At 35.9% G+C, this 136,693-nt stretch overlaps 1 protein-coding gene and 1 non-coding gene across 3 annotated transcripts; one reads left to right on the forward strand and one right to left on the reverse strand.

Annotated features, from left to right (window-relative positions):
- Positions 1-221: 221 nt before the first annotated feature.
- LOC126822068 (uncharacterized) lies at positions 222-7,308 on the forward strand. Its single transcript, XR_008788323.1, has 4 exons — positions 222-407; positions 5,278-5,383; positions 6,146-6,225; positions 7,094-7,308. It is a non-coding gene; the product is annotated as an uncharacterized LOC126822068 (transcript).
- An 11,047-nt stretch (positions 7,309-18,355) lies between these two features.
- Positions 18,356-78,950, reverse strand: LOC126822030 (ephrin type-A receptor 3). 2 transcript variants are annotated; one of them, XM_056101228.1, is made up of 18 exons: positions 78,492-78,950; positions 69,519-70,428; positions 47,224-47,310; positions 46,018-46,092; positions 45,560-45,608; positions 45,053-45,240; positions 40,818-40,947; positions 40,408-40,688; positions 39,687-39,876; positions 39,214-39,446; positions 37,931-38,072; positions 36,601-36,771; positions 35,912-36,070; positions 31,088-31,256; positions 28,564-28,714; positions 22,556-22,811; positions 22,053-22,149; positions 18,356-21,515 (listed from the first exon to the last, which is right to left on the reverse strand). In XM_056101228.1, exons 2-18 carry the CDS (start codon positions 69,642-69,644, stop codon positions 21,170-21,172), a joined length of 2,850 nt encoding a protein of 949 aa, XP_055957203.1. In that variant the 5' UTR covers positions 69,645-70,428; positions 78,492-78,950; the 3' UTR covers positions 18,356-21,169. The 2 variants fall into 2 exon arrangements, with proteins under 2 accessions (XP_055957203.1, XP_050406708.1); XM_050550751.2 differs by having other exon boundaries at positions 35,912-36,073; positions 78,492-78,879.
- Positions 78,951-136,693: the final 57,743 nt, after the last annotated feature.

Below are 136,693 nucleotides of genomic sequence, written 5' to 3' on the forward strand. Positions count from 1 at the left end.
ATTCAAATCGTGATATCAACATAGTAGAGCTAATTTCACAGATGGTTACTTTCTTTGTTTTTACCAGATCTTATCTGATAATATTTTTTTTTTGGTATACAAATAGAAAATGACTTATATTTTTTTGGTATACAAATAGAAAATGACTTATATAAAGAATAATCTGCCAGTAAAAACTGTATCTTCAAATAGTTTAGATATAATGGCCATGTTGAAATTCGTCTTATTAACGACTATTGTCACCATATGCACAAGTAATCCGTTACTTCAAACAAAATGCCCTAAAAATATTTGTTTAGCTTTAATGTGTGTTCCTGATGACCCGGTATGTACAGGAGGTAAAATAGTACCTGGTGCTGGTTACTGTGGGTGCTGTGCAGCTTGTGTACGACCACAAGAAGATTCAAGTAAGATCTTATACATACATATACAGTTAAAGCCGCTGGTCGGTCATAGCTTTTTAAATTCAACATTTAGACAAAACAAAAGAAAGATATCATGGATTAAATCGGATAAAAAAGAGGCCCATCAAAAGATTTTACCCAATACGTATTACTGACGCTGACTTGGTTTTTTATCGTGAAACGATAGGGAACCTGTCTAAATGTCGTACAATGATATGATGTATATAGTTTTTCTGTAATATATACCAAAATATAATTTACACTTAGCTATACTCAAATTTTATGCTATGTCATATGATATATTATGACTATTAATCGTTTCTACATACATGGTTAATTCTATATATTATCACATCTAATGTTTTTAAAAAGATATGCGTAAGTACAAACAGTCGTGTTTAGCCATGTACACATTATGCAAGAGCTAAATCTGCATATTGCAGGTCTTTCTTTAGGCCTGAAATGTTATCTAAATTATTAATTAGACATTAATTAACTTATCCAGACCATAATCAACTCTCGATGTTATCGCTAGCCTGCGATATTTACTGGATTAAGATCCGATTTGCTGCTCAACTTTCATTCGTGATTTAATCATGAAATGGATAATCGAGACATTTATTTTTTTATCGTACCGACTTTAGTAATGATGATCGAGGCTAGGCCGAAAATACAATAGCTAAATTCTGAGTAGATCAATTTCACTGAAATTTTCAGCAAATTCCCTTTACGTTATCTAGTTGTTAACTGAGAACTGCCAGCTCTTTATCTAATCTCCCATAATGTATCTTTATCTAATCTCCCATAATGTATCTTTAGATGAAGCTTAATATTAATCTACTGATTGGGATTTAAGACTACGAAAACCATTCAAGTTATATATTTTATAAAATTTTAATACAACGGATCTAAAAGCGATGTCGATAAAAAAATAAAAACACATTTCGAGAAATCAAATTACTCTTGTGATTAACTGGCGGGGGGGGGGGGGTGGCCGAATGGTTAGCGCGTCCGCGTTGCATCGTAAGATCTGTCATTGAGTCAACTGGGATGGTTTTGAATCCCCGGTTGTACGTGACAATGGCCCTGCTTGATTTGTAAATACCGGCGCATACCGGCTGACCACAGTTCGGCAGTTTTTGCGCGAGGTCACTTGATTTCACCGGAAGTCGACAAAAGTTCGGCTGCGGCGTACGCCGAATGCCCGGCTTTGGCGGCAGCGGCGAACACCGGCGCAAGATGGTAAACATGTCAACGAGATAAAATCCACGTTATTTGCGAATGCCATAAAACACTAATTTTAAAGCGTTAAAATTAAACCAAATGTTTTGAAGTTGAATTTGAGCTTCGTAAATCCAGAAGTTCATATATCATTTATTTTTTCTCAGTAATACTAATAATAATTTTCTGCTTATTTTGCGGGCACTTTCAAGTCATACTTTCAAGAATACTGTTTTTGATTAAAACATGTCATGTAACCGGTTTAATATAATAACATTACCCGACGCCATATTGTTTATCAGCCGGGTCACTTGATTTGCTTCGATACGGTAACCTGACCGGCGTACGCCGTAGTAGAAACCGGTTCACCAATCGGCAGACAAATCAAGCAGGCCCAAAGTAGGATCGACTGTCCAACCTTGTGGGTTTCCTCCGGGCCCTCCGGTTTTCTCCCACTGCAAAAGACCCCTAACCCTACCATATTTTAGTCCCGAAATGACCTAGTTTGCGTCGAGTTAAACCCCATTTCTCCCTCTCTTTTAAAGGGTGCCGAATGTTAAGAAATTTTCCGTTCTTAAGGTTTGTAAATATTGAACGGAATTGAACAATTTTTGGACTGATAATCGTTTTGGAAATTCGATGCTAGGAATAGTAGAATAGTATATACTTTACAAGCGACCAAAACCTCTCTCAGAAATGACGAACAGCTGCTTCAAAAACATAAATCCCATGACCGAATCCGATTCATTTAAAATTGTGGCCTCTCGTAAAATAACGCGAAAACAAGCAGCGGGTGTTACCATTGAACTTTCCCCATCTTACTTGTACGATTTCTTATTACTTCTCGTTTAAATAACATCTGTAAAAGAAAATCTAGCAAACTCGGGTAAATGTCCAGAGTTCCATTTCTTGAATAATCACTGTATAAGTATTCAGACTTAATCAGCCCTTGCTTAATTGATCAGTCTAATGACATATACGTGTCCACAAAATGAACTCAAATTAATAATGTGCAAGGAGCACTTTTTGCAATACTTTTGGTGCTATTGAAAAATACAAAAACAAAACGCTCCTGTATATAGTATTAGGTGATTAGTAGTACCGTTTCAATTTATTTTTCGTGTTGATAGAAACTTTTGTAAATAAAGACAACTGCACAATTCACAGGCTTTTCTTTTAGATAAAAAAATAACTATTACTAACATCGTCAAAACTTATGACCTATATTTCCTGCATTCTACCGAACTGTATATTATATCCTTACTCAATCTTCGTGAATGTTACAGTCACTATACTCTGATCTTGTTAACAAAATAAATGTTTTTGGGTATGAGTGTACTAAAGATGCGAGTCTTTCCCACGCATTTGACCAAAAGCTGAAGGGGGGTTGGATGGTACGTGACTATAGGAGTAGGGTCGCCTGTCCAACCTCGTGGGTTTTCTCCGGGGCCTCCGCACTGTTAGAAATTTATGTAAAATTACAGTAGTACAAGTATTTTTGTACCGTAATTGTCGGTATATTTTCCACAATATAGTACATTTACCAAGTTTGGTGTATTTTGTAAATTTACATTTAGGTTAGAAATATAAGTAAAATTACAGCAGTTAAAGTATTTGTTTTTACCTTAAAATGTTCGGAATATTTACCAAAATGATGTATATTTACCAAGTTACAATAAAATTTGATGAAATCAAGGGCACATTAAAATCCTGTAAAAATACATGCTTACATATATATGTAATATTTCAATATTGATGTGAAAATAGCAAAGCCAGAAGGTAATTTTACAGATTTACGTTTATTCATATTATCTTGTAAATTTACTTATTGGTAGTTAGCGTAATCGGTAAATGTACTGTCTCTTATTTTATTTTAGTATTCAATAGCAACGAACCATTCCTAATAATAATTTTCTGATAGTATTCATTCCAGTTTATTAACCACTAGCAGAATGCCCGGCTTCGCTCGGGGGTCATAACCCCGAAATCGGAAGTGGTAGACTAACGCCACCTGGCCTATGTTACTCCCCGGTCCGAGCTACCCCTATACCCCAAATTTCAGACTCGGGGCAGACCTAGTGTAGCCGCCAACCCCGAACAGCCCGGGGGTCATAACCCGAAACCGGAAGTGGTATTCTAACGCCACCTGGCCTATGTTACTCCCCGGTCCGAGCTACCCCTATACCCCAAATTTCAGACTCCGGGCAGACCTAGTGTAGCCGCCAACCCCGAACAGACAGACAAACAGACAGACAGAAAAACGACAGTCACAAATATTAGTAAAGATAGATAGATAGATAGATAGATAGATAGATAAGATGGACAATCACATTTTGTGAAATTTGTTATATTGCATGTCATGTATATCTAATTTCCATTAGCTGGACTTTCTCTAAAGCAGAGTTTCAATGCCTGCAAGTAGACAGTACCGCAAGCTTACATCTAAAAGCCAGGAACCGCCGCAATCACTGACCAGCAACGGTTTCAACCTGTGTTACCTTTTGGCTGACAATTTGCTCTCGTCTACCAAACGGGATTAGTATAATGTTTTAGCGGAGTGTTAAATGCCTCTTATTCAGTTCAGATTTTATTTATCTTTCACTTTAAAATAATATGATAATTGTGAAATTGTTGTTTAACTAAACAAAAACGATAAACGGAAGTTACCGTCATTGTGTTTATTAACGTTTGTCTGTAATTTTTCATTTACTGCTTTTAGATAAATTTACATTTCGAAGTTAAAAGGCAAACTTGCTGTAATCATCCATTTACTGTTTTGTGGTGAATTTACAGTCCGGAGTTAAAAACCAAACTCATAGTTATTTTCCATTTACTGAAACTCTGTAACAATACAGCTAAATATTCATTTACAGAAAATTTACCAGATTTTTTCTAACAGTGCGCCCCTATCCATGGTCTCTGGATCCACCCGTGCTTGTGCCAATTTAAGTAAGATTGTGAATAAGTGATTATTTATAGAAAACTGATTTTCAGTTTTAAAATAGTGATTTGACAATACGCTGGGGTTTCTGGAACTGGAACTATATCCCAAGAAGTGCTACTCATCTTCTTGTTTTTCTTCTTGGGTGGTGACGTTTTTCGAAAAAAGCTCAAGGCTCCGCCAATCTAGTAAACTACCGACTAGAAACTTGGGATGCTTGTTCCGTTTACAAGTGCCCATCGGTGTATACATGTATTTGTGTTCACTTGACTAGATTCTATATAATATAGTCTACCAAATATAAAATATTTTAGAAAGAGTAATACAGGTCACAATTCTATGGAATACAATTACTAAATGCCATTGAAACAGTTTAGAAAGAGTAAGTATACCTTGTATACAGTACTTTATTTTATTATTCAATCATTACGTGTACCATGTCCTGCTGTGAATTGTCGAATTAGTAGAAAAGGGTGATTCTTGCGGATTAGTCTTTTTGATGGGTACATTAAGATGAATATGCGTAAAGTTGTGGAATTAACTCAGATAACACTAAATGATAAGCAGGTAATTTAGGAGTTCACCTTTTACTATAATTTTAAATTTGCTCTATTTAATAGTTACAGTTGTTATCAGATATATTAACATTACAGAAATAATCTGCTGTCTCCCTGCATACTAAAAATAAATGACCACTATATATATTTACAGATGTAGGTAAATGTGTAGAGAAGAATAATAATGGCTTACTTGGATCTCAAGAATTTAAATGTAATCCAGATGGATCATTTGCCCCTGTTCAGTGTAAAGGATCAGTGTACGTTTATTTCATTGTTTGCCTGTCCAATATTTATATAATATTATTCTTGCTTTAGAAGTTCTTGGTTTTTTTTGATGAGTTCACATAGCTAATACATTTTGTTCGCAACTATCAAACCATTCATAACTCTAGTAATATCCCTTTTCCTTAAAGATACATTATGTAAGATTTAGATAACGAGCTGACCATTCTTGCTGTAATAATTCAAAATAGACAATGTAAAATGAAAATTTCATTCAAATTTCATTCAAATTACTTCAATTTGAGCCACGTTATTACCGTTTGTAGTTTTGACAAGATGTGTGCATAGTGGTACCCGGGCACTTGTATATTCGAGACTTAGCCTCGCTTTTCCATTTTTAAATTAAATTTTTAAATGACAAACCGTTCTAATCTAGTTAAAATCTCATGTATCCGATGCCATCGAGAGTTGATTAGGGTCTTGTTTTTTTTTTTTAAACAATATTTTTATTCAGGTTGTCTGAATAGGATTGGGGAAACAGGCTAAGTCTATGTAGGGTCTCGTTGTGTTAACAAATGTCTAATTAATAATTTATATAACATTTCAAGCCTATAGAAAGATCTGCAATAGGCAGATTTAGCTCTTGCATAATGCATGTTTAACCCTAGTAATATCCCGTACTCTTCACTCTAGTAATATCCTGTACTCTTCACTCTAGTAATATCTTGCACTCTTCACCCCAGTAAAATAACCCGTACTCTTAACCCTAGTAATATCCTGTTCTGATATATTAACAGATGTTACTGTGTTGATGATGAAGGAACTCAGTTACCAGGTTACAGCCAAACTATTGGCCAAACTGCTTCCATGGACTGTCGTAAGTTGATTCAAACTTTTCATTCTAATAGTTTTAGATGTTAATCATCAGTTTTCTGGTCATAATCAATGTTTATTGCCATTAAAAGCATTACGTGTACATGTATAATGGTACATACACGGTAAATATAGCCTGTTAATACAGGACACAGTTCTTAATAGTATATTTAAAAAAACTAGGTCGTATTTGTCACTACGAAGAACCCTTACGAATTTCAAAACTGTCCTTTCGTGTATATTTTGACTTTCTTTTCATAAAACTTGTAAACAAACCCACTTTCTTGGTGCCATTTTTAAAACTTGGTATATTATTTATTGATTTATATCAAAATTCACAATATTTAATTTGTAAATTTCTGAATTATCTGTTCGTTTATTTGAAATTTAAATACAAGTTTTTGGTAGGATTTGTATTATAAATTTGGTGTGATATTAAATAAATTTTTGTATTGGCTTATAGATGCATTATGTAAGAGCTATACAGATCGTTTTTTTTTTGCCAAAAATGTTATATGAATGATTAATTTGACATTTATGAACATGACAAGACCCTAATAAACTCTCTAGAACATCGGATGTTCGCGATTTTCAATGTTTTGAAACAAAGATCGTCAATTAATAATTTAATTAAAAATGGATAATCGAGACTTTGTTTACTATCGTGACAACGGAAGCAATGACAATCGAAACTCCGCTATTCTCCAACCAGCCATAACTTCACTCAGAATGAAGTAATTTGACCCTTTATCTATGTAAGCTCTTTATCTAAATCTTACATAATGCATCTTTAATATAATAAAATTATTATAACAGTCTGTACCAGAAATGATATTAGGAAAGTAATCTATTAAATATTATTATATTTACAGGTTGTGCTAGAGATGAAAATAACTATAGTAAAACAGGATTATTAGGAAAAATGTTTAATTGTCAAGATAATGGTAATTATTCACCCTATAAATGTCTGGGTTCTGTCTGTTTCTGTTCTGATGAAAATGGTTTGATAAAAGGATCAAAGATAATAAACATTGGCGAGTTATCTTCCCTTCAGTGTACACAATAAAATCTATGTTATAAAATCTGATCAGTCATGTTGCGTCTTCTTTCTTCCTGTGAAATGAAATGGGGTTTAACGCTCTGTTCCGACTAGGTTAATGAAGACGGGCATAGGCCATACAGTGTGAATTTAGGGGAACTTTGCCCAGGGCCATACCCCCTAGTCGTATATCGAATTCCAACTGCCAAGGGTTCTTTTATTTGTACGCCAGTGTATACGCCGGACCTCGGTTTTTCTCCCATCCGAACGACTATACGTTGTCAGAGTTAAAATCCTTAATACAAAATATCAATTCTTTTTAGTAGTATTAGTACGTTGACGTTACCACCTCTGGGACGTGCCAAGGCAAAGGAAATAGCAAAGTGTTCCGGAAAGAGTAGTCAAACTCTGCCTTTCATAGATATAATATATCTATGACATATGTCTCCAAAACTAAGAACGACCACCATTAACTCAAATATTGTGTCGTATGTAGGTTTAGGTCTGTTGATTATTTCCCGCTAATTGGTTTCCCAAGAATGTTTTTCGATGAAAATTCATTATTTTGAAGCGGAAGGATCAGGATAAGAAGAAGTCGCATCCTAAAATGACGCCACACCCTAATAATTCCTCTGACTTAATAATCGAGATGCCCCCCCCCCCCTTCAATATTTTGACGAAATTACTGTAGGACCCTGGTATACGTCAAGAAATGCAATGGATTTAACATTAAAGTCAATAGAAGGAGAATTACACATCCAAAGTAATCCTGTTTATTATAGACTAATGTCGACACCTTTTCCCTCAATTTTTTCATCCACCTTTCCCGGCTGTACGTGACACGGAGTAGTGTCGCCTGTCCAACCTCGTGGGTTTTTTCCGGGTCCTCCAGTTTCCTCCCAGTGCTGAAGACCTCTACTCGCAATCGAATTATTGAAATAAAATTGAACCATGTGTTAGTCCCGAAATGACTTATTTTGCATCGAGTGGACGTTAAACCTCATTTCTCTCTGTCCCCACCTTTCATGCATATTTTGGTAGGCTTTTTCGTCTAAAATTGGAGAAAAGGGATCGAATTTACAATTTTGGGGTGATATTGGTGATAGGGTTAGTTAAAAGATGTAAAGTATCTCTATTCATTGTGTCCGAGTAAAGAATTTGAACTTCACACCCCTTAAAAATTTTGACGAGAAGACTGCCAAATGTTTTTCACTGTGTGCATATTATACAGACTGTGATGTTATAGACCTTTTACACCGGGGTCAAAATGCAAATAATTGCTTGTGTGAGCCCTGACAGTATCGTAAGAGTTGCTCCCCTTTATTCAACTATTAACGTTTTGGATTGACTGAATACACCGGACTTGGCAAACAATAGAGACCTGAATATCCAAAACTCTCGATTTGAGACCCCAATTTTGGTCCTCTCCCGATGAAACCGAGGTAAACAATAGATTTTGTCTACACATTCCAGCTGCTTGTCATGTTTGTTTTCTTGATGTTTTTTTTAGCATTAAAGCTTGAGATATTTGACTTGAACGTGAAGTGGACATCCATTCGAATAAAAATTAAGCGGTCAGACTTTGCACTGTAGGGGGCATATAGCCACGAAAGCACCTTAAAGTTTCATTTCGGCAACAGTTGGCAAGCTTAAAATAATCTGACAATCCAGGATGTTACGGTCCAACATGCGTCAGTATCAACAGGAATCAAGATCCTTGGTATGTAAACATACATTTTAAGTTTGATCAAAATCGCATAAATATTGTGACCTCTAGAGTGTCAACAAGCTAATGACACGATTTTTCGTACAATTCATGGGCATAATCCCAGGGGCGGATCCAGGAATTTTTGCAGGAGGGGGTTTGCCATGTTCCTGTTAAGGAAATCTGTCATCATCGTCTCTAAATTACATAGGCATACATACAAATTGAGCTTTTTAAAGAGAGAAATCATTTTTGTAATAATGTAGAAACACATTGTGATTTAATTTCATTGATGCAAGGCCTTCAATTTTTTTTATGTACCTGAGCAGGGTGGGGTTTGGACCCCCACCCCCTCTGGATCCGCCCCTGAATCCAGGAGGTTACGGTCCGATACAACATGTCTATATCTAAAGAAACCGAGATCTTTGGGTGATAAACCCATGTTTCAAGTTTCGTCAAAACCTGATAAGCTTTACAGTCATCAAATAACTGTATCACAAATAAAGTTATTTAAGCTTAAAAAAAACCTAAGAGTAAATAAGTGGGCTTTCAAAGAATAAATCTTAATTTCAAAACAGTCAGCGTACATGTAACAGAATTTGAATGACAAATTGATTAATAGTTTTTATTTTACTGGTTAATGACGTCTATAGCCGTGTACAATATGTTTACTGCCAATTAAAACAAAGCCAGCCGTTCAAAAATTCATCTGATTGTCAACTAGTTGAGAACGTTCTCACATTTGCCGAATACTTACCATTCTGACTTAATGGGTTTCTTCCTTGTTTTTCTCATTAAAATACTAACATCGGCCTTCAGTAATTTTTTATGTCGTTTTGACTATTTAACTTTTTATGATTTGTTAGCGTCTGTGTAACTGTGCACCACAATTTAAGAAATTCGCACACGCCCCTAAATTATTGTATTCTTTCTTTTTAGTCTTCGGTTCTCAAAGTATCGTGCAGGATATTCTCATGTTAGGTACATGTAAGCATAGACTGTTTTTAAGCAAGATAAAGTCATCGACTTCGGTTATGCTTGGGAAGAAAGACTTCAGAAAAAACGCTCGAAAGAAAAACCCCAGTCTCGTGCTTTATCCAACACATAGTGACTTTATAGTGTATTGAAACAAACATGTATCACAGTCTTTAAACTTGGGTCGACGCGCGTATCCAGCAGATATATTAATTATTAGCTCAGGGGGTGTGGCGCAGTGACTGGCTAACCAGGGGATCTCGGGTCGGGTTCATGTAGGGTGATTGCATAGAATTCCGGCGAGTTTTCCTTGTGTCAGTTGTCATTGGTGGAGGGCGGAGGACCTAGTAAGGAACGATGTCTAGTCGTTCTGGGGTCCCGTGTACACATTTGCGTGCACGTAAAACAACCTTTAACAGTTGGAATTCGAAATAATAGTAGGCCATAGTGCCGCTGTCCTGGCAAAATTTCTCTCATACACACTGCACGGCGGATACCCTTCTTCATCAACCCAGGCAATCCAGAAAAGCAGGGCTTCAAACCCCATTTCATTTCATATTAGCAACCTAGTCTATGGTAAATATTAGTATTTCTTGATAAGTTTGACCAGTTTCTGTCTTTGTGTATAAAATGGACCCCGTGTCATGTGGTTAAAAGAATCAGAACAACCATAATAATCAAGATTTTATTTTACAATTTAACAAGGATATTCCGTCAGCTCAAATGTTATTTGTCCCGTTCCCGGTCAATTTTTAATGTGAACATATAGTGTTGTTACTGTTTCAATTTGTTCTGTTTTATTGCCCGTGGTGTGGAAATACGATAGCTCGACATTTAAAAATATTTAATTAAATTAACTCTTGTTTTAGATTCAAATATTGGCTTTTACGAAAAAAAAAATAATAATACATCTGGCATGTCTGTTTTCGCCAGTATCAACTTCTAAAACCTCCACGGCAGTCGCCTTTTTTTATTTTTTTATTTATTTATTTTTTTTACTTTCTAGAAATTATGTTTGAAAATATCGCAACAAAATAACGATAAACAAACAAAAATAACTACATGTGCCTTCGCACGTAAATTTGGATATTTCTTGACTTTGATCAAATTAGACGTGTGTTATCAAGGTTGTTTCCTGCGTGAAAAGTTTTCTGTACCGTGACAGGTGGAGAGTGTATCAATACGTCCGATAACTCTCCAATCCCACTTCCGCCTGATCGGCTTTGACGTCAGTGCGTGGCCTTACAGTATGTCATGATGTGTTGTTTATTGATGTAAGATGAACGATGAGAAGTTCGGTAAACAACTAGATGTACTATAAAGCTGTTTATCAATGTTTAGTACTTGTCAAAAGGTAAAAGAAAAGAAATCGTGTTTTAGTGGTGGTTCCAGCTAATTTAGGGGAGTATTGTATGTCTATTCTAGAGATCTAAGATATACAATGTAAGACGTATATAGCATAGAAGGTAACAATAAGGAGATAAATCATAGATTAAATCTTAATTAGCTTGGTAAAATAGAAACATAAATGACACCTGATACCCTTTAGTGTCATCTCTAATAATACAGTTCTATAAACCAAAATCAAAATGCTTCTACTGTTAGACGTCTACAATCGTTGATTCTACACACAGAAACCTGAAAGTTTTCGAGGAACGTCCTTGTTAAAGCTGGACGATTACGGTTGTTCTAATTCTTTTTAGACCCCTCGGGGCCTTTAGTTTATATTTCAGTTGATCGCTAAAGTTGAGAAACTATGATTGGGCTGTGTATTTCCTCGACTTTTATGAAAGAAATATTGTTAAAATCAGGGATATGGGTATTGCACTGATGAATTTTCAGGGGGAAAAGACAACCTAAGGAAATATAAACTGTCCGCCTCCCTACCCCAATCAAACTAGCAATGATTAAAATACAGTTTCAAATGTATTGAAATTGTTTGTAGAGGGCACCCAGCTAGGCCGCATTGTTATTTACATTTTGTGAAATTTGAAAGGTTTAGACGAGTTTTAACAGTTTAAAACCTGTACCAAGTTCTACACAAGTAGGCCTATCCCATGCAGTTCTCTGTGGAATAATAACTTAAATAGTTTGGATTATGCATTTGTTGCCAGCTTTACTGAAAATAATACTGTTTGAGAGACATTCAGCTCACTATTGACCTAAATTTAATCAACCTTTAAGTGATTATATTTTTAGTAGCCAAATCATGTGTTTGTATAATCCTAGAGTACGAGGTGTTAGCGGTGGCAGATTTAAACAAAGAGTAATCACTTCCCAGTCTAAATATCAGCCTTCTAAAAAGAGGAGAGGTGTTAATAAAGATAATTTAGTGAACTTCTCCCTTCAGAACTTTGAAACTGACCCATGTGAGTTTACTCAGTGTAGTGAATCACTAAACATTTGTGAAGAATAAAACTAATGAACTGAATGAATACATCTTGGAAATGTCAATAGATATTTTATCTATAACTGAATCTTGGATCCAAGACACCGATACATCTATCTATTTTCGGTGACCTCGTCCCCACAAAGAATGATTTTATTTTAATAAAAAGGACCTCTGATCGATGAGGTGGAATAATTATTATTTTCAAGAAATCTCTCAACATACCAAAAGAAAATCTCGAATTCTGAGAGATTAAACTACAGTTAAAGAGTGGCATTATCAAACTTGTTACAATTTATCGCCCCAATTTATCTATTTTATTAGAACTAAGTCATTATTTGCTGGAATTGACTACTGGTCCAGGTAAACTGTTAATTATTGGAGATTTCAACATCCATGTTGATTGTCCCAACATTCCACCAGCCTCTAAGTTTTTGAACCTATTAAATTCTTTCAGCTTATCGCAACATGTTTGGAGTCCGACACATAAACATACTTTAGATTTTGGGATCACTCGACAAGATGAAATTAATCACAATCTAATGACTTAATATCTGACCGCTATAATGTTTTCTGCGAGCTTCGTATTCCCAAACCAGGTCTGGTTAAAAAGTGTATAACACACAGAAAAACAACAAACATCAACCCAAAGCTATTTAGTGCAAACATCAAGACTGTCCAACTTCTTGGCAAAATCCAAAACAAAGCAGAATTGGGTGACCATATAAATGTTTATAATGGTATTTTAACACAAATTTTTGAATGTCAGACAACAGTTATTATGACTCGTCCTTATACAGAATGGTACACAGGTAATATAAGAAATCTGAAAAGTCAAAAACGTAAAGCTGAGAAAATATGGCGTAAAAAAAACTTAGAAGTTGATCGTCAGATTTATAATCAAACTAGAACAGCAATGAATAACCTCATCACCTTAACTAAATGTTATTTTTACAAAAAAAGTTTGGTTGAAAACCAAAAGAATACACCCCAATCTGTTAAATTAAAATCCAACCGAACCAATGTAGAATTGGCTCAGGACTTTCGGATTACTCTTATGACAAGGTAATGCACATTCGGAAAAAACTTACAAAGGATCATGGAGACACAGTCTGAAGTTGAGTTTAATGGTCAACGTCTCGCCAGCTTCGAGCCAACAACCGAAGCTGAGATCAAACATCTTATCTTGTCTTCTCCCCCGAAGACATGTAATTCGATCCCATCCCGACATTGTTGCTAAAATAATGCTGTGCTTGGATGTACTTCCGCCGATAATAACGTCAATACGTCATTATATTCTTCATTATCTTAAGTCAGCTCTCGTAAAAAACTTCCTATCTAAAATTATTGAAAAAACTGATGCTACTCGTTTTCCCCAACATCTTGATGTGAATTGTCTGTCAGCAAAATTCCAGTCAGATTATCGCAAATGTCATAGTACAGAGTCTGCTCTGTTACGAGTGTACAATGATGGTTTGTCCAATCTTGACAATCGTAGAACCGCAGTTCTTGTTCTTTGACCAAAGTGCGGCGTTCGATACAATAGATGAAACAGTTCAGTCTGTTGAAACGTCTTAACACTCGACTAGGTATGGTGACGCGGCACTAAAATGTTTAACAGGGAGAACTCAAGAAACCATCATCGACTGCTCAAAATCCCAACCCAAAACACTTCAGTTCGGTGTTCCACAAGGATCGGTATTAGGCCCTCTACTTTCTGTGCCATATACAATGTCGATTGGACATATCATTAGTAATTATGGTCTTCAACATCAAATGTATGCTGATAACACCCAACAAAACAGAATGCATGTTCACAGAAAGAAATCACGAAAATGAAACAAATTAAATTTTAGTTGGTGGTGCTACAGTTCAGGCTACAATTAATGTGGTTAGAAATCCTGGCGTCAATTTGAACTGCAATCTAAATTTGAAGCGTCATGTGTCAGAAGTGTGCAGAAAAGCAAATTTCGATCTGCATAAAATTAGAAACTGTCTAGACAAATACCAAATTATTGATAAATGCGTTTGTAACATCTACTCTTGATTACTGCAATTCATTGTTATACAATTTACCTGACTGTCATATCAATCAACAACAGAAAATGCAGAACAAAGTGGCAAGATTGGTCTGTCGAGCGAAAGTTTCTCACAATATATCTCCAATCCTATCTGAGTTACTCTGGCTACCTCTTAAATATCTCATAGCCTTCACGATGTTCACTTTTAACAACCTCAACAATAACAATTCAGCCTATCTCACGGAACTTTTACATCCATACACCCCTTCCCGAAAGCTCAGATCATCATCTCAAAATAAATTAATCTGCCCCACGACCAGAACTCGTTTTGGTGAACGAGCGTTTAAGTACGCCCCTCCTTGTGAATGGAACAAACTGACTTGTGATTTTATGATGTAAAGGAAAGCCCTAATATCTCAGTTTTTAAATCTAGATCAAAAACACACTTCGTCAAACTTGCATATCGTTTATATGTATTCTGTGATAATTTTATCCCTATATTAGTTTTTAATATTTTGTATCCTTCGATTCAGTTTAGACTTTTATATGGATTCTGTGATAATTGTATCCCTATATTAATTTTTCAACTTATGAACAATTATGTGAAGCTCCACAGAGCAGTATTACATACTGGGGGTCACAGCGCTATATAAGAAGATTATTTTATTATTATTATTTATTGACCCAGTTGGACAGATCGTCGTGATCTTGACTTTGGACATTTCTGAAACAGTCAAAATAATGTATAGGCGTGCCTTCTGTGAATCGAATTAAGTACTAAAACAAAGAGAATCGTCGGTTACATTATACGTGTAACATGGGTAGAGAATATAAATCAATCGGGCTAGGAGAAAAAATTATTAGAAAAATGAAACCATTGGCGTGAAACGTTAGGGAACCTGTCTAAATGTCGTACAATGATATGATGTATATAGTTTTTCTGTAATTTATACCAAAATATAATTTACACCTAGCAATACTCAAATTTTAAATAAAGGTATGCGATGTCTCAAATATGATATATTATTATGACTACTAATCGTTTCTACATACATGGTTAATTCTATACTATCACATCTAATGTTTAAAGATATGCGTAACTATAAACAGTCGTGTTTAGCCATTTAAATCAAGCTTAATATTAATCTACTGATAGATAGTGATTAAAAGACAACGAAAACCATTCCAGTTATATATTTTAAAATATTTTAATATAAGTTGTGGGAATTCATTCCATAATAGCGACGGATCTAACCATTTACTAAGCGATGCCGGTAAAAACATAAAATCACATTTCGAGAAATCAAATTACTCTGGTGATTATCTGTTCGAACTCAAGAATGCACATTGATGTAAGAAGAAGTATGTACCCAAAACCCATCGCACAAGTTGAAGAGACCCTTTAAATTCATAAGATCCATTTAATGTTTAAAAAGAAAATACATAGCTACATCAAGAAATTAGAGATTTGTTTTTAATAGTGATCAATAGGCATACTCTTTATCAGTTGGCACCCGTTATCAAATAACGAACGTTGAAAAATTGTTATGAGAGGGTTATTCAGTGCACCATTTATAGGGAATTTCTGTTTTTAATAAATCAAGACTAATTTCGCTGAATTTATGTTAATAAAGACTTATACACTTCAAGTGGTGTTTTAGAACTAACTCGATGGGTTTATGCAAGTCGAAAATTGAAAAGAATGGCTGGAAGTATGAGATGAAGATGTGATTGTCCATTGTACTTCTTATAATGGGTCTGTTCGTCCGACTGTCTGTCTGCCTTTCTGTCCGTCACACTTTTTGGGACACAATAACTTTTCTTCTAATTGCGCTAGAATGTTCAAACATGGTGAATTACTTGATAAAGTTCGAAGATGAGCTTTATAAGCTTAGGGTAAACAGAGATAAGCATTTTGATTGGTTGCTGCTTAGGGTCAAAATAACTTTAATTCTAATTAAGTGAGAGTTTCATTTCATCAATACCTCGACTTAGTTCGATAATGAACATATTCTGCTCAGAATAAGCAGAGCGATAAGCAATTTGATTGGTCGAGAATTTGGAACACAATAACCCTCCTTCTAATTGAGGTAGAATGTTCAAACATGGTGTAGGCATTCATTATGAGAATGCCTTGATGGAGTTCCAAGATGAGCATTTTCTGCTTAGGGTGAGCAGAGATAAACAATTTGATTGGTTGATGCTTTGGGGCACGATAACTTTGGTTCTAATTGGGTGAGAGCGATGAAACTTGGTGTAAAATTCCATCACTTTAATTATACCTCGACTAAGTTTGATAATGAGTATTTTCGGCCCAGGGTATGCAGAGCGATACGCAATTTGATTGGTCGAGACTTTGAGCTCGACAATTTTGATTCTAATTGAGTGATAGTGGTGAAACTTTGTGTATAGATTCAATATATTACATGTACATCAATACCTTAACAAAGTTCGATGCTAAGCATTTTCTGCTTAGGTAAAGTAGAGACTCCAATCTGATTGGTCGAGACTTCGGAACACCATAACTCTCCTATTTGAGGTGGTGGGGGGGGGGGGTCTATGGCGGAATGGTTAGCGCGTGCGCGTTGTATCATAAGGTCTGTCATTGAGTCAACTGGCGTGGTCTCGATTCCCGAGTTGTACGTGACAAGGAGTAGGGTCGCCTGCCCAACCTCATGGGTTTTCTCCGGGGCCAGCCGGTTTCCTCCCACTGCTAAAGACCCCTACACGCAAACGAATTACTGAAATAAAATGGAACCATATGTGTCGAGTGTCCGTTAAACCCAATTTCTCTCTCTCTCTCTCTCTCTCTCTAGGTCATTTCGGGACTAACATATGGTTTAATTTTATTTCAATAATTCGCTTGTGCGTAGGGGTCTTTAGCAGTGGGAGGAAACCGGAGGACCCGTAGAAAACCCACGAGGTTGGACAGGCGACCCTATTCCTTGTCACGTACAACCGGGGATTCGAAACCACGCCAGTCGACTCAATGACAGACTTTATGATACAGCGCGCGCACGCTAACCATTCAGCCATCCAATCCCCCTGGTCAGTTGAAAAGGAACTACTTTTTTTATTTCTTATTAAAGGTAACTTTTCTTTTATTAAAAATGAACTATTGTTATTCAATTGCCCTTGATAGGAACACTGGGTCAATATAAAGGACTTTGCAATCGTTGAATTGCTGTCAAAAAATGATGTATCTCTACGCCGTAATGTTCAGTAAAAGTCAAAAATTTTGATAGGGCCGAGTTGTAGCGACACTGGACTCGCGACTAGATTGTCCCGGGGTCGAACCCAGACATTACCGTTTGGTTGTTTGAAGGTGCACCCCCGCCCCCCCCCCCCCACACAAAAAAAAGATCCACCAGGGTTCAAATTGGAGTGCACGTATGTGGCAGTAGCAATCCGGACAACACTGTGTCCCTACCACGTCAATTTAAAAATAAGTTGACAATTGCCGAATGAAAGCTAAACAAATGGAACCTTTTCAATGGCTTTATTATAGTCAAATTAGTAACAAAGAAATGAAACAGAGTTTAACGTCCTGTTCTCCACTGGCTGGGCTAATAAGACGGACAAACGTCACACAGTGATCTACGGTCTACTCTCATATCGAATTCCAACCAAGGGCTATTTTTTAAGGCCAAAGTACGGGGGCATTGATTGAAAGATTTTGCCCCACCCCCCCACCTGAAGTGCGGGGGCATATAGAGGGTCAAAATTTTTGCGGGGGAGGCCCCCCCCCCTTCTTACCCCCATAGTACCAAATCCTTAAAAAAATGCCTTAAACGGGACCTATCCAAACGACTGGACACTGTCCTTGCCAGCCTGCACCACTGACAAGGTGAAGCCACCTCTGAAAAATCACGTGGAACTCTCTCGGCCAACACTGTCATCGAACCCCACATCTCCTGGTAAGGGAGTCAGCGCCTTAGACCCCCCCCCCCCCCACAAAAAAAAACAAAACTCGTTTGTATGAAGGAAAAACAACACAGTTGAGAATTAAGGGTTTTCATTGTTACTTTATTTAACGAACCCTAAAGATTTACTATAATAATAATATCATATAATCAGCCCTATTCGTTAAACAATAATCGATCAGGCAGCCAGTATAATATACTTCATTTAAATTTATATTATACCGACATAACCTTTATAATTATACCGACATTATTTTTTATCTTCAATAACATACATTCTTCTTATCTTTATCTACCAAGAAATTAATAATATTTCATCAAAGGGAAAATACATTACAGCAATTAATACTTTACTAATTAATATTCTAGCTAATTTACATAAGATAGCATAAAATTTATTTCAAATTAAGAAGCTACGGTAATTCCAATTTCTCTTACATTAATGTTTTTTTTATTATAAATTTGCATAGAAAGTACTGAAGCTGATATGTTCGTTTTGAAAAAAATCTAGGAAGAAAATTATAAATTTGAAATTACATTACATCACCCTTGTTAGTTAAATAATAAAATATGTAAAATAATACAATTATTTTTAAAATTAGATATTATGTATTCTTAAATTGTACAATTAAATTGATTTCCGTGGGCTAGATATGTAGCTTCCAGTATAATATATATTATATTTCAGACAATCATGATTAATAAAACTAATGTATTTATTGGAATATAAGAAAATAATTCCATTCTAGATCTCGATATTCTAAACTAATCGAAATTATAAACATAGTTTTGTTCATTAAGATATCACAATAACTTTTACATCCGTGAAATTATTCCCAAAGCTTATAGAAACATAAATAATATATCGCTGAATCAAGTATGAATTATTAATTTATCTTGAATGTCAAGTATTCTAAAGTCTGAATATAAGAAGAGTTTTGTTGGTGCCAAAGTACATATATTTTATTTTTTTTATAAATATCAATTCTAAATATTTTATCTACGTGTTTATCTATAAAGTAATGGTAATGTCTAAATTATTAATTGAGCCGTCTGAGTCTGATTTTATCATTGTGTACATTTCATACCCGTTTTAACCAACCAACTAACAATATTCTATATAAGACTAGTATAATACCCATAAAGAAACTGAGATTCCGTTTTTAATACTTTGAGCCTAATATTCTAAAATTTAAATACATTTGAGCTAATACTTTAAAATATAATAGTATATGTTATGAAACAAAACCCGGCTATTAATTATATTACTTATCATCTTGTTGATATTTCAATAAAACTTTTTAAGAAGTTAAAGGGGCATTGCCGACTTTGAAAGTACAATTTACCCTGTAACTATGTTGTCAAAATATAACCCAATTATAAAAATGCCGACAACAGAATTACTTAGTGTAAAATATTGCTTGGATTATCAGGTCTATATTTACTCAAATTCCGTCATTAGTGTTTTAAAATATTGCTTAGATAATCAAGTCTATGCTCACTCAATTCCGTTAAGAAACCCTATTCATAAATAAAGAAAGATTTAATGTGGTTACCTCAATTATCCAGGAATTTCTGATATGATTTGACATCTACATTTATACTATTTAAGAAAATAAACCGCAGTTGAAGAACCGTAATCTTAATTACAACCTCTTTAATAATAACAATTTTACTCAATATTAAAAATATATTTTATGTCTAATACCACTAGTACCACCGGTGTAACTCATTTCGTTGAAGAAGGCAAGATAATGAGCAAGAGACATCGAATAGAGCTCAAGCTGAAAGGATTCGCCGTTAGCTTATTTTTCGCCACAACAAATCTGACTGCTTCACATTCATCCAATAAGGTCCAACAAAAGGGTTTGGACAGCACTACAGATGAAGTACGTTCGGTGGATTACAAATGTGGCAGAAACATCAGCTAAACTGCGAAGGCTTTAAACACAATTTAACATTTTTGTTTTATTTCTCATAAAATTGAACAAAGCATTAAAAATCTAACAAGAATTATAATACACACATTTACTTCAATAAATTAAAATATAAATTAAAAAAAGAAACGTTTTATATACACAAGCACTATAGTTAAGGGAACAAACGTCAATTCCATTCTCCATAAGCCTTTATAAATCTTTATATCAGATCTATGTTAAGTGTAGATCAGTCTGAAATTGTTTGTAGCAACTTGAAATATTGGCAAACTCAATAATCTATCAAATACTTTATGTCGATCTATAAACCATTGTCCATCGGATAAAAATATGATGCTGAGTATATTATGGATATACTTGATAGATTCGTTTTGATATTGCAGTATAAGAAAATATAGTCTTCGGTCTTTCTTTTTTTGGCTAAACTTACATAAAAGGAAGGAATCTAGATATAAAACTATTTATAGGTATACACGATTTTACCACACGAATTAATTTATCTCATTAAGTTGCTACTTCCAGTAAAGTTATTTGGGAGTCAGTCATTTCTGCTCAACTTATATACTGTCCTTGTCTTGGTTACTTGATCACATATATAAGACATAATAGGCACACACGTTTTCCTTTTCCAGAGGTCATTTTTGCACTTCGAGAATACGTAAAAAGTATAAGCAGAATTTTTCACTTTTTTTTTTAGAAAAACACCACGTTATAATACTGAACACAATATTTAACACCTCGGCTAACACAATAATAATAATAGTTATAATGATAAAATATCTGTGGAGGGATGGCACAGGTTCATTAAAACACAACCCTGACGACTTCAGTTCCAGATAAAACACATAGCTATAACAAGTCCCGAGTCCAGTCCAGTGAATATTTCAAATCACAGTGTAACAATTATATACACAACAAAGATAATAGATTAACAAACAAGGAGGGTGAGGAATCCGTCATCATGGACTGGACGTTGAATCGGACTCAGATGGTCGGTATATCAGTCTCTCCGTTGATTGATCGTGGACACAGACGTTCACTTTCAGATTTTTGTCCCTCCGCACTGTGTAAGCAGGGCGTGGTGGTGTCGACACTGGGGGTCGGGCAGCGGTCGCCCCTCCGCCGGGATGTGAAATGTCTATAGGGTTACTGCTGTTTTCAGACAAATTTAAGGGAACGTCGATATTATCCAAGAGAAGATAATCGCAGTCTTGTTCCAGTAATTCTTCCAGCATCAATCTTAGAGTTAGGAATGTTGGACGATCGCTTGGATGATCTTCCCAACACTGTCGCATTATTCTATAGCTGAAATCATAAGAAAATAGGCACGAATTAAAATCTGTCTATTTCTAAAATACCCTAACAATTAGGTCTACAATAAAATATCCCAAGTATTAGCAACGGAGCCGTTACTTGTGTACGCCAAATTGGGTAGGCCTTGTTTTGAACAGAGCTTTGTAGCCGACCATCAAAATTATGTGTCAAGTTCCCAGTAATTTTTTTCCCTTATTAACGGACATAGAACAGAATGAACTGGGGTTTAACGTCCCCTCAACAGAAACGATACCAATTTGGGACAAACGTGGTATATATCCTTTTTTACGGTTGAAGAAAACCAGGAGAAATCCCACGAGGTTAGGCAGGGACACCATTATCTTGTACAATCGATACGTCGACACCTGACACTATTACAGACTGTATGATCTAAAGTACAGGCTTAAAAATATAAATATGACGGTAAGAATTCTTAATTTGGTGAACAGTGCTTGGTATACTAATAATTTTAATCATTCTTTAGCTAAATACAAAATAAATGACTATATAGCAATTTCTTAAACTTACAGTTCGTCTGAGCAATTACTAGGTTTTTCCATTCTATAACCATTAGATAATATATAATATAAATCGGCTAGAGCAATATTTGGATATGGAGAAGCACCTGAAATGGAAATAAAGACTTGATTAACTAATGGCAGAAAATGTGTCATGTAATATGCCAGAAGAAAGAAAACAAATAGTTCTAAAAGAATGCAAGGTTCAATGCAACTGTGTTATCTAGAGAACAGTCGATTCCATTTGACTGGCGGAGCATTCAAAAAAGAGGAGTAGTACGACCTAAGATGCCATTTCGTACCTAACAACCAAACAAATGAAATATCCATTCTATCTGCGTACCATTCTTATTTCTATATACAACTGAGTAACTATTGCTGATCAACAGACGGATTTGCTACAACCTATTTATGAATCGATTTCTGTTGCTCAAAACAATTTCCAGACAATGATGTGAACATTATTTTTGAATTATCCCAATTCCTTTTGTTTTTTGGAACGAATAAACTTACCCATAGTAACTATCTCCCACAGTAGTATACCAAATGACCACACGTCTGTAGAAGTGGTGAAAATTCGATCACGTAACGACTCAATAGCCATCCATTTCAAAGGCAATTTTCCATTAGTCAACTTCTTGTATTCATTATCATTGTATATATCCCTCGACAGTCCAAAATCACAGACTTTTACCACTTTGTTATGATCTAATAGTACATTTCTTGCTGCCAAATCACGGTGAACATATTTCTTTTCTGCCAAATATTCCTGAAAAAGAAATAAAATAGACATTAACTATAGTTATTTTTATATCAAGAAACAAAAGAATTACAAAGTGTAATCTGTTATTTAAAGAAAAGAATATATGATAAGATAAGTATTTAAGCATCCTCATCGGTAACCAACGTCTGCATTGTATATTTATCAGACCTGATCACAGAATGTTTCGGTCCGAAATGTGTTCTATTAGAACGTATGCAACCATATCCTTGTCGGGTCGAAGACTTTCTCTTGACTTACGTAATTCTTGCAATAATAGTAATTGCAATTGGATTGGTCAGTGCAATTCATGGCATTAAACGAATATAGACGGAATAGAGATAGTTTATGACAGTACTACTGTAACCATCAAAATAAATGAAGTGAACTTGGGATACCTGAACTTTCAGGTGTATTTATCCTCTAGTAAAATAAATTAATTTTAAAGACACTGCTCTTTAAGCGAGATAGAAAAAAATAAACAGAAACAAAATAGTTGTAGGCAAAGATTGATTCTGGCTTAGAAACAACTAGATTGAAACATAATTTAACCATGTCAACTGCTAATTATGTCTTATGTACAACTTCTGTTGTAGAAATCTGCCATGTCAAGAAATTTGGGTAAAAAAAACCTATGTTCTTTATATAAAGACCTCCCATCACAGTTCAACTAGTGAGGGCTTTAGGTTTTACAAGTCGAGGAATTCGGCGACTATATTTAAGCATGCACATCTCGTAAATAGCTTGTCAGGATGTATCTGACGACCCACACGAGAATTTCTTCAGCTATTCTCAACAACATTGTCTGACTCATCTGCCATTATTTGCCAGGATTTGCATAGCCGCCTGAAACATCTATGACGTCAATAGCATAAAACCAACAAGCAAACAACCTTAAAGGTACACTATTATGCTCGTATTTTAGCCAAAAGATACATATTTTGAAAAACCATTCTGTTGGTTTAGTCGAACACGCTGTGAATAGGTTGCGTTAAGTAGGCACCCTGGTAAGAAACCATTTGTAACATCTAAAGTAATGCTACTTTAAAATCTAGCCACTAGGGTGTATACAGGTTTTTTTTTTTAGGAGTCTTTCTTTGGGTACATTTATTTATGGAACTATATCTTTAGGTCGTCTTATCTTGTCGCTATTGAAGACAGTTAGGGCCTTATTGCTTAGTTTAAAATCCCATTAAAGAAATTACCATCATAATTTTCGGTTGAATTATTTATTAAATTGAAAATGAAATATAGACAATTGGAAAAACGTTACGTCAACAAATTTACTTTTCAGACGAACAACTTATGGAATAACAGGAAAAAACATAGCACGGTAGCTGTCTGATCCAAAGTCAGACTAATAGAAGACAAACAAAACAACACAGTTTATAACCGACCTCGGAAAAAAACGAGTGAACCTTTCCTAATCTGCTAATTATAGTACATAAAACAAATTGTTGATCATTAGTATTGTGTTATGAGAAGGTAGAGTTGATTGATGATGTATGTTTAAAGTAACATGCTTATTTCTACCTGGCAGTATTTAAAAACCTGCCGGTGAGTATATCGGCTTAAGAATTGTTAAGTGTTTCTCTTGTTATTCCTTATATTCACCAGGATGACACAGGTCACAATTTTATGGAATACAATCACTGCTTCTATTATTAATGAGCCACGTTTCGTCTTGGCTTGTCTAGTGCAAGTGTAGTCGAAACGTCGCTCATTAATAAGCAGTAATAATTAATGTATTCCATAAAATTGTGACCTTTGTATTCCAGTTCAATTACTAAATGCCATTGAAATAATTTATATTAACTAGGGAACTGATGTTCCAAAATATCTTTAACACAGTTTATACCAAGTACACATAGCTCGTACAAAAGACTGCGGTACTTTCCGACTTCTCGTAAAATTCGGACATAAAGTGTACATAGTAATACACTGCAAACTTGACAAAATAACATTTCTATTAAAGGGGACTCACCAGGTTTAGTTTTAATGAATAAGAAAAGTATATCTGTGCGGACACGCTCAAACCTTTATCCTTGTCCTGTGCCACTATCTAAAAATGTGCCGTGCTGTTTCTGCGAAAAACAAGCGTTCAGTTTTCACGTGAAGATCACAAATATATATTTGATTTTATGCCGGTTAGTAAAATAATAAATTTTGGATTTAACGGGGTGTTAAAATTATTTTGTACGCAAAATTTAAGACGGATTCCACGAACCATCATTTTACCACTCCTTTAAGTATATTTAGTATTTTTGCTAACGCTCATAAAGAATATCGCGGCGTATTCTAAGTAGGTTATCGGTTGGATCTTTGATAGTTAGTGAGTCAAATGTTATTTCGAGTACTATATATTTTTTTTAAAAATTGCGTATATTATATTGGAGTTAAGTGGGTAAGACGCTGGCTCGTTAGCCTGGCGGTCGGGTGTTCGATCCCTGCATTGGCCGAGAAAAGTCATTCAGATATTCCGGCGTGGTTTCCCCTTGTCAGTGATGCAGGACGGAGGGCCTGACAAGGACAGCTGTCTAGTCGTTCGGATGGGACGAAAAACCGAGGTCCCGTGTATAAATTGGCATGCACGTAAAAGATCACTTGGCAGTTGGAATTCGATATAAGAGTAGGCCGTAGCGCCGCTGCCCGGGAAAAATTTCCCTCATAGCACACTGTATGGCGTATGCCCGTTTTCATTAGCCCAGTTTAGGAGCAAAACAGTAGGACGTTAAACCCCATTTCATTTCATTTCATCTTTGAGTGAATAATATTTTGCCTTGAACTTTAGCATTTACAGATACTATTTTCAAAACGTTCACAACATATTAATTGAATTACATACGACGATCTTTAAATTGCCACTTTAAATTCAGACTATGGTTATGTCGGAAAGGGGTTCATTTAGGATTGTCTTGAGAAATAAGTAACAATATATCATTCATTATTAACATGTTGTTAAATATATCTCGAGGTGTTTTCTATATTGTTGTGTTATTTATATACTTATGTTTGGCTAGATGTTTTGTTTCATGTAAGCAAGTACATTCCTGTGTAAACTATTATAGATGTATATGTTGTATAGCTTAATGTCGGCCATACACGTGCTTCACTTCACCATAACATGGACGAGATCGTTCCTAATCAAGTATATAAGAACGGAGAAAGTATCGTCATATTTGATACCTAAATAATATAAGCGGTCTGAAATGGTTTTTAAACTAAAGAATCGGGATAAAATGTCCTTTTACCACTGATAGTTTCATTGTTCAATAAATATACGAGATCGTCTCTTATCAAGTCAGAACTGAGAATATACCTTCAGCATATTTTGATATCTAAATATATATAATTGTAAGCTATCTTAAAATGGTTTCTATTCATACAGCTCATAGCATAAATTGAAACTATAGAATTGGGGCGAAATGTCCTCAACAGTCTGATAGTTTCATTGTTGAAGACCATGATGTAAATCATTTGACATAACAAAGCGATAATTTGAAGAATTATTGATTGGAACAATATGTCAAAACTTGTCAACTTTAATGTTTATTTATATTGATTTCTCAAACCTTTTATCAATCATTATTCTATTAATCTTTACTGTCAGTTTGTGTATCAAAACATATACTATCTCAACCCTCAACTTGCAATCACCATAGATTTATGTTAGGCAAGTAAACATTTATCTTGTTCCGAAGACTCACGCAAATTATGTAAGATTTAGATAAAGAGCTGGTCGGTCTTGCTATAATAGTTCAAAAATATATCATGAAAAATGAATATATTGAAAACTTCATTCAATCTACTGTACTGTATTCTGAGCGAGGTTATGATTGTTTGAATGTTTGATAAGATGTAGCGTTGTTCATTATCGTAGCGACGATACTTGACAATCGAGACAGTCTTGATTATCCATTTTATCGTTAAGTTGTTCTAATCCATTTAAATCTCGACCATATGATTGTCTAGAGAGTTGATTATAGGCTTGTCGGTTGAATAAATATCTAAATATTAGTTTATATAAAATCTGAAGCCAAAACAAAGACCTGTAGATTTAGCTCTAACATATTGCATCTTTCAGGTCTTATTCAAAGAAGGTTTATCTATCTACCTACCACCCACTCAAGGTCCATTTTTGTCGGACACGTAAGCAACCCATCGGCCAAAGTATGTCCGTATTTATTATAAATACGACCACTTCAATCAAAGAATATATCAGAACGTAACATTACAACGGTAGTACACGGACAACTATTTCTGTCGAATCTATTTATTTTGTCTTTGTGCCATGGACGAGTAGAATTACACATTGTTTTTAGCGTGGAAAATTCCAGGCTCGCATAATTTAAAAATAGGTGTGTAAATAGCCTAAGACTCAAAGAGAAACAAGACCAAATCGTTGTGCTTCTAGTAAAAGGAGTATGTCAGAGTTCCAACAGAATAAAGAGAGGGAAATTCCTTATGTGTTTTTTAATAGGTTTTTATTACCTGTTCATACTTAAAGCCGCTGAACGTCATTTTCATTTGATTTATTATAATATATAATTTTTCGCGCCTTGATGTACGCTAAAAACTTTACTCAAATTGATTATTTAACTAAAAAAAACATAACCAAAAGAGTCGAATTAAAAAGAGGCCAAATGGAAAAAATTACAAAATACTTATAGATGGCGCTGTCTTGTTCATACCGTCTGTAGAAGAAATAGAATGTTGGGAAATGATCAATTCGTCATATTTTGTAAATAATGTAGATTCAACATTCATAATATTGCAGTTTGCAAAAGATTCAAAATCCCTCAATTAACTCTATCATTCAAGAGTAGATGCATAAATTAAATGAACTAATTAAATACAGACATAATGCAGCGATTTTGAATATAAATCTACAAACTTATATTTTATTTTTAAACTAGTTTTTTTGGTACAAAATAAAGCTTTTTACTACACTTACGTGTCACAATAATGTAGTTTTCTAATATTTTTGACGACCATAAAGACCTAGGTATTAATACTTATTCAAAAGAAAATGTATAACATGGTTTGTTACAGGGATTTAACCGATAAATCACACTACGCGATTGGAAATATGTCATTACCTTTTATGATTACAAAAAAAACAGTGTGTAGGTCCCTACTTAGCTTCAATTTACTACTTTCGATTATACCTTCCTTAAGGCACACGAGAATAATAGCATTGTTTCTTTTTGTACTTGACTGTAAATTGAAGAGAAGTTTGCTGTTGGGTATACAAGTGAAACCAGTATTTTGTGTGGTAAATATACAGTGTATTGAGTGTGTTCGGATGTAGTTGAGAAATTATTACCACTTTTTCTCTTATCAAATCTCATAATTAGCCAATTGAAGTTTGTCGAATAAAGTGTGTTACTCTACAAATTAAAGCTACTAATCGTCACTGGCATCTAATATTTAACTGCTTAATCCACGCTTGAATTTACTCAACATTTAAAATGTCCGATCGAAATTTGAGGTGAGTTTTAATCTCTTTAAAATATGGTTCAATTCTATCGAAAATTTGTTAATAATCGACATCCACGTCAAAGAATATGAATAATACTGAGTTAGGGGCTTAGCTCCTTTAACCACAAATTCAGTTATAAAAGTTTGAAAATAGATAATACTTAAAAATCATAATATTCTCGCTACAGATGTAAGAACTTGAAATGTAATGAACGGATCTTGAAATTAGTTTTAAATTAAGGGTTTGAAGTTTGAGTTAAAAAAAATAGAATAAGCTTACCATTGCCATGGCGACCTGACGAGCGAAGCTCAACATATCAGCCGGTATGATGACCCCATTGTCTATACCTCCCGTGTCTTGAACTAAAGAATAAATAATTTCACTTTGTCCATCCGTTCCCTTTCTGAAATCTCCTTCCATTCGACATTTTCTGAAAGATTATAAAATCATAAAATCTTACAAGAAGGCCATTAAAAGGAGATAATATCATCTGGTGCAACCAAAAGCATTAAAACAAATTTTAAAAACGCAACTCTAGATGCGGTTACCCTCAAGTACGGGATGGAGATATTCTAATCAAGTTCAATTAGAATTTTGTTTCTGGTAGACAATAAATCAAATATAAAACTAAACCTTGAATCAGATTAACTATTTCGTCATATGAAACCCTGTTTTTCGAACACTTTTATTTTGACTAGAGGTCTGATTAAGCAATTCAGGTATTATATGCATAATTTAATACGAATTTTATTCAAAATATGAATCATGCGAACAAGACGTAGCTCAAGTCAAATTGCGAAATAAATAAAAGGGTCCAAATGATATGTTCCGACACGTGATTGATTGCGTTAAAATCCAGTTCAGAGCACGGCAAGACCCCTTCCCCACCAACATGGGGCCATCCAGGGTACAAACAAGCATGGTGCAATTCAATTTGCTGCCCAAATTTGGATCATTTTCTATGCCAAAAAATTATGTAGTGCTGACGAAGAGTGCAAATACGCGGACTCAAAAGTTCGGCATAACGCAGTTAGGGTGTATACCTCCAAACTGATTCTCCATGGGCAAATGGTTCTTCGGGGCGCAAAAAGACTACTATACTATGCCAATTGCAAAAAAAAATAAAAAAATTGTAGCTTGCGCAATTTTTTCTACAAATTTATGCCTTAGCATATCATATGCCTCGTATACATGTACTACACAAAGAATGACAGCTCTATGCTTAGGGTTGTAACGGTGCAATCTCTTATTTAAATGGAACAGTTGTTTGGTTTGAAATTTTACATGGTGAATTTAACTCCGTCTATAATTTCAGCAGTGAGTTGGTTTAAACGAGATTTACATATCATGTAATAGATTCTACAGGGGTAAGGTAATCGTACATCAAAGTTAACTTCAACAAAAAAAACACACATGAACAGACAACCCCCTTGATACTTACAAAGTAGCAAAACTAGACGAAAAGTCAACTGTTAATTTTGAAACAAATATCGTAACTTCATGTGTAAAATATATTGTCAATAAATACGCAAAACCTCCTTGAAATAAAATACACAACAACCACGTAGTGTTTTCAAAAGAAAGGAGCATTTAAGTGCATAGTTTGCAAACATATAAAACAGATGAGCTTCACAATATCTTAATCGGTTTTGTAATGAAATGAGACGGGTTTTAACGTTTAACGTCTTATTTTTCTGCACCGACTGAGCTAATGAAGACGGCTTGGGCCATAAAGTATACTACAAAGGACATTTTGGTCGGGCAGCGGTGTACGCTTACTGTTATATCGAATTCCAACTGTCAAGGGTTCCATTACGTGCACGCCAATGTGTACACAGGAGGTCGGGTTTTCGTTCCATCCGAACAGCTAGATACTATCTTTGCCAGACCTCCTTCTTTCACCACTGATAATGGGGAAACCACACTAGAAATTCATCGGAACGTTCTCTATTAACAGTGTGACCGACCCCAGGACCTCCAGATTAGTGAGCCAACGCTTTAATAACTAGCAAAGCCAACGATCCTAATATTCATGAAATAGATAGTAGTAGTGTATTTATATATACAGATTACATGAGCTGGATTTTGTCCAACCAACAGGGCATAACTTTGCATGAAGAAATATTAGTTAAGAAAATAATGTATTTAACATAAGACAGTATGTAACGCCCCACGTTATATCCCTGTAGATAAAAACGAAACGAATAAAGTATAAAATAGTATGAAATATAAATCCTGCCCATCTACAAACATTTAACTTTGGTACTTTCCTATCCGGATCTTCTACTGAAAGTAAACATGATCACTGGGGGAGACAAAGTTCCAAATTTCAGAATACTTTCGACAGTAGAACATTGGCATCAGAAATGGCCAATATCTTTATTTACCCTTTTCTCTGATTTTAAGTTTCGTGTCATCGTTATTTAATGGTATACTACGACATAGTATTGGTTAGTTTGTTAAAACCGCCCCTATTAAAAATCGCCATTAAACGCAGTTTGACGTTCAAGAAGCAATGACTCTAAAACTATTTTTCACCCGATTCAATGCATTGTAAATATGTTTTCTCTATATTAATGATTCAACACTGTTGCTTCTTATATTTCTTCTTTATGCCAATTTATAATCGCCAACTGTGTATGCGATAATACGTATTTTGTATTGTTAAACCTCCCGTTATATTTAAGCACATACCATGATGTTTTATTACGTAGACATACTATCATGTAGGTAATGTTGATGTTTGATGTAGACATGCTGAATATCCCAGATAAAACAGGTAATATACCATATATTCACTTACTTTAAAAACGTTTGTAGATTACCACGAGGTAAGAATTCCATCACTAAAGCTACAGGTTCTAATAAAGTACACGCCCCTATCATGGACACGATATTTGGATGCGGACCAATTTTCTTCATTAAGTTGATTTCGGCGACTAAATCTTCTTTATAAGACAATGGGGCGCCCTCTGAAAATAGATTATTATAGAGTAGAAATATATGGTTTATAAATAATATACTTCACTATTATGTAGTAAAACAAGATATGGGTGTTAAGAAAATGGAATCCACCTTCAGCATGGACATGTGTGTCTGGCCCATTAACCATGCTTTTTGAATTCTGACTTTGAGTCACTTGTTAATAATATTCTATTTATTTGGCCTGTCTTTATTAGCCCAGTGGTAGCAGAACAGTAGGACATTAGGACATTAACCCTATTTCATTTCATTTGAGATTTCATTCAACTCAAATATTTTCAGTTTCGTTTAGGTTTGTTTTATGTTTTGTTTAGGTTTGTTTTATGTAGATTTATGTTATTGTCTCCGCATTGTCTTTTATATTTATCACAAGCAATCAATCATTAATATACAATGAAATTATGTTTATCCGTGATAGCAAATATGGACGAACTAATGCCCTTAAATATATGTACCCATACTTCTAAAACTATTATCGCGATGACACTGTAAACCTATTTAATTAACCAATCCAGATTAACTTTAATAACCACATTAAGGACAAGAGTCCAGACATATTACGCGACCACGCCTTGTCTATCACATCAATAAAGTTTATAAAACAAGCGACCTATTTATATTCTTATATTTACTATCTAGTCTACAAAGAAAAGTGCATCTGATAAAAATGGTGAAATACCAACCACTAGGCATTCTTATAATGGTTCGACGCATTAACTGAAAGAATCGCTTCTCGCTTTCCACTTTCCAATGTAACTTACAGACTATACTGAGTCGATTAGAATCTACATCTTATTGTTATACCGTTCAAGGATAGGTCCAACTCGTATAACAAGTCTTTGTTTCCCGGTTTTCTGTTCTCAGAATCTTCAATGATTGGAACAATTTCTCTACTACTTTTCCATTAATCTCCTTATGCCCAAAGGGGGTGCGAAAGGGGAATGGGGATTATGGTTCTTGGGACATAAACAATGTTTTTTCGGAACCTTCATATAGTATATTATATTTAAATAAATAATTTGCCTGAAGGGTGTTTAAAGAAGTGCGGCGAAATCTTAGCCCCGCAGAAGATCAGCGAGTTTAGGTATGTACGCCTGGTTACGTACTAATTGGGCTTATGATTTATACAGCGCCCGCATAAAACCACTCTGTCCCACCCCCCTTCCTAGGTACACAGAGCGGGATATTCTTTTTTTTTAGGAAACGTTTTATATATCTTACGTTTTTCTTTCTGTATTTGTAATAATAAGCCTGTCTAAGAATGTTGTATCTTTAAAATTTAAGAATTAAAACAAATGTTAGTTTTACACAATAGTGGTCTTAGTCTAAATATATGTTTTTCGTGGACTGAAGCATATCTACTAATGAAATGAACCCAAAACCACGCCACCTTGACATTTTGTGAAACATGTATGGAAGTCCCATAAGGGCACGATTCAAACAGGGTAATGTGTGTACATTGTTGTCAGACTTTGCTTTCATAAAGTACATAATATGGAAATGATATAGATACATACTATACATGTATACTTCACGCCTGTTGTGCTTATTGGTGAAAGATGCGTGTGGCACCCAGCACGTGGCGAATATATCAAATTAATATCCCGGTATGTATTGTGTATGGCATGTGGCGATTATTTCTAACATATGTACAATTTCACAAAGAAATAGTTTGTACCGTACAAATAATTACAGAGATAGTTATTAATATGAACAGAGGAAGACACCTTGAGTTTATTTTGTTGGTATGACTGGTAAACTCGTTTTGGCAAGACTACAATATATAAGACTCGATAATTATAAAATACTCTTGTTTTCACCGAAGTGACAGACATCACAAAATAAACAATTAAGTGACATGATACATGTAAAAGATAATTTTTTTTAGAAATCCGTAAGTCCGCTACATGTCGCATGTGTTTACGTTTGATCAGTTCGCCATATTAATCACTGTTCCTTTTCGAGGTTGCCTGGTTGACAGACAAGTAATCTAGATTAACAGTTTCGTTTTATCTGTCAATTTAAAAAAAAATATACACTGTGATATACTCTTTGATGGAATATTTAATGGATGATTAAATTAAGATAAATTCGATCTTGCAATAAAGGAACACAGTCGTTCATAATAATGGGGTAATGACCTGAAATGAAATGGGGTTTAGGGTTCTAATGAAGACGGGGAGAGATTTAAAAACAGGTTGTCACTACTGCTCTAATCTTTTAAAAAACATTTAAGAAAACAAGTAGGAGCTTACTATGACCAGGAACCGAGTATCCCGTCATCGCAACCATTTTGGAATTGATGCGCAATTGTCGATCGTACTTAATTTGGTGGAGCCTAGCCTTTTTTTCGAAGCGCGTAGCCCCTAAGAACACGATGAGTAGTCCCTGGTCCAAAATATCCTTGAAATTGTATATGTAAGCAAAACTAAACAAAATATAAAGTATCGTTTGATCTAGAAAGAGTAGTTGTCCGTATGTTTTATACTTACATGGGATAAACTAATAATAATTGCATATAGGTGTAGAAAGAATATGTCGTGCTATATATTTAGGTAGATAATACAGGTAAGAAATGTGGTCGACACATGATGTCTATATCCAGGTAAGTGAGATGATATCTATATGTTACTCTCTGTATAACACGTTAGTTCAACCCTACTATTGTATGTTTCACCCAAAGAATCAGTTTATATACAGTGTGCTTCATTATTCCAGGTGCAATCCATCAAATATATACCTGCAGTGTTCCGAATGTTTTGTACTAATCTTAACCACTATCGCGATTTATATTTCATATATATTTCACTATGAGCATAATACGTGTTCCATATCTTCAATCATGAAATCCATTCGGAACACCACCAAATATAATGTTGAATTTTTATTCTTTTGAAAGCACGATGAGCATTTAAAAGACATAAGACAATCGGATGATAATTTAAAGTGGAATAACCTAGACTGCCGTTTCAGAAATCGTTGAGAATCTTCCTCTTATGAACATAAACACTGTATGAATTTCAAGTTAATCGGATAATACCTTGAGCGATCACACCTTTGAAACTAGTTATCGGAAATCTTTGAAAATCAATAGACTTCTTCATCTGATGAATGTAAACACTGTGCCCGAATTTCAAGACATGATGTCGGACGGACAATCTGACAATATACGACCACATTTCAATGTAGGCGTATAAAAATATAAGAGGTTACTGAAAGACTAATTTATCTGGCAACTGAGTTTCAAAGACAGAGAACGAATCTAAATTAATTTGCATTTTTAATGACATTAAACTAATGATTAAAAGTTTCGTATACCCGAGGCGAGATTTAAATAATCTTTTTAACAAAGATCTCATATTCTATCATGCCGTAGACACGAGTTAAAAATATATGTTTAACTCTATATTTATATTCTTAAGACATTTATATAATAAGTAATTCTTTTGTGTTTGTTGTCTTATTGTCTGCTTGTTTTAGTTTAATCCATGAAATCACATTAATGAAGGCTTTTCTAAGCAATGTCGACTATAAATAGACTATTTTGAAAGCAAACAAATGCTATTAGAATGAGTGAATGTCAATTTTAAAAATTCCTTGAAAATAGCCAGTCGTTACAGGGATAATGCGATTTTCCATTGCGACAGAAATGGTGTTTAAAGTCAACTCAACACAAACTAGGTCATTCGGTAATAACACACGGTGCAATTTTATTCCTATAGTTCTCTTGTGAGTAGGGGTCTTGTAGCAGTGACAGAAGTCCGAAGGACTAAACCCACGAGGTTAAGGAAGCGACCATACTCCTTGTCACGTACACGCGTGGCATCAAAACCACGCCACTTGACCCAATGATGAACCCTATGATCTAAAGCGCACGCCCTAGACCAATCATTATTCTGATCGTAATTTCTTTTTCTAAAACGACTGCTTCATCGAGGTAAATCTTTTATCAAGAACTTTTGTGTACGCAAAATATTCTTTTAAAAACTGGCTGGCCAAATTAATGTCTACTTTACACCACTTAATTATTTTGATGAAATGGGTAATATATGAAACCGGAAATATTTTCAAACGAAATTTACAAAGTAAGGAGATATACTGCACTGTACAGCCGAACACCAAGAGTGAAATATGCTAAATTTACCAAATTCTTCGATACGTTTGATGAGATTGATACGTGAAAGGAATTGGATACACCACGAGACCTGGAGTCGTATTCGTACCCACGAACACTTATGTATTTTAACTAATGAATTAGTAACTCAATTACATTACTCGTGACGTCAACTGGCAGACTATCGCCTTTCAGAAGACTACCACCGTCAAAACCAGTGGCATTACGTCTTTCTTTTTCTTTTTTTCATTTTGAGTATTAGTACAGGCCTAGACGCTTACGGCTGCATTCTCTTCATTTGATATTTGCTGTTTATTTTTTGCAATGTTTGTGTAGCTTGTTTTGTCCCAAGGTTTGTCTTATCTGTTTTGTTTTTCGCGTAGTGCGGTTCTCCTGCACTTACTATTAAAATTATATGTTACATTCTTTCCGCTAAATTCGATTGTCATTCCCGATCTAGCATGGTTTGAACAAAAAAAATCAAAACTGAAATTTTAATGTGACTGAAAGGTAACAATTAATATGGCTTACCTTTAATGAGCTTGATAGCAACTTTCATATCATTGAAATAACCAGTGACGACTTTACCAAAGGCACCTTGACCAACTGGTGCACAGAATTTGAGCTGTTTAGGATCTAGTTCCCACTCATCACTTATCACCATCAGTTGATTCGAGTAATCAGATTTACCTGCTACAGGTAGAATACAATAACTTAATTTAACATTTATAATTCATAAGCCTAATTTTGGTAAACTTATCTCCAAAAGACAGCACATGCATACAAGAATATCAGCGCTATTCCGATTCATTTGTGAATTTCTCGGGGCTTCCACAATCAATCAATATAAATAGTAAGATATGTGAAAGAGGTATCAGATGATTTAGAAAATTAACACACTCTGCCCTGTATACGACACCAGTCTAATTACGTGAATAGTTAATTTATTGTCAGGAATGGGCAAATCGTGATGCTGTATATATTTGAGTGGATGTATTTTGATTAATAATAAACTTACAACTTAGTTTTACAGTGTATACTGCCTAAAGAAACATTGGGAATGGGTTGCTGTCTAGGTATATCAAGATTTCTATATTATGTTTCAATTCTCGTCAAGACATCATTAAAAGCATTGTTTAGGTCTTTTTTATAATTCACGACTCTTTTATGTGTGACATTCAGCAATATAAAGACAACATAGAAGACTTTCCAATACTCACCACCCACATTGGATTTATAACTGTTACTCTTAGCAACTGTCGACTTGGTGATGATAATGTCTTTGAAACTTTTTCTTTTCTTGTAAATGAAGAAAATTATAAATCCCAGGGCTATAAAGCTGACACAAGTAACGGCTATAATAACACCTTCCAAAGATTCCTCATTTTGCGCTTTAAAATAAAAATGACAACTTCTTTATTCCAATTAAAATAAGTAACCTTTGCGAAAAAATGGAAACTGATGTATGGATTAATCAAGTCAGTTTGATGTATCTATTAAAAACACGGTTATAGCCACTGGTATCTCTGGCCAATTTCAAAACAGCTATATATATTTTTTAATGTTTTAAATGCGTAAGATCCCAACTAGCCTTATCAACTTAGGTTTCAAACACCAACATACCAGGGACGTTCGCAATAATTTTTTTTTGTGTACTAATAATCTAAATATTTGCGATGAATCTATTAAATGGGGTAAACACTTCAGCACCCCCTCCCCCCTCCCCACCCCCACACTCTACAAAACTCCCGAAGCTAATATAACTATTACAAAGCAATTCATTTCTTTCATAACTCGGCATACCTATGTATTTATTAGTCTATTATTAGTGGAAGCCTTTTCTTGACTTCATTTCACGGAGGAAAAGGTTGTTTAGACTTGTTAAGTAACTTCATTATACGAAAATAAGCAAAGGAATTAAAAGATTTTTGTTCGCAACACATGTAATTTGAAAGGAAATCGGAAACCTTTAGGCTTTAATTGAACTCTTGTGTATTTAGTAAGCTAACAGTCGGGATGAAAAGAAGCATCTGTTTTGAAGCTTGCCAACATCGAGGATTATAAAATGCTAGATCTCATGCCTTGCCCTGTATAATGTGTGGTGTAGCTACAGGGCTAAATTCACTATCTCATATAATAGACTGCTAGAGATAAGCTTTCCGATTTTCTATTTCTTTAAGTGCATTGTTAGTGGAATTAGACTGTGGGTTGTGCTCAACTTGCCCAAGTTACAAGAAAAAAATATATATATTTAATCAATAATATAAAGGGGGTAGGCTATATCAACTTTGTCTCGTGTGGAAAGTACTAAGAAAGACGTGAAAAGTTGACATCGGCACCACTCGCAACTATGGGCGCGTAACTATTGTAGTGACTGGGTTAACAAGAAAAGAAATGAAATGGGGTTTAACGTCTTGCGGTTCACAAAGACAGTGCCCTACTTCCGAAAATGCATTTTTTTCCGAAGGTTGGACCTTTGCGGCATTCTTCCCCTATGTTTTTCTGTCTAGTGCTTGCAACATTCGAATTGTCTGAAACACAGTAACTTACTTTCACGCATATTACTTTCTTGCATAGATTTGTACATAGCCTGATCATCATTATCCAACAGAATCCGTGAAGTATTAATGAATAGCCATTCACTGTCAAATATTCTTGGTTCTCCTGCTTCAGATAAATATCCAGCTTCAGCCTGTAATGAATATAGACAGCCTGTCATAATTTATTCATTTTATTAGTATATAAAAAAGGCAATTCTTCCGAATTTTACATTCAGGCTTGACAACACAACGCTTGCTTATATTCTGCTCAGACGCTTAAGTTAAACTAGTTTAAAAACGCCAGTGGCCGTTAAACCAATTCTCCCTGTCGTCTGATTGCAAAAATTATGCTAATAAAACACGTTTAAAAAGGAGGTAGGAATTTTCCATTTTCTTGATCATGACATTTAGCGCACATTAATTGTCTATGTATAATAACATATTTAATACTTCACTTCCGATTAATCTAGCAATAAAGCGACGCCTGCAAGACAAACCAATTAACTAAATCAATTTAACAGGAAGTTTTACATTTGTAATAATATGCATATGGCCAAGCGTCGAATTTAGCAAATTAAATGGATATAAAAAAAAAAATTATATTTTCGAAAAGACGCGGAAACGTTCATGTCAGAGCACACCTCACGGTTCATGACACAAACTAGGTCATTTCGGTACTAACACGCGCTTCAATTTTATTTCAATAATTCTTTAGCGCGTAGGGTCTTTAGCAGTGAGGGGGGGGGGGGGGCGGGGACTGGAGGACCCGGAGAAAACCCACATGGTTGGACAGGCGACCCTATTCCTTGTCACGTACAACCAGGTAATCGAAACCACGCGCTAACCATTCGCCCCCCCCCCCCCCCAGAACACTAGGGAATGAAATGAAATGGGGTTTAACGTCCTACTGTTCTGCTCCTAAACTGGGCTAATGAAGACAGGCATACGCCATACAGTGTGCTATGAGGGAAATTTTGCCCGGGCAGCGACGCTACGACCTACTCTTATATCGAATTCCAACTGTCAAGGGATCTTTTACGTGCACGCCAATATATACACGGGACCTCGGTTTTTCGTCCCATCCGAACGACTAGACAGCTGTCCTTGTCAGGCCCTCCGTCTTGCATCACTGACAAGGGGAAACTACGCCGGAAAATCTGGATGAACTTTCTCGGCCAATGCAGGGGTCGAACACCCGACCTCCAGGCTAGCGAGCCAGCGTCTTAGCCACCTGATCACCCAGAACACTAGGACCATAAACCTTATTTAATTTCATTTCTATTCGGCACTTACCCTAACTCTGTAAATGTTTTCGGGATCAACTATTAGAACGAAAAAATCATTATATGTTTTTTCTCTGCCCATCTGAAAATAATTTCGATTATCTTCCATCTCCCATATTAAACTATAATTCACTGCTGAATTGTTAAATGGCGTCATCCACGTGACATTTATTTTCACAGTGTCTGTTTCCGAATTCAAAGTCATGGAAGACACATTTAAATGCCAGAGTAGCATATCCATTTCTGAAAGTGAAATGAAGAAAATCTAATAGAATAATTATGACGAAAAAATTCATTATATTTATTATCGTTTGATGCAATTCACATCTTTTTCTGGTTATTCCTGTCGAGTTCGGAATAACGACTTTATCCCAATGCGCATCGATTTAACCAAGGAAGTAGGCATCTGATAGGCTGAGCAAATTCAAATTTCAACAAGTCATGTTCGCTAATAATAAATACAGGTCAAAAAAGTCGTCCTACCTCCTAGTAATTTCTCCTCTTTCTCTTCCTCCTCTGGAGTTAATCTGATACATTTCTTGAACGTCACATCCGGGGTCATACATTGTGGTGTAGTAAAAACAATATAGGAATTTACTTCGGGGTCGTCTGATAGCTCCATTCGTATCGTATATTGAGTATTATACAGCAGTTCTGTTATTGTCAATTGAGACTAAAATTAAAGAAATATATTTTAATTACTTGTATTTTTACTTCTTTATAGTCTCACTTTTATAGTTCACAAAACCAAACTATACCCAGTCTTAACATGCCAATATTCTGCATAATATACCGGCTATAAATGGTAACGTCCGGCGGGGGTGGGGGGTAGAATAACAAATACTAACTGTATAATCACAATTTTACCCGACAATTTCACTTATCCATAATTTTTATCAATTTTGAAATCATTTATAGTTTGTATATGATGTGGAGTATATGGATAATCTATTACATATCTTTTCTTATCAGTCACTTTTGGCAATAATTTGGGCGATATTGACAAAAAAACCCACCCATTTTGGCCTATGCCGTTGGTTAGTAGGACCCAATACGTACTAATAGTTTTGCCCTTTAACTAGGAGCTTATTTCTTTTTAATGATATCATTATGTAAATTCACGCGAGAGGAAATACCCATAAAATATTAATTTAATGTTATGGCTTCTAAATCTCAATAATCCAGAGGCATTAATCCAAGTTACCTGCTGATCTGTAACAAATTCAACTGTTCTTTCGTAATGTTCCACAGGATGATCGCACCGCGGTGGTCCATCAAATACATTACAATCGTCTAAAAACCAGTTGACGTTGTACAGGACAGGTTTAACCTTGTCAGCTACTTCTGGTGGATGTAGCCACGACACATTGAGCTGTAATCTGCCATTTTTCAGTTCAGTAATATTGTAGGTAATGTTGTAATGGGTGTCCACTGTCATAGAGCCAGGCGTAGCTTCTCGTAACCCTCCGAATGGCGGGAAAACCTCTGAAATGAGGAAAATATAAATATTTTATGGACCCCGTTTTATATACAGTGATACAAAATATCTCCGTATTTCGATTTGATGTGATCAAAATATAAATTGATAAATTCGTAAAGAGGTAATCAACTTACTTCCAAAAACGTAGCTATCGCCTTTGAATTTCATTTCCGTTGCGAGGCCTTGGTCATTTACCGCCATTAGCTTGAACTCCGGAGCATATGGAAGCTGGTCAGTTTTTATGGACACTTCTTCGGATATTTGCTATAATAAAAAACAATTAAAAGTTATTTTTTTAAAAAAAAAAGAAAAAAAAAGATTTATTAGCTTACTGTAAGTAATAATAATAATAATATGTACATTTATATAGCGCTAGTACTCCATACACAGAGGCATGTTCGCTGCGCATACAATTAAATTAATTTAATTAATCCTGATAAAAAGATGGGTTTTAAGTCTTGATTTAAAACAAGAAAGAGTTTGAGATAATTTATGGTAGATTGTTCCACTGTTTAGGCACATTCACTGAGAACTATCTGTATCCGTATGATTTTAGCTTCCACTTTGGGCAACACAACTGATGAAGTCTGTTTGACCGGAGGTTGCGCGAGGGAATATGTATTTGCATATCCGAACGACTAGACAGCTGTCCTTGTCAGGCCCTCCGTCCTGCATCACTGACAAGTGGGAACCACGCCGGAAAATCTGATTGAACTTTCTCGGTCAATTCTCGGATCGAACACCCGACCTCCTGGCTAGCGAGCCAGCGTCTTACCCACATAGCCACCGTGACCCCTCTCGACATTAACATAGATTTTGTTTTGAATTCTGTGTATGTTAGACTTCAATTTTAAAAGCTTGACGAAAACCTGTTTTATGAGGGCCCTTTTTTAAACGAGGGAATTTGGGTTTGCAAGTTTGATTATATACATAAACTATAGGGCAGTTTTTGTCGGATTACTATCAAAGAATTAAAAGGTGCCTTGACGTTAATAGGAACAACAGTTTGGAACATATTTGTAATGAGGTATGCTGAATTTCTGAACTATATTATTTTACGAAGCGGGATATCCTTTTAAGAATTCTTCACCAAAGTGTATGTTGAGTGCCGGAAGTAGAGACATATTGTCACTTGGATTAATGACAGCTTGTGAAATGTGATTACAACTGGAATTGGTATAGAATGGTCAGTCGTGGCAAATATGCTGTCAAATAACTGAGTATTTAGTTAGCCTTATGTTGATAATTTATTCCAGTCAATGATAATAAGGAAGTGAAGAGGACTGACTTTATTTAATGTATTGAAATCTAATACTCAAACTTTTACCATCTGTTTTCAAGTTTGTTATCGCAAAAGTTTTTAATTATATAGCAAAGAATTTGACGGTTTTCAAAATGCAAATATAAAATTTGAACCAAAAAAAAATGTAGACGTCACCGATTATATGTCTCGCGAAATAAAAGATGGATATAGCAGATTAAGATTTAAGTTTCCTTAATCCCATATCAAAAAATACCTGCTTGTGCTTAAGCGACAAATCCTGTTTATTTTAAATTCAAGTATCCAAATTCATCTTTGTTGTTTCCAGAACCGGTAAGTTACCTTAGGATTTCATCGAAAAAAAACACGTGTCTTAGAATAAACCACGTGTTTTAGAATCAAGGTCGTTTTAAAAATTAAGCAAAGTGCAGACTTTGTACACATGTTATGTCGTATAATTAAAGAAAAGCACAATTTCAGATTACGAAATTATGGGGTAAACTAAGGAATAACAAAAAAAGAAACGTTATGAATTAATTATCATGCAACGAAATTCACAGTTGGTTAATATTTTATTTGTAATTTTTGTTGATTTTAATGGCAATACGATCATTGATTAAAAAACACTATCAAGTTTTTTTTTTAAAAAAATTTCTTCTAGAAGACCGTGCCAGACATATTGGCACTCTACCAACACGCCAACAGGTGTGACTTGCTTAATGCACAAAAAGCTAGCAAACTCAGCCGGAGTTTCGTAGTTTCTAGTTTTTAATGCATTGAGAGAATATCTTCTGCCTACAGTAATGTTTACAAATAACCACTCAAGTAACAATCATTATGCATTAAGTGTTGTGGATATCAAGACCACCGGATATAAAATGGGGGTTGTGTCGTTGGAAGAAATGTACAATTCAAGTATTCTCCTTAAAAAAGACAAAGAAATACTCTTTTGAAATTGGAACATAGATATAATTGCTAAATCCGGTGGAATATATAAAACTTTAGAGAAGTACAATCAGATGACCACGATTCCAGAATTAGAATATTAATAAATTAGGACTTCTGGGGGGCTAAGTCTAAAGATCACAATACCGGCCATAAGTACTGACGATGGTAGAGATCTATAATCCAAGATACTCATTTTCATTGCTTGATGTTCGTCCCCGAAATTATTTTAAGAATTATTAACATTAGCAATGTATATGTGCATTTACTTTGAATATACAGAAAGTGAAGGCTCAATAATAACATAATTAAGAAGACCTTTTTAAAAAGTATATATTTCAATTTGTATTTTTATTCCTTGGCCAACAAACGCTAAGGAATGTATTCATGATATAAAAGTAATTATACGGTCTTTTGTTTTCTTGACACAGTTCTTCGTGAGCACAGAAATGCATACAATTCGAAGACCCTCCACTAATTTGTGTTGAAATCCAATTTTCAAGTAGTTCTGATTCCAGGATGTTTAAATATACGAACAACTATATTTTTCCAAATGTATTAAAAGATTGCTTTACATGTAAGTAAGTGAGTGACGCTCTTTGTATCCCCTAAATTCAAATATATAGGCTAAGCTTAGTAAAAGTCATTGTATTATGACATCATAAATTATTTCAATAAAATGTCATTCAAATATTTCACACAAAAACGGCATTTAGTGGGAACAAAAATGAAGTATGGGATCCTTTGAAGACTTACAATAGGAACAAATATTTTATCAATGATGTAATGTCGATCTGCGATTATTTAAGTATTACGCATTGTCACATAAGGTTTTTATTGTTTTGTGTACTATTATTTTGTTGAAATAGTTATCATTAAAGGCTCAATACCACTCTTGTTGTAACTGAATAATATGTCCCAATCTTTATTCAGGTCAACAAATTGTACTATTTTACAATATTCCAATTAATTGATGATACAAATTTCATCTTAACACACCTTATTTAAAAAATTGGAAAAATTCAACTAAATGATTTGAAAAGCCTGACGTAAAGCTTTTCAAATGTGACTTGGATTTAAAAATATTTTTGAACCCTCTGGACAAGTAAAATATGATTTAATGGATAATTTACACAACAGGTAAGACACTAACACATCTAGTACTTAGAATAAGGCTATTTTTTATTTTCTGGAGCTGTCAAGCCAGCAAGAGTGTTATTATCCCTTTAATAAGCATCAACAACAAAACTATTACCATGTCGAACTTTTTAAACCAAATCAAGAAAACCAATACAGTAAAGGGCGAACATAAAGAACAATGTGATTTTAATACAGTATTTATTCAGAATGGGCAGTGGGGATTCTTAAATGTTGGGCTAAGTTTTTGTGCTACATTTTTTTGAAGTTAGAATAAGAGATGTTGCCACATATTTGTCAGTGACGACCGAGTTGAGGGAATTCGGGGATGGGTTGTGTTTAAACAGATGTTATTGATGTATAAGGTGTGAAACAGCGGACATCACAGTAACCATGATGATACTAGATAACTTAAGATACTACTATAGCCAACGGTAGAATATTATCACGTAAATACGTCGTAGGCCTACAATGTAGCAACTAAAAACAAAATACAGACGGCACTAACGGTCAGAAACAATTCTAACCTTACAGAAAAGACAGAATAGGGTGCTTAACTCGGCGTTTACCTAAAGGGAGTATTTTATCACATATAGCAACTAAAAATCAATATCAAGTTTTGTAAATTATAATATAAATACCCGATACTGACCTTCGAATATTGCGGTTCTATAAAATTCAAAAACTTTCAGCCATTAATGTAGCTAAGATTTAAGAAAGTAACAGCTTTTGAGTGTAACTTTCAGGTAGTGAAGCATTATGAAAGATCTCTCAATTGATCGGTTCACCTGGACCGTGTTCCCAGTTCAATGACGAAACAGTCCAAAAATCGTTATAATAAAACCTCTGCTTATATTTTCTCTTGGTCCCCTGAATAGTGTAATTTCAAATAGTCTTAATCAGTGATTGTCGGACAGTCGGTTTAAAATCAGGTATTCCTCACATGTCAAGATATTGGATTGTCTCAGCCAAGATTATATTAAAACGATTTCATTTTATTTAAAAAAAGATTACAATATAACTGACCTGTGCATACTGATGCCATGATTTATCTATCCATGATGTGTTTCTAGCTAGTAATGTATACACAAAGGGTGATGGTGACGTTTCCGGACCATCGGGTGTCGGGCGAGGCCATGTGATCAAGGTGTTTAAAGAATCGGCTTTAACTATGACATCTTCAGGAAACTGCCAATGTAAATGACTGGGCGTGACTGAAAGAAAATGATTGTTTTTTCTTAAATAGTGACTTTAAAGTATCTAATAATCCACAGTTAGATTTTCACATAAAAACGGTAAGGTGTTTAAAAGATATAGTTCCCCCAAGGACATAGCATTATCTTTCATAAACAAAGCGCAAATAAAACAAATGTTTTGACAGGAAATATCCCTCTCTTAATTTCGCTCATTTTGGCCAGATTCTTGGTGGAAGTTGGCGTCCTCCCACCCTTCGCCCCTACTAATAAGTACTAATTTCATGGATTGTTATAAATTGTGCCCTTATATTAGAAATGAAAAAAAATGACTACTTACCCTTGGGTCTAGCTTGTCTAAATTTACACGCAGTTTTACACCCAGGTGTCTAAAAACAAGAAAAAACAACAAAGGGCTAATTTTTAATGAAATAATTACCGTCGATCATCAAGAGTAATGACATTCAAAGTCCATAAACATAGTAATGCAAATTGGCGTGACAGATACCAGGACCTTACTGGGGTACAATGCGTTAACATGTTAAAGTATCAGGTATTACGATGAAGATTATGAAGAATCTGCAATGACAGATGAAACAGACACCTTCCTAATGAAGACGATAGATTTTTCTTTTAAATACAGCATTTAGAGAAAATTGCACAAGACCTATAGATATTCTTTTATCATGCAGTTTATTTATGTATTTATATCATTTTATGTTTTATATAGTATGTTTCATATAGTATATTCTTAATAAATTATTACATTAAAAATTAAATAAATACACAAGCACTTACACAAACTCGATCATCCGTGCATGTTGGTCCCCAAACAATATAACTTTCAAATAATCTCATACATAATATCCAGCACTGAAATTTATTATAAACAAACCCTCTTTGTAAACAATCATGCGGACAGCAAATAATATACTGGATGACTGGGGTGTTTTTAAAATGGAAATGTACAAGGGAGATAATTTGAAGGTTTATTACATAAATGGTCTCAGACTAGTAATTTTTTGCCCATTGACTTCAATGTTAAATGGCTGTAACATCACAGGCTGTAGCTTTTTGCTTAACATTCCGTTGGTTCCAATCTTTATAGGCACAATGGGGACCACATTTGGCAATATCCTCATCATAATTTTGTAGAGGGTTGACCATTTAGATTTTTTGCTACAGGGATTTGATGTTGACTGGGGTGAAAATCTCACTTCCGACACAATGATTGTTCTGCAGAAAGACACTTTACACCCCCTATCCCTCCGCAGTAATATCATCAGTATTACCCAAAACTGCTATGAAATTGCAAATATGATCCCTTTTCTCCAATTCTAGACCAAAAAGTCAACCCAAAAATGCAGGAAGGGGGAGAAAAAGATAAAGGAAAAAATTGTCTATTTATAACTCGCACTACATTGCATTACCAAATGGTCTCGTATTACTAATAATTTATACTTTTTTTACTATTCTCCTAATTCTTATATTTGGGTCGAGAATATTTTAATTAGAATATGTCGAACTATTTCTGTTGTGATCATGACTGAAAGGAAAACTTTCTTGATCTAACAATAATGAAAACATATTTATACTATACATAATTTATTGGACACTGGTATATCCCTATGTTATAAATATACACAGATATATCCCCGTGTTATACACTACTCACAGGTATACCCCCGTGTTATACACTACTCACAGGTATACCCCCGTGTTATACAATACTCACAGGTATACCCCCGTGTTATACAATACTCACAGGTATACCCCCGTGTTATACAATACTCACAGGTATACCCCCGTGTTATACAATACTCACAGGTATACCCCCGTGTTATACAATACTCACAGGCATTTCCTCGGATTACACACTATACACTGGTATATCCCCGTCTTATACAACATTCACTGGCATATCACCGTGTTACACAATAAACACTTGAAATATCACATTAATAGTGTCATTATACAATATTAATCGACCTATAATATACTTACATAATGACAATCTGGTGTATATGTACAGGTTTTACCATCAGTTGTCAGTGGGGTTTTACCATCAGCTGTCAGTGGGGGTTTTGTGTGCTAAAAGATAAAAATAAAACCTGATTAAATAAGTATGAGTTGTATAAGTAGGCATACACAATTACAACGTTAACGTCCACACGACACAAACCGAATCGTTGCGGGACTAACATGTTTTGTTGGTTTTTTTTTTTAATAATTCGGTTGAGCTCTGGTATCCATATCAGGTATATTATGGTCAATTCTACTGCTCGGGAACGTTCACATGAACTTAATAATGCTCTATATTTTATTAACTAGGTTTTATAATGATATCAGCTGTTCATATTTTGATATAGCATGGCCTTATAATCATTTATACAGGTTTTATAATGGTATATAGACTGTACATGTAATAAGCTCAATGAATTTGCATGGGATTGAGGAATATGCCCCAGAAATGTATGGTTATGATTTATATAATGTAATGCAATAACTTTGCGGTGGCCCTAGCCCCTCACCAACTTATAAATAACAGTATACAAATTCATTTATTATTAGATTTCTATGAAACGGGTCACTTTTGAGTTTTTTGCTTCCACCTCTGGACGAGTCGCTGTAACTAGTAAAGAACATTTATAACGATGATATACAGAAAACAAACAGAGAATGATAAATACAACTGTAGGATAACTGCACAATAAACTAACATCAAAACTCGTATATACAAAAATCACAATAGCCAGATTAAAAACACATTATTCTATCATTAAACATTGTAGAATGTTTTTTGTTAAATTCTATTTATTTTTTCTTCAACATTCACGCACGTGCATGTGTACAAATAGACCAAATGTCTTGACACACGTTCTTGATTTATCTAGTAAAATGCAGACCAGATCTCGCCAAGATACTCATTTATCTGCCCAAGATCCAGGTCATCTCAAATGGGGTTAAAAAAAAAATAGACCCGTATTTGTCTAAGAAATCAAAGTTCCATTCATTAATCTTACACCATCTTTAAACAAATGGTTATTTTATTTATACAAAATTTCATGACGTCACAAAAGTCATAGAGTTCTTACATGAATGATATAATTCTTTTAAAATTATGCGTGATTTTACAAACATTGATATTTTTCACACTGACAAAATTCCAGACCCGAATTTTGTTTTATCTCTATCAAGTCAGGGTTACAATTTTGACAAAATCGGATCCACAGACTTGTCAATAGTTATCGCATTATCAGTCATTATCAGCCAGAAACACACTCAGTGTACTGATAGGCCCAGATTTTAATGACGTTATCGGCTATTTAAGTAAATAGAAGTGCTCATGTTTCGGTATTACATGACGGATGCAACATGTCCGATCAGAGAGCAAGTAAATCATTTAGATTAGTTAGTTAATTAACCGAATACTACGTACTAAACTAATACGTATAATTTGCACTATCCCGGTTTATTCCAGCAGATATACTGGTGAATGAATAAATGAAACAGGGTTTAACGTCCTAGTTCTCTGCGCCAGTAGGGTCAATGAAAACGGGCGTACGCTGTACATTTTCCAACTGTCAAGGTTTCTTTTACGTACGGGCCAACGTGTACACGGGAACTTGTTGTTTTTTGTCCAACCCGAACGACTAGACGCCCGACGCCGTTCTTTGGCAGGCCCTCCGCCCTGCACTATTGACGAGTGAAAACCACACTGAGAAATTTCAGGGAGCTATACTGGTGAAACACATAATGAATCGAGTACAGCTTCTTTGGAAATACAGTGTCTACCGAATTTTAAAGCAATCCAAATGACATACCATGAAAAATACTGCAGACACGCAATAGAGACTTGAAATGCAGGAACATTAAGTGTTTCTCATAACAACCAATTATCGAATCTTAACCGAATATTTTTTTGTATATTCTGTATGTTTAAAAATAAAATCCAAGCTAACAGGTTTTGATATTTGGTATGATTGAAGAAATCATGTGGTGTAAATGTGTACGAATGTGAATGTCCTAGCATTACTTTGTTTATCTTTCTCAACAGACGACCGCTGTACTTAAAAATATATTAACATATTTGTTGATAATATTGGTGAGTAGAGAAGTCAAAAAGTGTAGACTATGTAATCTATGCGCTAACATCATAAACTGTCAGCGCTGATAAATAGATAAGTAAACTTCCCCATACAGGTTTTTGACGTATATGAAATGCGCTGAATGATAAGGCTTGCGTTCTATGATAAGACTTGCGTCCTGTGGATTTGAAGACTGGTGATTTTGATTTTTTTCTCACGACTGGTGGGCCTACATAACACTACCGATAGCCGAAAATGATATGGTGCAAACGATCCTCCATTCCATCTCCGGGGAGTTGTGTGACATATAATAATGCTTGAAAAAAAAACGCGTTAAAGTGGATAACCTTATTTATATTTATAAATAAACGCTTTATATATAATTTTTACATTAAAGACGTTCATTAAGAGCAAATACCTAGCTTGTGACCGGACAGCGGAGTGTAATCTATCTTAATATAATTTAAGACCTCACAATGTTTGCTGCCATTTTATTATTACCGTATTAAATTGTACACCATGTGGTGGCAGTCATGCCCCTTAATAAACAGTGCAGCATATAGAACAAATGGTCGCACGCATTGGATACTATTGTGGTTTTCAAGTAGTTCAGTTGCCCTTCCTGCAAAATATCTGAAGCAAGGCTGACACTTGCACGATTCCGTGGCACGCATTGGCACGACCCGAGTGCGCAAACTAGTCGTAAACTGGCGTGAAGTGTGCGTAAACCCGTCGTAACTGCGTGCCATGTCGGGACGACAAAATTTAGCGACCGGGTCGTGAACTATGCGCAAACTGTTCGTGAACTCGTCGGGACGATGCGCGGGAGGATGCGTGGGAGGATGCGTGACAGTGCGCGCCATGCCACGACTGTCACGAACTGCCACGACTAGTTCACGAACAGTTCACGACTAGTTCACGAACAGTTCACGACTACTGCGGCACGACACCGTCCGAATTGCGCGATCTCGCCGTGCCAATGCGGGAAGTGCGTAAACAATGCGCAAACTATGCGTGAACTCGTCGTGTCAACGTGGACACTGATGGGCACCCAATCGTGAATTCGTAGTGAACCATGCGTAAACTAGACGCGAACAGTGCGGGAGCCTCCCAGTTCGTGTCCCAAAATGGCACGACTTGCCACGACAAAATCGTGGCCAAAAGTCGTGCAAGTGTCAGCCTGGCTTTACTCTTGGTAGATCTTTGCTTAGATTTCAATTATTAGTGGAGTATAGCGTGGGTTGGAGTATGACACTCTATAACTCTATAGCCCCGATCAGAAAAAAAACATGTTCTAAATTCCAACCTTGCGATATACCGATTTGTATTATTATTCAAGTCATTAAAACGTTTTGATAAGTGAATGCCCATTCAATGAATGGGTGTACATGAACGAGGAACGTACTCTTGTCGAATAATCCACATCATTGACATCATTATCTATACATAGGCCTACCCCATACTGACATTTATCTACAAACACGAACAAGAACAAACTTTATTTTTACAATATCTACGAACACGTTTCCCTCTCGAGAATAGGATTACAGCATAAAGGCCTCGAACCACAGCAAGTTAACACGCGAAATTCAGGAACTGCTGGCATTCTCGTTCAAGAAAGAATAACTATTGAAGTGCAATGTTGCAAAAGTTAACAATAAATTTTAAAAAAATGGATTACGAAATGTGCAAAATTCAACACCTGAATGAGAATCGTTAGACTAATAATCCTATTGTTATTCATCTTTTACAATATTGTATTTTGCTAGTGAATCCTATAATCCAGGCTTAAGATACGATTTTTTATTATCAACAGTTTGAACTTCATGAAAAACGTATACCCCCCCCCCCCCCCGTCCCCACACACAATGATAAATCCATGACATTTCTTGGCCAATAACATTTTTTAAACCACAAAGAGCCCAAATTGACATGCCGCAATCATCTGATAAAAATATTGAAATGGGGTTGGTCATTTCAATGTTTCTTTAGTCCTGGTGAAATTGATCTATTTTAGAATGGGCGGTTTCACTAATTCATGTCTGTTCACTTCTTAATTCTTCAACCTCAAAATCATGAATATTCAAATACTCGGCTTCGATCCTAGACCACAAAGCCACCAAATTGGTAATGCAAACGGGGGAGAGGGGATGCTATAAATAGAGGAACCATTCTAAGATCAGTTGAAGTAATTGCTATTACCCAACCGACAACAATTTCATACCCGACACACGTAATATATTGTTAAGTGTACACTATGACATATGGCTGACGGATTTGTTTGTATCAGCTGATGCGATTTCATGACAGTGAAATATTTCACACTATGTTATTATGTTAAATAAAACCGGCCGGTGCCACTCCCCATCAAAAGTTTTCAACAGCTTGAATATTTTATTGTTATGTCTGATAGTCTGATATGATTATTTAAACAATATGGCTAACACAAATGTAAACAATAGAGATAACATTCTGTATGTTTGTGATATATACAAGCCAGCTCTGATCAGAGATATAAAATTACTAATAAAAATTTTATGACAGAATTCTTTTTTTTTCAAAATCCATATTCATTTACGACAGTTATATAAAGCACAACTACGACTAACATCACTCTTAGGCAGGGCCTGCGATAGGACTCTCAATGCCCCGGGACAAGTAACTCCGCGGGTGGGGAGAGCATTCTAGACTCGAAAATTTTTGAAAGATAACGGTCTTCAGCGTCATTTTGACGTATATCTTGGAAAAATGGAATTCACTTTGCTTAAACACAGACACTGCAATTTAATACAACATCTGACATACCAAAAACATGTACTGATGTAATAATGGCCAGAGGTACAAAATTTTGGCAAAAATAAATTTAAGCAAGGAAATAAATGAAAAAGAAAAAATATGACCATCAGACACAAAATACTATTACTATTATTATTTTTTTCAATACCCAAAATCACGTTGAACTGGATTCCAACGGAACTTTTTGTGCACACTTGGAAACTCACCATTGCACACTCGGAAACTCACCATCACTGTAGCGTTCTATAGGCCCGGACAAGGCCCTGTTTTCTTGCCGGGGCCCGGATACCCTGACGGTGATGAAAGCCTCAAGGACAGATCGGAGCCCCACGGCGCGTAGGCCCGGCGGGTGACTTATAGTATTTAATTTACCATTTTGACTCTAAAAGTAAACAGACCGAATCCGATTCTAATCTAACCCACGATAGGTACCCACATTGAGTACAAGTTATCGGGTTTCTTCTATACTATTCAAAAAAAGTAGGGGATATTTGATTTTGGGGGCATAATACTAAAATATGCAAATGACTACGAAAAAAGTCACTATAGAACCTAACAGAAGAAACATTTCCAGTTACATGTGACGCCCAAACGCACCAATAGTTACCGCATGGAATGCAGGTGATGCTTGGGATCATCATGGGTTCCAACACAGGCGGTTGTGGCGCGGACGATGAATGTTTCTCAGTCTGTCATAAGCAGGCTATGGTCCAGATACCGTGATACACAATCTGTACAGGACAGACCACGCTCAGGTCGACCAAGGGCGACAACTCAAGCCCAGGATCGATTTATCCGTATCTTGGCCTTGAGAAATCGTGTCATCACAGCAAATCAGATCAGCGCTCGTCTTCAAACAGACACTGGTGTGAGAGTGAGTGGCCAGACGATTCGGAATCGACTGCATAGGGGTCACCTTCGCGCCCGACGTCCTCGCGTGATCCCTTGTTTGAGAGATCATCACATTCAGGCAAGACGTCGTTGGTGTAGGGATCATCAACACTGGGATAATCGACGCTGGAGCAATGTGATGTTTTCAGATGAGTCAAGGTTCACTGTTGATTTTTTGGACAGACGTAGGAGGGTGTGGCGTCGTCGAAACGAGCGCTTCCAAGACGTTAAAGTCATCAGACATGATCGATTTGGGGGTGGTTCTGTTATGGTGTGGGGAGGCATCACTGTTGCTGGAAGAACGGCTTTACGTGTTGTTGCAGGTCGTGTTACAGGCCAGTACTACCGGGACAACATCTTGGCAGTCCATGTTGTGCCGTTCGCACGACGTCATGGCCGCCGTTTCATCTTCCAGGATGACAACGCAAGATGTCACAGGGCCAGGATCGTTACAGGTTACCTCCAACAACAGAACATCACCACATTACCTTGGCCAGCACTGAGTCCCGACCTCTCCCCCATCGAGCATGTCTGGGACATGCTTGGACAGAGGTTACGTCAACGTCAACAACGTCCTGCCAATGTCCAAGAACTTGCTGCTGCGTTGCAACAGGAATGGGACAATCTGGACCAAAATGACCTTAGACGTCTCATTAGGAGTATGCCACGTCGGATCAATGCTTGTTTGGCAAACAGAGGAGGATTTACCCGTTACTGACTTGGTTGTGATGCTGTGGTAACTTTGCTGTTTGACCCCGGGTATCATTTTACCCTTATAATGGTCAGTCTGTGCCTTACTTAGTCTAACGATCATTTGGAATAAATCGATGAATGTGAACTTGATTTCATTTTGTCATTTGTTTCTTCGTCAGTTTCATTAGGTGACTTTAATAACACTTAAAAATCAAATATCCCCTACTTTTTTTGAATAGTATACTTTACGATCAAGCAAAAGTGTATTTTTTATATTAGATCATACCATGAATAATATTTTTTTAACATTACTGGGCATACCCCCGGGCCCCACTAGGCTCCGGGCCCCTGGACAAGTGTCCCAGCTGCCGCCTCCCCTCACGGGCCCTGATATTAGGTATAGAATGTGTATCTACATTTTATTTCATGGAAGAATAAGTATGTTTATTCTTTTGAAAGAAATCCACGTTGCGCAAACTATCAATCAATACACGTTGCCATAAACGAAATAAATAATTTATAAATCCCCTCAATTTTAGTAATTTAGAAATTAAATTACGTTAGAATAAGTAGATTACGTTTTTTCACGTGCTGTGAACGCATATACGCAATGTTTATATTTTAATTATGAAATATCGTGCGATCAATGCACACCCTTGAACATAAAGGCAAAACAAAGGTTTAAAGTATTAGTACATGTATATCAGTGTATAAATAAATTAAATGAAATGGGGTTTAACGTCCTACTGTTCTGCTCCTAACCTGGGCTAATGAAGACAGGCATACGCCATACAGTGTGCTATGAGGGAAATTTTGCCCGGGCAGCGGCGCTACCGCCTACTCTTATATCGAATTCCAACTGCCAAGGGATCTATTTACGTGCACGCCAATGTGTACACGGGACCTCGGTTTTTCGCCCCATCCGAACGACTAGGCTGCTGTCCTTGTCAAGCCTTCCATCCTATATCACTGACAAGGGGAAACCACGCCGGAAAATATAAATAAATGAACAGAAATTAGTTGGATAGACCGCGTGGATAGTCGTGCATCCCCCATCTTGAACATTGAATTATTTTTTTAAAGAACATAGCGAATGAATAAACCAACAGGGATAAAAAAAAATGGCGGGCATATGTCATAGATCCCAAGAACATCTCGGCCAACACAGGGTTCGAACCAAGGACCTCCTGATTACTGAGCCACCGTGGGTCCGGAACTGCTACTTTATGTTATAGTATATTATTGCATAAAGTGGATAAGAAAAGCATTCCTGTTCAAGTGATTACAATCATTATTATCATATTAGAAAAGGGTGAATATAGAAAGCGACTGTTTTATAGCTAACACACATTTCAACACCATAACCGTATTTTTGTTCTGAGTGCATAAACGAACGTGCAGAAAATGCTTTAACAGCTCGCTTGAACGAATCTGATAAAGAAATTGCCTAGACAAACTGACTATGTTAAAGAATCCCCTTGGTAGATTAGTTTTCATAACTACCAGCATCAGATTTTCTCTAGCTCTCTCGTTTCGCCATTATCATTTTTTGAAATCTTGCTCGTATGTCTTAAGAAAACGGAAGAAAAGGTGAGACGTGTTTTTGATATGTTTCACCCTGTGAATCGCGACTATTACATCATTCCAGTCATGTCCCAAGCTGCGAGTCTTCTATTTTTGTCTAATGGCAGTTTGGGGCAATGTGTCGGCTGCTTGTGTTACTACACGTGCAGTTTTCAATCATCACGTTTCGAATCACACCTATTACTTGAACATGCACACAAAATACATGTGCATAGTATTAACATGTGTCATAAACCTATTCTGTCAAATCCTGGAGATTCACGCAGTGTCGGATTTAGATGAAGAGAGGCCCTATGCTATTCCACCCACAAGAATAGAGGAAGATGAAAATATATATGTTTTAAACACAAATAAGCAAAGCTGTTGACAATGACGAATGTTTAAGGCTACCGTACGTGTAAGAAAGACTTATGAAAGTGTGGAAAATCTTATACCCCTTGGTATCTTGGGGCCCCAGGCAAATCCGACTGGCCACCATTAAACATTATAAAGCTACCAGGATCTCGGATCTCTATAGATACATCTGAATAGTTCTACCGGTGACACAGAAAGAAAATGAACCTTTAAACCACCTCAACAATATCAGTTTGATATAATACCATTAGACAGATACAATCAAAGGATAATCATTACCAGGCAAAAATCAAAAATGTATAAGCTGTTTTATACGAACTTATTGTCAAGATTTGTGATAAATTGTTCTACATAGAACATGTTCCTGGTTTTAAAAAAATGTGCCATTTTATGTTAGCTACTGTGAATCACGCAAGTCATCGCTAAAAAATTATATCTTATAGATCAGTACACATGTACCGGTATATGCACTTGTAGATCAATAAAATGCGTATTGGTTGTTCTCGGAAGAGTAAGCATACCCCGCCTCGTGCACCTGGCTTGATATTGTAGGAGAGAAGCAAAACACATTTTACTATTTATAATTTTAACTCATTCAAGTATCACGTCCTCAATAGGCCAGTTGGAGCAGAATAGTAAGACGATAAACCCCATTTCATTCATCCATTCATTTTAATATCTAACACTTACTAACAGTATATTTATTATAGGTTGTCCAATCCGAGAAGAAAGCCAAAATACCTTTCTGACTGGATTGATAATGACTTTTCGGTAGCAATATATTAATTCATTTCAAAGCAGAAAACAAATGGTTATGGTTGACGGAAGTAATTACAGACGCCTGTTCGAGAATAGATGGCGCATTACCAGACATCATACAATCAACATGGCACATGCGCAACATTAGAATTTTATCATTTCTATCGGGTAATTTAGTTTTACATTTCTACGCCAATCTGTCCACGACATATCTTGTTGCCAATTACCCCTTAGACAGACTTCATTATAGGCTTTATTATGTTCGAAATATAATACATAAAAGTTCTGAACACGAAATTGATGTGCCAAAGATGGCATTCAGATAATCAGTTGTAAGTCCAATCTTGAACGCACGTGGTATAGATATACATCGGTTCATATGTATGATAAGAAGATATATAGATAAAATGTGTTATTCAAATTTAACGATTTTTTGTAGATCAATATTTGTCGTTTCATTAAATACTTCATAACTAATACTTATCACCCGTATATAACGTCTTATAAACTAATCAACCAGAAAGAGGCCAACATATTGGATAAATAAATAATAATGTAACATTTCTCTTTTAATGATTCTGCTGCATGAAAGAGTAATTGGGTTTAACGTCCATTCAGAGTAAGATTAAAAGGTGAGGGGGTGACTGGGCTGCAGCCAGGGCCCCCAATATTAAACTTTAATTAAAGGGGTCCCACAATTAGTTCTAAAAAATGATTTATTTATAATTTTATTTATTATGTAGTATACCAAATAAATCCATCTACCATAATACTGGTAGACATACAAATTGCATTTGTGTGAGTTTGACGGACAATGACCAGAATGTGCCCCCTTTTACTGTTGATGCAAGGGTCCCAGTGACATTTTAGCAAGGGGTCCCATGCAAGCTAAATCAGACCGGCGTCCACTTTACACAAATAAGCATTTCGGGCCAAACATCTGGACAAAATCGCCCAATACAAATCAGCAAAATTTAATTCAACAATCTTATTCGAAAAGTAGGTCTAGTGGTTTAATGCGTGTTATTGAGTCAAATGGCGTGGTTTCGATTCTCTGCTTGTACGTGACAAGGAGTATTGTCGCCTGTCCAACCTCGTGGGTTTTCTCCGGGTCCTTCGGTTTACTTCCACTGCTAAAGACCACTACGCGCAAGCAAATTGAAATAAAATTGAACCATATGTTATTCCCGAAATGAGCTAGTTTGTGTCCAGTGGGCTTTAAACCTCATCCCTCATGCATATTCTGCATGTGTGTTTGAACGAAGCGATTCCGGATACCTTTCAAAATTATACAGTCGCATTCCCTAGTCTTCTCTATAATACATGTAGAAATATAAAATGCTAAAATAAAACCCGAGAAAAAATAATACAAGAATCCTGACATAAAAATTACTGAATAAAGGAATTCTGATTCCGATACTGAATGAGTAAACACACCATTAGTTTTTATGCCGTTTGTGCTCATGTTGAAGTTCGGTATTCTAACATTTTCCATATCATGTTTTTCTTTTCATGTATTAAACCTCGCAGAGCCAACCACTTGATATTGTATTCCTTTAGACAAAACAGAAGCCGTTCAAATTCATTTATTAGCTGTAATAATCACGTTTCTAAAAGAAAATCTAGTAATATCTTAGAAATCATTTCGTTGGCTTTGAAAGTGGGTAGTGTTACACGCTTGGTAAATTGTATCAATAAGTAATCGGATGCTTGTTATGTTTCTTAATAGACAGCCTAAGCCACACTTCTCAATCCTACTGTTGAAAGACTTGAGGTAAGGGTGTGGGTGTGTGTGTGTGTGTGTTGGGGGGGGGGGGGATTCTTTCGGTTTCCAAATTCAAGTCTACCCGTCCAACGGTCTGTACGGCACGGTTTTCATGTGACTTGTTTGTATTTATGAAATTTGATCCAAAAATGCAGATAAAGTTTTAGTTTCGTCACAGTTGAACTATATGGCGTACAGGAATTACGATGATGGTTTCCCTGCTGGTCTTATTATATAGAGAATCTCCTCCTCCTCTTTTTTGATGTCAAAAAATATCAACACATGTCCATAAAGTAAAAAAAACGAGGCTCTGCCGAGTTTTTTGATATCAAAAAAGAGGAGTAGGAGATTTTATTTATCACCAAACCCCTTCTTACATGCACAAATCAATAAATATAATTCTTTGCTATAGATTTCACTTTTACTGAACTTGATTACATTACGGCGTAGTGATACATCATTTTTTGACAGCAATTCAACCATTGCAAAGTCCTTTATACTGACCCAGTGTTTCCATCAAGGCCAATTAAATAAAAATAGTTACTTTTTAATAAGAAAGAAGTTACTTTTAATAAAAAATGAACTGTTCTTTGAAAATAAAAAAAAAGTAGTTCCCTTTTGATTGACCAAACAAATTCACGTCAAGCGATATCTTCTAGGAGATATCGCAGTTGATTATGAAATTTATCACACAAGCGATATCTGCCGTAGAATGTATTTATGAGTGATAAATAACTTTAATTTGTAGTTTACCACGTTTTATAGGTATTATTGGGACCTCTGGTTTCTTGCCATTGCTATAGACCCATAGGCCTACAGACCCTACACGTAGGTGAATCATTAAACTACAATTATACCATATGTTAGTCCCGAAATGACCTAGTTTGTGTCGATTAGACGTTAACACCCCCTCCCCACACACCCCTCTTTCTATCTCTCTATTTTGCCGAAATCTTTCATTGAACTTTATCGATCGATTGTACTTTATGTTTTATTTTCATTAATATAAAAATCCATACACAAAAGATTATTGACTCCAATTGCTACCCCCACCACCCTCTTAAACAGACATATATGATAGAATCAACATTTATTGCGAATTAGCTATAATGATTACAGTTAAATCTAATAGACTGAATATGATACGTGTGGCACGTTTTTACGTGGGGGCAAGTGGGTGTATTTAATGACTTCAAACTGATTTGAGATCTGACAATAACATTCTGAACTGATTAACATTCTTTTTCTATTGAAATATAGTTTCTAATTGTTACAAACATATTTACCCTAGATATAGCCGTCGATATGTTCGATTGTATCATACGCAGAATAAAGCTCTTCCTTAAGACCAATAATTTATACGTATATATATACATCGTGACATCCAATAACAATATTATGAAAGGATAACACATGCGCTGTTTCAAATCAACAAGGGAGTGGGTTTTAACTTAGGGTGATTTTGAGACTAACGTGGTGTAAAGGCGTCACTTGACGAGATTAGTACTTGTAAATAGAGAGACAGAAATGGGGTTTAACGTCCACTGACATGTAAATAGCCCTTAACTGTTGATGTAAAAGGCTGACTAATGCTAATATCACTACAGTTCATGGTAAATAAAAAATGTAAAATGCATTTTCCTCATGCAGCCATCGGAAAATGTCATGTCAGAGTTGGCATTACATAAACGCCTTTTCTAACATTTCATAATTCGAAAACACACCTAAAGTAGATTTAATTATAGAACTACGAGAACGTCGAAACTAATTTATTGTTCAATGTTACGACATACGTACGAAAAAAGACTTCACTTCTCAGTGGTAAAAATAATTGGTAAACAGTGTCGTGAATTACATTTCATAATAATTTAAGAACAGCTCTACCAAAGGGAAAATACAATAATCTTGTCAAATAACCATACACAGATGTGAAATTTTGCGGATTTTCTACTAGAGTATTTGGCTGGAGATCATCTTCAACTTAAAAGATAACCACTATGGAAGACCAAACAGCTCTTTAATCAGTGTTCGTAGTTCTTAATTCATAGTCGGTCAAGCATTATACAATAAGACTGTAATGAAACTTTTACCCCCCCCCCCCCCACACACACACACTAACTTTATAGTATTTAGCGTCATCCAACTGGAATACCCTTTAATTTCACTTAAGTCAGGGTCATCGGGCAATTTGTCTTATTGTATATCTGATTGCTCCATTCTCCCTTATTGTATGCCAGGTTGATTTAGGCTCATGTCGTCATAATGTTCCGGTTCGATGTATTTCGAGAAATGTTTTTTCGGAAATGTTTTTGGAGAAATGTTTTGCAAGATTTATATTTGTATTTGGAAATTTGTTGTTCGAGATTTGTTTTTCGTTGTATGCCCATTATGAAATGTAAATGAAAATTATTTTTTTTGATTTACTAATATATTTTATAAATCTGATATGGCAAATGTCTGATTTGTAAAACAAATATTGATTTTAAGATACAAATGTTAATTTTAGTGTACAAATGTCGAAATACGACAACAAATGAAGAAATAAGAATTAAGGGTTATGAATTAAGAACTAAGAACTAATACCACTAAATAAAGAGCTGTTTGGCCTTCCATAAACCACCAGCCACTTCAAGTCATTCTACAGAAAAGCTCGACACCATGTTCCGAACAGACGTTTTTAATAGATGACATAAAATCGGCGAATTAAAACCATCTCAACAAACAATACATCTGTTCTACATTGTAAAAGTCAACTGCTCACTGTTTACCAGACCTAAAGAACCTCTTCCCTTCAATTACTGCGCTTGTTTTCCTAACTCGTTGCTTGATTGTGTTAGCTAATTAAATAGATGTTAACGGAGCGAAAGAACACATGTGCTCGGGGCTTGCTGTGTTTAATTACAGAAAACCTGTAGTTTTCAATTCATAGCATGTCCTTCTTAAAGAACGCGTTTATGGTGTTCGCATAGTTGATCACTTTGATGTCAAATTGTAGAGGTTTTTCTATTCCACGTAGCAAAATGACAATCTCATAACGGTCGTTTCGTACACTGTAAAAAAGGTATTGAACAAGTTGACAACAAACATCATTTCCATCACTCGGCGACACACCATGAATTCGTATTTAACTTCCAACTGAAGTCTCAAATAGCTCACACTTCATGTGGTATGTTTGTATCATCAATTGATTTTCCGTGTCCATAAAGTGATGGATGTCAAATTATGTTTATCAGATCGAATTGTAATACATGTATTGTGTTGAGTGTAACATACACTAACCTACATATGTCATCCATGTGACACGGTGGCACATTGATAAACATCATTGTTATATCCCATAACAATCAATTGATTTATTGTGATAGCGGTAAATTAGTAATCGCCTCAAATCTTTATCCTGCAATAATAAAGTTGCCAAAGTGCATTACCATTCCACGACCCAGGTACACATGCTTTGCAGTTCCGCAGACGTTACCTCGGCAAGTGGAAATATGACTTAAAACAAGTTCCGACTCCCGTCTAGAACAACCCCGTGGTTTCCAGCGAGTTTCGTCGAGTTGCGGTCATGAACAGCGGATTTCGGTCACAAACTGTCTGCGAGAACAGACCTCGCACAGTAGTGCCAACACCACGGGGTTGGGGTCGAGATCGTCTATCATTTGTAGGCCTACTTGAAAACGATAAAAAAAAACATTTGTCAAAACGTCGTACGATATGTGTACAGACAACCCCTTTTTTCCATAGAGATTGTGTTGTTGTTTTTTTTATATTGAAAGCGACAAACAAATGAGATATCAATACTAGACCTTATCAACAGCGCAAGAGGAAGACCTATCGACCTCCAGTCACAAATCCACAAATGCGAGGAGACTTCGACCATCAAAACCTTTTACCACACCAACACAGATAATACGCGAGACCAAAATATTCAACGTAACATTTTAATCAAATTCCGGGATATAAACTACATCAAGCGAGGAAACGAAATAAAGAAACTTGGTGAAAGTTATATAATGCCATGTTTTAAAAGAAATGTAATCAGTTTTCATTGGAGAAAACTGACGATATTGGACATTAATGTAGCAGGAATGGGTGTCATTATTCCTGCTCACTATCAAAATCTACAAGTGTGAAATTATTTCAGTTACGTGTTTGGAATAATCTCGTCGTGAGTGGTGTAATATATACTAATAATTAATATTATCCTTTCCTAAAATGAGTGATTTTCAGTCTCTGTTTGCGTTCAGTCTTTGGAAGTAAAAGTAATCATCGATTAATCAGGAAGTAAAGCTTAATAAAATTAAGCAATTGTATGTGGAATTTCTTAGCCATTTTGCTTAAAGTGTTAATAATAAATGTTTGTTGAGGTGATGGAGGGGGGGGGATATTTTTAAAAAAAATAAAATAGGAAAAAAAGTCGGACGTAATTATTTAAAGGCGCATTAACGCTTTTTAGGTCTTTAGGTAGTAAATTATTTCTAGGTAAGAGTGGTAATACCTTTTTGAGGTGAAGCGAAAGCTAATATAAGACAATTTGCTGACTCATCGGCACAAACAATATGATAAACAATATTAAAAATGTCTAAATGCGATGATCTAGCCTCTTTGGCACATGTGTTGTGCATGGAAATACCGTAACAATAGTAGTAGTACATTTCTACTAAATGTGTTTCTGGTATGTCTATAGAAAATATACATTAGTAAAAAGCAGACGCGTTACTCCAGCATATAGGTCAAGGGTGCAAACATGATTTTAAAATAGATCAAAATAAATCTTATTGGATTGTTCGTGGGATTATGGCAAAAAATCTGTTAATATTGATAAAACATAAAGCACAATCAATCAGTAGTCAAAATATAAAGTTCAAACGGACGAAACGGTGACCTTGACACGTGATAAAATACCCATATTGCAAAGTGGTGCGCGGTGTTCCCGAAATAAGCAAAAGAGAGAGAGATATGGGGTTTAACGTCCACTCGACACAGACTAGGTCATTTCGGGACTAACATTTGGTTTAATTTTATTTCAATAATTCGCTTGCGCGTAGGGTCTTTAGCAGTGGGAGGAAACCGGAGGACCCGGAGAAAACCCACGAGGTTGGACAGGCAACCCTACTCCTTGTCACGTACAACCGGGGATTCGAAACCACGCAAGTTGACTCAATGACAGGCCTTATGATACAGCGCACGCACGTGCTAACCTTTCGGCTACCCCCCCCCCCCCCCTGAAATAAGCAAACCCACCATTGCCTTTGTTGAGGTTGCATTACCACTGTGCGGCATGTGATATTATCAAGCAAAAATTGAAAAGGGAACTAGTATTCTGAATTAGGTCAATGTATAGTTTCAGTAGAGTGTATGGTTGGGGTCTTGAAGAATATTAAAAGCGTACAACTGTAATTGACTAAGTTTCAAGATGTTATCTGTGGATACATAATACGGCATCCACGCGTCAACGCCAGTTAAAATAAACCTTGAAACAAACTGATTGCCAATCAAAGAAGTTCTTTGTTTCGTTTAGTATAGGAGTGTTAGGTTTGTAAATATTAAGTGACGATCAAGTTTAGAACATAAAGCGAACTAACATCCTCCAACGTTTATGTGAAGGTTTTTTAAAAATGCAGATGTGCTGTAACACAGAACATTGGATTGTCAATGATGCCGATGTTTTTTGGGGTGATAATGCGCATTTTAATGCCGGCGCTATCTGGGATGTTTCGTTTAGTTATAGTAGTGTTAGGTTTGTAAATATTGAAGATACATTATGTAAGAGCTTTTGGTTTTAAATGTTATATAAATCATTATTTAGACGTGTAGTAACATGACACGCCTATAATCAACTCTCTAGACTGTCGGAAGACCGAGATTTAAATGGATTTAAACATCCGAGAGATTTAAAAATTTAATAATAAAATGGACAATCGAGGCTACGATAATGAACAATCTACCTGCATTCTTCAACACAGAATCAACCTATATATATAGTATTTTTTATAGCGGCGGACTAGTGCAAACGCAGACTAGTGGACCCTTCTCCCTTCAACACCGCCCCCCCCCCCCCTCATTTTTATGACGTCCGATTTAACATTTAATCATCATATACCCTAAAATAAACCACGTATTTCACAATCAAGGCGTGGGATGATTTTCGAAATCAATAATTCGCTTACATATTACAATCGTAAAAACGTTCAACAGACTTTTGGAATACGAAACTTTAAATTTATAGCATTTTAGTGCAACTATAGGTAAGCATGCTGTAGGTCGAACACGGCCCTTTTAAGTAATTGATGGGACGGAGCATTTTAGAAAAAAAAAATTACAGCTGACCTGAAAGATTTCATGATTACGGTCCCTCTTAAAGGACTGCTGTAAGCTAGAAATAGATGTGTATTTTGTTTAGCAACTATATACCTCCAGCTCTCACAATTCTTGTTTAACATTTGATGGAAATGAGATCAGCAGATGTTCTGGTGGTGAAAAAAAAGAGTGAAAATCTTTCCTTAATCAAGAAAAACAACTTTTGAAGCCCCTTGCTTAATTGACCATCTAAATATCTACACAATTTCCACTGTATTGTAGTTAAGAGATATCCTATAGGATTCATAAATGTCATTTCTCAAAATTGTGTTTTGGTTCGTCAAACAGAAAATTAAAACCGGTTACGATTTCAAACGTATATAAAATAAAAATAATTCCTAAACAAGTTTTGTTTAAATTCCTGTATCGTCTGAGATAGGTTGTTTTATAACACATGAAACATTGTATTGAGACTCTATTATAAGACATTGATTATTGATTATGCAAAGATAAAAGAAAATAGGGGGTGGATTTATATTGTACTCTTTTATGCATTTCTATAAGAAAAGACAAAGCTTACGGTTGATAGACCATGTGAAAGAAGCATTAGGGATACTGATAATTATGTCCGACGATGTGATCGTAGCGATGTTGTAAGATTCGTAAAGAACTATTTTTTTATATCTTTGTTTTAAATCGACAAAAGAACGACACAATAAGAGAATTGTCTTTTGAAATTACAACTATTTATGTGCGGGGGTAGAATGGGGGAGGGGGGACAAACTGCTGGAAATTGAGAAATATTCAATGTAAAAAGTGAATTAATAAAAAGTTTTAAAGGTAATCAGAATGTTTACAAAGTATTGAGTTTAACAGTATTGACCTTTGAATTAACTTCCAGCTTGCGCAAGAATTGTATGAAATAAAACATTTATCAAATGACCTTTTCCAAACTATCCTGTTGGTCGTTAAATTATACAAAATAACAAACAATACATAAACAGTTTAATTATTTTTATCATGACTATTCATTATTTTTTTTTTTTTTTTTGTTTGTCTATTTTTGTTTCAGGGCCCGAGTTTCACAAGACCAAAATCCCAACCCATTATAAGTAGTTTAACATCCACGCTTAAAATAACGTGATGATCTTAAGTGCAAATTGTCATAAACTGCACGGAGGTTTAACCCCACAGGATGCAAGCAGAAAAATCGATTACAAGTTATTCAATGTAATAAGAAAGAATAGTGTTTAACAATTTTTAAAAGTACGAAGTTTAGCACGATCATTGTTCTAAACAATCAAAGACATTTTAACAATAAGCATTGCTGTTTTTGACAATGAAACATATTTAAGCAAGTCATTATTGTTCGAAACAATGAAATAATTTTTAAAATAGTATATTTGTATAATCTTTATAATATACATGAATTAATTCCGCGGTTTATACCGCCACCCTTGAAATTGGGAAACTTTTTTTCCTTTTTTTTCACCCCTGGAAAAAAAATCAACGATCGTGAGGATGTAGGGAAAACTAAGTTTCAGAATGAGGTGTTTATTTCACATCAATTATAGTATTTAACCCTTCCTCGTCTATTAACCGTACTTTACTGTTTTGGAATGTTATCCAGGTGGAGTTGGGGCAATTATCGAAGCAATATATGGCTTATGTTCTGATGTGCAGCTAAATTAGTAGCAGGGTGAAATACCAAGTGCGTTGAGGTATACACACACATGAAGTGTGCTTTTTTTTAAAATATACATGTAGTTACATTGTAAATTTTGTAACCGAAAAAGACAAACAAGTATATGAAAGGCAACGACATAAGATTCACAGTGTTCCATGGTATACGAAGTCTTGTTCATTATTCTAATAATTGCGGTTCTAGTGTTTATCAACAATTAGTATGTTAACTAACTTTAAGAACGTCTGTAGTATGTGCTTACAGATTGTCTCAAAATTCATTGTTTGAAATATTAGAAGAAAGACAGCGTGTGGGTTCCAACGTCTAACCTACTTGACAAAACAGAAAATTAAACAAAGTTTTCAATTGAAAAATCTATTTTCGATGATTCTATTTTCATAAAGGCTATAGAAAACGACGCTCAACCTGAAATCAAACACACTAATGAATTAAGACATGGCGCTTTCGCGGTAAAACAATGTGTTTTCTTAGTTGTCAGTAGTGCACCTCCACACTCCTTCATCAGCTCAGTCGGTTCCGAAAAGTAGGACTGGCGTCGTTCGGTGGCAATAGGAATAAACAGATTTTACAATATACTATTAAAATCTATTCCAAAGTTCAAATTCTGTAAAATTAATTTCATTCTCCGATTCTTTTTTTATTTAACGTTTGTTGTTACTCCCTATCGGTTTTTCCCCGAAAGGTTCGTTCCGATGAACTATATTCAAAACAATTTAATTTTCTAAAAGTTTAATTTGAATAGCTGAGAAAATCTGAAATAAGTACCGTATGTATTTTTTATTTAAAGAGACTTGTTAATGGTTATAGTGTTTTAATAAATATTTCAATAAATTTGATGTAATGGCAGTCGTGGTATTCTTCAGGGCACCAAATCTTTAATATTTTAGTAAGCAGTTAATCACCGTATCACGTATTTGAAGGCTTCTATTCTATATAAGTGGTTTAGCTATGTGGGAGTATGTATATATATATATATATATATATATATATATATATATATATGGCCAATCAGTGGGAGTTGTTTATTCTTACCTATTATAGCTAAACCACTTATATAGAATAGAAGCCTTCAAACGACTGAATTAAAATAAAAAGAAAGACGAGCCAATTGTTTATCGAAAGGGCGATGGACGAAGCTTAAACGTTAAGGTAGCCAAGTCTCTAACCCAGTATCACCCAAAGGCTTATAATTTGTCATTTTAAATCAACATTGATGTTGGGATCTTACCAGGAAAAGATGGCTTCTAATAGCCAATATTTAAGACAAAATAAACATTTTACCATTAGTACACGAATCGTGTACCATAATGCGTTTCAGTGTTATTTGTAACAAGGGAATCGAAGAACGGGGTTAGACATATTTCATAAGTCATGTCAAACGGTGAGGTGACGTAATATTCAAATCTGGAGAGCATGTGCAAATATACTATTCGTGTAGACTGGAATAACCAGATGCTAGAGGTTGCCATGTTCGCCGAACATAACTGATTTGAAATTAGAGTAAAAATGGGAACGATTGAACGTAAATCGGTTTATATACATTCATATAGATTCTTATATGAATTGCGAGCCATTTGTGTCAATTTCTAGATCCCAAATATTCTCGATTCAGTTACTTTAATTTACCGTATAGCTAAAGCGGGCCTAACAATGATATTTTGTCGGACAAAAAGGGTAAATATTGGAAACATATCAGCAGACGACCGGTTTGTCAAACAATTGAATCGCAAAGATTTTTGTAAAAGTTTTCGATACAATATCTGTAACGTCTCGTTACTTAATATTTTGACTAATTAAACATACATTATGCAAGAGCTAAATCTGCCTACAGCGGGTCTTTCTTCAGGCCTGAAATGTTTTCTAAATTAATAATTAGACATTAATGAACTTATCCAGGCCATAATCATCTCTCGGTGGCATCGGATTTCTCCGATATTAAATAGATTAGAACAGTTCAGCCAGGGAGGAGCGAGACTTAGCGTCGAACAACCAGTACGGTGGTTGAAATTATTGCACACGTCTTGTCAAACCTTCAAAGGTTAATATCTTCGCTCGCAATAGAGTAAATTGAATGAAATTTTCAAATTATTCATTTTATATTATCTATTTTCGAACTATTATAGCGAGAATGGATAGCTCTTTAATTTGACGATGGGAATGGAGTCATACAATTGTGTAATTTTATTATAATACATATAGGTGATGTTTATCATAATGTTAACATGAACGCTCACCTGATTTGTAACTGCTTGTAAAAGCCCGGAAGAGTTAAGTATTGAAAATATAAGAGATTCTTCTATGACGTAAATGAAATATTCCTTCTTTCAAAAACAGTTATTGTACATGTCCCTTGACAGACATAAAAACATACTATAGTATAACAATAATGGCACTGAACCGTCGCCTGTCGATATTCTACAGATGATATGAAAGAAACGCATAAAATATGTATTACGTATCATTGGAATCTCGATATTATACCCTGAGGGAATAATGGCAGCGGAAGATGTGTATCGTTAAAACGGCAAAAATTAATGTGTTTTCATCATTTAATAATAAATCGTATGATTGAGATTAATTGCGGTACCATTCGGGGCAACTTGGGAAGACACATTATATCTATAATATTTGTTTCAATTGACCGTCATGCTATCGTGGATATCACTCTTTGATAAGTTCTTAACCATTAAAACAATGGCATAAGTTTGTTTCTCGTATCCTCATAATTGTAAATACTGTTTTATACAATTCTGTATATAGATAAATGTCAGATGATTATATTTAGGATGTCATACTTTCAATGAGTCTCCAGTGAATTAAATAGGTTTTAACGACCAAGTTTTCTGCGTGGATTGGGCAAATAAAGACGGGTATACGCTATATAGTACTATGGGGGAATTTTTACACGGAAAGTGGCGCTAGGGCCTATTTCCAACTTCCAAGGTTCTTTTACGTGCATACCAATGTGTACAAGGGGCCTCGGATTTCAGTCCCATCCGAACGACTACGATCTACTTAATTAAATAGTAAGTGACCAGTAACAAAGACAACCATGGTTCAGGGCTGGCATGATATATTTCAGGAACAGACATATATTCGATGGGAGATCTTAAAATAAATATGATTGTTCAAAACAGTATATTTCCAGTCGAATCGGCATACGATTCAAAAGAAAGGCAATAAATTTCTTATGAATACATAAGATACCGGAAGTGCATATAGATTAAAAACTTTAAGATGCAAAACTATAAAACTTTCGCCTAACAGTATGATAATAAACAGAAATCAGAATTTTAAAACTAGTCCGGGTAAATTCGAGATGATTTTGATATGTATACAAAATTTTTTCCGATATTTTACTTACATTTTTTATGCATTCTACCCGACAGCGACTGAGGGTTACTATTGACGTTCTGCCACCTGCTGCTGTACTCCCTATTGTCCAAAACAATACTGAAATCTGTACAAAATACCCGTACTTCATCCTCATGGTATATGATATTTTTCTAATTATCTGTTTATTTAATCACAATAATCCATTAATCCATAGATAAGAATCAAAGTTTCATTACTCGATTGATTGGCCTGTGTATGTTTTCTTTTCCCCTCTCTTATGTCAAATTCGATCGTTTGCTTTTATCATTGCAGGCGACTGCTGTAACAGACACTCGTAAATTATAACACCACTTAATTCCTGTAAATTGCCCAGTGTAATAACACTTAAAGTCCTAATTGACAACCGCTCAGTATTGTTTGTGAATGAGCTTTGCCGAACTTGTCGAACTGGTTATTCACTCCTCCCCGAAATCAATAATCGAGATCCATCCTACAACTAGAGCGATACTCTCGAGTGTATAACTTTCCGTTCTGAACTAAAGACTGTAGATATATATAAACATGGGAGAAAATAACTTGTCGAGAAAACTTTGTCAGGTACTGCTAAGGAGGGTTTCACGCTGGTATGGAAATTCTAACTGAACAGAACTAATTTCCACAACTTCCCTTTTACAACTTTTCTACAAGTATTGGCAGTGACAAGCTTGGTCGTTGATGTGTATCCAAGCTTGTTATTGACACGGTATGGCTTTCAATCTGACTACCACTCAAGCTCGAGAAGCGAACGTGCGCTTCGTGAATTGTCTGGCAGTTGATTGGACCAAGTCTGTCAGCTTTGGTGTCACTCAAAATCTACGCCAGCCACCCAAGTAATCCCATAGGATGGAAAAAGTGGTCGATTGTTGATTTTCAATCAGTTGAGTTCGATCTGTGACATTCTGAAAATAAAAACAATAGCATGAAGAAATCATTAAGAATGACAATCAATATGTCAGTTAGTACAAATACGAGGTGAAATATCTCAAATATTTGCTGTGCAATAAAACATTTAAAAATGGAAAACACAAGTGTTGTTTCATGCGAAGGCGAATGTTCATTAGGTTTAAGTGATTTTGTTGAGGAGAGAGAAATCTGGTTCGATAGGTACAAACTAAGCGACCCTTACAACTAATTACGTTCTTATTCATGCATATCTCTTTGAGTAAATAATTATCCTGGACAATAGCCGAGACGGAAAGACTGGCACTGGTCGCATTCCATAAAATAACAATTCAAAATCAATAACAAATGGCTGCAGAGAGAGAGAGAGAGAGAGAGAGAGGTGGGGTTTAACATTAAACTCGACACAAACTAGGTCATTTCGGAACTAACACATGGTCAATTTTTTTCTCAATAATTTGCCTGCGCGTAGGGATCTTTAGCAGTGGGAGGAAACCGGAGGACCTGGAGAAAAACCATCAAGGTTGGACAAGTGACCCTACTCTTTGTCACGCACAACCGGGGAATTGAAACCACGTCAGCTGACTGACTAAATGACAAATGGTTGCATGCGGTGCTATGCTATTGAATTCAATTGAATTCTGCGTAGCGCGACAAAATGTATTTTCTAATGATCGCATTAAACAAAATGGAGTAACGGTAACGCTTTGGATATTTATTTTTTTGGTGGGTGCGTGTGTGTGTGTGTGGGGGGGGGGTGTCTTCAGTTGTCTCCCAACTGCTGAAAGATGAAAGTTTATATAGGTCAGAATTGTTTGATTATTAGTCTGTTACTTGGCTTATTAATAGGTAATTTACAGACCAACAAGTGCATATTTAGATTCCAAAATCGCACACCGTCCTAGTCGGTCTCCAGATAAGTGCACCCGGTCTCAAAATCATGCATCGGTGACTAAATGAATTAATTAGATAGACAAACACTGGCAAAATAGAAGGGAAATGAAGATATCTGTATATACGTTTGATTGTATTGACTGGATATCACAATACGCGCCAGCTTTTTCAAAGCTCAAATTAGTAAAAACTGTTTTGCGTTCAGTATTGAAACAGGAACTCCTCAATGAACTATTCACTCTTGCGTGTGAGCTTGACCTGACGGACACTATCGATCCTGGCAAACTTGACTAAGCACGGACGCTTGATGAAAATATAAGGACATGGTCATATCTTTGTTAATTTATGTATATATTCACCACAACAATATATCGAAGATATATATATAATAGGTTCGTGTAAATGATGTAATTGTCACTTTCATAAGTTGTCAAAGATTAACAGTACTTTTCACGTTCTTGTAAAATTCTTAATAAATAACATGAATTCCCATGCGTAGTACTCAATTTTACTCACGTTACTCATGCAAAATCCAGGGAAAGGCATTTCATTGACTATAGATTCAAACTTTTTTCCGGACCCTCTAGAAAGTTCGCATTTGTGGTGCTCGGCTCGTGGCTGGGACACTCGTATAAGGGGCTTGGTCATCAGTTGGTCACATTGTATCTACCCCCCCACCCCACACACACACGCAAAACAAAATCGATATATACGCCCCTGATTGTCACACGTTAAACGCCCTATTGATAAAACGCCAGAATGCAATAAAAATTTGATTTTTGAGTTAACATTATCAAACACTAAAACTCTTTTATTGACAAAATGAAAATAGAAACTATATATTTATCTATTTCAGATTCGAATTTAAACATCTGTTACACGTGTCCTTCGCCAACACAAATAGAGTTTGTCACTTGAATCTAAAGACTGGATCCAAATTAGAATTTTTGACTCAACTCCCCTTTAAGTTAAGAGATGTTTCACTGAAGACAACCGGACGTTTCTGAATCAGAATTCGTTGACAACTTTACTCAGAGTCGTGTTTAATAAAACACGTACCAATTAACAAAATCAGAATTAAAATCTTGATTTCTTTGGCAAACTTAAGACTGTCGGCTAACCCAGAAAACTGCCGGCGACATCTTGCAATACAAAGGTGGAATATTGACTATATGAACTATTTTTACTTGTTTATTATTTTTTGTTTGTAGTAGTATAGTATTTTCTAGGAATAGTGTATGCAAAACACCTACTCTTGCCAGGTCTCATCTATTTTAATACTATCCTAGATATGGTGTCGACCTTTTCTCTTTAGTATTAACAAGTAGTTCAGCATTTTTACTGTATATTTTACATAGACAAATTAATAACTCTCGTTGTACACAAGTTTCCACTTAAGAAAAAATGGTGGCAATCATATTGGTATTTAGCTCGCCTGTTTTTCTTGTTATATGTTCGGGTGATTTCCCTGATCGGTGTTAAGTAAGACAAGAGTGCGATATTTTGTCAGAATGTCAGGTATCTTGTAATTTTTAATAAATATATATTTATGTACCTGTTGTTGTATATTTTGACTTGCCAAGAAGTGATGTGTAATGTTTACTTAGACAAATCGCTGCTGTATTCATTCCGAAATATACTTTAACTACGGAAGCTAAGCAGGGCCACTATTATCTAAGTTGAAATTTCAAGTTACTAGGTTGAAATTATAGCAAAAAGACAAAAATATTTTATAAGCATTGTTTCATTGCACACTATGTCCATTAGTTCATTTAAAAATTAAGTGGTCTATACTGCCAAGGAATCGTTTATGTTTAATAATAATTTGAACACCGAACCCCGGTTTTCGTTACATCCAAAAGTCCAGAAATATCTCCTATCGACCCTGCAGGCGTTGCATTTATTGACAAGTAGTGATAGTTGGCATGACGAATGACAATAAAAGCTCAGACTTTCCGCCTGGGAGATACTTTCCATGAAACAAGAACAAAGAAACGACGTGTATGTAGGTTATGCGAATCCCAGTTTTAAAAATAAACAAAAACAAACGTGTTAAGTGCAAAATGTTCCACTGGGATTTTATTTCTAATTTTAAAAACAGGGGAGTATTCGTTTTGTAATAAGACACTGTAATCCACTTGAATTAAGGAAATGTTTTGAAGCATATGTTTTAAACAAACCATCTGTTTCTAGAAATAATTTACACAGAACAGAGAAATCTTTGTTTCCTTTTTGATTTGTAAAACATAATGCTTTATACTGACAATTATTGGCATTTCTATTTAAATCGGAACCTTTTTTCAGAATCCATTGTTCTCATGGAATATACAGTTTTATTGATTATATACCAATGTTCTATTCAAGACAATAATAGCAGCCTTAACTACAGTTGACGACAAAATACGATGCCAACGTGTTTCCAATTACGTAAACTATACCGAATATTGGATTAGAGTCGTTAAACAAATTATATATCTTAACACTTAATGCCTTAGTGGTCTCTTTGATGACTAATTAATTAATATAAAATCTCAAGGAAGCTGTTTGTGATTATTTCTCAGATTTTTACACCGATAATGTAATTAATTATCAATTAATAAATAAATAATTTTGATGAAAAACATCTTTGCGAAATTAAAGTAATTAGAGACGATATTTTGTAAAGCCATATTATCAGCTTATTGTTCATTAAGCTAAGATTAAGCTGTATGTAGTTGTATACAAAGAATAGAGAATTTAAATATAACTCTTGAAATGTCAGAAGTGGCAGTGTCTGCGATATAACTTTTGGTGAAATCGGGCGCTAACCCCTAATGTACTACTGCTACTACTACCCCCCCCCCCCGCCCAAGGTGAATATCTACCGTTTTGTGTGTTCTGTTCTTAATTCAAGAGATGTGATCTGACATCTATGTACGAATATATATATATGTATTTAGATATCACTAAATATATTTGAATGTTCTAATATATTCTACATGTATTCGTATATATTCGTATATATTCTAGTCATGTTTATTTTCTTTCTTTTTGTGGGGGGTTGGATGGCCGAATGGTTAGCGCGCGCTGTATCAAAAGGTCTGTCATTGAGTCAACTGGCGTGGTTTCGAATCCCCGGTTGTACGTGACAAGGAGTAGTGTCGCCTGTCCAACCTCGTGGGTTTTCTCCGGGTCCTCCGGTTTCCCCCCACTGCTAAAGACCCCTACGCGCAAGCGAATTATTGAAATAAATAAAAAATTAAACCATATGTTAGTCCCGAAATGACCTAGTTTGTGTCGAGTGGACGTTAAACCCCATCTCTCTCTCTCTCTCTCTCTCTCTCTCTCTCTCTCTTTCTTTTTGTTGTGAGCGTACTTTACTTTGTAAAGATTGAATTAGGTATTATGTTCGATTTAGACCTCTTTACGCATCGCCTTTGAATCAGTAGTAAACAAGGCAGCGTTTATCTATGTTTATGTATGTTTCTTCTAATGTGATTTTTCTTTCATTTTCTGATTGTTTATTGTTTAGTCATATACAGTTAGTTGAAACTGTTCTAATTTTGCACGTGATGATTTCAAGAGATGACTGGTCATCCAGCACTTAGTATCTTCAATACATCTTGAAAGTGAATTGAAAACATTTTTGTTGTTTGCGTTCAGTGGACGGAATCCCAAATACAATTGGGTATCTGCGTACAGGTGGAAAGAAACGCCATGTGATCTATCTATATCTCCTAAAGGTAAAGTGTATATAGTAAAGAGTATGGGGCCTAGGACGGATCCTTGTGGAACTCCAAAACCCAATTCAGACTTTGATGACCCAACGCCATTGATCATCACCGATTGGAAACGGCCAGAGATTTAGGATTTCATCCATGAGAGGGCATCATCGGTTATTCCTACCCACCTTTCTAGAGTATGCAACAGGAAGTCATGGTCGATCGTATCGAAGGCAGTTGATAAGTCTAATAAAACCAATTTGGCTGCCCCGTCAGAATCAAGATTCTAAAAAATGTCATTTTGGACACATAGTAATGCAGACTCAGTACTATGTCCTTGTTTGTAGACAGATTGGATCACCTCTCCAAGTCCATTCTGCCGCATATTATCTCGTAGTCTTGATGCAACAACTCTTTAAATGACCTTGGAAACATAAGGTAGATTTAATACTGGGCGATAGTTCTTGTAAACATTATGATCTAGCGACGCTTTGTTCAATAGGGGTGTGATCAGTGCCTCCTTTGAACTTGCTGGCATATCACATTGGGACAGTGAATTGTTCACAAAAGTTACGAATAGGGACATTGTTTCCAATATTAAAAACCTCCCTCTGATTAGATGCTGATCTTAATTAGATCGAAAATAGTCTGTTTTTGCTGCTTCAGTTATTTGATACACAATATATATGGAAGCCGACAATAGTTGGATTCTATTTCTTGCCAGGGGTAGCTTTTGTATACAGAAGTCGATGAAGGCAGATCGTCATTAAATTTCGCCATCTCGGTACACCCAAATTGTAGTTCGTCTAATTATAACAATTTCACTGGTCAGCCCCACACAAAATTTGGAGCAGACATGACGATTTCTTGCTCTGTCTGTAGTGAAAAGCATTCAGCCCAACGAAAATGTGGGGAAAAGTTGGCGCAGGGCAAAAAGACCAGAATTAACATTATTTATTAAATGTAATACGGATCATATTTGATGCATAATTCATAAATAAGTTTAATTCACATGATCAGATACGCAGAATAGAAGTCATATTAATTTATTTAGCATTTATGCACTGACGCTACATGTTAATCTATTTCTGAAAGCATATTGATGATAATTTATTTAAATACAGAATTACATGTATACATATTAGGGTAAATGTCACAATATTTAGTAAATATTTAAGTCGTTTCAAATAAAATTACTCCCTTTACGTTGATTTGTATATCTAACCCACAAAATAGTGTTATTTAGACCAATGTTGGCATGCTAAAAGAGATATTACATTTTTTTATATAGTAGTTACAATCAGTGTATATACATACCAGCCAGAGGTGGCATTCAACTTATATTTATGTTTAAATACGTTTGCAGGTGGCACAGAACACGCACTAACAATAAAATGCCAAAATTTTAGATTCACCAGGTACACTTTATTTTGGCAACAAACTTATATAGACGATGTTTGTTATGTAATTAATCATAATGTATATAACTGAGAAATACACAGATAGGATGACGGTTTGAAAGACTAATTAACATATTGTACTATCTAATATAATTTTATAACACAAAGCATATTAAATTTCGTTATAATTGTTTTACCTCGTAGTTACAAACTGAGATGGGTCTGTGATTACTCTTTCTCGAACGGAGGATAAGAGCACCCCCACCCCAACGCCGTACCTCGTGGTTTTCTCCAAGGCCTCCTATGGGTGGCCAGTGCTGTTTGTGTGGGACAGTTGGCTGGTGTAATAGTATAAATTGAGAAATTGGAACTTACTGTGGGATCAAATAAATGAAAATGACGGAAGGATTTTTCAATTACAATTGCATAGTGCTAAATCGCTAACATTTTGGATCTAGAAATTGACACAAATGGGTTGCAACGTATATAATAATGTAATGTGAATGTATATAAACTGATTTACATTCAATCATTTCTGTTTGTACTGCAAATTCTAATCGGTTATATTCGGCGAAATACACAAGAAGTCTCAATCCAATGGCAATCTCTAGCGTCTGGTTATTCCACTCTATACCGATAGTATGTATTGCGCATGCTCTCCAGATAAGAATACGACATGACTTGTGGAATATATCTAGTCTCTTTCTACGAGTCCCTTGTTACAAATGACGCTGAAACGCATTATGGTACACGATTCGTGTACCAATGGTAAAATATTTATTTTGTCTTAATTATTGGATATCAGAAGCCCATCTTTTCCCCGTAAGATCACAACATCAATGTTGATTTAAATTGACAAATAATTAATGTTTTCAATGTCGAAGATTTTGGATGATATTAAGTTAGAGACTTATCTATTTTAAGGGTGAGGCGTTTGCCTCGAGGATACTTTCAACAACTGAGTTTTAAATCTAAAATCTGTCTCTCCAGTTCACCAGTGAGACCAGTTTCGTCGACAACGGGAAAGGAATGAATGGAGTCTTACATAATATTTCGGCTATTTTGAGACTAACTTACTTTGTTTATATGATGACGTACGCGATGCTAATAGGAAGTAGAATTTTGTCAAACACAGGTAGGGATATAGATTGTTCATACATCGCCTCATCGCTATCCTGAACCGAACAATATATTGTCGGCACAAAGCCACAAATCAAGGATTATGTGATACATACATTTTGAATTGAAATGATCCAAGACAGAAAACCACCGACAGAATTAATATTCACAATCTATTCAGAATATATGGATGTAGCTACTTCTCTGTTAGTTAATAACGACGCTTAGGAACACATACAGGTCAGGTTATCAAGGTAATTAATATTGGGGTGAAAATTTATTTCTGTTCCACGGTGGACACTTCAAGTCAAAAACTAATATTAGAAAACAAAATGACTTCCGGTTAATATTTCGAAATTTAATCACATAGTTCATGTACCATACATATATCTATAAATCGGAAAGACCAAGACCTAACCAAGATTTTATTATATGCTGGAGTTTAACACCATTTATGCCACCAAACACCAGTCTATTATAATTATAGCAATTGTTATAGTAACCCCCCCCCCCACCACCACCACCACCACCACCATCCTACACACACATACAAAATAAACAAAACAAAAATATCATATCGTTATTATTAGATTGGACGAATTTGTGAACGTCAAAAATTAACCATTTTTACATTGAAAAACAACAATATTATTTAGACGAATTTGTGAACGTCAAACATTAACCATTTTTATATTGAAAAACAACAATATTATTTAGACGAATTTGTGAACGTCAAACATTAACCATTTTTAGACACAAAAACAAAAATACTATATCGATTCCTTGCTAAAATATTGAAAATCCCTTAAGGAATGGTATAAACTTCCTTGTGTATCGAAATATATTGCATTATGAATCACCAACATAGTATTCCACCTATATACCGTATAATGAAATTACTCACTCAAAGAGACTAACTAAAGAAAGGAAAAGTTCAAAGTAACCTACCTGTTGGCCAACAACATCTCTGGCAATACAAACTCCTCGTCCGATTAATAAACTCCCCACTCTAAACACTACACTATAAACTCCCTTTATATTTACTATCAAATATATACAATAAAGTCCATAGAAAACAAGTTATGGATTCAGTATGTCTTATCTAGTATATCATGTAAGTAGAAAGAATTACGGGTTGCTGCCGCGTGGTTCATGTACACCATGTATATTATAAAGCCCGTATAGTAGACTCGAGAAACAGGAAACTTGAGCTAAGTTCGGCGTTGTTTCCCTCACGTTTGGCAACTGTGGAAATCCACAGCACTGACGTCTGCCTCTTGTGCTATCTACTAGAGATATGTGATGATGGTTAAGTGATATATAAGTAGATAACAAAGAGGCCATGTGGTACTTCAGTGGCAGTAAGGTAGCAAAAAGGGGGGAATATTGGCATTTATAGATGTGCTTTTCGTGCAATAACAACATAATCCCGTTAGCCTCCTTTTGGTTCCAAACTTCGTGAAAAGCAGTCATACAGTTAATCTCTTGGGTAAAAAAATTCGATACTACCACACACACAAAACAATAAACGAGCCAACATTGAGAATGATGTCCCCCGTCGAAATACAAAAAATAAACCAATGACACATATTAATTAATTGCACCTTCATATTTTTCAAAAGTATTGAGTATTTAAATTGATGATCTATGCTAATAGTCTAAGCATGGAATGTCCACAATCAAACTCAGTACCCGGTAGTAAAACTATACACTAACTTTTATCAATCTCCATCAGTTAGAATCAAAGTAATTTTGTCCCAAAGCACCGATCAATGAAATTGCTTAGTTCTTCTGAGCTTTAACGGGAAATATTAATCATTGAAATCAGTTAAGACATTCGACAATGAACATCTATACCTCAATTAAAAGCTGAGTTGAGTTGTGTTCCAAAATCAAATTGCTCATTGCTACTTAGCCTAAACAGAAAATTCTCACCATCGAACTTAGTCAAGGTATTGATATAGAGAATCTATACTCAGAGTTTCATCGCTCTCACCCAATTAGAACAAAAGTTATCGTGTTCAAAAGTCTCAACCAATCAAATTGCTTATCTCTGGTTAGGCTTAGTGGAAAATGCGCATGACCGAACTCTGTCAAGGCATTCGCCTAATAGACGCCTTCACCAATTTTGAACAGTCTACTTCAATTAGAAAGAGAGTTATTGTGTTCCAAAGTCTCGACAATTCAGATTGAAGTCTCTACTTTGCCTAAGCAGAAAATGCTCGGTATCGAGCTTTGTTACGGTATTGATGTAATGAAACTATACACGAAGTTCACCACTATCACTCAATTAGAATCAAAGTTGTCTAGCTCCAACGTCTTGACCAATCAAATTGCTTATCGCTCTGCTTACCCTGAGCCGAAAATGCTCATTATCAAACTTTGTCAGGGTATTGATGTGATGAAACTATACACCAAGTTTCATCGCTCTCACTGAATTAGAACCAAAGTTATCTTGTTCCAAAGCATTAACCAATCAAATTGCTTAGCTCTGCTTAGCCTAAGCAGACAATGGTCATCTTCGAACTCCATCAAAACATTCACCCAATGAAAGCCTACACCAGGTTTGAACATTCTACCTCAATTCGAAATAAAGTTATTGTGTCCCAAAGAGTGTTACGGACGGACAGACAGCATAGTCCCTTGCTTTCTTCGAAAGGCGGGGAACAAAAATATGTAAAACTACGAACCTGTTTTGACAGTCACCAAAATATATTTTGATGAAATTTTTACATATTTTGTTATATTCATATTCCCCCTTTTAAAAATAATCCATTGGCTGTGATAATAGTAATTTTAATTATAAATTCAGATGAAATACGTGCCGAAAGAAAGGAAAATAAAAAACCCAGTCTGTTCAGTGTGTCTATATATAAATAAAGTATGCATTGTCGCATTTGAATAATCGTAACTTTAACCGAGCTACATAATCTGCCGCGTGACAGTCTGCGATGAAAAACTATTAAGATTTATGTGATATAAGTCAGGTACTGATGATGTTATAATGTTTGTTTTAAAAACCTGAACAGACACAAATATTGTTAATATGTTTGAAGTGAAGATTTATAAAGAAAACTGTTCTTAAGAACAGTTATGTCGCTGAGTGAAAATTTTAGTAAACAAACATTCATACATCACAGATACTTACCAATCCTTTTCTAAAATATACATTTTTTATTTATTTATTTATTACAGCACTTTACGACGATTCAAGTCCTGAAAAAAACTTACTTGCATTAAATTTGAAATATTTCTTACCCCTTGATTAACTTTTCTGTCAGTAGAGTACATTACTTTTTTGATTAAAATTATACCAATAATAAGCTTACTATGCCTCGTGCACAGTACCACTAGTATTAGATCCCCAGTGATACGGAAAATAGTCAACTTCCCTGATACGGAAAAAAGTCAACTTCCCTGACTATAATCAGACTAACGCAAACAATGTATTGCGTCATTTTTAAGAAATCTTACGCAAAACAATGTCTTCAGAAATTTCATCATAATCTTTTAGATCAGACGGACAAACTAGGATGTCCGCTTATTGCATTTCTCACCGGAGAGTGTGCTGATTCTTTAAATATAACACATGATCAAGTCAACCGTATTTATGTTACACGGTTTTTTTATTTAGCTTGGAGGGATTCATGCATTCTTCTTTTTTATATATAAATTTCGAAATACGTATCGATAACCTACACTATAAACAGTTTTGGTGTTCAGAAAAGTAAACAGGTTGCCTCAGTTGAATGTCTATAATTAAATCTACTTTAAGCTAAGTGGTTTTAATGACGTTCATTCACGTTATAAGATAATTGCGTAATGATAGGTTAGAGGTTAACTATATTATACTTATACCATAAACACCTGTAATATAAACGTGTACATAGAGGTTGGAGGTTAACTTTATTATGGTATTTTCTTCACACCTGTAATAGTTACAGCTGACATGAATATTAACCTCACAAATCTAATCGTCGTTAACCATCATTTTAAACTATTTAAAGTATATGTCCTTCATTTGTATCTTGTTTTTTGAAAACATAAGGTCACTTAGATATTGAGTGGATTAAACGCTAATATGTCCGGCCAAGTCGAAATATTCCGAAAATACATGCGGTCACCCAAGGAGACTGCCGATAAAACGTTGACAATTGGGTTATACACAGCGTACTATTCTTTTATATGAAAATTCTTATTTGAATTAAAACTAATGTAAATTTGATACACTGTCTGAAACTCGATAAACGTAGCCACTCATAACTTCACTCAGATTAAAGTAATTTGTGTGAAATTTTCAACATGTTCCTTACTGATTATCTATCTCACACAATGCCCTTTAACACTTAAAAAACATCCAATACTTTGAGAAGCACTGTCATGACAAATCATTGTGAACCAAGATGGAAAACTGGCTGCGTAAACGACCATGGCACTAGCGATTTCAATGATGAGACATTGATGGAAAGTGGTTGTCTATGTGTTAAAAAATGGATGGAAAATGACAGATTAAGGCACATAATGAATTAAACTGGCTGTCTGTGATATATACATTGAGAAACAGTAAGTCAATAATATAGCATTAATCTAAATGGATCGTAACTGTTAATGACGAACTGAGGCCGCTTACGATAAACATAATTGGAAACTGACTATATATGGCAAATCACTGATGGAAACCGTCAGTCTTCGATAAATAAGTGATGAAAACTGGCTCAGGTATCAAACCTTCTTGTAAGATATCAATGGAAACTGACTGTGAATACACAATGTATGTGATAAAACATTGATGTCTTAGCTTTTTGTGATACAAAAACTTAAATAAAAAGTGCCTTCTTTCGATAAAACATTGATAGAAACAAGTTGTTTGTGATTAATATGGAACCTGAATGCCAGGGATACTGGCTGCTTACGATGAAAATGGGGTATAATAAAACATTGATGGAAACAGTGCTGGACATGATAATTCTACCAATAGCCGTTTACATCCTTTAAAACTGAAATAAACAATGTTCAGATTAAATTGTATGCAAAATGTGTTCATGAGACAAACCGATTGTAAGCCATTTCAAGGAAACCAGAAATCGCTATAGTTTCACTATGCAGGCGGGTGTTCGGAATTGTGATAATAGCCTGGGGTGGTTGTCTTGATATGATCTTACATAAAATCATTTATTTTCTTGATGATAGTTAAACTTATTCTTTGAAGTCGCCATGACCATGTTTCTTTGAATAGTTGGGATCTAGAAGAAAATAGGATGTAATTCAATCATATTTTATGTCTGACGTCAATGACACTTATGTCACATAATATATATGATTTTGTCATTATTCACCAAGGGATGTAAATTTTATCATTATTAACTAAAGGATGTCAAGTTTAAAAGAAGTATTCATTGAAATATTAGCTAATAGGTAAACAGTTATCAAAATAAGGAAGGTGTATGTGTGGTCCAAGAGTCATATTAAAACTTCTATATTGTCGTGCATATTTATTATTATATCTAATTCTTAGCTGTTTAATCCACGCTAAAATTTACTCAAATGATTTATTTAAAGATACATTATGGAAGATAATGTAAAGGGAGAATTTGGCGATTGAATTTTGGGCCTAGCCTCGATCATCATTACTAAAGTCGGTACGATAAAATACATAGTCTCGATTACCCACTTCTTAATCATGAATGAGCGTAGAGCAGCAACTCGGATCCATATCGAGTAAATATCGCAGACTAGCGATGACATCGAGAGGTGATTATGGTCTGGATAAGTTGATTAATGTCTAATTAATAATTTAGATAACATTTCAGGCCTAAAGCAAGACCTGTAATATGCATATTTAGCTCTTGCATAATGTATGTTTAACATTTTATGAAGAAAACAAATTCAACCGGATTAAAAAGTGACCATTCAATGGATTGATCAACATGTGTATATACATCGTACAATATCTAACCATTCACCGTTTAACCTACGCTACATACTCAAATTAATTATTTAACATTTATGAAGAAAATAAAGTCAATTGGATTAAAAAGAGTCCCACAAAATGATTTTAGATTAAATTATATATGGCGCTGGCTTTTTATGAACATATCACATTTATATCGTCGACATATGGTACTGAATTCCATGATGACATGATGTAAACGCACGTATATAAACGTCGCCAGAATCTTGTCCACTCACACATTCGTGTATTTTAATACTTCAGAATTTTGGTTTCATGATTTTTTTACGTGCAAATCGCGTGGGTATATTCCATTCAAACAATTGAAATGATCTGGGTTTTAAACGTTCATTGCCTCCATCACCCATTTTCGCGTGTAGATTTATTTTCATTGGTTAACGAGAAGAAGAGTTGAACAGACACGGCCATAATGACTCACTGGAAGGAATACAGTAGGGTCTACATGATACTTCAGTCATTTTGAGAGTAACATACATTCTTTTGGGGTTATTTTAAGTGCACGCCAATGTGTTCGCAGGTGTATCTCTAATTTTTGTCCTATCCGTATAAGAAGTGGGGACGGGATTTTCTTTCGACTCACATATTGTTCTATCGTCTAAAGGACGCCTGTAATTTTACAGAACTTTATGATTTACCACATAAATATAGTTTTCCTACTAACAATTTTTATAATGCACACCTAGAAACATAAACTGTGCCAAAATTCACAGCTCATTTCATTTTATTTCATTTTAACTTCGTTATAAGACGCTGCGGATGAGATAAACAGATTGGAAATTTAATAAATACAGCGAACTTCAGTTAACTTTTGTTAACATCTCATTTGGGGTTTATCAACCTTTCGTGGGGGGCGGGTGTCCGAATGGTTAGCACGTGCGCGCTGTGTCATAAGGTCTGCCTTTGAATCAACTAGCGGAGTAGTGTCGCCTGTCCAACCGCGTGGGTTAAAGACCCCAATTGAACCATGTGTTAGTCCCGAAATGACCTAGTTTGTGTCGATTGGATGTTAAACCCTCTCTTTCTCTCCCCCTCTCTCTCTCTTTTATCAACTTTTCAAATTCCTTCAATCTGTACTGGGCTATGTTACTAGACTAATACGAAACAACTACACTGAACGAGCAGAAACTGACTTTCACGCACTAAAGTACAGTTCAGAATCATTGAAATCCTTAGATTTTTTTTATTAAAATGTGAATGTGTATTTAATGCTTACAGGTGCTTTCCAGGTCCTCTTCTGAAAGCTGGCTTAAGCTACTATTTTCAGGTATTCGCCATCAATGACACTTTAATATTTGTTGTCCGTTGAAAATATGTGAAAGATGACGCGGCTATATATAGACTGATATCCAGTCTATGGAAATACTGAATATTGAAATTTAATTTAATCGTTTATGGATTTCCTTTTCATAGATTGCGAGAAAAAAAACCTTTCCCAGACTTGATATCTCAATTGACGTGAGCCGACTATTTAAGTCGGTGAAAATAGACTTCTGTCCATAGTAACGGCTTGCCTTCTGTCACGCCAACCAGTGGTATAATTCGATCAGATCTTGACGGTAAATTCCACCACTACACAGGTAAACGCCTTAATATAAAAACTTTAAAACTCAATCCATAGTAGGCGATAGGACCCCCCCCCCCCCGCCAAGGTCTTCAATCCATAGACTATCGATGTATATAATCTATTTGTAGTTGGTTGAAAATATTTCGAAACTCCATCTTTTATTGGATAATTCAATGTTAATTTGTGACGATCGTAACCCAGCGCCATAATTGTGTGTCTTATATGTGCTTACAACAAGAAAGTGGCTGAAAGGGTTACTTTGGATAAGGAATCAGACATTTTTGGGAGTTATTTTAGCCTTTTATAGACAGCTCTTTCGTAAGTTATGTAAAGGAGTTACAAATGTGTGATCTTCATTTTTTTTAAAGATGCCGTATTTCCAAATATTTGTTTCAGATTGGGCTATCTCATAAACTGATTAATTTAAACCGTTCAATTTTTTATAGGCACAGATCGTGAAACGAATAAAATACTATCCCATCTAAATGGACTTGATCTCGTCCATTGACTACCTATTTTTACGTTAAAGTGTCCGTATTTCTGTACTTATTTTCAGAACAAAATCAATGAGTTAACCATTTATGATAATTAAAATATGTTATCGAGTTTAAGGTACAAGATACGCTGCTGTTTTTTTACTCTGTGTAAGATTTATGTTTTGATTTTAACAAGGTAAGCAAGGCAGAACATTGATGTATTTATCATGAACCATTTAGGAAGGCAAGCATGTGCCGTGATCGTTTGCCCCATTTAATTTGTCTTTACCTTTAACCTATTTGCCCAGTCGAAGTACTACAATGCCAAGCTTCATTAGTGTTCATACCGTGAAAACATCTTTTTTTCTCTTCGGTTCTATTTACATATTTTCTATACAATATTTAATTAGTTCCTTAAGGTCATGGTATAAATGAAATATAGATGTATAATGAAACAACCTATAGGTCATGTTAACAGGTAACAGTCAGTTAAAGTCAAGTTAAATTGTCATCAACACGAAATCAGTTACATGACACAAACGTAATGAGGACACCCTTCGCTGTTCAAAATCATGTACCGATAAATGTTGTTCTACACTTAGTGTGTACATGTGTGTGGCTTATACTTGTTCAGTTCTTGACTTTCCTATTTTACTAATGTAATCTGTGCACCTTGTAATATCCAGGGCTATACTAATATAATGTGTGTCCCTTATAATATTATCCAGGGTAGTATAAAGGGGGCACTTGTTATTAATGGTTGTAGTAATGTTATGGGTGCACCTTGTTGTCCAGGACATTAGACAGCTAAAATAGATTCGGTTTCACAGATTTTAGAATGTGATATTTTCCGGGGTAGTGGAGAACCGCAGGTTACGAGAAAGACAGTATAACCTTTAATAGTGGGAATACGGGACCAAGCGCAAGACATTTCTCAAGCACTGAACTAGAGCGAAGCATTTTGCACGAGCCTTCGTTTATCCCATCGAAAAACACTTTCTAAGATTCGTAAATTGAATTAAGTCGCATCGATGTCATCCTTATCAGTGATTGTCGAGGCCTAGCGAATATTCACTGCTGATCAGTGTGCCAGCACCCCCTTCATTGAGAGCACGCAGTGGCAACACCAAACGTCTTTATAATGATGGTTGCTGTTGCTAGGTAGAAATGTCACATTTCTAAATTTGTTTGATGTTCAAGCTAAACATGTAAAGCGTCAATAAGGAAGATATTTTTCTTCTTACTAATAGAAATAAGATGAAATAGAAATAAAAGTTACGGTGAACATATAATGAAATCGGATTATACATTGTCTTAATTTAGAAATTACACGAATAGAAGTTTACAATTAGACGACAGCATGACACTAACAAAATTAGAATTTTGAATCTAATATACCGCCATATATTCTATGTTGGCCCATGTCAACCGTTTTTTAATAACAGTATCGATTTGATTAAATCACTTGTTGAATTTCAAAGGCTATGAATTTTATGACCTATCCCAAATTGAAACCATAACTTCGGTACATTTAGAATGTGGTTATACGTAGAACCGCCTTGAATACTTTTTGTCAATGGTGATCGTCATTGGATCATTTTATATTCCATTGGAGATCACCCATGAAAATAATATTCAATGTTAATCACTAATTTTTTAATAAAATTAATGGAAATCTCTAATTATACGGATTGCAAAATTTACATTGTCTTTTTTTAACACATGCTCAAAAGATTTATGTCCTATGCCTCTTTTTCTTTCCGCTCAAATTTGAAATTGTTGATGCTACATATTATGAATACAATTTTCAACCCTAACACCAAAATTACAAAATACCAACACACTAACGCGAAATATCTTAAATGTAAATAAATGTACCCAGATTCGGATATCGGACTATCAAACAGATCCTACTTATATCGTATTGCAGGGATGTTTACAAAAAAAAAACATAAAGTAGAAGAAAACGAAATATTTTTCGCAAACCCTTTCACGGTAATCGTTGATTCTTTTCATTTGGAATTCTTCGAAATATATTAAACATAGAACTAAAGCACAATCTCCTGCTCGTATGCACTAATGCTCGCTTTAAAATCAACAGTAATTTGATACTATTTGATTTATTTATATCATAAATTATTGACTATGATAGTTTATGCTTCCCACATATTCACGTTGACTCTGTGTTCACGCTACCCACCGATTATATTCCAAACAAAACCATTGTCTGTTGATCACATTTATTTTTTTTTATCATTCATTCTGTCGCAATCTGCTTCCACATAGATATATTATGAATGACGTATAACAGACAAAGAAGTCTAAATTGTCCAACAACAAAATGCAGTACATAAACGGAACAAGACTACAACACAGACAATCTGAGACGGTGATTAAGCTATTTGTTACTATATTCCTCCCATAGAAGTTTTATGTGTACGGTTAGGTTCGTGGGTGAAATAAAAAAAATTACCACGGATCCTAAAGGGTATTTAAAGTCCAAAAATCAAAGTGACAAATTAATGTAATATTTTGAATTCATGTGTGTGTATGGAATTCCTATCGGAATTTTGGTCGATTGGTTCTAGTTGTTTTTACTTATAGCGACGATCACTCCAGTCCCATATTTTCTCCGCTTCGGGTGGGGCGATTGACTCTATTTCACTTAACCAATTATTTGTTATAATATATCATACAAAATTGGCCTCTTTGAATTGGTTAACAAATTAACGGTAAGAAATAATGGTACTTTAGGACATGGTATGAAATGAGGTTTAACGTTTTATTTTTGTGTACCAACTAGGGTAACGAAGATGGACATACGCTATGCAGTGTGCTTTTGGGAAACGTTTGCCCGGACAGCGGCGTTTTCACCTATTGTTCATCGAAATTCAACTCTCCAGGGCTCTTTTTACGCTCCCGTCGTGTACAAACTAGAAAATCTCTGGAAATTTTCTTAACCAAAACCGGGATCAAACTAGGGACCACATGAACCAATGAAATAATCACCCAGCTCCCCCCACCCCCAGTACTGTTCGTGTGATTTGTATTGCTAAAAGTAAACCTATCTGTTGTTCAATGTGATTAATTAAACGCAGTCAAAATACTTCTCTACTGTATGGTGTGAAATGTTCAGGCGAGTATGCTGTTCATATATTAATATCAAAATTAATTGAGGGATTAATATATACCTTTATTTCAATAATTCGCTTGGACGCAGAAGTGTTTATCAAACAAGAGAACCCGTAGAAAAACCATGGAATCGAAACCTTGACACGCGAATCAAGATGACTGCCCATATGATTTAAAAGCGTCACACGATCGGTAACACTACCCCTACCCCACCCCTTCCGCATCCACCACCACCGTCATTAGTTGTATATTTACTCAAAATCACCAGCTACTTATTTTATTTCCTGTTACGCAGACGTGGAGCTAAGATCTATCGTTGATGTAAGAAAATATACTACATATATATAACCAAGGAGACCTCTGATCAGAAATGAAAATACAAATGACTGATCTGAATAGTTAAATCTGAAGAGCACGTAATCTCTATCTAATTACAACCTGGACCAACGTCGACCGAAAACAACGGTTTGGGAGAAAGAATATGTGAGCAGGGAGTTAAAAGACCACATCAATTTCATATATCAGTCAAAAATCGATAGAATGTGCTTTCTGGGGCCTGCTGTTATTTATTGTACCTGGGTAATATCATCGATTAGAAGATCGTGATGTACAACGTTGATCAGCCCACACTAATACGCATGAACATTGGACATAAATAGACAGACAACCATTGCTCAATATACAATAAATGTATCGATTAATAGGAGCAATATTTCGATTTATGTCATGCTGAGTAAATGTCAACATAAGTCGGATGTAAAATCGTAGGAACTTACACATCAAAAAGGCTGAAATACATTATTTGAAACGGAAGTTCTAGTAACTTACAGGTATTAAAACTGTTTGAGACAACTAAATGAAAGAAAAGAGCTGCATGAACTGCATGCTGAAACTCTAACACTATTATATTAAAGGCACACATCCAATACCAATTAGTATAATGCTACCAACGAATCCGTATAAATGCGTGTGTATAATATCAAGCCCTTTAATAAAATTATTCATAATAGGGCCTCTTATAAATACGAAACGAAACGAAACAAATCGACGGAAACAAAACGAAAATGAAATGAAACGAAACGAAACGATACAGCGAAAAAACACTAAATGAAATGACACAAATCTATGGAACACAATGGGTTTATGACTGAGCTGTGTTTCGACTTGAATTTCCTTGTTCTCACCAAGCAAGAGATACAGCCATAAAAGAAATGATGGGACATTATTTAAACAAAGGACTACCCCGATTTGAACAGAGTCTTAAAAATAAAAGTCCGAGTACGTATGAAATTTAAGAGCAAAAGTATACAGGAATGGTGTATTAACCTTGTCTCAAAATTTCAGCTTAAAATATTGAGTCGTTTGGACGCGAACGTCAAAAATGCTTATCCGGACACGTAACCCTTTTAAGATTTCGGGTCAATTTTTTCTTTTCGTTGGGTCACCTGATAATTGATTCCCGTTCCTTTAGAGGTCTATAAAAGTAAATTTCACCTACACATTATAAAGTAAAAGTCTAGTTTTATCCAGACACCGCATAATACAGTTTGGGACACCGGTCTCAATTTTAAGTTGTTTGAAAACGTATCACAAATATTGAGTTAGTTGCTCGGCCCTTAGGTAAAGGATTTTAAGGGATTATAACAAAATTAAGCAGTTTTATTCTCCAACATATTATCGGGATTAGCCCTTTAACGATGACTAATCAGGCCCAGGCCACAGATTTCCTTGAAGGGACCCACAAATTAATAGGTAACAAATTAATGAAGTGGTGATAATGTTTCAGGCCATCACTTGGGGGGTTCTGTTAGTGCTGTTATTAATATTTGATTAATCACTATACTTCCTTCATAATAATTGTTTAGGATTGTTTTCTCATCCGCTTGATAAAGTCTATAGTCTTCTAGTCGACATGTCGCTCAGTCATATGCAGTAATTGTTTTTCCATCAAATTAAATTAAAAACACATTTACCGTATATTTAAAAACAAAACGGTGATTGATTTTTAGCAAGCGGTTATAAGAAGTCAGTGACACTTGGTCGTACATAAAAATGATATAAAGAGCCTTTATTGAATTGTCAGAATGAAGCTAGTTGTGTGTCAGATATGACAATAGGTTGTCATATTTCTTAGATTATATCCGGAATAGACAGTTAAGATCTAATTGTAGGCGAGAACCCACAATGGCATTACTTAGCAAACAATATGATCTCCTGCGTCGATTTATTTCTCTTCTTTTATGCCAATGGTCATTTTGTAATTTCCATTTGGGTTTACTCTTGGTAACTCGGCGCCGATATCCAAATCTCTGTTATACCAACAAAAACGAACACCAAAAGAAAGAAATAAAGTTGTTCGTCATTTCTTTGAAGATGCGTCTAGTCCATCCATAGAATGCTAATCTATGATTCCATCGCGTTTGCATAGTCATTAACGTCATACTCATTCTGACGTTATTTTGGTATTTGATGGCACATGGTGTTTCGGAACTATTTGTCGTCGAACAAAGTTGTTTAATAGCCTTTTTTTTCACATGCATCTGTGTCATCGCGTTTTCATAGTAATTACTAGAATTTATTTGAGTATTTGGATGGTTGACAGTCTGTGGTGTGTTTTTGTCCAGTTTCTTGTCAGCAGGGGTTTGGTTGTTGTTGGCTTTTATTTTTGAATTTTGACACATATTCCGTCCATGACTTACCTTATTTATATTAAACTTTTACCCAACGAAATTATTATAAACTTTTTCCCGGGAATTTTACATATTTGATGGAGATTGTGTTCAATACAATATAGTAATAACTATTGATATCGCATGTCAGCCCAAACGGTAGAACTATCAACAAAGGGTAAATATGAGAATATAAATGATTAAGCGTATAGAATATGTTAGAGGCGGAAGGAATCTTTGTGAAAAGGTTAAGAAAAACTATTAACAGGATGTTGCCACTTTGACTTTCTCCTGATCACCAGGACTCAGATCAGTAATTCTCTCCACATTGACTTCACTGACGTCATTGTTAAATCCAGGACATATCTTGGCTTATAACATACTGTATTTTTAACATTCTGATGATCTTGTTGAAGGAGGTTTACCGTTTCGAAATTTTGGTAGGCCTGGTCAAACGAATCTATAGACAGTGACACCATGTATGTTTACTCCAAAACATGCATATTCACCAAAACCTGGCAAAAAGAAATGTAAAAAGCAATTATTAGTCTTAATCCACAAAACATCAATATAGCCATTACAGGGACACCAGAAAGACATCATAGACTTGTTAAAGCTATGCCTTGAATCTTGCAGATCGAAAGTGCAAAAGTAGGTGATATTGGCCCTGCAAAGGCTAAGCATTGCAACTGAAGCAAACTTGAGTTTTTTAAAGCTAAATGAGGGCGTTTACTTCGTAAAATAAATATTTCACATACTACGCTTACGGAGTAATATTTTTTAAAGAGATGAAATTATACAACCAGTGGAATTATTTTGGCAATCTAAATGTTATGATCGACATCTTAAATCCAAACTACATGTAAAACCTCTTACTTGATACATGTAAATTTGACTAAATAAACTACAAGTCTTATGGCACACGTGGTGTACACTGTCTAAATAAATACACAAACGGTCAAAAGGTAAACAAACAGGATCATGGCAGCTTTGTAACTTTGAATATATTGTAAGACACCGGTATATACTTTAGAAGATCTTCTGAAATTGATTACACAATTGATTACGCAGCTCTATAGAGTGTTAAACATGACTAAATTTTCGTAATGATATGATTGATTCGATCTAAGATTACCGGAAGTTTTCATGTAGCCAGTTTGATAAAAATTACCACATAAATGTCACCATTGTTGACTCAGTGTACGGAATGATTAGATCACAGCGCGTAACATTGAATACAGAAACACCACAAGGCTCTGTAATTAGCCCTTCCTTGTTTATTTAAATGGTTAACGACATTGTTATGACGTAGGCTATATTTATTAACACCAGTGTTCTCGTACATAACAGTAGACATTCCGCTGGATGCATTTACAAGGTCCATTTAGTATGTAAGGATCATATAGACCTCCCTACAGCGCTCGAACAGTTTACTGACTTCACGGACATATTCAAGATAGATAATAATCATATAGTTTAATCGCAAAATGAAGGCAAGTCAACACTAGTTAAAATCAAATGGGCAACCCGTCATAGGTTCTCCAAAAGTCCAATCGGACTATAGTAAATTGAAGTTAATTTACAAATAGCGAGACAAAACAAAACCAAAACAATACAGTGCACAGGTAGAATTGCAAACTGGAAGGGAGTTGGTGCGGTTGAAACGATCGTAAATGTTATTTAAATAAAATAGGTTGTACCAAAGAAAATCCTAGAGAATTACCAAATAAACAACAGAACTGTAGGAAACCAACGTTAAACCTGTTCTCTTGATGCGCATAGAAAATATGCTATAGACAAATACCATAGACCAATTTATATACATACTTCACAGAACTAGAGAAAAGATACTTACTTAAAACAAACACCTTGGTTATTTTCATAAAGGGTCGTTTTACCAGGTGCCAACAGACTTCTTTCTTTCTAGTAGAATTAGTATTAACAATACCTACACGGACTATGTCCTGTTTTCAAGTCTTTGTCCAATATGATAGTGCTGGGCTATCTGATCCTAACAACATTTGTAACGTTCTGAACGTATTTATTGTACTACATTATATGTATAATTTTTCTGACTGAAAAGCTGTGCGATTAGTACGCAAAGATGCAATTTGTAGAAAAAAAATGTTGCATATTTAATGTTAAAGGAAACGAAAGAGAATTTATACCATCGTGAAAGGCTAGTATAAGAATAACGTGCAACATCCAAGACAAATAATGAAAGAAGACGACCCGACCTATAGTATAGATCCCATACAGTTCTATTACAAGGGATTAGTTTTATTAAATGTATAAGATCTGGAGTATCTGGAATGTTTCTTGACTTTTGGCACCGCTAAAATTAAATGGAACGTTTTAACAATATACAACAAAACTAATGTGGTAAAAACATTTCCGACAATTGTCGAATAAAGTACACTCAAATTCAAAATGATATCTTGATGACAAACCTAATTCTAGTTTGATGTTGGGATCCTACAAATTAGTTTCTTTTCAGTATTAACACCAGTGATTGAACTCGGATTTTGTCCAATTCTAGAATTGATGCGAATTTGTAAATGTCTACTATTTCACCACCATGGATTGGTTAAACCTGCTCATTCCCGTTTTACTTCTTTATCAATAATTCGTTTGTGGTGCTTAACGTCCTCGTACACTGTGAAGTCTACTTCTAGCACAGTGTTTGGTCATTCATGCCAAAGGCAAAGATCGTGTTATTTCATTGGCTAGATGAACGGTCAGATGTTGTTAGAACTTGCTGTAAATATACAAACAATATAAATCTAAAAAGAAACAATGGTAATATATGACCAGTCTAAAATAACAAATGCACTTTAGGCCTACATTAAACGGAATTCCTTCTCTAAGCTTTGGCAGTTTTCAAAATCTATGATTCGAAAGATTTTGGGGACCCCCCCCCCCCCGCTTAACGTGTTCTGTTACGCCATTATTCGTGCCCGGTGCTAAACTATATATTACACATAAGTATTCATTATGCGATTGTGTTATCTTTCTTTATGTGAAAAATCTCGTATCACAAAAGAACGACCATATTTCTTCTAAACCGATTTGGACTAAATCCAAATAAAACATTTATGCAATAGTTTAATGTTGATAAAAACGGCATTTTTCTTGTGAAAAACTGTTTGCGCCGTCTTCATCTATCTTCTTCTTGATCTAATAATGGCGAAGAATAATGGCGGCTATCAGACAGAAGAACCACCTAACATATAAAAAGTATACAACATACCTAACACATCTACACAACTTAAAACAATAAATTCACAAAAACGGGTGACGTCACCACATGTTTCTACGCTAAGCACCGCATAAAGCAGGGCCAACATAAATTTCATGAAGATTTACACGTATCTGAAATCAAATTTAGCGTTTTCCTGCATGTTTTTTTTATAATTTTATTTTTTTGTTCCTTGTGTTTTATATTGTTTTGTAACCAATGAAATAACTTAAGTTATTAAGTAGGAAAACAAAGTAGGCAAACAATAACGACATTTGCGTTAGAAATTCAATGTAGTAATACAAAACATTAACCTACACACGCGAACTTTCTGATCATGATTCATTGAATTTTTTTTTTATAAGAGACCCCATTAAGAAATTAACCGTGCTATTTGACAAGTGGGTGAATATAAAAAAAAATCGTAGGTGTTTTGGTACAATTTTAACGACTTCTTTTATACTTACGTACATACATAAGAGTTTGCTCCCGCTTCCAGCTGGAATGATTTCGTATACACGTTTCCAGAGAAACTGACCCCAACATATTGCACTGGTGTGAGACGACACTTTCATTCGTATTCTAGCAAATAATTGGTTATTGATATTAAATTAATGCTCGAGCATTTTTCCATTTTTCCATTACATTGGTATGTAGAATACCCTGCCCTGTGCACGAAATCCGTCACTGCTTACAACTAAAGAGGTCGATAACATCAACTTGGTTTTCAGATACCTGGGATTGTCAATCTGTAACAATTTGTTACAAAAAGTAGTTATTAGCTCGAGTGCATTAAATTTATTTTTACTTTAAATCGATAGTTTCTGTCTATATCTATACTATAAGTCTTGTTCCAAAAATACCATAATTTCTCTTTCCTATATGATGTACATTATAAATGAAACGTATATGATCTCGGGGTATAATATACTTGAAATGAGAGTAACATGTAAAAATGCCGAAGTTTATAAAAGTTGGCTAGGTACTATAAGCAATGAAGCTAATTGACAGATTGTGTAAGCATGTCTCTAAGATAAAATAGATAAGTACATCGATTTATTCCCCTTAAGAGTATGTAATATGACGTTTACAGCACGTTTAATAGATTAAGAATAGTTTGTTGGCACAACGTATTAGTATTCATTAAAGGGCAACCTTCCCTATAAGTTTATTATACACAAGGTATAACTAGGCGCAGTATTTTTATGGTGGTTAAGGAGAGTAATATATTAACTTTCCAGACGAAATTTTATCATTTAAAGTAATTTATTTTTGAAACGGTAAACAATAATATGGCTTATTAAAATCGAGACTTTCATGTAGGTAAATGTTTTTCTTAAAAGGTTTCCTGGTTCATTGGTGAGGTAGTTTCCGTAGGCCATATTTAAAATATGGCGATGTAATTTCAAAGAATATGACATGACGAGGAAATAACTGAGAAAACTGAGGTATATACATGCTTATGGGAATCTTGTCATTCTTTTCAAATATAAATATGTAATCTGCTTAAAGCGTGGGATCAGCCCACTTCTAAAACGCTAGTTAGTCCTGAACTGGATTTATAATGTTGAGTGGGCAACACAACTCACTTCCCTCTCTCACAACCGTTCATCTGGGCTTTTATATTGGTTTAATTACTAAATAAAGTTTAATTGAAAATGTTTTATATTACAAGAAGTCGTCATTAAAACAATGAATGGAATATCGCGGCATTTTATATGACAGTGTTACTGCTCTTTGATTGTTCTTCTGTAAGTCATTCAACAAATGAAAGAGAAGATAGGTCTAGAATTAGGTTTAAGACTTAACTAAGTATTATCTGAAACAGGAAGCGAGAATAATGTCCTCGCAACCATCTCTATCCAAAGAAAAAAAACATTGTCAAGTTTTATGCCGATCGTACTGCAATAGACCGAGTCTTAGATTTTAAAGAAATGAGATGGAATTTAACCTCCCAGTTTTCTGCACCAACTAGGTTAATGAAGACGATATATTTTAAAAGGAGTGTCGCCACAAGAACAACAGGAATAAAAAGATCACCAACTGTAGGCCTATGAAACCATTTCCTGGTTCAAAAATATGCCAGTCATGAATAATATACAAGTACTACACACACATATACATGTATATATCACTGATATTTTGTAGTCTGCTACAGTTTATTGTATGTCGTGCTTGTTGAACCAAAGAAGCGCGTTACCCAACCCAATTTATTGCAATAATTCATATAAAAAACAATGACATTGCAGGAACTCTTTAATAGTCGAACCATACGCGTACAGACGTCTTCGCCAAATTAAGTTAACCTTTTGCGTAACAAGCAATATGCGAGGTCTTTTATACGAATATGCTTTTGGTTTATTTGGCAAGCCAAACCAGCGATCAGATTGCAATACTACGGATATATAGTAAGGTAAATTTAACAAATATGTCAGAATATGCCATATATATCTCATTAATTTGACAGATAACATAAGGTTTGTGTTTCCGTCAGTTAGTCAGTTCATTTCATAGTACACCCGGAGAAATTGGTGCTTTAATAATCTTACCCGTGTTCGGTGGTGGTGCCGTTCATTTTGAATAGCTCTAACCAAAATGAAGTAATAATATCCTTTTAGTTTATTTATTTCATGCCCCAACCCCGTGATTGTGACACAATAGTCTATAGGCTTGTAAATATTTCGAAAAAACGGCAAAGGGTTTCTTTTATATTAAGTGCGACAGACGTAGAATCAAAGAATTAGATTTACTTTTGAGCTGTTTGTGTCACTACGGCGACCATCCTGAACACAGATACACCCTACCTGCCGAGTTATCGAGCGATAGTTTCGTACGTACGGCGAAATAAACAATAGATACGCCTACTTTTGGCAAGCGTAAATTCCTGGTCCGTATCGCGTATCCGTATTGATTTTGCGTGTGACGTCATCAATGCGTGTGTATTTCTCATACGTGATACGACACACGGATACGGCAGAAATGTATCGAACAGCTTTCATGCGGAAAAGGTCCGCATAACATCGTTGTCTTTTTACGACATTTTTTGCTACTCTTGATGAGCTTTTCGTGGAATTTTCATAGTTTTCCTGTCCGCCTGCATTGCATGCTGGTTGATCTACGTGCTAAATTTAGGGAGGTGGGACCTTTCAAATCTGTAAAAGGCATACTTTCTTAAATGACCCATTAGTGAAACAAAACATTTCTGTCGAGTCGAAGTTGAAGATTTTGAATAAGATTCGACACTGATTTTTTTTTTCAAATTTTAAATAGTTCAGCGACTGTCGAGCGACTTTACTCCCTGCTAGGCGCTTGACTAGTACTGATATTGATCTTGGTAGATAAATGCCACCATGCTGTAATATAACACAGCTCAGCTCAGCTCAGCTACCCATACGTACGCGGCGCTAAAATCTGCTAAAACTCTAAATCTACACTGACGCAACGTGATACGATACGGATACGTGATACGGATGCGAAAAATTCCACTTGGCAAAAGTCTCTAATAGCAACGCATACATATCTAAATACCATGCGAATACACTACATACGCCCACTATCGGTTTAATTGTAAAATGAAATGAAATGGAATTGTATTAACGTTCTACCAGGCTGCGGAGGGGTAGTGAACTTTTTTTGACGGGGGTGGGGGGGGGCAGGGGGTTCTCTCCTTACGAGGGTGGGAGGGGCGTGGTATCGGGGTCCTCCCCAGTGACAGATCATGAGGCCGGGCCCCAGTGACAAGACACCCTAAGGTGTAAGCAGAAAAACTATCGCAGAGAGAGAGGAGGAGGGGGGGGGCAGTGGGAAGGGGGTCCCACTGCCAGTCCGGCCCTGATTCACGATTCTTGTCGAGCGAGCTGGTTGAGTGAGAAACGGGGGCCCGACGGAAATATTGGACAATATTGTCAACCAGAAATAATATTTCTGGTTTCTGGTTATGGAAACATTTCTCAAAGCTCATCGAAAAAACGCCACTTATATGTTTCACGATTTTTGGGAAATGGGTCTTCATTATTTTTTTCTAACAAGGGATTTGCCTCTGTTGCCCTCGCCATGATCCGTCACTGCTCCTCCCCCGGAAAATTTTGAAAATTGAACGGCCGGAAATGCGCTTTCCAGCCCAGAAAATCGTTCTCTGGCAAACTCTGAATAATAGTGACAAGACAGTGACGCCACGACAGTGAGCCATTGGGTAAGTCAGTACAAAATATATGGCAGATAGATGTCAGAACATAACAAATAGGCTCATATGAGACTGGGTGCAAGGTGCCACGTCCCCAAATCAATACTCCACATGATGATCCCTGACTGCTGTCTATTACACACCGGGGGGGGGGGGGGCAAATCATTTTTTCGTTTCGGGAGGGGGGGGGGTAATGCCCTCCCCCCCGCCCCCGGCTGGCTACAGGGCTGACCTGTAAAACAATAAATAGACCCCCAAGCCCATCAGTTTTATAATCATCTTGATTAAAATAATCAGTTAAAATGGAGCTCAACTCTGATCAATTCGATCAAAAACTTCTTCCACAAAAATTATGAACGAACAGACGACGGACAGGGGTGGCGTCAGTATTCATCCACTTTAGGGTGGGCGCATAAAAACAAAAATTCTAAGTTTTAGATTTGATGGAAACTTGTGCCGGTATCAGTTTTAGGTCAGCACTTCGGCCAGTGGCCAAGTTGTCTTCTATTTATTCTTCGACGGGAACTCGGTTGTTTTTTTTGTCCCACCGAAGGACTAGACGCTGTTTCTTGCCCGGCCGTCCACCATGTACCACTGCCAATGGAAAACTACACCGAAAAATCCCGAGGAACTTTCTCGGCAAACACCGAGAGTGAAACAGAGATCTCGTTAGTGTATTGAAATGTATTCGTATTAAATGTTCGTGAGCTCTGAGTTAGATGTTTCCTCATTAATTGATGGTTATTGATATTGCGAAATAATAACCACGCCATTTACTTTTATTTTACTTCAGAGCTAAATTATTACATTAATCACCACTTGATAGTGTTTTAAAATGTGGTGTTTGACAAATGACGTGTTGTCATGTAGCGTTAAAAGAGATTTATTAAGAAAGATAATTAGTGTTAATTGTGGTCATTAAAAGGCTGTTTAAAGTAGCATCTGTCGGGTGGTTTATGGTTATATATCTCTATTAAGAAATAAAGTCATCAATAACAGGCTTGATGTCATGTGTGCATCTTTAAATACAGTTGTTCGATATTTTATACTGAACACATTTTGATTTCTTAACTATTAACGTACCACCAGTGGGACTTCAGTTTCTAGCTATATGAACAATATAAAAGCAAACCTTCTCGGCTTTTAATTAAGTACAAAGTGCGATATGAAAATAAAAAAAAACATATTATATTGAATAATCGCCCGCGTGTGGTAGCTTTAATTTATATAAACTCCCAATGTGCTCTCAGGAAGCCTGCATAATTTTTCTAGAACACAATATACCACTCCTTTTCCTAGCTAAATTATGCTATGTTTTATTTGCATCTGGGCCAGAAGCAGTCTAAACTGATCTCGTGTCTATGGTTAATATTAGTTGATCACCTTTTGACTGTTTTCAGATATTAAAGAAGCAGATATTAAATTTTGAGCGAAGACCTGTATAGTGATCGACAGCCGCTTCAACACGGGGACATAGAATGGTAAAGCAAGAGTGGGTCATGGCTATACGGACCCGGCATCTAAACACTATTAGGAGACATCTACCAATCCGGAAAAGAGCATTCTCTAATGATTCACCACCGAAAATTATGTTTTCTATTAATAAACTAGAGACACCATTGTTTCAGAAAGAGTGGCTGGTGATATCGATATCAACCTTGGTTACTTCCCATTCAACTGGTAATACATGCTTAAAAATAATTAAGAGAGGGGTTAAAACAAAACGAAGATTCAGTATAGGAGTAGTGCAATGGCCAGTGCCGGGTGAAAGGCTGAACACCTAGGGGGCCCCCGACCAAGGTGTATAATATTTTTGACATTGTCATAAGCCTGTCTTTCACACGCATCCGACATCATCCACGGCTTTGCTCAAATGTGTTTAAAACACAATTTTATCTTCCCCTTACTCTTTTCACCTAAATCTGGCACTGATTATGGCCAGTTTATGGAATTTTGAAGTCGATTTAATAAAGAGTTCTTTCGCTAGTTTTAGTAATACATTATGCATATGTTTTGTAAGAATAAAACCGCGAGTTAAAATATACTGGGTATTATTGAGAGTTGAAGATTTCTGGAGAATGTTTTTGGAGTAAGATGTTTTTGAACATGATAGTGTTCAGTCTCATATCCTAATAACACGGTCAGCCCAAAACGAAAACAGGTCTCTGTTATCAGGATAAGAGAGTTTGTTGTGGGTTTTCATCTTGTATTTTGTTTACTATACACCACACCATTAGAATTACACTAAACCTCGAAAATCATAAACATCAAGATGAGAATATTGAGACAAAAACAAACAAGATCCAAAATGATAATCAGCCTGGCTAGATTATGTGGACCGCTGTGGGATGGTATTAGATGGGAGGGTGGGGACGAACTGTATAGACCTTCATTCTTTTAAAGTCAAGGGTTTGTATGTAGATATTCTTCGGTGAATTATTGAAAATAAAAAAAATACCACACAGATGTTTTCCGGGACAGATCCTTATACACCACTAGTCCATTTCACGAAACATACATATCGGAACGTAAACTGTTGGATTGATGTGTACTGTACCGAAGTCTGTGAAACGGACCTAGGTGTCCACACCCCAAAGACGTTAATAAATAAATAACCACAATATCCATCTTTAAATAATATACAGGTCACAATTCTTTGGAATATAATTACTGCTTATTACTGAGGGACGCTTCGACTAGGCTTCTCTAGTCATTATCAAGCAATGATAACATATGAAATATGACAATATATACACGTAAACAACAATACTTGATTAATCAGCACAAACGATGTTATATTGATATAACCTGTATATTATAAGTACACAAACACTTTTAAAATATACAATAAACACTACACGACGTAAGTAAGTAACTTTATCTATTTTACTGTCTACCTTTATCGATATAACGTCTTTCCAATCCCTGTCGACTAAACTTGGTTTTAAATTTACCGGTTATTCTTTAGAAATGCCAGCGAATTATTGAAAGAAAACTGTACCAGATGGATGTTAGTCCCTCTCTGTCTCTTTCTCCCTGTCTGTCACTGTCTGTTCGTCTGTCTCTCGTATAACAAATTTTGTTGTAATTAATCTCTCTCTCTCTCCCTCTCTCATACAGATACCGTTAACAACTTTTGTTATAATTAATTGTATTATATATATATACAAAAATAAAACACATCGTGATAAATCTGCCGCGGTCACACTTAGTCCATTGATAAAGTATATTACTGTACATGTATAGATTTACGTGTAAAGAATTTCAACATTCAAAAATACATAGGCTAAAATGTTTGAACAGATATACTAAAACACTCAAAATGTTTTAGTCAGATAAACAATATGATAGACATGGAGACTGTTGTATGGGTCATAACGCTATTTTCTTTCTGGATTAATATCTTCTTCAAGGCCTTTCAGCCATGCGTTTCATGTTGTCAAACAAAACAATCCAATAATTCCTTGCCTGCTTCCGAACCTCTATATGAATATCATCTTTAATACCAATCAGACGTAAAAAGGCCAACGATGGAGGTCAATGAAGGTCAGCATCACCTATAACGGACGACTCGTATTACCAGTAAAGCGGCTATTAACAAATAATGTGTAGAGAGCTATTTACTTTTAACAGCTCGACGAAGATAAAGTGTTAACCGGGGTGCATTGCCTGAACTGTTAGCCGAATAAATCACTCGTCAGACCGAGGTCTTGGCTATTTGAACTCTTATCGTCTGACCAATTCTTGTCCGGAAACGGTGCGACTTTTCAATTTACGGCTTCTCCATGTATGTAAAGTAAAAGGATATGGCGATGACAAATATGGTTTATGCCAACAATTAAGTTATTTGAGGAACGTTGTTTAATAACTTTACCATGTTTTTATATGTGCAGACGTTAGATGTTTAACGCCATTTTGAAAAGTAAAGTTTATGACTACATGGTTTGTTTGATCTTTAGCATAACGATTACACTATTAAATGTTCACAGACTACCGTGTGGCTAAATTTGCCGGAAATATACAGATAAACAAATTACAATTATTAAAAACTGTTGGTTCAAGACCTCGTGTTACCAGTTTCCAAAGTGGATAGAACACTTACTTTTTGTTTCTGACAAGTTTCAATACGAGCGTTTTACTAAATAAGTACAAAGGAAAACTATTGAACATGTGAAAATAACTTAGAAATGTCATTTTTTGTTTAGATCTATTTCATGCATGTCGGTCCACTATAATTATTTTAGAAGAACACCGGTAAGAACGTGGGGCTATGTATTTATTATACCGACGATTATGGATAAATCCTTTCTCCTTGTTGTATGCCCATTGGGCTGACCACTAACTCGTTTTTATACGCCCATACTTTCACGTGGTCGTATATTATCGTCGTCTGTCCGTCAACAATTTGTTTCTGGACACTCTACAGGTCACAAATTTTATCCGATTTTGACGAAACTTGAAATAAAGGTCTATCTCACAAAGATCTCGGTTCTGGTTGTACGAAAAATCAGGTTTTTAGCTTGTGGACACTCTAGAGGTCACAAATTTTATCTGATTTTGATGAAACTTGTAATGCATGTTTATAACCCAAAGATCTTGTTTCCTTTCGATATTCGCGCATATCGGACCGTAACTTCCTGAAATATGGCCCCTGATTGTACGAAAAATCGCGTTTTGTTTTGCTTGTGGTCACCCCAGAGGTCATAATTATTATCCGATTTAAAAAAAAAACAAACGTTCGAATATATCACCATTACACAGTAATGTTGATTGTGTTCGAATTTCGTGAAAATTGGACCAAAACTGCCGGACAAAATGGCCCACCCTCGTACGCAAATAGTGTAAACATATGATATATCAAGGTTGTGGACCCACAGAGGTCACAATTTTGATCCGATTTTGATGAAACTTGAAATACATGTTTATAACCCCCAAAGATCTTGGTTCCCTTCGATATTCGCGCATATCGGATCGTAACTTCCTGAATTATGGCTCTTGATTGTACGAAATATCGCTTTTTAGCTTGTTGTCCCGCTAGAGGTCACAATTTTCGTCAGATTTAAAAAAGCCGTGTAAATATATCACCGTTACACCCTGGTGATGGTTGAGTTCGATTTTCGTGAATATCGGAGCAAAACTGCCGGACAAAATGGCCGCCCCTCGTAGTGTAAACATCTGGCATATGAAGGTTGTAAACCCTCTAGAGGCCCCATTTTTTATCCGATTTTGATAATAATAAAATAAAACCAAGTACGAACAATCCAAACCATTAGACAAAATTCGAAGTCCTAAAAAAAAAACGGTATAGGCAAAATAGTGTAATAAGGCAAAATAGTGTAATCAGCATATGGACTGTTCACCGTGTACAAAATACACGACAAACAGTGGTAACAGGTGTCCGGAAGAGTAAGCTTACCCTGCCTGGCGCCACACCCGCCATAGCTGCATCCAAACTATTAGGCGAAATCTCGGTAAAATAGCATGATTGGTCAATGAACTATCGGTATGCAAAATGCACGTGATGAACAGTGTTAACGATGTAGTAGACAGACATTATCAGGGAGATAGTATACGCGTCAATTAAATATATCTAGAATAATAGCCGAGAGAGACATGTTATATTTACCAATCAAGTCAATATGACGGCCATAAAACTTTTTAAAGGTTTTAATAAGTTTAGTTCGCAAGTGTCCCTGTAGTTGAAGCAAGGATGACAAATGCCTCGATCTACTTAAAAAATCAGAATAAAATGAACAAGCTCTCGCGTAACGAATTAGTTGAGACACAAACACTCCATAAGCTGGTGATATTGGAATGTTACTACTAATAAATGGAAAGTTAACAATTGGAAAGTCAAAGTCATCACGTTTATCGTACAATTTAACACTAAGTTTATGGCAATTGTCAAAATCGAGACGCAAATCCAAGTAGGAAACGTAATTGTCACCGTCAGTAGTGTTTTTAATTTCGAGCTCATCAGGATATATGAATTCTACATAATCACTAAATTTTGGATTATTCAGTGATAGAACATCATCGATATATCGATAAGTGAAATTAAAATGCTTGATTAATCGTTTATTTGATTTTACAAGTGCCTGTATGTAATCGGCTTCGTAGGAATAGAGAAACAAATCAGCAAGCAAAGGTGCACAGTTGGTGCCCATGGGGATACCTACAACTTGCTGATAAATTTCCCCTCCTAATTCAACAAAGATATTATCAATTAAAAAATCCAACATCTGAATTATCTTGTTGGCGGTGAATTTATTTTTGGAATCACTATGGTTCTTGACAAAATATGTGGAATTGTAATTAACAACTAAATATTGATATCTAACATTTCCTGATTTAGATGAAAAGACACTGTGAATAATGTCTTTTAACCGAGCTTTTAATTTACTATGGGGAATTTTAGTGTACAAAGTGGAAAAGTCAAACGTTTGTATAGATGAGATTGAAGCAAGTGATCTAGATTGTAAACCATCAAGTAATTCTTTGGAATTTTTTAATATCCACATTTGATTAAAACCACTACGAGAGTATATTTTGTCGCAGTATTTTTGAATACCCTCTTTCACTGCCGTTAGTATGGATGTCAATACTTTTGAAAGTGGTTTTGTGGAACAACGGGATGAACCTGCTATAAAACGTTGCTTGTAGGGATTTTTATGTAGTTTAGGTATCCAATATAACAAGGGCAGATCTGTATAGGTATCTCCACATGGAGTACCAAATGAAGTGAGTACAGATCTGTGATTGGATATAATTTCATCCTTACTAAGCGTGGAGCGTTTATACGTAGCACTGTCGATTGATTTCCCGAAATTAAGTTCTTTGAACAGGCAGTCATAATAATATCGTTTACATATAAACGCTAAGTTATTGGACGCTTTGTCAGCCGGTACAATGACATAATTGTCATGTAAGGCGTTGAGATTTTTAACAATGCTAACATCATTGAAAATAGATTTAGGCCTAGTATCAACTAACAAACGTTGCATATAAATTCTTCGTTTAAGTAAACGACTGATAGACTTAGTCCAATCTGAGAGAGTATCCGAGATAACATCTTCCCTCTTGGCCCATGATCTGGCGTAGTCCTCTACGGCATCCATAATAAGTTTGAAATTTTGATTCCATGAAAATGGTTGCGGTTCCCGGTATTTGGGTCCTTTGGACAAAATCTCACGTAACTTATTATTCTGGACTATGTTTAAATCACCAGTGACTACATGTCCAGCTGGTTGGTAAATGAAGGACGACGTAGAGCAAGAACAGGGTAGAGGGTCATCATATAATTCTTTTGCATTGATGTTAGATAATGCGTTTCTGTAATTGAATATTTTGGATGCAATGGGTTTAGTATACGTATAAGAAATCCTAGGAACAGTAACAGTTTTGAAGTAAGGAGGGATGTGTGCTGTGACTTGCTTATGGTGTAATATTTGGCTTAACCCGATATGTTTATATCTTGGTTTCTTTCGATAATCGCGCATATCCGAACCTAACTTCCTGGATTATGGCCCCTGATTGTTCGAGAAATCGCTTTTTTTAGCTTCTGGACCCACTAGAAGTCACAATCTGTGTTCGATTTTAAAAACCGTTTAAATATTATATATTACCGTTACACATCAATAAAGGTTGAGTTTGAATTTCGTAAAAATCTGACAAAATGGCTGCCACTTGTACGAAAATAGTGTAAAATTATGTAATACCAAGGTTGTGAACACCCCAGTAGTCACAATTTTTATTCGATTTTGATGAAACTTGAAAAGTATGTTTATAATCCAAAGATCGTGGTTTCTTTTGATATGTGCGTATATAAGTATGTAATACGAAGGTTGTGAACCCTCTAGAGGTCACAATTTTTATCCGATTTTGATGAAACTTAAAATATAACTTTATATCCCAGAGATCCCAGTCCCTTGCGATATTGGCGCATATTAGACCATAACTTACTGAATTATAGCCCATGATTGTACGAAAAATCGCTTTTGTTTTTAGCGTGTTCTCTATCCATCTCTTGCAAAGCGTGGGCGTATCTTGCCTGGCAACTGCTGTTCTTTTTTTTTAATTTCGTTAGTTTAAATAAACCTATAGTGGAAATGTTATTTCTTCAAAGCAATTTTTACGTCAGATCACTCTCAGGGCCGGGTTAAGCGGACATGCCCCCCACACCCACCCTCCTCCCCGGCTAAAAATGTCACGGGAACCCTTGCATATATACAGTGAAAAAGCCAAGTTGTATGTCATTATCTAGATTTATTTGGTCCAGAAATAAACAACATAATAAAAGTCATATATATTGATGCAACAAAAATGTTTTAGAATAACTTTTGGAGACTCTTGAATAGTGGGGACCCTTTGTGTGGCCCTGTCAGAACCCCTCCATCCCCACCCCCTCCCCACCTCACCCCATTCCGACCCTAATCGTTCGGTCATAATATTGACCAAAACAGGAAATAAAATCAAGCGAAAAACTCATCAAAAAAAGTCAGTAATTTGCCTTACTATAGGCAGAATTTTGTTCTAGCATAACTTTTTGTTTGTTTTTTTTTTATTTCTTTGTTTACCATTGGCAAATATATTTGTTTGCTTACATTTTAAAAATTTGTGAATTCGATTTCCCCTGGGCCAAGGGACCGGTCTTCCGCCATCTGCATGGATCCTGTAGTTTAACATCTGGTGAATTTCATTTTCTCTGTATTGTTGTTAAACCAGTGTGAAAATGCAGCTTGCATTCTTCTAGAATAACGGCACGATTTATTTATCATAGCTTCATTAGTAAAAAAAATATATGATGAAAAAAAGTCACACCGAGTTCACACTGAACAGACGTTAAATGTTTATAGAAAATGAATCATAACATTACTCATTTGTAGCGATTCTTGTCAACCATTTAGAATTATTAGAGTCGGCCTGTTTTTAAAAAATCGCTGAATATGTTGTAGGTATGTGTTGGGTAATTTTCAATGCAGAAAACAGTTGTCATCCATCAAAGTTTCACCTTCAGCTGTTTGCAACTGTCGGAGATTTTTTATTTATTTTCTTGTAAAAGCCAATCAGCTGTGGAGCGTATTTAAGAAAAGTGTCTTTTCACGTCCGTTGTTATTTGTCTTCCATATTAGCGACACCCTGTCTCGTCTAAATAAATATTTATCCCGGTAATAGGAGCGGTACATTTTCTAACGGCACAATCCGATATCTTTAATGAGAAATTAGATTGTTTGTTTATCGTATAGTGAGCCGAAAACAGATAATTTGCTCGAATGCACCTATTCTGTATGTGCAGCGCACCCTAGCCCTATCTGCAAGTCTGGTTTATCTCCAGGGAATGTGAACAGTCTGTAGATGTATTTCGATCTGGTGTTGAATCGTTTAATTTTCTCAGTTGTATGTAATATAGATATATTTTTATAGTTGGGGGAGATCTAGTATAAAGTTTAAGCCCATAACAGGGATATTCTTACCAAAACAGTATCAGGGGCGGATCCAGGGCTCTAGCTGGAGGGGGTTCCCAAAAAATAAGGGCACCCCATTTTCAAATAAGGGCACCCCATTTTCGTCTAATACAGTAACCATGACTGGCGGGCGTCGTAGGCGCGCGCTAGCGGGGGGTCTGGGGAAATTTTTTTAAATTTCAGACCATTCTAAGCCACTCTGGTGGGTTTTAGAGGCATAAAACTAGATTTATAATACAGCATTGCAACAACATTCCACATACCATGAGAAAGAAATATTGTAAGTTTAAACAAAATAAATTAATGGAATTTTTCAATTTTTATTTTACTTAAAATGCAAAATACTGAACCATGAATTATTGGACTGAAAACAAAACATTGAGACCTATTATCTGACCTCAAATCGATGGGATCGACATAAAAAGGCCCTCTTTAAATAAATTCGCCATAAAGTGTGCCCTCCAAATCCAAGAGTTTGACGTGAAAATGCCCTTTGAATCCTTTTGACGTAAAAAGAATTATTGGACTGAAAACAAAACATTGAGACCTATTATCTGACCTCAAATCGATGGGATCGACATAAAAAGGCCCTCTTTAAATAAATTCGCCATAAAGTGTGCCCTCCAAATCCAAGAGTTTGACGTGAAAATGCCCTTTGAATCCTTTTGACGTAAAAATTGCCCCTGCAATCCATGGTTTTGACGTTAAAATGCCCTCTGTATATCGACTTGGCGTTGAATGTGCCCTCCTCATTCAAGCGTATCACGTTAAAATGCGCTTTTTAATTGTTTTGGTACATAAAGTGCCCCTTTTGATGTAAAAATGCCCCAGTTTTATATCGATTCGGTATAAAATGTGCCCCTCAGATCCATGATTTTCACGTAACAGTGCCCTATTTTAGGCCTCAATTGCCCCTGCAATCCATGGTTTTGACGTTAAAATGCCCTCTGTATATCGACTTGGCGTTGAATGTGCCCTCCTCATTCAAGGGTATCACATTAAAATGCCCTTTTTAATCATTTAGGTACAAAAAGTGCCCCTTTGATGTAAAGATCCCTATTTTATATCGATTCGGCAAAAAATGTGCCCCTTAGACCCATGATTTTCACGTAACAGTGCCCTTTTTAGGCCTTAATGTGCCCTCCAAATCACTAAGCTTGAAGTGTTTAAATGCTCTTTTAATTGTACATTGATGATAGTAAATATCTAGCGACTGCTGCACAGACTACTCTCTTCACCTTAAAAATCAACAAATGCAGTAAAATTTTACACTTACCGAAAGAAACAGCTGATTTTGGCACACTGAGCGGCTGCAGCAATTTTATCTTCCTCCCTTTTCCTTTTGATACGATCGTGTCGCGGCATTTAGATGCAAATATACTATTCAAAAAAAGTAGGGGATATTTGATTTTTAAGTGTTATTAAAGTCACCTAATGAAACTGACGAAGAAACAAATGACAAAATGAAATGAAGTTCACATTCATCGATTTATTCCAAATGATCGTTAGACTAAGTAAGGCACAGACTGACCATTATAAGGGTAAAATGATACCCGGGGTCAAACAGCAAAGTTACCACAGCATCACAACCAAGTCAGTAACGGGTAAATCCTCCTCTGTTTGCCAAACAAGCATTGGTCCGACGTGGCATACTCCTAATGAGACGTCTACGGTCATTTTGGTCCAGATTGTCCCATTCCTGTTGCAACGCAGCAGCAAGTTCTTGGACATTGGCAGGACGTTGTTGACGTTGACGTAACCTCTGTCCAAGCATGTCCCAGACATGCTCGATGGGGGAGAGGTCGGGACTCAGTGCTGGCCAAGGTAATGTGGTGATGTTCTGTTGTTGGAGGTAACCTGTAACGATCCTGGCCCTGTGACATCTTGCGTTGTCATCCTGGAAGATGAAACGGCGGCCATGACGTCGTGCGAACGGCACAACATGGACTGCCAAGATGTTGTCCCGGTAGTACTGGCCTGTAACACGCCCTGCAACAACATGTAAAGCCGTTCTTCCAGCAACAGTGATGCCTCCCCACACCATAACAGAACCACCCCCAAATCGATCATGTCTGATGACGTTAACGTCTTGGAAGCGCTCGTTTCGACGACTCCACACCCTCCTACGTCTGTCCAAAAAATCAACAGTGAACCTTGACTCATCTGAAAACATCACATTGCTCCAGCGTCGATTATCCCAGTGTTGACGATCCCTACACCAACGACGTCTTGCCTGAATGTGATGATCTCTCAAACAAGGGATCACGCGAGGACGTCGGGCGCGAAGGTGACCCCTATGCAGTCGATTCCGAATCGTCTGGCCACTCACTCTCACACCAGTGTCTGTTTGAAGACGAGCGCTGATCTGATTTGCTGTGATGACACGATTTCTCAAGGCCAAGGTACGGATAAATCGATCCTGAGCTTGAGTTGTCGCCCTTGGTCGACCTGAGCGTGGTCTGTCCTGTACAGATTGTGTATCACGGTATCTGGACCATAGCCTGCTTATGACAGACTGAGAAACATTCATCGTCCGCGCCACAACCGCCTGTGTTGTGCCGATCTGTAGCATGCCAAGGGCACGTAACCTTTCATTTTGGGTAAGCCGACGCATATCAAAATTTGTTTTCTGGTCACTAAAACAATTAAACTGATGTTTCCACCCTGGAATTCAATGCCACAATGACTGTAACATTCAAAGTCAGAGTCGTGCAAATCTTGGGTTGGACCCCCATGATGATCCCAAGCATCACCTGCATTCCATGCGGTAGCTATTGGTGCGTTTGGGGGTCACATGTAACTGGAAATGTTTCTTCTGTTAGGTTCTATAGTGTCTTTTTTCGTAGTCATTTGCATATTTTAGTATTATGCCCCCAAAATCAAATATCCCCTACTTTTTTTGAATAGTATAGGAACAAAAACTACCGAAAAATTTTCATCTTGCCGTCTAGCAAGGGGGTCGCCATATTGTATGACGTTGACGTCTTCATTCACCGCGCGGCGTCGCCACTTGCCGGCCCAAATATCTGCGGGTGTATGGAAGTCCGTTCGGGAAAAAAGGGCACCGAAAAATCTCGAGGGGGTTCCGGAAGCGTCAGAACCCCCCCCCCCCCCGGATCCGCCCCTGAGTATATCGGTCTAAAAATTTAAAATAGCCTGGAGACTTTAAAATCTGGTCATCAGTGTTCACCACCCAGATTACATAATCAAGACCTTTCCCATCAATACTTTTTTCTACACTTGTGTGCAGCGGGGTGGGTGCTGGTGCTGGTGGTGGAGTTTGAGATCCCGGAGAAAAACAAGATGTTGAACAAACGACACTCCATATCAGGTAGAAGTGAAACCACGAACCTTATGATCTAAAGCCTGTGCATTAGACCCCCGTCCCCCAATCACCACGACCCCTCATGGATAAGCAAATTTTATTAATCACCACGAGTATTAAATTGACTGAATACGATTTTTAAAAAAAAGAATTTCTGAGTTTTGCAAATTAAATTCAAAACGAATGTCGAAGATATCATGTCTGTCTTATCTTAAATGGTTTGCACTCTTCTATTCTTGGTGTCTTTGTGAGTTTTGAGTCCTATAATTGATTGTTTCTAACTTGTCCGGCCAATTAACCATATATTTGTTTTTTTATCTGTGATGAAAGTCTAGATAGTATGCATTCCCTGTCAGAAGCGTGCTAGTATGGTGACTGATTGCTATCATGTCGTGATGTCGTCCTTCATAAGGTGACAACCCGACATCCCGACATTTTAACCCGACACCATTGACTAAGAAAAGATTTATGCTGAGCTGCATATAGTTCGGACGAATTTTTAAAATAAACCCAGAATATTTATATTGATGAAATTAAGGAATGTAATTACTAAAATCTTAATAGTGGCTTCCAGGAAATAGAAGACGGGGTTAGGGTTTTTTCCGCCACTGGGCTTCATATTGGGTATTTGATGCAGGCAGAAAAGACTGCAATGGGGTTTAACGTCTTCTTGACATTGTTTTAAGACTAACATTCGGGGACTTTTATTTCTGTGGTTACGTGGGAGCCGCGGTCGCTTAGAGGCGCTTGGTCGCTAACCTGTAACGGCGCAAAGTCGTTTGGATGTCTCGATAAACCCAAAATCCAGTGTACACGTTGGCACACTTGTAAAATAACCCCTGCACAAAGTAGGGGTAGGAAATTGAGCACCATTTCATTTTATCTTACTTATTACGTGTGCATATGGAGGAGGGGGATTGCGGATACGTCCTCTAATTTCAGCTGCCAAGTGATCGTTTCGTGACAGAAGAAAAGAGATAATTAATGATGTACAAGTGTTTGATTAAATGTTTTTACTAGTTAGGCTAGAAAGAATTGTTTTCTCTTCGTCTGATTTTTGATTAGGCAAAAACATCAGACAAATCTTCACTTTAAATTATATCAATACAAATTGTATTAATTAAATTAGAAATTCCGATCAAACATTATTTGAAGAGAATTAGTTTTAAGCAATAATTGTTTTCTTATTGATTTGTGGCATAAGCGAAGTAGCCTAAATATATTTTCTGCAAATTTAAAAACAGCACCCCATGCACCTTTAATTTATATATATTTTTTTATCTTTCCATTTAATGAAATTCATAAATGTCAATGTTTATATTTGTACTACTAACTGAACATTTCATTCTTTGTGTACATGTAATAAGAACAGCTTGGAATTAATTTCGTTTCCCGTGGCAATAAAACGTAGCGTGCTTAGCCGTCTGGTCAAAATATTTATATGTAGCGTCTTAATTGTTTATGTAATGTGCTTTGTATATAAAGAACCGAAGAGTTGTTGAGAAAAGATGTGATGCCGGGTAAAAGTCTAGTCTGTTTACCTACATGCACGTCTGCTAGATAAAGATAACCTTTTGATTTCGCGCCAAAACGTCACTCAACAAACGACAACTGATGAATCTGTGTTTGTTTCAGAACTAGTTTGTAGGTTGTGTGTTGTTTTCTACCTTCGATTTCTTAATTAATGTTGAAGTCTGCAATGATAATGAAGAAATACTTTGAAATGGAGATGCTGGATGGTTCCTCTAATGACTTAGTGGCCTTAGCTACCTTTATCTGTTCCTCCGATATCTTAAAGCACACAGCTAGGCTTTAGCCTCCGACCACCATTCACACTATACCCACTGCAGGTACGGTAAACATCCGAAATTTAACCTGTATAAGCCTAGTGTTGATAACATTTGGAGGACAGATAGACACACAAAGCGTGGAAATACGCCAAAACAACAAGTAATTATTCGAACAAAACCAAACCATAGATCCTTGATGCCTTCAAGAAATCTGATGTCTATCGTGTTCACAGATAGTCCTAGAACGCTGAAAATCAACAGGGTTCATGTTCTTCGATGATTAACAACAAATTTGGAAATCAATAATGTTCGTCCTCCCACAGTGCAAATGCTTCACTCTGGAACGAAAGGTCGAAGAACACTGTATATTGATAGGATTCGTCCTAGCTTGACCCAATTCAAAACAAAAACCGTTTTAGCTTGCGTTCGCAAGGCCTTCGAAAAAGGGGCATAACTCCGGAATGGATGGTTCAAGAATGTTCAACATCAACAGCGGCTGTCCCCACATGATAACAATAGAGGCATTACTTCGGAATGCAAGGTTGTAAACCTCTGATTTTCAAAAGGGTTCGCCGTCCCATGACCCCAATGCTTCACACCCAATAGTTTAAACTATAGCCTCTCTCGCGTTCACGAGTTTTTCAGAAAAGACAGAACTGCGGAACGGGAGGTTGCCAAACGCTGAATATCAATTTTGAAACGGTTAAAAACTGTATTGCTTTCACAAACGGCATAATACATTAGAGACTTTTGGCAAGTGGAACTTTTCCATCCGTATCACGTATCCGTATCGTCACGTGATACGTTGCGTCAATGTAGTTTTAGAGTTTTGGCAGATTTTCGCGTCGCGTACGTATGAGTATAGCTGAGCTGAGGTTAGTTCTATTACTAGTCCGGTGGCTGAAGGGGGAAAATCGCCACCCGAGCTGTGAATTTTTAGGAGACCAAGTTTTTCTAGGCCAGTTACAAATCTGTGTTGTGATCAGGCGTTTGAGGGGACGTTTTCGAGATACGGGGGGTCCAATATCTACAATTGGGGGGAAAATGTCATCATGTTGACATAAATGATGATCATGTTATATATTAATAAAACATAAATTTCCAGGACTGTTCATCTCTAAAGAAGTGTATATGATGCCCCTGGACAACTGTTTTGATTTGTAGGGACTTGGCAAAAACATTAATTTTTAATTCCCCATGTAATTTTGGGGACAGAACCACCTGGTTTAAAATAGACCTGAAAAGGTGTTTTGTCCTTAGCTTTTTCGTTCAATCTGATTAAAACACAGATGCTATTTCGTTTCGTTTTTTATAGTTCAAAATTTCGTTTTACTTGTATACACAACACCAGGATCTGGAAGAGTTGTTATATAACAGGCAGTCTAGTTGATGCGAGGAATTAGCAAATGAAATGGTCTGTTACGGTGAGTTCTTGGCGTGCTCTAACTGTGGGTAAAGCCCTAGAAACCACGTGGTGTAAAATAGACCTGAAAAGTGTTTTCTCGTTAGATTTTTGGTTCAATCTGATTAAAACACAGATTATAAGGGTACTTTTCAAGAGATCTGATTTACTGTGGGGTTTTTTATGTACATCTCCAGATCTCTTGAAAATTACCATTATAATTTATTATTTGGAATGACGAAATAGGTATTGAACGAAAAAGCCAACGAGAAACCACTTTTAAGGTCAATTTTGAACCAAATGATTTCTATCCACAAAAAAACACATGTTGCACTTGGTCTCATAAATTCACAGCTCGGGTGGTGATTCCCCACCCCCGTCACCCATTTGACTATACAGCATGATGGCAGTTAGCTACCAAGATCAACATCAGTACTAGTCAAGTGCCTAGTCTACAAAATTTTGGAGGAAGTAAAGTCGTTCGACTGTCGCTGAGCTATTAAAAAAAAATAATGTCGAATGTTATTAAAAATCTTCGACTTCGACTCGACAGCAGTATTTGGTTTCACTGATGTATCATTTCCGAAAGTTTATACCCCTTTACCATTGAATCACATCATTTACGGATTCGCAAGGTCCCACCTCCGTAAATTTAGAACTTAGATGAACCAGCATACAGACAGACGGGGAAAATATGAAAATTCCGAGAAAAACTCATCAAAATAATGATTAAATTCCGGTCTTTATCATGGTTAATATCGCATTAAATATACACCTTAGTGTTCTAGGATACACATATAGATACATAACAACGCTATGGTACAACATTTCAGCGTCTAGACAGTAAAAAGACGAAGATGTTATACGGATCTTTTCCGTATGAAAATTGTTCGATACGTGCTGCCGTATCCGTGTGTCGTATCACGTATGAGAAATACACATATATTGATGACGTCACACGCATAATCGATACGGATAAGCGATACGGACCAGGAATTTACGCTTGCCAAAAGTCTCTAATACTTGGTGCCGTATCCGTGTGCCGTATCACGTATGAGAAATACACAGGCATTGATGACGTCACACGCAAAATCGATACGGATACGGACCAGGAATTTACGCTTGCCAAAAGTCTCTATTCACACTGAAATATGGGCGTATAAAAACAACATACTATGTTAATACAATTTCAGAAATCTATTAATTCAAATAAGAGGGTCAGATTTACTTTTATGGTCCATATACTCTATCTTCGTGAATAAAATAATCGTTGATGTATTTTTAGTTACCTTTACATATGTATATATTGTTTACCACCGAACTAATAAAAAACACCATCTCTTTACCAAAAATAACCCCATAAGCACCAAGATAAGGTAATTTGGTTATCTCGAAGGAAGAAAAGTTTATTCCCCATATTTGATTCATTAATCTTCTGTGTTTAAAATAAGCAAAGACGCTACAGGTTTTGATTTAGATCTTAGTTGTGTGATATATTTCGTCGATTGTCGAGATTCTAAATGCATATCCATCGATTTGAAAATATATTTACGCTACAAAGAGTGTATAGGTTGGTGTGTACGTAAAAGAACCCTTGACAGATGAAGAGTAGCGCATTGTATGAAATATTGCCGTCTTTATTAGTCCGGTTAGTGCACCAAAGTAGGACATTGATCCCAGAATGTATAGCGTATAGTATGCTCGTCTTCATTAGCCCATTCAGTGCAGGACAGTTGGACGTTAAACCCTATTTCATTTGAGTTTATTTCCCAATACTTGTTGAGTACACAACGTTGATTAGATATGATTTGTTCACTACTTAGAAACTAATAATGTTGAATGTTATACGTGAAACAGAGAATGAGAGAAAGGCGATGCCCACCCCCTCTCTCTCTCATGGCACTTATCGACACTGCTTTACATGTTTAATGGTACTATGTTTTGTTTAGCCCTTAATGAATGTCTATGTTTTGTACACTATTATACTACTTCTTGCCGTGTTTAAATACAGGTAAATCACCATAGCCTTTATCAGTATCGCCATTTCATTATCAGTATTATGTGTAGAAAGGCGCCATGTTATAAAAATACATCAATTATTATCTGTAACGATATTACTGCACACGTAAACATTAACTTCTAAAACCACTTATAGTCTTATCTTGCAATATTGGTAGCTTTTCCGTATAACATAGAGTAAGGCAACAACAAGAATTGTATTGAGCGCGGATATTCGCAAATGAAATGACAATTTGACATTGTATGCCTTTTACCTCGCACTTTTACCTAGGTAAGTGAAATTTTGTTTGAAACGGTTTTATTCGGACAATACATTTCAGTAACTAATATCGGAGTCACATTTGCGACAAGCTACCAACCTGAGTCCACGTTCAGTTTTGCTCTTCAGACGGAATATCGGCTTATGTCTTGTTCCCTGTCGTTCGTCTACCCGTTAACTTTTTCCATTTTCGGCTTGATGACTTTCATTAATATTTGGGAGGTATGTGGTATGCTGTGCCCCTTTCATAATAACATGTTAAAATCACTTTACAATAAAAAAATAAAATAAAACGTATATAAATTATGTATTAAGTGACGTGTTTATTTAATTTAGATAATTAATGATCTCTTTAAATAGTGACATTTATTGTTTATGCCACATTATCTCAAATTTATCAAAGAAAAGTACTTATTCAAAGAAGATACAAAATATAAACAACTGATTTCAGACACAATTGTCTGATAATCTAGAAGTCGGTGCCAAGTTCCAAGACTGTCTTTTAGGATTTTTTCTACAACTTTTCTACTATTTCGGTGGGGTTTTTTTTACCGTGGCGAGACAAAACTGCCTTTGTCTACAATAATAAGTGCATACACTATCGTTTCTGTTAAAGGCAATGGCTCTTAGATTGCTAAAAGTTATTGCTTTGTTAAAAAACAAACCTTCCTATTTCTATGTCCTTTTTGTTGATCTGGAGGTATTCAACAGTAATTTAAGAGCACCAACCGTCATCTTCTGTGCTGCGTTCGAATAATGATGCATTTACGCTAATTATGAATTTCTGACTTTAAATTATCGAATGTAAATAGAACATGTAACTTGTAACGTGATTTCAGAGATATTTTAATGTCCGAGAGAATAGCATAATCATAATCATAATGTCGTATTTTGTAAATGACTTTCCATGTTCCGGCGGACCTACACTGTTTACCATTAATACAGACAACCACGTCTTGCAGAACATTGCCCAATCTATTACATAAATACACGTTAATTGTTGAGACGCTACTCACGGCTGTTTCCCCCTTTCCCAGCAACTGTTTTGATTAATTTTAACATGCTCATATTTTTTGCACTTTATGGCGCCATGTAATCAAAATATAACTAATTTGTTTAATCAGAGAGAGAGAAATTCATAATTTCTTGTTTCATTTTCCTTCAGAGTCAATAATTATTATTTTATTTTTCTATGTGAATGAATTACGTAATCAAACACAGAAAGTAAATGAACATATGATGTTTTACACCAGCTGTTATTGAGTGTGTGTTTAAGATAAATGAAACAAGGACCCCTGCTGTTCTATACCTACTAATCAACTAGGCCATATAGTCGCTACTGGGGTTTCTTGGACATACAGTGTTATTCTAACTTTCACAGGTGGTTAGATAAATTTCTGTTTACCTGCAATTCTGAGATACCTCTACACTATAAACGTGAAAACCTCAACACTTCCGATCATAGGGGTATACTTGTCAGATCTCTGGCACTTCCGGTATCTGCTGCGGACTACCCGTCTCTATAGTATCTTAACTTCCGGTTAGAGCGATAGATGAAATTGTTGAGGTTGGGGGTCATGACTGCGAGTTTATTTGCTTGGTTTTTACGTAAAGAACATCTAACATCTTTAAATTTAATAAACGAGATAAGCACACCACGTAGTGTTTTCATACATCATATTTGTTAAATAGTATGGCCATTTGCCAAATTAATAACGCAAGCATGCGTAGATAAAGCTTTTTTTGACCACATAACTCTCTTCTGTAGGACTGAATATACAAAGTTCCCGCCAAAAAACATGAGGGGGTCGTTGTAATCTTTTAGAAGTTATGTGTTAGTAATATTTGATGGATTTAAACGTGAAAATATCTATTAAGACACTGCCTTTAGGCTGTAATTCGGTTTTTATTGAATCGAAATACGTTATTGGTTCGATAATAAAATTTACTTAAGAAATAAAATGTACAATTCGTAAATACCCATGGCTACATTGCTTGTCTGGCATATACACAGAGGGGTGTCCTAGAGCAGGTTCCCATGGGCGATGGAACTATCATGATATGGGGTTGCCTTTCATATGACTGTAAGCTCCCACTGGTAACAGTTAGAGGTAATCTCAATGGCCAACGGTACCATATAGAGATCCTAGACAGGGTCATTCTCTTCTCCCAAGGCCAATTTCTGTGGACGACATGCATGTCGTAAATGATTTTTTTTTTGTGTTAGGAGGCCGATGCCATACTACCTTGGCCAGCCAGAAACCTTGAAGATTAAATACCTTCCAGAACGTAGAAGTGCTAACATACCTGATCAAACACTAACACTATATTCAAATAGGGTTGTTGCGACACTGTTTTTTCTCTGGGTATATTTCTTAAGTCTAACAAGCTATGGTAAAACGAAGGAGTGTTGTCATGTGTTTCTTAAAAAGATTTCAATATTGCGATTGAAGAGCCTTAAAAACCTTTCTCTTGTTTCATTAAAATGTCAATGACTTAGCTAATATTCTTTTAATAACACAAAAAAAATCCATATTCTACTGCTTGTCTTGAATTATCCGACCGGTATATTCCGGTTGGTTGACTAAAATGTGTTATCATTAACTTTTTGATTAAAACATATCAAATTTGACATTTTGTTGCCCGAGGTATCTAACGTGACTTGGACTTTTACGGAAGAATTCCTTGAAAAGGAGGAATGAAATACATATAACTCTTATACACTAATTACGCAGGCCTTTATATCAAAAGCAATTTAATTAACAAATATCACAGGCAGCCGCGAGCAGAGAAAATTGGTAACATATACGTTCTATGAAAATGTGGTTAATGACAAGTTAATAGATGTCAAAAGACTAACGTTGTCTTTACAATGTAGGGGAGATGTTTATCAAGATTTTTCATTGAAGTAAAGTCTACCTTCAGTACATAATTGTTACCGGGTGTGGGTGGTGGAATAGGGGTACCGCCCTCCGTGCCGGATTTACGTAAACAAACCATTTGAATTCTCTTCAGATTCAGTGTTCACGATTTGAAATTTAGTGACGCTTCATCAGAACTTCATTTGTCTTCTTCAAAGTTTTATTGACGTGGTAAAAGTACAACGATACATATAGACAAACGGTCAGATAATACTTTCAATGCGCTGACAATTGGGCCATAAGGTCACCCGAGAGACCCCGGGATCCTTACACACTAACATACCTACAGTCTTTAGCGTGGACATATGCGCGCGCCATTCATAAGCCCACATGGTGAACCTGTACATGGCACCTTGAATTCCTCACTGTACCTGTGAATAACGTCTGCCTTTGTTCCACGAGTTCTGTGCTCAGAAAGGTGGTCGACATTGTTTCGTATCAAAAGTACTTTTTCCTTATGTCGTTTACCATAATATTGAACACTGAACCCTGGGGCGTTCCGTCATCAAATTCCATGTTCGTTATTGAGGTAATTGCCAATTGAGCTCTTAATCTATCCGTCAGTCTAAAAGCTCTTACTCCAGTTGTACATATTGCCATGTACTCCGAGCAAAGATAGTTTATAGAACAACAAACACTAAATAAAGGCCACATACCCTTGGTTTTTAAAATACCAAATGCACCAGTGCCAAGCAGTGACGCGAGGCCAAACTCCCTACACACCTCTAGCTTTGTGAATTCCGTTTATGGACACAAGATCAAATGTGGAACCAGGTGGTTTGGACCACTTAAACAATGGTCGAATAAACACTTTAAAAATAGAAAACATTTACTGTTATTTTTGATGATCTTAAAGGTGTCCGTTTAAAAAATAGACTCGCTCAAAGGAGTAAAAAAAATTAATAGCACGTTCAGACGCTTAAGTTGAACTGGTTTAAAAACCCCGGGGATCGTTAAACCAGTTTAACTTAAGCGTCTGAACGCAAATGTGGGGAAAATAAACCAGTTTAAAAACCCCAGCTCGCGACCTGTCGTCGAGAAGGCTTTTTATTTTAAACTGGTTCATCTTGGCCGTCTGAAGGGGTTGGCTTTTAAAAAAAAAACGGCTCCGGGGTGAGACCGTACCAGTGTTATCGGTAGCGTGCGAGAACCGAATAAAGAATGTGAAGCTACCCATGCGTAGTTAATTCTAACCTCCGAGTCTAAATGGTTAAACTGGTTTGGCTTGTAGTACGTGTGAACGCGCAACACGATCCTGTCTTAAAATCCCCGGCGATTGTACTGGTTTTTAAATAAGCGCCTGAACGGTATAAAAATGTCTTTAAAGATGTGCGGTTAATAATTGACAACCAGAAATTATTACAGGTGTGTAGGAATACAGTATACTATCGTTAATCTTTACCTGATAATCTTGTAACTAGAAAATATTACATTTTTATGGTGTACGTTTAATATAAATAACCTCTACCCTCTAATACCGGATTATAATTAAGGTGTTTGTAGCCTTTATACCTGATTATCGTATAACGTGAGTGAAACTAATTAAAACCACTTACCTTAAAGGAGATTTAATTAAAAACAGTGATCGCGAGTCAACCTGTTTACAAGTGGTAAATAGTTAAAATAAAAGGAATGAGGTTTGGAGTATGGCACCGCATTATGTTTTCAAGGTTAAGGGAGAAGAAATTTTGCTTAGACTTTCCGGGGGTCCAGTGTATACATTGGAATGCACGTAAAAGATCCCCTGGCAGTTGGAATTCGATATAAGAGTAGGCGATAGTGCCGCTGCCCGGGCAAAAATTTCCCCCATAGCACACTGTATGGCATATGCCCGTCTTCATTAGCCCAGTGTAGGAGCAGAACAGTAGGACGTTAAACCCCATTTCAATTTCTATGCATTGGAACATAGGACATTTTAGTCCAGTGCTTTAACCGCGGCCCACAGAAGATAAATGAACTGTAAATGCATGTCAACTCTGCGGTCCGGGTATATTCTAATATACATTATTTCAATATTCCATTCCATCCTGTTCTTGTAACTTTACTTAAAGGGACATAATGCTAAAATTCAATTATGCCTTTTTTTCTTTCGTAGACTGACAATAATGATACTATTGCAATGCCCAAACATCCAAATGACGGGGAAAAATAGTCGCGTGAGAAATGCGCATTAAAGAAGAAATTAACACATCTGTTGAAAGTAACAATCATTGTTTTTATTGCAGGAATACAATTAGGTCAAGACATCCGCCCAATTTTCGCTGCAGTCTGAATATAGCACCGGAGGTTGCAAAAAAAAAGGCTGCAATTACCGATGTGTACACACACTACAGAAAAGAATCGTTTCATTACAAATTCCATTTTCATTATGCTTTGATGAAAACTAGCACGCAAGCTGACGAGATTAATGAAATATTGAACTTAATTAGGCCAAATTTAGAACGTTATGGCTATATTTTGCTGAAGCGCTCATTACTTCAAATGACAAAAGATATAGGTAAGACCGTCTGTGATTTCCGACAGTTTTGATTTCAGCTTTCAAATTAATTTCAAGCAAATTAATTGTTCGATTGTAAGTTCGTTAGATGGTAAGTTTTTCGATTGTAAGTTTGTTCGATTTCGATTGTAAGTAGACGTAAGTAAAAGTTAGTAAGTGAATAATTAAATAAGTTAAGGTTAGTAAGTAAGTTCGTAAGTAAACATGTAATGTAAAGGTGTTAATTGTACGAATAGTATAAAATAAGTTAGGGGAGTAATTACAGTTCTTAGGAAGAGTAGCTTCTAGGATAGGTTGACGCTTAATAAATTATAAATGTACAAATCTTGCTAATGAGTTTAAAATAACCGGTGAAAGGGGAGACCTAATATGTAGGATTATTTCTATGACAAAAATCAAAAGGTGCTTAAATGCTCCAGCCCCTATATGTACAAATGTAATTTTTTTCTTCTTGTTTTAGCAAGTTCAAAAACTGCTTTCAATAGTGATCATCACTATTTAGAAAGTTATGTTGGAATACGTTAGGACGTTGTATCTACCTGCCTGTATGCTTCTTAAATCTAATCCTGAACTCAAACCATGCCTCAGACAAGGTTTGCTTGCTTTTCCTAGATCACCTGAAAATTTTCTAGCAAGCAGTTGCTTTCTTCATGAATAATTACAAATGCTTCAATTAATCAATTTGACCCAAGGTACACAATGACATGTTTTGTAATGGGTATTATTATATGGAATATTCAGTCTGATTAGTTGAAATGAAACGAAATGGGGTTTAACGTCCTACTTTTCCGGTCCGCCTGGGCTAATGAAGACGGTCTTACGCCATACAGTGTGCTATGAGGGAAATTTTTCCCGGACAGCGGCGCTACTGTCCACTCTTATATCGAATTCCGACTGCCAAGGGATCTTTAAATTGCACGCCAATGTATAGACGGGGCCTCGATTTTTCGTCCCATCCGAAGGACTATATGTTGCCCCTTGCCACTAACAAGGAGGAACCACGTCGGAAAATCCCGATTTGTTGAAATGTACCGATTTCGGGTGGGCAAACGTATTCAATAAAATTTTTAGAAAATCCGTCAGATTTTGTTTCTGTTTATGTCTCCCAAGTCCAGGACTGCCCCTTTCTCGTAACCAGTATACAATAATGTTTACTAAAGATTCGCCCCTGGCTATTACCTGCAAATGAAAAAATATCACACATTGGTATTAAGCATGGACTTAATTGAATTTGACGACCATTTACTCCCAAGTTGACACAATCTCAATTTTAATGGACAGCTGTCTGTTTAAATCAACAAATACACAATTGAAGAAAGCAGTGGGATTTTTGGGATCGTTATTCGCCTTCAGCAAGCAAGATGGAGACATTTCGAGCTTTTAGTTGGTAATAAGACTTGTCTATTGAAATATAACCAACTGATCAGAAAGAAATCAACAGAGAAAAACCCATCGAGAGATCATTTATAGTCTTCTTCGTTTACTGATGGGTTCGATATCACTATAACCCATTTTCTCTTAAACCTAAAAGAACAAACCACACGGCATCCATTAAATTTGTTTTTGCAAGGAAATTCTATATGAAGCGCTTGTGTTCTCCCAACAGTGTTTAATAGTATATACCGAATGCCAAATGTATTCTTTTACTGCTTGATGGGTCTGCAGTTTTTAAAGTTCTGTGATCTGTTTTGAGAACTTCAGTGTTATCACTACGTCGACATTTATTTTCATAAGATGAGGTCTGTTCCAGAAGACTGCGTGATACTCTAAAGATTGCACTGTTTCTTAGCGCGATGAACTCAAAATCGTCCACTGGCTGTGGTGTTTTGGTTATCTACAGTAAATTATGCATGCACTTGGTTATACGGCCATCATCAATTAATTCATATCCTCAATTTTTTTTTATAATGCGAGATTTATTTTCGGCTTGGCTGTAAAATTAAAATTATATTATAGGTATGAGCCATTTGCGGAGGCGGGGGGGGGGGGGGTGAATAAGACAAATTCTTTAACCGCGTCGACATAATAATATAATTTGTTATAGCACCACCATTAACTTTCGATATTTATATCAATCAATCCTCTTTCGCTCTCTTTTCCCCCTTCTGTATTGTCATTTTTGTTGATTTCGTGGTTTAGAATGGAAGAATAGTGGTTAGAATTAACATTTTCTGCCATGTTTTGGTAAATATTCATGATTTAGAGGCGGAAGAATTACTGAGTTAAGAGGTTAGTTACGGTGATATGTAAGGCAGATAGTTACATGTTTTTAGTATGATACTTCAAGTTACATGTTTTTAGTATGATACTTCAAGTTTGTGTATCTCAAAATTGCATTGGTCAACCTCATACCAAGTCTGTAGAAAAGACATGGCCATTTGTTGTACTGTTTGTTGTGAAAAGCGTTCAGTCCAATGAAGATTTGGAGTCGGCAACGAGACCAGAATTAACATTGGGGAAATTAATGGTGGTCTGCATCCTATATCGCATTACCACATTTCCTTCCACCGTGTACCGCCAAAATGCTGAATTCGAAAGAATTGGAGACCAATTTAAAATGGCAGTGAGCGCAAATTATATCAAAATAGTTCCGTAATTAGAATTCATGAAAAGTAAATGAAAGTATTAGAACGGGTATCTACAGTTGATAGTGATTTGGCCAAATCTTGAACCATTTTTCACCCGTTTCTAGTTTGCAGCAGTGATTCTGAACACCTCTTTCTTTATTTTAAACGGGTCTTGTGTTATATTATTCTTCACATTTGTTGCATTATTCGCCTATATTATTTGTGTTTATATTCCTAATAGTATTACACTTTCAGCAGGGTTAAGCCACCAGACAATGCATTTTAAACTGTGTCGGATATAGTCGATTTAACCTTTCCTGGAAAAACTTAGCTAATTTTCTTCAACGGGAAATACAAATTAGACTTGATACCTTCATTCTCAATCACCTTCTTTGAAGATGCAAAAAAGTTAAAAGTCTTATCAAAATTGCACACGTTATCGTCCATTTCGAATGGAAAAAAATGGTTTTAAAATTGGTTATTATTGAGAAATATATTAATCATGGCTGCTGTAATTCTGTTTGGCTCTCTACATGAACATGGCGCCATAACAACGATAAGACTTTTATACTGTATCGTTAGTAATATATATTAATATAGATATGGTAAATAATACTAATGTCTATATAGATAAACATGTTAGAATTCTATAAAAGTTAATTATCAGGAATAAACCTAAACATTACAGAAACCATACCATAAACAATTTATTACCGACCATAAACGTTTTAATTTCAAATAATCTAGAAATGATATTAATGACGGTTGTTATGTTTAATTGAAAAGTGTATTTTACTGATATATAGCAGCAGAAAGGGGCGGGGGTGAATCTTTAGCGCTCTGAGAGAAGGTTGAGGAATACAATCATTAACCGATATTCTTTCTTTAAAAAATGAAATTTCCAAATTATTTGCAAACCATTTTAAAACTGTTTTAATGTTTTAAAACTGGACATTTTCGAACTAAACATACATTTGTAGAGAAAATTACTTTCAAGGATGCACGTGCGTGGTTATTTGGGATAATGATTAGAACAAGTGTGAATGAATAACTAATAGATATTTCATATACAAATAAAGGGCGTCTGCTTAACAAAAGAATGGCGGAGAAAACAGAGAGTGAGAGAGAGAGAGAGAGAGAGAAATGGGGTTTAACGTCCACTCGACACAAACAAGGTCATTTCGGGAATAACATATGGTTTAATTTTATTTACATAATTCGCTTGCGCGTAGGGGTCTTTAGCAGTGGGAGGAAATCGGAGGACCCGGAGAAAACCCACGAGGTTGGACAGGCGACCCTACTCCTTGTCACGTACAACCGGGGATTCGAAACCACGCCAGTCGACTCAATGACAGACTTTATGATACAGCGCGCGCACGCTAACCATTCAGCCATCCACCCCCCCCCCCCCCCGGAGAAAACAGTACAGAGAGATTAAATGTTCTAAGACTGTACAATACGGGTGAATAAACGTACAGTCAGATACCAGACAATACAGTACGGCATAGGCGTACGAGTCAGCGGGGCGGGGGTGGGGGAGGGCAGCTACCTCCTAACTTTCGGGCAATCTGACTTTTCGGGCAGACGGGTGAAGTGAAAAAACTGTTGATTTTTTCGTCTACTTGGCAAAATAAAGTACCCGAAATCTAATAAAATACTAATTTTACTTTTCTTTCAATTGAATACCACGAATTTGTAGTGAATTGACTATGGATTAAAACATTTTGTCAGGAGTCACTCTACTTTGTGCGACATTTTTTCGGGCATCGTTTATTATTTGTGAATGCAGCTGTATCAGTCTGATTGGATGATTGGAATTCAGGTCGTCATAGAGTGGGATTTCGGTTACAAAACCATTGGACAACTTTGGTGTTGCTTAACCCATGGGCTAGAATAGCAAAAAAAACGCATTTGCGGCGGTTAAATTTTCAAAAGTTTCTCCGGGAGAGAGAGGACCCCATACCCCGCGACGATTGATTTGTTCTTTGGAATTCGGGTCAGCCAGGTATTGGACCACATTGAAGTTGCTGTATTCACGGGCTGGAATAGCAGGAAAACGCGTTTGCGGCAGTTAAATTTTCTCCCAACAGTCCCGTCTTCGTTGACTGTAAGCGATTGATTTGTTGATTAGAATTCAAGTCAGCTACCTTAATTAGGGTATATTAGACCACTTTAAAGTTGCTTTGTTCACGGGCTGGAATAGCAGGAAAACGCGTTTGCGGCCCTCAAATATCCCCAAATTTTCTTGGGGGTGGGGGGGCATACAAGGTAAGCTCTGCTCTTTCGCCTCCCGAAGAAGAAGATGATCGCCGTCGCTGCCTGTAAACCTGAAATTTTTTCGGGCATTTCGGGTTTTGCCCCACCCCCAAACTGTCATTGTCTTCGAGCCCGTACGCATATGTGGATCTGAGAGAGTTATACGGGATTATGAACTATCATATTCGTGAATCTATTAAGATCTGGATTCTAATAAGATTGGCAACGGATTTGAGTACAAGATATTACAAGGGCAATAAGTCAGAAGATCATCACAGAAATTCTATGCTGTAACAATACAACACTGCGATTATATTTATTTCGACCAATGGCTTGATTTCTCAAGAAGAAATTATTAAACTGTATATGTTGAACTTTATAAAGATATATACTAATTAACTAATTAAAGGTAGCATAAATAGTCTGCAAAATGTTTTATATTAAAATGATTCCGCCATTAGAGGTTCGCTGAAGGTGATACATGTACATAATATAATTAACTTGGTACATTAAAAACAGGATTTAATTGCCAGAAACGTACTGGATCACCTCCATAAAGGCTGTACAGATCCCCATCTCACGACGATGCTTATCAATTATTGATTACAAACTTAAATGACATCTTCATCATTAAATGTAAGATACCAATGAGTTGTCTGCGTTGTTCACATATTTTAGAGTGTAAATACTTGGCGAGGCTATCTAGTTTATCACGGCTCTATCTGTATTAACACCGACTTTAACTAAGAATGGTAAATTGTCTTTGGCTTACAGATTTATTGAAAACTTCAACTACGGGATATGATCTCTCGAAAAAAAATGGGACTTTTAGGTTCTCTGTATTACGGAAATGTATATATTTATTACTACGGTTTCGGTTAAAGTACCCTGTGTAATTGTTTATATGTCTGGTCGAGTTTGAGATATCGATTACCATATCTTCGATTAATTATATCTTATAACCTAGGTGTACTTATTCAACTCGGAAGTTAAGAAACCTATGTCCAGTACTTACATTAGAAAACATTGTTCCTTTAATGCACGTATCTTTCACTAGGAAATGATACGCCGACGTTTCTTGGTATGGCGCTTGATTTAATGCGTATAGCTGAAATGAAATGGGGTTTAACGTCCTACTGTTCTGCTCCTATACTGGGCTAATGAAGACGGGCATACGCCATACAGTGTGCTATGAGGGGAATTTTTGCCCGGGCAGCGGCACTATCGCCTACTCTTATATCAAATTCCAACTGCCAAGGGATCTTTTAAGTGCTGTCCAATGTATACACGGGACCTCCGTTTTTTTGTCTCATCCGAAGGACTAGACAGCTGTCCTTGTCAGGCCCTCCGTTGTGCACCACCGACAAGGGGAAACCACGTCGGAAAATCCAGATGAACTTTCTCGGCCAATGCAAGGATCGAACACCCCACCTCCAGGCTAGCGAGCCAGCGTCTTAACCACCTAGCCACCGTGGCTCCCAATGCGTATAGCATCTTCGGATAAAGTAACTTATGAAAACTTCCTAATTTATAAATCTAGGAGTGTTTAAATCTTTCCAATTCAGTACATGTACAATTGGTAACTTGGTAACGCTGATCTCGGAAATGATAATGGCGATACTAGGGATGACGAAGATGAATATCGCTTGTTTAAGTCGGGAGTTACAATACTCGACCAATGATCATCCCCAGCACACAACACACCCACTCACTATAATGGAGATCAATTAAACCCCAACATTTTTAAAACATACACTTAAATAAGTAATTAAAACATAAACATTACAAGAAGGCTCGTATGCGATTAAACGTGTGTTTTAATTGCATACATCTCAACTCAACTTATTAAGATAACCACAAGGTACCTCAACTAAAAAGATTCACTTACACTAATGTCTACCTGAAAGTACGAAAATGAAAAGATAAAAAAAAACTGCACGCCGCAGTGAATTTGTAATAGGTATTTCATTTCATTTGATTGTAATAAGAAACTATTATGTCAATCATTTCGGAAAATTAGAATAAATTGATTGTACTGCTTGATGCAAAACAGTTTAATGAATCTATACAAATAACTGTGAAATATAGATTTCTCCTTTATTAACAGGTGTTTAATGAGGCAAAACCTTCGCAATTATAAAACAACTTTATTACAATTCTCGCTTCAAATATTCAACTGTTTCTAAATAATTACTATCGGCTAAGGCGGCAGCAGAATCTTTTAACCCTGCGACTAGAGGGAGGGTGGGGTAGACAGGGTCGGGAATCGATTGAGAACCAAAGGATTTTTTTATTTTTTATTTTTACCTGCATTTTGAACAATACGGTTCAATTAAAAGGTTGTCCATATGCAACGCCTCAATCATTACAAGTAAAATCAAGTAACGAATATCATTATATTGCCATTGACGATGGATTTGGGGAGGGGGAGGGACAGTAATTGGTTCAATTGACTTCTCCTCCATGTCCCTATTATACCCTCTGATTACAAAACTTCACGAACTGACTGTACGCATAATTTAACATCATTTTTTTTACGTCGTCAAAACGGTGTGCAAAAAGGGTTTCGTCGCAAGTTCAGATTGGCGAAACAAACATTCAAAGCAAGAAAATATATTTCCCACGGTACCCTGACATATTCCGGCAATAGTGCAGGTCATATATTGTGATTGTAATCCAGCCAAATTCATCGCTGTGATACATTTATATATCATAAATCATGAAATGTTTCATTTACACAGTTAAGCAACTTGTTAGTGTTTGAAGGTCATGAAGACTGTTTATGTTTCTTAAAAACGTAATAAAAACATTACGCACTGGTGTACATGTAGTAAAAATGCTCCAAATAACCTTACAAAAAACTACATTTAATTGCAATTAAAATACTGAATCTGTTTCATTTGGGAGGAAATGTTTATCTACTATAAACTACTACAAGATTATATGAATAGTCCTTCTCAATATTCTTATCTATATTTATCATCAGGGTGTCTGGACCGATCTGATTTATGTGGAACATGCTACTGAAGTCTTGCAGGGTTTTCTCTATCTCTAGCTTCCTTCATTTTATCTCTTTAGAATGTTAGCAAACACAAGTAAACATTAAGATGTAGTAGTGCTTTGAGTTGTCAATGGTTGACGGCAACCATACGGTTATTATCTATAAAAATAAATAAACTAAATCACCACAAATCTTGCACTATCACCTTGCTAAGTAGGCCATACATCGTCTGAGAAATGTGATATTTTTTTAATTCCCAGTCCTAGTTTTGAAGTCGAATTCCTCCATGTAATAAATACATTAGAAGAGTTAAATGTATATTAAAGCGGCAGGCTCCCTTCTTATCAACATTTCCTGATCTTTGTAGAATAGCGGTGCTGAATTACACACGAGACATGAGTTTCTTCATAATTCCAACGATTTCAGTAACTTTTATTGAGATTCCTAATCGTGTGTTATTATGTAAATTATATGAACAGGGCGTTACAACACAATCCGTTCACAAAATGTATTTGTAATAATATCATATTATGCTTTAATGTGTAACGGTCAGCACACATTATCATTCGGACATAATGCGACCTTTCATTACAGCATGCGGTTGCCAACCAGGCTAACAATATGTCACAATAGTTTCCTTGATGCAGCCGCTAATTGTCTAACTTCAAACAGCGGAAATCTCAGATTTTTTAAACCAGAAACTGGTTGCATACACTTGGTTATCTCCTTCTTGTTGTTCTTAGGGCGACGTTTTTTTTTTTTAAAAAAAAAGGCCTAAACCTCCGACAATTAGAGTTCGACCGACACAAAACATAGGTCACTATTTTACTGTCAGGGACAAAATCAACATTTTCGTCCTGTATCGAAAACTCGCAACGAGATTTCTTTTCCAATACATGCATTAATCAATCTTTGATACGCAGTTCGGAATCAGCATGCATGGATTCAGTCTAAGCTTAACAGTCTTTTGTAAGGCATTAAACTGAAATTAAAAGAGTTATATCATCGATTTCAGATAATAATATACATAATATTATAATATTTTTAAAGTATATTTTAATAAACAAATTAATGATTCAGGTGTATATATAATTATTATAATTGTCATAAACAATTAGAAACTTTGAACAGTTAACGATAATGTTTCCAGGATAACGGAAAACAACTGCCAAGCATCAATATTGACTGTCATTTTTGGACAAAAGGTCGGAATTATTTGTTCCTAGGTTTTAGTACAGTGCGTATAGGCAGAATTATTTGTTCAGAGTTTCGGCAGAGGTCGAAACGTCGGAATAGTTTTTCGGTAAACACCGAGTCAAAACTGAATACTCAGAACTGATAAAACTGATAATTCTGAGGTTTAGGTACGGGTATTTACTGATAAAATGTAAATATGTGCTGGCCTTTATTCTGGTTATTTTCCACAGTAAATATTGATGCAAGGAATATATTCATACCGAACAGTAAATGTGGTTATATGAACATAATGAATGTGATCTTGGATTTCGCTCGTGCGTTACTTGGAACCTGATCTATAGACAGATTGTTATTTAATCGTCAACATAAATCATGCAAACGTACACCGATAAAATCGTTGATGACGACCTGTTGAGCCTACAACATTCTATTTTTTCATGTACGCATGCAAATTCTTTCCATGTATTCACAGTGGGTGATAACCTTGCAATGAAGTTTCAGTTTGTTTAATCGTAAAACATTATCCGTGTGCAAGGAGAAACATATTTGGGAATATTTGAATTCTTATGAATATAAACGCAAGTAAATTACTTTTAATAAAAAATATAATCGGCTGTACATTATTATGTGCTTCAAACTTTATTAATATGCTGCTGTATCCTCCAAACAAATTCGAGACTAGCTGCCTTTGGCGAACATATAATTTGGCGGTATTCTATTTGGGCCATTAAAGAGATATTTCAGCTTGTAGAAAGTGAATCTAACATTATGGTAATTTGCTTTAAGAAATTGTGAAAATAATGAATAAGCATGGATAAATGAGAGAACCTTGCAAAATACCATGCACTGAATGATCCCGTGTTAATAATTTGCTACCATATTGTACCAGCTGATAATATTGAAATAAAGTTCTTCTCGATCCATTCCTAACGAGATTCCCGAATGTCAGTTATTGCCAGTATACCTCTCAGGTAAATAACTGAAACCATTACCAGTGAATTATATGGTCAATTTGAAGGCTTGTGTTTCTATTGCAAATAGCTAAAAGATTGCTACTATCCAAACATTGAATCAAAACAACATACCATACTTGAAAATAAAACCACCACCTCTTTGTTGTATGCTTTGACCAAAAGGTAATAAAGCTGTTTGTGCAGTATAAGGGGCGACAACCCATGATATATTTACTGTTTATTCGGCCACAGGTCGCCGTAGATGTCTCCACTGTTTTAAATTGGTTGGGCGCTTTCAACCACAGATGGCGCAACATGCTACAACTTCTCCTACAAAGGTATGTGATAGGATCACCATAAAAATCTTGCGATATACAAATGTGAACAAACTGCAACTACCCGCCGTACATTTTAGCCTAATCAACCTTTTGAATCTGTTATCCTTCCGCTTTGGAGCCGCGGTGGCTCGGTGAATACGGCGTTTGTTCACTAGCAAGGAGCTCCCTAGTTCTATATTGTTCTATTCTTGTGTTGACCTAGGAAATTGCCTCGGGTTTCCAGCTTGTTTGCCTCTTGTCAGTCGTACCGGACGAGGGCCCTGCCAAGGAACAGGGTTGGGGCGTTGGTGTGCACGCAGTCGAATCCAAGACAGCTGGAATTCGAAACAATAAAAAAGTAGGACGTTAAACCCTGTACCATTTCATTGTAATATCCTCAAAATCAGGTTAAAAATCCAAAGTCCAAATCGCAAAGACAGGTGTAATTGGGATAGTACTTTTGTGATTATGCAAATAACCAATCAGGAAGTTTTGACAAAGACGTTTACTGGTAATGCAATACTCCATTGTTTTCTAACAGTGTAATACCCCGCTGTTTACTAAGCTTCCTCCAAACGAAAAATAATTGATCGGCATATATTTATTTCCTTATTTAGCCTTTCCTCAGTTTTCTTTTTTTTTAAGTGTCAGACTCGTTCTCTTTCATTATTTTAATCACATTCCTTCTTCAGTAGACGACACGTTAGCGTGGCGTATATGAACTCGTCATTCCCAGTGGAATAAAACATTTCATGATATCTAGATTAATTTGATCCATGCGCCGGCAGCGTCGTGCTTGTGATCTTTTCATGGACTATTGAAACATTAATGTCGCTGTTATGGTTACTTTTCAGTGTTTGAATCCAGCTTGATTTATCGGTGATCGGGCTACTATGCGACATGAATATGTTAAATATCGGCTCACACAATGATCTCTTGCATATTACATAAACTTATAGGCAAGTCTATTACCTGAGCACGCAAAGGTTCGTACTACAAAGAATAAAATGCGCGTGGGAATAGAGATCTGTATACATCTCTGGCATGTTTGTATTGTTATGGTTGTATATAAAAAATATAATACATCAATACTAATAATATATAGTGCTTGGACTCTTCAGCCTGCCGAACTGTTCCATATTTTTATCAAACCATGTTAGAACAATATACAATATATTTTATATAAAATAATAAGGGTATGTCTGTAAGCAGTCAATATGAATTATACTAATTATCAGAGCGAGAGCTGACTGAAAGGTTCTAAGCCTGAAAAGGGCAGATCAATTGGGTTAAAACAAAAACTTTGGCTACTAACAAGTACATTCATTGAATGAATCATAGACTGAAGAACTGCAACTATAGTGTTATTATTGTTTTCGTATCAGACTATCTTGGTAACCGACCCCTTCAAATCACCAGAAATGGACAAAATTGGCTATAGGGCAGTCATCAAGTAACTGCAACTGAAATGGACTAACCCCAACACAGATACATGCCGACATGGTCCCCATTTTAGGAGATGGTGCCCCTTCCATTTACATGGTAAAGAATTGGGATGCGAAGAATAAACGTGGCAAAGAGAGAGTCTTGGCGATGGATCGCGTCCTGGGAGGCATCTCTTATGAGAGGGGTGAGCACATTATCGCCAACGAGTTAGGAACGTGTCAGGTTCCTGACATCCCGTGACAATCTGAGCAGTTTTAAAGCATATCCTGATCCTGTAACCATGGATGAGATCTGTTTCCAAAAAGGAAAATGGACTAGCCGGTCGTCATTTTCCTAGTAATGATGGCGTCATGTCAGCTGTGAACGACTTTTTGAGGGGGGGGGGGAGGCTGAAGAAAATTTCTTCCTGACCGGCATCCAGGCCTTACAACAACACCGTCAAAAGTGTGTACATATCGAAGTGGGCTATGTAGAAAAATAAATGGAAACTTTCGTACAGGTCTTTCACAGATAGGCTGAGAACTTTTCAGTTAGCCCGCGTACAAGGACACAAAAATCATCAGGGGTCGATTCTATTTAGCTGTCACCGATTGACTCGGTTCTCAGTTTCCCTTGGTTGCCTGTGCATAGAAACCAAATTAAATCTGCATCTGTTTCATTCCCAGTTTTGAGATAAAGCTCCAACTATTTCGTTTCCAATTTTTATATATAAATATATTTGTTAACAGCCAAGAATTAATTCATTCTTTTCGATGCCTTTGTTAAACATTCGGTAAGTGGATTGTCAAGCAAACTAACTGTGTTTATTAAAAATGTAAGTTTCTGATAACTTTATAGATTTCAGATGTTTTGTTAAAAGTTTTACATTTTGCGCTAGTAGTGAGGTTTAATATTTTGCGATAATAGTACATGTACATATAGAGGTTGATACAACAAAACAACGTGGTCTTTAACCCAGTCCAGATAAAATGCTTCTCAATTAATAAATATGTCAATGTTCTACGCGAATGATCTGGTGGAATTGCGTGACAACCTGTACATCAACTCTAAACTAAAATGGCAGGAGATGGTCAATAATAGATAAGAATAGGTTACAATCACGATTTTCAATTCATTTTCCCATTTCTATATGAAACCACAAAAGAATTCCAATTGTCCAAGGTAGGGTAGATTTGATGAATGAAAGATAAGGATGTAGAAATCGACATTAAGAGCCGATGTTGTGGTGAATAGTCATTAGAAATATATATATAAGAGATTTGTCATGATATCTTATAATACATTTAACACAAAAGGGGGTTTATACACAACATGGGTACCTGATTTAATTCACACATAATTAAAATTTTAGTTTAATCAGTTCAGGAATTTTGTAAAATTAAGGGCCAATGAAGACGGCCATGCAGTGTGAGATGAGGGACATTTTGTCTGGACAGCGACGCTACGGCCTACTTTTATTTATAATTCCAACTGTCAAAAAGTTCTTTTACGTGCATGCTAGTGTGTACACGGGGCCTTGGTTTTTCATTCCATCCTGCGTCTCTTACCACGCCGGAAATTCCAGAGGAACTTTCTCGACCAACACTGGGTTTGAACCCGGTACTTCCAGGTTAGCTACCTCCGCTTCACTTACTGGCAGTTGCCAAATAAAGGGAATGTATATTTGGACCACTATACTTCGCCAATCAGTATATCTCGGCATATTGCGATTGAAAAAACTGAATTAACATAAAATATTTTCTAATTTTAAGTTTGGAGAAGTAGTTACTGTTTCTAAAGTCTATGAGAAAGCGTTACGACTACTTTGGCTTCAGAAATTCTTTATAGAGCACATGACATCTGCTGGTGGACTTTTGTGGTAATCTGACCAGTTGCTCAAAATAAAATCATCGTTTTAATGTGCTTAAAGAGATTTAGTCTATCGCTACTTTCAGTCCTTTATAGATAGATGATACCGAGTCTGCTCAGTTGACGTAATGGAATGAAATCTCGTAGAGATTGATGTAAAAGATACTCATATCTTACCTATGAATGCGTGTTTTAAATCAGCGATAGAAATCAAATAGTCTGTACGCATATTGATAAGGATACAGCCTGTTTCGTAGAAACCCTATCGAAATGTAGGCCGCCGGCTCCCAAACCTTGTAAACGCTCTAAGACAGATTATTTCAGATTTTCTTTCAAAATGTTCAATTTGTTTGACTGCAAAAGTTAGGAAGACGTCAACTTTCGCGGATGATCCAGGGTTTTTAAGATATAGATTGTTTTCCATTTTTATTTTTCTAGATTGATCAACAAAAGCATAAATTCTAGAGAAATAAATTTGCTTGCCTAATTCGACCAGACACATCCTTGGATTATTTCCCGGATAATAAAGAAAGAGTACTATCACATTGAGAGAGAGAGAGAGAGAGAGAGAGGGAGGGAGAGAGAGAGGGGGTAACGTCCACTCAACACAAACTATGTCATTTCGGGACTAACATATGGTTCAATTTTATTTCAA

This window comes from Patella vulgata, chromosome 5 (genome assembly GCF_932274485.2).
Source record: "Patella vulgata chromosome 5, xgPatVulg1.2, whole genome shotgun sequence".
In the NCBI taxonomy this organism is placed as follows: domain Eukaryota; kingdom Metazoa; phylum Mollusca; class Gastropoda; family Patellidae; genus Patella; species Patella vulgata.

What these genes read in the sequence shown, in the direction of transcription:
- LOC126822030 (XM_050550751.2), bottom strand. Translation starts at nt 69,644, where the DNA reads ATGAGGATGAAGTACGGGTATTTTGTACAGATTTCAGTATTGTTTTGG. An exon ending in TTATAAATCCAATGTGGGTG is followed by an intron (nt 36,074 to 36,600) that starts GTGAGTATTGGA and finishes TTCTACCTGTAG; the next exon opens with CAGGTAAATCTGATTACTCG. An exon ending in TGCTATCAAGCTCATTAAAG is followed by an intron (nt 31,257 to 35,911) that starts GTAAGCCATATT and finishes ATCTATTTTCAG; the next exon opens with AGGGCGCCCCATTGTCTTAT.